The sequence below is a fragment of the Leuciscus leuciscus genome (assembly GCF_965113295.1).
Source record: "Leuciscus leuciscus genome assembly, chromosome: 10".
In the NCBI taxonomy this organism is placed as follows: domain Eukaryota; kingdom Metazoa; phylum Chordata; class Actinopteri; order Cypriniformes; family Leuciscidae; genus Leuciscus; species Leuciscus leuciscus.
Window position 1 is genome coordinate 43,314,530 of NC_138734.1, and position 124,639 is coordinate 43,439,168.

The 124,639-nt window shown below is 40.2% G+C and overlaps 1 protein-coding gene and 2 long non-coding RNA genes across 5 annotated transcripts; 2 read left to right on the plus strand and 1 right to left on the minus strand.

Moving 5' to 3' along the window:
* The first annotated feature begins 23,263 nt into the window (after positions 1 to 23,263).
* On the plus strand, positions 23,264 to 31,764 carry LOC309507955. Its single transcript, XR_014209319.1, has 2 exons — positions 23,264 to 24,213; positions 31,106 to 31,764. It is a non-coding gene; the product is annotated as an uncharacterized lncRNA (long non-coding RNA).
* Positions 31,765 to 47,647: 15,883 nt separating this feature from the next.
* LOC309507950 lies at positions 47,648 to 55,016 on the minus strand. Of its 3 annotated transcripts, none has more exons than XR_014209307.1 (6): positions 53,149 to 55,016; positions 52,793 to 52,902; positions 52,654 to 52,697; positions 51,518 to 51,582; positions 49,830 to 49,931; positions 47,648 to 48,044 (listed from the first exon to the last, which is right to left on the minus strand). It is a non-coding gene; the product is annotated as an uncharacterized lncRNA (long non-coding RNA). The 3 variants fall into 3 exon arrangements; XR_014209309.1 differs by lacking the exon at positions 47,648 to 48,044 and adding an exon at positions 48,806 to 49,694; XR_014209308.1 differs by lacking the exon at positions 49,830 to 49,931 and having other exon boundaries at positions 47,649 to 48,044.
* Positions 55,017 to 68,537: 13,521 nt separating this feature from the next.
* LOC309508206 (interferon-induced very large GTPase 1-like) lies at positions 68,538 to 121,635 on the plus strand. The gene is made up of 3 exons (XM_082182725.1): positions 68,538 to 68,596; positions 114,696 to 114,748; positions 115,964 to 121,635. The coding sequence occupies exon 3, from the start codon at positions 115,989 to 115,991 to the stop codon at positions 121,320 to 121,322; it is 5,334 nt and encodes a 1,777-aa protein (XP_082038851.1). The 5' UTR covers positions 68,538 to 68,596; positions 114,696 to 114,748; positions 115,964 to 115,988; the 3' UTR covers positions 121,323 to 121,635.
* The last annotated feature ends 3,004 nt before the right edge of the window (positions 121,636 to 124,639 follow it).

Genomic DNA, 124,639 nt, shown 5'->3' on the forward strand with positions numbered 1-124,639 from the left:
GCAAGGCATTGTGGGATTTTAGGACACAGAGGTTACGGGAGAAACGTAGAGTAGCAGCAGAGTAGTATTTGCGGTAGATGGTGGTATATTTTATAAGTAATTCAATTTATAAACACGACAGAATGGTGAACGCATGCTGCATGTGTGTTTGTTTAGCTTTTCTTCTTCTCTATACAACCTTGTTTGGCAAACAAAGAATTACCGCCACCAACTGCCTATTGGTGTTACAACAGCCGTGTCCTAAAAGATGGCCGCCGCTACCCAGAATGCACTGCGTCGTGACGCAGTTGCCCATTCTCTATAGAAGTCATATTTTCATTGTTCATCAGGTTCCATTAGGTGACATCTTGCATACAGCCCAGAATCTGGTGTCGATGTTGACCAACACCTTAAGTGTTGGACAACCGAAAGTAGGGAACCAGTCCAATATCAGTGTACAGTCAGCAGAAGAAAGAAGGTCCAAGTCAAATGTGCAGTCAGTTCAGCAGGAAATGGCTAGGTGTGAGATTCAATGTAATTGGTGTTTTAATAAACTGTGTGTATGTCTTTACTGGTGGAATATACAGTTTTTGAAAGTGATTTTATTCCATATAGGACACTATAGTTCATTTATGTAAGTGAGGAGGGCAAAATAAAGTAAACTGTGACATTATTATACCCAAATATTCTTAAAATATATATTTCTTTGACCTGATCATGTTTTGCTGAAGTGTTTTGTCTTTAATTGCTAATGCTCTTTTTACACACAGACTGAACAAAATGAAGCATTGCTTGGTGATTGGTTGAGCTAAACTGGTATTATCTAATAGTGTAGTTAAATTTAACAGCTGACAGATATTCAACATAATTCATGTGTGAGACAGTCTAACAGAAGGACGGACAAAACCAGTCAAATATCAAGAGATCTTGTCATATTTTATTACCATTTTCTAAACTATAGTGAATAAACTGTGATAATGTGAGAAATGTTGAAGGTTTCTGAATAAAGTTTGACTGTATATTATTTAGAAAAGATGCTACTAGAGAAGATTTGATGCCACTAATCTTAGACTTTATAGTTCTTCAACACTATAAGTCGCTGTAAATCTGGTAACTTTGAGAGACTGGTTGAATAATCTAGAGGAGAAACACGAGTCCTCGGCTGATAACAGAAATACTCTTGATCACTGTGAGGATGATAGAGGACTGAGGGTTTGCTGGATGAAATGTGTGTGTGGATTGTGTCATTATATACACACTTCATCATTTAGTGTTGTTTAGTTTCTTTAGTTTGTTTCCAGCAGTTCAGTTGTGATTCTGCTCTTCTCAGAAACCTTCAGCTCTTCTCGGAAATATAGAAAAATGTGTTTATTGGAATGATGTTTCAGTTGTAGGTAAGACGGACGCTCCTCTGTACAGTATGTTGGAGATCTGGTTGTATCAGATGTTAAATGTGTGCTTTATTCCTGAATGAATGGTGCCGTCTAAACCAGAGGACTAGAGCCGGATCAATGTCAAACCTTCTGAACCTGATCTAAGTTTATATCAAATACATGATGAAAAATCACATGTGGTCAGGATGATCACTGAGGTCAAGATATTTTAACATGCTTTCTACTTTTAACTGTATAACTATATATATACACAGTATATATAGTCTGTCTGGGATTGGGTTTGATCATTGATCAGTAGTTTGGGACACATCTGAATAAAGCTTGTCATGGAAACGTTGAAGGTTGAGCTGTTTTATCATTGAGCTCCTGTTGTAGTCGGACTCGCTGCTGAATTTAGTTCATCATTATTACAGATATTCTCTGTTTTTATTAAACAGGATCAGTGTGTTTTAAACATCATAATCTTGATGCTGAAGCTGACGTCTTAATCTCAAATGTGTTGGGTCAGAATTATTACTAACAAATCATATATTCCAGGGTCCTTCCTTTAACTTCATATCATTTTTGCTGATAATTTTGTTGATGATTTGTAAATATATAATATTATAATATAAATCACGGCTGACGGCGTGGAGCTTCTGACCTGCGTTCCTCGAACCGTGGAGGAGATTGAGGCGTTCGTGGCCGAGGAAACGTCCAAACCCTTCAGTCCCATCAGCAGCCAGAAATTCTGAGATTATGATTATGATGATGATGATTATAATAATGACACTCCTTTTCCTCAACATATCAGACTTTAAACTTTAAGTAAATGAGTATCTTTGATATTTCATTCTATAAAGGGAAACACACAACATGTGACCGCTTCTGTATGACTTCACTTATGGAAATCAGTGTCAGAAATGAATTACCGGATCATTTATGCTTTCATGTAGCAGTCGTGTAACATTTTAATAAAACAACTTAATAAAAGCAGCTCTGAACATTATTTAGCCTGACTTAAACTTTACTCAATTCATTTGCATTTTATCCTCTACACTTTTTGCAAGTTTGTAAGAAAATGCAAAGCTTATTTTTAATAAATCTTGGCACACAGTTTTGGAGATTGTGTTTCCTCGTTCCAGTAGATTCCAGCTGTACTTGTTTCCACACGAGTAAAACAATAGTTTGAGGATGTTACTGCACTAAGATTGCTGTTGAGTCTCCTGACTTCTCTGTGGTCGTGTGTCTATATTCATCACAACAAAAGAAACAGAGTCCCTTAAACTCTCAAGCCTTGCTCTCTAACAGCAAACTGTCTTTTTTATTTAGAAGTCAGTTTAAAGATGCTTACTATAATTCCTTTTAATAAGAAAAAAATTAAGAAACATAATTTTTTCTTTTCCATATTTTCTGCTATTGCTTCATGTAGTTTATACCATAAACTTGGCATTGTGTATATGATTATTGTTGACTTGTGATGTTCCTCATTCTGGATAAAAGCATCTGCTAAATGAATAAAAGCAAGTATTAGTTTTTGTGTCGGGATCATATCAGGGAGACAGAGCCGTAATGGCCGCCATCAAACCAGGTTTAAACAAAGACTCAAAGAGAGTCACAATACAATATACTAGGTTTCAGAGACACATGATAAAACATGAATAATCATAATCTCCATGTTCAATGTGGAGGATATTAATAGAACTGGGATTCTTCTCTGACACCAAACTTTCTTCTCTCCTGTTGTTCCTGGTCAGATCACTGAACTAAGAGTTATCTTTAGCTTTTACTGAAATGTGACTGGAGATGACGAGGCCTGACCTCGGACTATCAGCAGCAGAAAGTCTGATCTACATTATTCAGCTTATTCTGGCCAAGAACCGCATGAGACGAGAACACACCGTCTGACTCACGTGTTTAATGACGTTTGTTTAGTTTTTACATGTTTTTAGGGGCAGATTTATCTGAAAATGAACAATAAAACACAGATGTGTCAGATAATGGTGTGGCAGTTTCCACAGAAGGTTGAACAGAAATGTGTGGATCTGTGATCATAATTCCTGCTTTTCCATTAACTACAGATTCTTGCACATACAGTCAAACCAAACATTATTCAGACACCAGATATCATTGTTGATATTTCTTCACTAGTGTGATCAGGACACTATAGTTCATTTATGTAAGTGAGGAGAGCAAAATAAAGTAAACTGTGACATATTATACCCCAAAATTCTTCATACAGAGACTACCAGTAAAATCTATAAACATTTGGGACCAAAAATGATTCTGACACTTTGACCTGATCATGTTTTGCTGAAGTGTTTTTTCTTGAATTGCTAATGCTCTTTTTACACACAGACTGAACAAAATGAAGCATTGCTTGGTGATTGGTTGAGCTAAACTGGTATGATCTAATAGTGTAGTTAAATTTAACAGCTGACAGATATTCAACATAATTCATGTGTGAGACAGTCTAACAGAAGAACGGACAAAACCAGTCAAATATCAAGAGATCTTGTCATATTTTATTACCATTTTCTAAACTATAGCGAATAAACTGTGATAATGTGAGAAATGTTGAAGGAGTCTGAATACATTTTGGTTTGACTGTATATTATTTGGAAAAGATGCGACTCGAAAAGCCGTATGGAAAACCCCGGCCGTATGTCTTGAACACTCGGGTAAAGAGAGGGGCGGAGCTGTCAACTGATCACCACCTGGTGGTGAGTTGGATCCGATGGCGGGGGAGGAAGCTGAACAGACTCGGCAGACCCAAGCGTACTGTGAGGGTCTGCTGGGAATGTATGGCCGAATCCCCTGTCAGAGAGATCTTCAACTTCCACCTCCGGCAGAGCTTTGACCGGATCCCGAGGGAGTCTGGAGATATTGAGTCCGAGTGGACCATGTTCTCCACCTCCATTGTCGAAGCGGCCACTCAGAGCTGTGGCCGTAAGGACTCCGGTGCCTGTCGAGGCGGCAATCCCCGAAACCGGTGGTGGACACCGGAAGTAAGGGATGCCGTCAAGCTGAAGAAGGAGGCCCATCGGGCCTGGCTGGCTTGTGGGACTCCTGAGGCAGCTGACGGGTACAAGCGGACTGGAGCCCGGGTGGTTGTGGAGGCAAAAAATCGGGCTTGGGAGGAGTTCGGTGAGGCCATGGAGAAGGACTACCGGTCGGCCTCGAAGAGATTCTAGAGATTGCTGTCCATGCGCTGATTACATCGCGGTTGGATTATTGCAACTCCCTCTATTATGGCATGCCCAAACACTCTATTGCTCGTCTTCAGTTAGTACAGAATGCTGCTGCAAAGTTCCTCAAAAGAAAACGTAAATTTGATCATGTTTCACCTATCTTAAAATCACTGCACTGGCTACCTGTGCATTTTAGAATTAAGTTTAAAAATTGTTTTTAAATAATCTGGCACCGAGCTATTTGTCCGAGATTCTCTGTCCACACAATCCCACACGAAACCTGAGGTCTGGTGATCAGAAACTTTTGTCTGTCCCCAGATCACGGCTGAAGAATAGAGGAGACAGAGCCTTTGCGGTTTACATCAGAGCGGCTCAATCTCTAACTGTTTTTAAATCTCTTAAAACCTACTTTGTTTCTTTAGCTTTTAATTCATTGTGAGCTTTTGTCATGAATGTGTGGTTATGTCCTTGTTCTGTATCCTGTGTATTGTTCAGCACTTTGGTCAGCCCTGTTTGATGTTTTTAAATGTGCTATATAAATAAATACAAACTTGAAACTTCCTCATTTTGGATAAAAGCATCTGCTAAATGAATAAACGCAAGTGTTTGTTTTTGTGTCGGGATCATATCAGGGAGACAGAGCCGTAATGGCCGCCATCAAACCAGATTTAAACAAAGACTCAAAGAGAGTCACAATACTACCGTTTTCTAAACTATAGCGAATAAACTGTGATAATGTGAGAAATGTTGAAGGTTTCTGAATAAAGTTTGACTATATTATTTAGAAAAGATGCTACTAGAGAAGATTTGATGCCGCTAACCTTAGACTTTATAGTTCTTCAACACTATAAGTCTCTGTAAATCTGGTAACTTTGAGAGACTGGTTGAATAATCTAGAGGAGAAACACGAGTCCTCGGCTGATAACAGAAATACTCTTGATCACTGTGAGGATGATAGAGGACTGAGGGTTTGCTGGATGAAATGTGTGTGTGGATTGTGTCATTATATACTGTAAGGAAAAATGAAGTGGACGTCGAAGATCTCAAAAAATGAAGTTTATTACAGCATAGTAGTGGCAAGGTACACGAAGCACCTTGGGTTCACTGGCGTCAGAATGAACCCCGAACATATCCCATCCTAAACCTTTTATCCTGGTCTTAATGTAAATGAAGTTGCTCTTCTTGCAACAGCTGTGGTCTGTATGTTAATGAAATTGAGACACCCCATGGTCCCTAGTGTCCCACAGAAGGTTCTCTGTTATTATATAGTTGAAGTGGTTTGGAACAGACCATAATTTCTTATAGACCCCCATTTGATGCTCTTGGCCCAAAGTAGCATCACAACCACTCCCTTTTCATAGATAACACCTCCCGAAACCTGGTGGGCAGGTGCCCCATGCAGTGCCCGTGGCTTAGGTCGTTCCCATCTATGGCCATCAGAGAATCTTACCCGTCATAGGGTCAAACACCTCCTGCACACTGAGTTATGGCTCTACTTCACTTGAGCAGAATTATCATATTTTGTGTTTAAGAAAGAAAATCTTTTTTTTTTTTTTTTTTTTTTTACCTGTTAAGCTGCACCAGTGCGTCGGCGCACTGAAGCATTTTTTTATTTATTTAGTTCAAAGTTACTATCAGATTAAATGTTTTACCTTGACAAACTATACATCATTAAAAAGATATAAGATTCAAGTTTCAGTATTTTACAACTATTGTATTCTGAGAAACTTATAGTGACAGTTATGTCTTAATTTGTGTCAGGAGTTATGAAATGAAAAAATGCGTCGATCCCTTTAATATGATTTATGAGCGTCAGCTGGTCCATTCAGAAAAAAAAACTCTGTGCTGTTGTCATGACAGTGCTATACAAAACAACGTCCCTCAGGGCTTTTAGCTCAAAAATCTGCAGACTTGGAGAAATATTGATATATTCTCATAGATTCACATCATATTTCTATAGACAGGAATAATATTTATTGAATTTATACCCAAATGCGTCGATGTAATCATTATGAGCGCTTCTTACTGAGATGTGCTGTGTTTTCAATTCATACCAATAGCCTGAGGGCGCTATATGCACAAAAATACTCCATATATGGAACATGAAGAAGAGACATAATCATGTGACCTTCAAGGACGTCACTGATAGCAGCTACACACAAAGCTAACACAGAGATCGCTGTAATATGCAGATATAGACGTTTTGAAGACAATAAACATGATTGCAAATGATATTTGATATTTGAGTGTTCTTCAAGCAATGCCAGGTATTTTTATAATAATAGATTATATTTATAATGTAATGCTAATCGATATAGACTTTATCATCGTGCATACTATAAATAATATATTTTCTTTCTGATTTTTTTTTTATCTGAAGCCAAATTAGATCACAGAAGATTATTTAAAACAATCGACTTGAGTTATGAAATAAGTTTGAAGCACAAACATAGTTTTAATCTCATAAATGGTCGTGTATTGATGGTGTGCTAAGCTAACATGCTAGCTAGCCCAGGTGCACCTGCGACCTATAAGTTATTCTTTTATGGGTTTTTTTTCTAAATAGTAATGCTTTTCTGAAATGTTTTAGTGCATTTGATACAGTTTCAAATGTAAGTGAGAACTTTGATAAAATAAATTAGGGACTGAAACCCTATGAATAGCCTGTGAATAGCCAGTCGTTAGTAACTATAATGCAGACAAAAGATATGCATATTTAGATCCATAACCAGGCTGGAGAGGTGTGTGAATGTGTCCAGGAGAGACTGAGACTGAATGGGGCTCGTTTGCACCACAAAACAATAGAGACAATAGACTGAATAGATGACTTAGATGATGACTAAACATCAGTGGCATTTTTAGAGTCTAATCAAAATAAAGTAATTTGACATGATCTTGAAAAACATTTAACTAAATACAGAGTTTTAGACTTATCATTTTCAGATTTTAAATATAACATGGTCACACATATGGCTTTAGCTGCAGTGCATTTCTAGATTGCTACAGGGCCAACTTCAATTTTATTTTCATGAAGATGTTTCATAAAAATAAATTTCTAATAACTTTACAAAACTTTGAAGCTATTTAAAAAATATATTTTCATTATGACAATAATTAATTCTACATTTACAATAAACTACCAGGTGTCAGCTTTCAAATGAGATCATACTTGTGCTTTTAGTGCAAAGGGTTCATGAACTGTATGCGTTTCAGTTTGGGTATGTCATTTCTGGGGATTTTTCAAAAGTGGCGTTGCAGCTTAACAGGTTTTAAGAGGTAATCAAAAACCATCATATCCAATTGGAACATTCAATATTGATCAAAGAATTATCTTCAATCTTACGTCTCAACATGGAACAAATAACATTATGCATTGGCAAATAATAAGAAAGATACATACAGCCATTTTAAATGTGACATTCCAAATTGAACCAGAATAGGGCATATCTCAAAGTGTCCATCAAGCATTTGTTTTCTTTCTTCAAGGCCTTGTTGGGCTCTCACAATGTCTCAATCTTTCCTTTGCCTCAGTGATATTAGCATATTGTTTAGTTTTGATAAGTCAAACTATCAACAATCAATAGACAATAAAATGTGCGTGTGTGTGTACTGTGCACGTGTGTTTTTGTGTCCATTTTCTCCATGTGGACATCCTTTATCCACTTGTTTTCCCTCTGTGGAAAGACTGTTGTCCATAGTCTCAGAAATGGTTTGTTTCTGAAATCTCCTTTTCTTTCTCTTCCAGGGCCGGAGTGGGGCCACTTTTCAGCCCGGGAGTTTCAGGCCCAAGACCGGCCCACTTTTTCCATGGTGGAATTCCAAATTAGCACTTTTTCTAAATTGGATAAATGAAGCAACAGTTCAGCTATTGTGTAGTTTGTATTAATACCATGGTTCAACAAATAATGTAAAGGTTAAATAATAATTCACTTAGACTTTATAAGAAGCAATTGCGACTTTATCACACAATTCTGACTTCATATTTCGCAATTCTGACTTTATAACGCGACTTTATTTCACACAATTCTGACTCTATATCTTGCAATTCTGACTTTATAAGCAACTGCAACTTTATTTCACGCAGTTCTGACTTTATATCTTGCCATTCTGACTTTATAACATACAATTGCGACTTTATATTTCAATTCTGACTCTATATCTTGCTGACTTTATAAGCAATTGCGACTTTATTTCATGCAGTTCTGACTTTAGGCTATATCTTGCAATTCTGACTTTATAAGAAGCAATTGCGACTATTTCACACAATTCTGAATTTATATCTCACAATTCTGACTTTATAACACACAATTGCGCCTTTATATCACGCAATTCTGACTCTATCTCGCAATTCTGACTTTATAACACGCAATTGCGACTTTATTTCAGGCAATTCTGACTTTATATCTCGCAATTCTGACTTTATAACACGCAATTGCGACTTTATTTCACACAATTTTGACTTTATATCTCGCAATTCTGAGAAATAAAGTCAGAATTGCGAGCTGTAAACTCGCAATTGTGAGATCAAAAGTCGCAATTATCTTTTAAAATGTTTTATTCTGTGGCAGAAACAAAGCTTCCATACCTCCTGGCCTCTTCCTCCCATCCATCCTCCCTGACGCGTACCGTTACGGTAGGGCCGGCCCAGCTATCGGTAGGCGCCGGCGGTGCCGCGGTAGCCAACGTTTTGGAAAAGACGTGTTATGGACCCAACCAACTCTATAGGAGGGGAGGGGAGAACTGCCTTACATGGTACAACCCATGCAGAGGCTGCGCGCTGCGGTGTCAGAATGCGGAACGTGTGTAGCCTAATGTAACTAACGTGACATTGAAATGTGAAAAAAAAAAAAAAAAAATATATATATATATATCCTCGACCGGCCCAAAAGTGAAGCGGCCCACCGGGAATTCTCCCGATTCTCCCGATTACCCACTCCGGGCCTGGATCATTGTCCATTCTTTTCCACTTGGACCATAAGTCCTTCTAGAAGAAGCAGTCACTGGTGTTGTTCGAGTCTGTGTCTCTTCATCAGTTCCATCCATCCCATGGTGGGTTTTCAGGGTTTTTAGGTCTTTTAGGCCTGCAGTTCATGATCTTGCAGGTCTGGAAATCTCTGTATTCTGTAATTTTTCATGAGAAAATCCCCCTGGCTCCACTGGTTCTACAGTACTTCCTTCTCGTCCTTCAAACGACCATGTCATGTTTCTACATGAGGTTACTCCTTTCAGGCAAACATCTTTATGCTTATATCTGAAATGATAATCAAAAAGAAGTTGCCCCCCCTTTTCCCCACAATCATCTTTTCACATTCAAAACATTAAAGTCAAAGGTTTAATCAAATAAACATCAAACATTATTAATGTCATAAAATTTCACTTTACAAATAAAAAATCATAAAGAATCACATCAAAGAATCAAAGAATCATAAAGAATCACCCCCCTTTTGATAGTAAACCTTTCTCTACAATGTGTTACTATCAAAAACTTATTCTAATTTGCATAAGCATTTGCTTGTGACTGAGCTACAGTCATGTTGCTGGTGCAGTGATATATTTGACAAGGTGTGAATGACTTCTTAATTTCCTTTCAACAGTGCCAACTTGGTTTCTAAATTGCCTATTTTCTTAAGCAAACAACGATAGTCCATCTTTCTTTTGTGTGAAAATTGACACTGTCTTGCCTTGTGCCCCATCATTCCACAATCAAAACAAACAACCTCCTTATCTTCCTTTCTTATCTCTAAACAGTGCCTTGCAATGTGACCATCCTTTCCACATGCATGACAGACAAAGTTTTGAAGAGATCTCTCACTGTCTTGACAATGTCTAGCAATGTGACCAGCTTTTCCACATGCATAGCAAAGAATAACACCTTCTGAATTTATTCTTGCAAATCTCCTTGGTCCCTGATAGAAACCATTAGGCAATGTAATAGAACATTCTCTCTCGCCAAAGGCAGCAACTGGATGTCTAGATTTGGCAGCTTTCATTTGACTATTTGCATGAACATTATTGTTGTAAAACTGTGTCATTTTAGCAATAATGTCATTATATTCAGAGAGTGGTGTAACTAGCATTGTCACAGCAGACCGGGTGAGTGGGTCACATTTGTTAATCAAGGCAGACTTGAAACTGACATCATTAGTAATATCAGGATTGCCACTGAAAGTCTTAAATGTCTCCAATCATCATTCTGAAAATGCTGCTGGATGTTCCCCTTTTCTCATTTGCATCTCAGATATCCTATCCCAATTAACTGACATCACACCTAAGACTTCAAGCAGTGCCTTTTTCCTCTCTGACTTATTAGCATTTCTGTCCTTTACTTTCTGAGTTAAGGCTCCAGACAAAGTGTCAGGCAGGCACATTCTTAGCAATACGCATGCATCACCATCTGTTAAATTGTAAACTTCAGCATATTCCTCCAAGTTTTTCAGAAAATCTAATGCATCTTGTTTGGCAGGATCAAATTGACCAATATTTTTGATCACAGTTTCTAGTTCAGTTGGATTAAATCCTCGGACTATGGTAGAAGTCATTGGTTCTTCCCTTCCTTCACTAGCATGCATAGTCGTAGTAGCATGGACTGGTGCCATGGGAAATCTGACTCTACAGTCAGAGTATTGGCTATTTAATGACTGAGAAACTTTTTCCAAACCCTCAGTCCTGTCTTCCTGTAAATCTGGCATTTCTGGAACTGGGTTACACAATGTGACACCTAACAATGTCTTACTAGGGTTTTTCTCAGTTGTGCCATTCTTTATCATAAACTGACAAGCCGCCTTCGCTTCCTCCAAATTGTTGGACAATGTTTCCACAGATGATTTAAGCATACTATTGTTAGTTCTAAGAAGTACAATCTCATTCTGCATCTTTACCTTTTCTTCCTTCCATATCGTTTCACTAGCAAGGTAATTTTTTGTAGAAATTACCCCAACACTGAGTCGCTCATTTTCAGCCTCCAACTCATCTACTCTCCTCCTAGTTACTTTGTATGAAGCAAAAAGTGCTTGAAGCGCATTAGCAATTTTCCCATTTTTGTTCTTAGGCATTTTGGGATCATTTTCAAACTTAGAGATAGCCCACTTGTACGGTTTATCAACAATATTCTCTATTCCGTCAAACATTCCCTGAGAACCGTGTTTAGCGATGTATTTAACAATAATTTCTTCCATTTTCAAAAGTCTTATCGGGCTTTAGAGTATCTCGTGATCTAATAGTTATTCACAAAGTCTGATTTAGATGACTACACGTTATCTAGTTCCTTTAAGATATCCGTTAGTCTAATTATTCACAGCTCCAGTACTTCGGACACAAATGATCAAAGTAGCCACACTACCTGAAGCTTCTAAACTTAACCACAGCCACAATCCATTGGACCTTAAATTTCATTACGCAAAACAGTTAAGAAATGTAACACTGTCACAGTACGTCGGACGAAACCACACTACGTCGGGTTTTATGTTATTTTCTTAAAACAATTTACTTAGCCACAGTACTTCGGTCTTAAACAATATTTATCCAATTTAGAACACTGCCACAGTACGTCGGGCAAAACCACACTGCTTCGGGTTCTTGTTTTAAACTTCACAGAGTCACGGCGCGTCAGACTCACTAATCTACACTTTAACACACAATCGTTGTGAAATAATTCTGTGACCACACTGCGTCGGGTCTATTCAATTACTTTAGAATTTCCTCAGAATTATTACAACTTCACAATCGGTTTCAAGTATGTTAGAAACATATACATTTGTTTCAGTTACTAGAAACAACCAATCTAATATAACTCTGCCACCACTTCGGGTTGATTCAGTTACTTTAGAATCTTAACAGAATTATAAGAGACCAACACCAAATTTCAGTTACTTTAGAAACTTTACACTTAAGCACTTTGTTTCAATTACTTTAGAAACAACAATTCCAATACAAGTCTGCTACCACACTGCTTCGGGCTTATTCAGTTGCGTTAGAATCTTAAACAAAATTGTACGGAATAGGCTTAACTCCTCTTGCTAATACTGAATAAACCAAATTCGATCTCTTCTGTCCTTAATTTTTCTTTTCTAGATTTTTTGGTAACGCTTTAGATTACAGCCCGGAAAGTACTGCATAATTACGCCGAAATTACAGCGTACCTTTCGGTAATTATAGTTTACTTATAAAGTACGTACGTGTAATTATAAGGGAACAATTTATAATATTAGGGGAATAAAGGGGTAACAACCAAGAAAAGTACTGTGTAAGTACACCGAAATTACAGTGTACCTTTCGGTAAATATAGTGTACTTATAAAGTATGTATGTGTAATTATAAGGGAACAATTTATAATATTTGGGGAATAAAGGGGTAACAACCAGGAAAAATACAAATAATATGCAGTATTTCATAACTAAGGGCTAACTATTTTAATATTACATGGTATGTATGACCTATATGCTAAAAACGTGGAAAATTACAAATGATTTATTATACAGTAAGTAATTCATAACTTCGGGCTAACTATTCAAATATTACATGCATGCAAAACAACAATCATAATCATACACCATATCTTTTTGGAATAATACATAGGACTAAAATATATTTAGGACTAGGTATTTTTTTTAACCACGGGGTACATTTTCTATCATTTCATGATGCATGATGGAGATTACTGAACAACAAAACTTGAAATTCAGGGGAATGAGTTAATGAGTTTCTGCTATGGTTTTATTTAGAATTTTCAATATAGGTTACTTACCTTAAAGGTGCTGTAAGCGATGCTGGGAGTCGTAACTTCTTGTTGACATTCGAATTGTTGTCAAACAAAACGGAGGCTAGCTAGACCCTCCCTCCTCCTCATCCCGTCTCCTCCCTCCTCCCCTCCCTCCTCCCCTCCCTTCCGGCATAAAGGAAAGTCTAGTCACTACAAACAAAGTTTAGTTTTACTGAGTTTACATTGTTTACAAGTTTACATTGAATACTTCATTCAATGTGTAATGTTGCCAAGTTAGATAAAGGGTTTTATATATTGCAGAACAGAATGCAGAAAAAGAGAAACATTATTTTAAAATCGTTTCGCCACCTGAGGTTATAACTATAGCTCCCATACAAGGATGCAATAATAGCAAGATAACGTAGCTTCGCGTTTCCCAGTCAGCATAAACAACGGCGGCGTCGTAAACAAATTTAGTCAAAGTTGTCAACAGCCTATAAATGAACATTCAAATTCATAACAAAGAGTGGGTGAAAACAATCATTCACACAAATTGTCGCCCTACTGTGAATTTGCTTGATCATTTACAACAGAGATTGATCGCTAGCTGCTAGAAACATAACGTTATATGTTGTATTCACCAAAGTTAACGCTGACTGCATAGTTCTAGCTAATTACATCCTTGTGTTGGTTTGGCGAACATGAACGTCAGTTTAGAAAGAAATATGGATTTACCTGTTCTGCAAAAACAGAGCAACTGAATGTCGGATCGGAAGCCGTTCTGCCGGCGGAGTTCTCGCCACCTTTCGAAGTTTTTTCCGATGTAAATTCGGTATTTCGCGCGTTCCTTATCCTCTCGTCCCTTATCCTTGTCCCTCTTCTTTGCAATTTGTTCATCGGAACGTCGTCTCTTTGGTCGTGTGTCGGCCATAATTCAAACTTCCCTCTTCATGCTTCTCTCTCCTCCACACCCCCTTCATGTGCACGCGCACTAACCCCCAAACCACACCTCTGTGGTCCGCATGACCCCGCTGGTACAGTTTTTGGGAGCCTGGTTAGAGCTTCCCAGACTGTCCCGCTGGGTCGCGAGGACCATCAGGCTCGGCTACGCGATTCAGTTCGCGCGATCTCCTCCCCGTTTCAGGGGAGTCCGCTTCACAATGGTCGGTGGCAATGCCCCTGTCATGAGAGCGGAGGTCGCCACCCTACTGGCGAAGGGTGCGATCGAGATTGTCCCTCCAGCCGAAATGAGGTCCGGCTTCTACAGCCCTTACTTCATTGTACCGAAGAAAACCGGTGGGTTACGACCAATCCTGGACCTGCGCGTCTTGAACCGCTCCCTTCACAGGATGCCGTTCAAGATGCTCACGGCCAAACGCATTTTCGAATGTGTGCGGCCGCAGGATTGGTTTGCAGCGATCGACCTGAAGGACGCCTACTTCCATGTCTCCATTCTTCCTCGACACAGACCGTTCTTACGGTTTGCTTTCGAGGGGCAGGCATACCAGTACGCGGTTCTCCCTTTCGGGCTAGCCCTGTCTCCTCGCGTCTTTACGAAGGTCGTCGAGGCAGCCCTTGTTCCCCTTCGGGAACACGGGGTTCGCATCCTGAACTATCTCGACGACTGGCTGATCCTAGCTCACTCTCGAGATCAGGTTTGCGAACACAGGGACCTAGTGCTCCGGCACCTAGCTCGTCTGGGCCTTCGGGTCAACTGGGAGAAGAGCAAACTCTGCCCCGTGCAGAGGATCTCTTTTCTCGGTATGGATATCGACTCGGTCGCCATGTGCGCGCAGCTTACGAGCGAGCGCGCGCAGTCACTGCTGACTTGCCTTCGTCAATTCGAGGGCAAGAGTGCGGTCCCACTGAAACTTTTTCAGAGGCTCCTGGGGCATATGGCATCCGCAGCCGCAGTTACGCCGCTCGGATTGCTTCATATGAGACCGCTTCAGCTTTGGCTTCGCGATCGAGTCCCGAGGTGGGCATGGCAACACGGCACGCTCCGAGTCCCAGTGACTCCGGCCTGCCGTCAGACCTTCACCCCGTGGTCGAACCTCAGTTTTCTACGGGCCGGAGTGCCCTTAGAACGAGCTTCCAGGCATGTTGTTGTATCAACGGATGCCTCCACCACGGGCTGGGGCGCCATGTGCAATGGACATGCTGCCGCGGGCTCCTGGACAGGTCCCCAACGCCTTTGGCATGTCAATTGCCTCGAGTTGCTGGCTGTACGCCTTGCCCTGCACCGCTTCCGGGCGTTGCTCAGGGGTCAACACGTACTAGTCCGATCAGACAATACCGCCACAGTAGCGTACATCAACCGTCAAGGTGGTCTACGCTCCCGCCGTATGTCGCAACTCGCCCGCCACCTCCTCATATGGAGTCAGAAGCATCTGAGGTCGCTTCGAGCCATTTATATCCCGGGAGAGCTGAACCGTGCGGCCGACGAGCTGTCTCGGCTTCGGCCTCTCGCTGGAGAATGGAGACTCCATCCCCAGTCGGTCCAGCTGATTTGGGATCAGTTCGGGGACGCTCAGATAGATCTGTTTGCCTCCCACGACTCGTCCCATTGCGACCTGTTTTATTCCCTGACCGAGGGCACGCTCGGCACGGATGCACTGGCGCACAGCTGGCTGCGGGGCCCACGCAAGTATGCGTTTCCCCCAGTGAGCCTTCTTGCGCAGACTTTGCGCAAGATCAGGGAGGACGAGGAGCAGGTGATATTGGTTGCCCCGTATTGGCCCAACCGCACTTGGTTCCCAGAACTAGTACTCCTCGCGACAGCACCTCCCTGGCCTATTCCTCTGAGGAAGGACCTGCTTTCTCAGGGACGGGGCACCCTGTGGCACCCTCATCCCGATCTTTGGAACCTCCACGTGTGGCTCCTGGACGGGACGAGGTAGGTTTGAGTACCCTACCACCAGCGGTGGTGGCTACCATCACTTCCGCTAGAGCATCGTCCACGAGACATGTCTATGCGTTGAAGTGGAACCTCTTCGTCAACTGGTGTTCTTCTAAACATCAAGAACCCACGAAATGCCCGATCAGTGTCGTGCTTTCCTTCCTGCAAGAAGGGTTGGAGCGAAGGCTGTCTCCCTCCACCCTGAAAGTGTATGTTGCCGCCATTGCCGCACATCACGACGCAGTCGAAGGTAAGTCCGTTGGAAAGCACGACCTGATCATCAGGTTCCTGAGAGGAGCGAGGAGACTGAATCCTCCTCGCCCTCCTCTCGTTCCCTCTTGGGACCTCTCAGTGGTTTTAACTGCCCTGCAGAGTGCTCCCTTTGAGCCTCTGCAATCAGTGGAGCTTAAGTTCCTGTCTATGAAGACAGCGCTCCTGGTTGCATTGGCCTCTATCAAGAGGGTAGGGGACCTGCAGGCATTCTCGGTTGACGAAGCGTGCCTGGAATTCGGGCCGGCTAATTCTCACGTGATCCTGAGACCCCGGCCTGGATATGTGCCCAAGGTTCCCACCACACCTTTTCGAGACCAGGTGGTGAACCTGCAAGCGCTGCCTTTGGAGGAGGCAGACCCAGCCTTGGCACTGCTCTGTCCAGTACGCGCCCTCCGTGCTTACGTAGACAGAACGCAGTGTTTCAGGACCTCTGACCAGCTCTTTGTCTGTCATGGTGGGAAGCTGAAGGGAAAGGCTCTCTCCAAGCAAAGGTTGTCTCACTGGATAGTGGACGCCATTGCTTTGGCTTACCAGCAGCAAGGTCGACCATGCCCCCTTGGTGTGACGGCCCACTCCACTCGGAGTGTGGCATCCTCTTGGGCTCTAGCGCATGGCGCCTCGCTAACAGACATCTGCAGAGCTGCAGGCTGGGCGACACCTAACACATTCGCGAGATTCTACAATCTCCGAGTGGAGCCAGTTGCTTCTCATGTACTCGCTTCAACTAGCCGGTAATAGATTCTGCTCAGGTGTCTTCGCTTGCTCGCCATTCCTCTCCACGGATGGGATACGTGCGATTATTCCTCAGGTGAGCCTCATAAGCCCTGAGTCTCCTCCAGCACTGACGACGTCAACGCCAGAGTTGCCACCGGCAGCTTTCGCGCTTGGCTAGGTGCCTCCATGTGCATGGTTCCCCCTCTGGGCGACCCCCACATGTGTATTTCCACTGTAAGCCTCTCTGAGCATGTGTCTTTCCCTTGGCAAGCCACCTTGCCACCCCTGGGGTTGAAATATTCCACCTGCGGCTGGATACCCCAGTGTTTTTCCATATGCAGCCCTCCGGGGTCATATGTGTATTCCAAGTCCCCCCCTTCGGGTTGGGCATGATTGCATATTTCCACTGAGATATGCTTCCCAGTGTACCTTGGTATATCCTGTGTTAAGTAGGAGTCCTTCGTCCGTGCCAGTCTCACGACAGGGAGCTCACACTTACGCAGGGCACTGGAAGACAGTCGGGAGGTGGCGTGATTACACTGGGAACCCCATTTGTCGTCATCCGACGTAACTCGGAGTGACAACGAAAGGGAACGTCTCGGTTACGTATGTAACCCTCGTTCCCTGAGTAGGGAACGGAGACGTTACGTCTCCCTGCCACTTCCGCTGTACCGCTGGAACGCCTGAGTTCAGTCTCGGCTCCTCAGCGAAGACATATCTGCATGTTGCAGCGTACTTCCTTATATACCCCTAGGGTGGGGCGGAGTTACGCTATGCAAATTCCGCAGACCCATGGCATTTCTTTGCCATTGGCTCGTTTTATATACTCGAAGATGATAGGCTTTCTAAGCGAAACCCCATTCGTCGTCATCCGACGTAACGTCTCCGTTCCCTACTCAGGGAACGAGGGTTACATACGTAACCGAGACGTTTTGTTGTTCAGTAATCTCCATCATGCATCATGAAATGATAGAATATGTACCCCGTGGTTAAAAAAATACCTAGTCCTAAATATATTTTAATACCTATGTATTATTCCAAAAAGATATGGTGTATGATTATGATTGAATGAAGACCCAGCGCACTTTACAACCATTTCAGAGGTCTCTTCTGAATCACCACAGTTTGCAGAATCCACTTGGATGATGCGACGGCAGCCATGGTACTACGAAGCCAGTGCGATCACCACACACCAGCTATATGTGGAGAGGAGTGTGATCGAGCCAATTCAGTGAATGTGTGTTCTCGCTAAATTGCTCTCAAACATAAGATTGTTGTTTTGCATGTAGCTTATAGGCCATATCATGTAATATTTGAATAGTAAGCCCGAAGTTATGAATTACTTACTGTATAAATCATTTGTAATTTTCCACGTTTTTAGCATATAGGTCATACATACCATGTAATATTGAAATAGTTAGCCCTTAGTTATGAAATACTGCATATTATTTGTATTTTTCCTGGTTGTTACCCCTTTATTCCCCTAATATTATAAATTGTTCCCTTATAATTACACATAGGCTACGTACTTTATAAGTACACTATAATTACCGAAAGGTACACTGTAAATCCTGTGTACTTACACAGTACTTTTCCTGGTTGTTACCCCTTTATTCCCCTAATATTATAAATTGTTCCCTTATAATTACATGTATGTACTTTATAAGTACACTATAATTACCGAAAGGTACGCTGTAATTTCGGCGTAATTACGCAGTACTTTCCGGGCTGTAATCTAAAGCGTTACCGATTTTTTTTAAACGAGAAATTCCTTGACAAAAACAGCATAAATGAAAGAAAACAGCTTTTTCTTACCTTTTCCCTTTTTTGTTGGAAATCCATCGATTCCTGGGTCTGGCTCGCCAATGTAAGAAAAAATGAAGTGGACGTCGAAGATCTCAAAAAATGAAGTTTATTACAGCATAGTAGTGGCAAGGTACACGAAGCACCTTGGGTTCACCGGCGTCAGAATGAACCCCGAACATATCCCATCCTAAACCTTTTATCCTGGTCTTAATGTAAATGAAGTTGCTCTTCTTGCAACAGCTGTGGTCTGTATGTTAATGAAATTGAGACACCCCATGGTCCCTAGTGTCCCACAGAAGGTTCTCTGTTATTCTTTCAAATAAGAACAGCCAAAGGTTAAAGTGATAAGATTGTTTGAAGTCCCTTTAATCAAGATGGTTCTCGATTGCCCTCAGTCACTCCCAAGCTATAGGTGACACCTGTGCCCATGTGATACTATTTTCATATTACTGAGATTGGATGTAATCGTCTCTATATGATAATTAAGCTCTTTTAAGTGAAGGAACATTTTGATATATATATATTGGAGTTGAAGTGGTTTGGAACAGACCATAATTTCTTATAATACACACTTCATCATTTAGTGTTGTTTAGTGTCTTTAGTTTGTTTCCAGCAGTTCAGTTGTGATTCTGCTCTTCTCAGAAACCTTCAACTCTTCTCGGAAATATAGAAAAATATGTTTATTGGAATGATGTTTCAGTTGTAGGTAAGACGGACGCTCCTCTGTACAGTATGTTGGAGATCTGGTTGTATCAGATGTTAAATGTGTGTTGTATTCCTGAATGAATGGTGCCGTCTAAACCAGAGGACTAGAGCCGGATCAATGTCAAACCCTTCTGAACCTGATCTAAGTTTATATCAAATACATGATGGAAAATCACATGTGGTCAGGATGATCATTGAGGTCAAGATATTTTAACATGCTTCCCAGCAAGCAAATTTGTGTTTAAAAGACGTCTAATAACCGTCCAAACTCAGCCCAGACGTCTAGGCTAAAACAAGGCAAAATTTGGGCTGTCAGTGAAAATGTAATAGATGTCTAACAATAGTCCAAGAATAGACTAGTCATCAATTAGATAACGAAATGCAATGAGTGATGAAATTAATACAAACACCTTGTAATCACTGTTTACTTTGCTTACATGGAATATCATAAATCATGCAAATTATTTTGGCAAAAATGACATGTAACCAAATTCAAGGTTATTTTGTCTAGAATGTGTTACTCACAGCCGGACTGTATCGGGTCTATAGTTAACCTAGATGGTGAAATGACAGCTATTGCTTGCTTTTAACTATATATATCTATATCTATATCTATCTATCTATATATATATATATATATATATATATATATAAATTATAAAAAATTATAAAAAAATAAAAAAATATAATTTTTTTTAACAAAATAAAGAAACATAATTTGATCTTTTGCATATTTTCTACTATTGCTTCATGTAGTTTATACCATGAACTAGAAATGTATGGATCTGTGATCATAATTTCTGCTTTTCCATAAAGTACAGATTCTTCCACATACAGTCAAACCAAACATTATTCAGACACCAGATATAATTTTTTATATTATTTTACTAGTGTGTGCAGGACACTATAGTTCATTAATGTAAGTGAGGAGAGCAAAATAAAGTAAACTGTGCTGGTATATTATACCCAAAAATTCTTAAAAAAAAAAAAAAATAACATTTGAGCTGATCATGTTTTGCTGAAGTGTTTTTTCTTTAATTGCTAATGCTCTTTTTACACACAATGAAGCATTGCTTGGTGATTGGTTGAGCTAAACTGGTATTATCTAATAGTGTAGTTAAATTTAACAGCTGACAGATATTCAACATAATTCATGTGTGAGACAGTCTAACAGAAGGACGGACAAAACCAGTCAAATATCAAGAGATCTTGTCATGTTTTATTACCATTTTCTAAACTATAGCAAATAAACTTTATGGGCCCTATTTTAACAATCTGAAATGCAAGTATCAAACGCGATGTATCTGAAGTCGCTACATTACTCATAGGTGTGGTTTGGGCGTAACGTGAAATAAACCAATCAGAGCATCATCTCACATTCCCTTTAAGAGCAGGCGCGCTTGTTCCATGGCGGATTGCTATTATAACGGCGGATTTGCCAGACGCACTCCAGGAGCGGTTCACAGCCGAGGAGACCGACGTTCTCGTCACGGCCGTAAAACATAGAGAAGTGACATTGGGGATGGAGAAACACACCCAAATTAGCTTCGGTTAAACAGGCGTATGATAATTTGGGTAAATGTGTAAGCTAGATTTATGCCTATTTTATCACATCTTCATGGAGACCACAATGATTTCCCTCGTGTGGAATATTTTTCCTTGTAATTATGTATGATTTGCAAAAATGTGACCTGCTGCGTCTGTGTAGATGTATGTTGGAGATCTGGTTGTGTCAGATGTTAAATGTGTGTTTTATTCCTGAATGAACCGTGCCATCGAAACCAGAGGACTGGTAGAGCCGGATCAATGTCAAACCTTCTGAACCTGATCTAAGGATTTTAACTCTCTCTCTCTCTCTCTCTCTCTCTCTCTCTCTCTCTCTCTCTCTCTATATATATATATATATATATATATATATATATATGTATGTATGTATATATATATATATATATATATATATATGTTGGGTCAAATGTGTTGGGTCAGAATTATTACAAACAAATCATATATTCCAGATACACTTGATGGAGATTTACGGATTCACATCAAGGTCCTTCCTTTCACATCATATAATTTTTGCTGATAATTTTGTTGATGATTTGTAAATATATAATATTATACGCTATGATCATATGCATATAAAACATACATTATACACATATATAATACATTCTATATTTTTTATCTTTGACTTTATAATCTAAAGCAGTAAAATTATTTTTCATTCAGATATTATAAATATACAGTTCTGAACGTTCAGGCTGTTTTAATGCACATGAATATTGCTGATCGTGTGTGTGTGGGTGTGTGAGTGTGTGTACTAGTTTGTAAGGAAATGCAATATTTATTTTTAATAAACATCAGATTTTTCTAGCATCATTGTTTGATTGCTGTTGAGTCTCCTGACTTCTGACTTCCTGAGTTGAAAATGTAGAAAGCTTTTTGTTTTTTTTTAATCTCTTTTAACTTGAAAATTATTACAATGAAAGTGACAAGAGTTCCTGAAACTCACAAGTCTAGCATTCTTACAACATATTATCTTTTCTTTTCTTTTGTCTTTTTTTTTTAAGTCAGTTTAAAGACACACACCACTTATATAATTCCTATTTATAAAAATGTAAGAAATGCTTTTGTTGACATAAAATTAAATAGTCATAATTGACATAAATTGTGCTTGCGATGTTCCTCATTTTGGATAAAAGCGTCAACCAAATGAATGTTTGCTTGCATTTGGGATCATTACGATAGAGGTCAAGCGTTGTGGATTGTAACCTTATGTCTCATTGTACACACTTCATCATTTAGTGTTGTTCTGTTCTTTAGTTTGTTTCCAGCAGTTCAGTTGTGATTCTGCTCTTCTCAGAAACCTTCAACTCTTCTCGGAAAAGTTTCTAATGATATTTTATTTTCATGAAAGGCAGACACTTTTAGGTATGTTGTAGACCTATAGAGCCAGACTGAATCATATTTACAGAGCTGCAGTGTGAATCCACAGTACCGTACAACCAGTTCAATAGCTAACCTGCCCAGATTTACATTTAAATGAAATACATGGATGAAAATCCCATGGGAACAGGATGATTATTGTGCATGGTCAGGAGATTTGATCATTTTCTTCTTTTTTTAACTATATACCTTTGCTTATCTGTCTGTCCAGTCCAGAGTAAAGCCATATTCCCACTTGCAAGTTTAAAGGGGTTTATGGGTTGTGATATTCTGCTCCGCAGCAAAAGGACTGACTGTCATTAGAGGATTATTAGTAGACTGGTAGGTTAGGGTTAGAATAAGTTGACATGTACTTGTAAAGTTACTTAGTCAGTAGAATGTCTATTGCAGGAACATAAAAATAAAGAGTTAGCAGATATTAAGCAGACAGTCCATTAATACTCTTATGAGAGTTAGTGTACAATGTTACTTATAGTCGACAGATTCAAAAGGGACCATCAAAATAAAGTGTTACTGAATATTGAATGTGAGAATAAGAACCTTTTTAAAAAAATTGTTGATTATAATTATTGTTCACATCTTCATTGTATATGTGTAGAACTTCTGTGTTTTTATGAGAAGTCAGAGGACAGTTTCAGCTTTGGTTGATAATAAAGTTCAATCAATCAATATCTGGGACTTTCAGACAAACTCAAAACTACAAATCCAGGATTCATTAACCCATTCATAACCCATGCAGGATAAAGACTGAACAGTGTGAAACATGAAAAAGTTAAGCTAAGATTCTGTTAACATCTCGGGTTAACGTGTGTAAAAAGCCTATCCTACCTATAATTGTCCTATTGCAGTGCTTTGGATTACTGTAGATAACATGAATGTATATGGTTATCATTTTGTGGCAAATACAGTATTAAAATACCATGGTATTACATATGCACCATGGTTTCAGTTTCAGAATCATGTGGACAAACCAGTCCAGACAGACACGTGTAGATCTGGGCAATGAATCAAATATGTGCTCGACTGAAGAATAGATCCTGTCGTCTTCTGTTCGGCGTGCGTAATCACTGGGGTTTATAAGCATGAACTGGTAAATGGTAAACTGGTTTTAAACAGGACCTTCAAAATCCTCAAACACCAGCGCAGACTAGAAATGGAAAGAGTGAGAGGCATGTATGATAATATGGTATTTACTGAAATCCCAGAAGAAAATCCAGAAAAAAGAAAGGCAAGGAAAAAAAGAGAAGAAAAAGCACACAGAGAACTACAGCTGAACCAACACACAGATATTCTCTTCAAAATTTTTTGTGAACGACGTCTGCATGTTCTGCTCTTCAGACCCACGAATGACAGCTGGTGGATAAGAACACTTCAAGATCAAGAGCAATATCATGGCATCTCTTCTCAGTGGACTTTCCAACATGCTGTTAACCAGCCGATTCGGCATGTGATGAATCTCTCTGGTAAACAGAATTTATTGGAAAGATTCTGTAATGAGTTTCAAGACAACTGGGAGACGATGACGGGGCATGTCGATGAAGTTGAAGCGCTGAATGCAAGAATGAACGAACTTCAATTAGTAAACACAAGACTCAGACAACAACTTCAAGAGCTGAGACAAACATGAGGTACAACATTCAATACAATAATATTCTTTTAAAACAGCAAATATTGTAGAAATGGTTAAAAATCTTCATAAAATAATCATTTTCATATCAGACAAATATGAGTTAATTGGTGTTTGTTTGGTTTATCTGTTGCTTCCATATTAAAACGGTCTTTAAAAGTTGTTCTCCCCAGTAAAACTGTAGTCAGGAATTAACAAAATGTGGAAAAAATGTTTTTGCACCATAAATATTCAACAAATCATTAAATTGAGCCAAGCCTGTCATGGTAAACAAAACCGGAAGCAATTGCAGATACTCAAAGCGTTTATTTGGCTCACAATGAAACACAAACAGTTCAGGAAGGCGGCGACTCAGGCTCGTGCAGGGACTTGATGGTCTGTGGTGCGCTGGTGCAGTGAAGGTGAATAATCCTAAATCCGGTGCTGGAGTGCGGTGAATCCAATGACGAAGAACACGAACGGCAGGAAGACAAGGCAGGGCGAACACAGACACGGCAACTCCACGGAAACTCTTGCTGAGTCCCAATTCGCATACTATCCGTCCTAAATAGTATGCGAAACTAGAATTAGTACGTCCCAAATCGTAGTATGTTGAAATGAGTATTCCAAAGAGACCCGGATGGTCTACTATTTCCGGTTAGAATTCGAAGTGCAGATCAATGCATACTCTAACGGCTAATATTGCCCACAACCCATTGCGTGCGGGAGGGAGGAGCTTTGCGGGGATGGTGGTGATGTAAAGGCAGTCGGATGCAGCAGCGGAGATCATGCGCCCTCAGTTTTTAAGTGTAAGAATTCAAATGTTTAACCCTAATTAAAGTTATATTTTATTGTCTCGTAATATTAATGGGTTTATGTTGTGCCAATAAAGCACCGTGTTTATCTTGTAGTGTCCGATGAAGATACTGAGCGCCTCATTGCAGGCTACAAAACAATAAATAAAAAGGCTCTAATACAGTGTCATGCAAGTGTCTTTTTTATGTATTTCTTTTGATGTTTCTGTCTGACTTATTTGTAGTAATACTGTGGCTGTACGAATGTTAACTTTATCAGTCCAACCAAAGAAACAGGGTTACTACACTTTTACTTTAGTAAAAGCATGGTTCATTTTCATCTGGGTATTTTTAAGTATTATACATAAGTATAAGATTAAGTATAAAATACGTTAAACAATAGTTACACTATAAACTTTAAATATTTTAACTAGGTAGCTTTCGTTACACACATTTGCACATGAACGTCAGAACCAGCAGCCTCACAAACGACCTGCGTTTGGTTGATCTACGACGACGCCCTGCTTCACTCCTACATTTGGTAAAACACATTGTAAATGTATTGTGGGAAAAAAGATGGGAATAGTACATAAAATTATATTGGATATATAAGAATGAATGAAATGTAAAATGTTTTGTTAACAGTCGCGGTGTGCGTAACTAGGCAACCACGTTCTCGTTTACGTTGCATGACGTCATCAAAGTATGTCCCAGAACGTGCATACTCTTTTGCTACACACTCAAAAGTATGTACTTTTTCATCACAAAAAAAGTACATACTTTTAGGTCGTAGTATAAGTAGGCGAATTGGGATTCAGCCACTGACACGGCAATCACAGGACCTCAACAAACAATCCGACACTGGAACAGAGAATGGTGTGAGTATATATAGGGAACGGAAATGAATCGCAGCAGTGAACAGTGATTGTGATGATGATGATTATCAGCTGGAGCGCTGACGGACACGTGAGCGGGACAACGCCCACTCACACATAAACAACATAGACACGAGACAAGAAGGAACCAATGCATTCAACAACCGTGACAGTACCCCCTCCTCTAGGAACGCCTCACGGCGTTCCCAGACTCCCTTACCTGTCGATTGTAATCATCGATAAGAGAGTGATCCAGGATGTCACGAGCCGGAACCCAACTTCTCTCCTCCGGACCGTAACCTTCCCAGTCCACCAGGTACTGGAATCCGCGTCCCCTCCGCCTAGAGTCCAGAATGCGACGGACCGAATAAGTTGGTTCCCCATCTACGAGACGCGGTGGTGGGGGAACCGGGGCCGGCGGATTAATGCGGGAAAAAAAAACGGGTTTGATTTTGGACACATGGAATACCGGATGAATTCTCCTGTACACTGGAGGAAGGTTGAGGCGGACTGCCACCGGACTGACAATTTTGGTGACAGAAAACGGGCCAATGAATTTAGGAGCCAATTTATTGGATACGGAGCGGAGCGGAATGTTCTTAGTAGAAAGCCACACTTTGGAACCGACGACGTATACGGGAGGTCTAGACCGGTGGCGATCGGCTTTGGCCTTGGTGCGCGCCCGCACACGGAGGAGAGTCTCACGGGCTCTTGTCCATGTGTGGTGACACCTCTGGACGAAGGCGTGAGCGGAGGGGACCGCGACCTCGGATTCCAGACTGGGAAAAACCGGTGGCTGGTATCCTATACTACACTCAAAAGGAGATAGGCCCGTAGCTGACACTGGCAACGAATTGTGGGCGTACTCCACCATAGGCAGTTGTTGACTCCAGGAGGAAGGATTCCTGGCAGCCGTACATCGCAAGGTTCTCTCCAGGTCTTGGTTGGCTCTCTCAGTTTGACTATTGCTCTGGGGGTGAAACCCGGAGGACAGACTGACCGTCGCCCCCAGCAACCTACAAAACTCTCGCCAAAATTTGGACACAAATTGGGGACCCCTGTCGGAAACCACGTCTGTCGGGAGGCCATGTAACCGAAAGACGTGATTAACGACTGCAACCGCAGTCTCCTTGGCTGAAGGTAATTTGGGCATGGGAACAAAGTGGGCTGCCTTCGAGAATCGGTCCACCACGGTTAAAACTACCGTGTTACCCTGGGAGGGTGGGAGGGCGGTAACAAAATCTAGTGCGATATGGGACCAGGGTCTTGAAGGCACCGACAGCGGTTGGAGTAACCCATCTGAGGGTCGATTGGACGACTTGCCAATAGCACAAACTGAGCAAGCCAAAACAAAATCGTGAACATCGCGAGCCATAAGCGGCCACCAGAATCGTTGTTTGACCAAATAGAGGGTGCGACTAACTCCTGGATGACAGGCTAGACTAGAACAATGGCCCCACCGAATAACATCTGGACGTAGTTCCTCCGGCACAAATAAGCGGTTTGATGGGCACCGGATCGGAGGCGTTACCCCTTCTAGAGCCTTCTTGACTCTCGATTCGACCTCCCAAGTGAGCGTAGAGATAATTAGGGTCTCAGGAAAAATACGCTCGGGAGTAGGTGCGTGTTCGGATCGATCAAAAATACGCGACAAAGAATCGGGTTTGATGTTTTTGGAACCCGGACGATACGAGAGAGTAAAATCAAAACGGCCGAAAAAAAGTGCCCACCGAGCCTGCCTGGAGTTCAACCTTTTGGCGGATCTAATGTACTCCAGATTCTTATGATCCGTCCAGACGATAAAGGGTACCCCGGACCCTTCTAACCAATGATGCCATTCTTCCAAGGCTAACTTGACCGCCAACAACTCCCTGTTGCCAATGTCGTAATTTTGTTCGGCTGGTGATAAACGATGAGATAAAAACGCGCATGGATGCATCTTGTTGTCTGAAGGTGAGCGTTGAGAAAGAACTGCGCCTACCCCCACCTCTGACGCGTCGACCTCCACCACAAACTGACGTGAGGAATCAGGGGCGATCAAGATGGGAACCGAAACAAAGCGGCTCTTGAGGTTGGAAAAAGCAGTTTCGGCTGCTTCCGACCACCTGAACGCAGTTCTGGGGGAGGTCAAGGCAGTCAGAGGTGCGGCTAGTTGGCTAAAGTTGCGAATAAAACGCCGGTAGAAATTGGCGAACCCCAGAAACCTCTGTAGGGCCTTACGGGAATCTGGGTTTGGCCACTCTACCACAGCCTTAACTTTGTCAGGATCCATACGCATACCCTCAGCCGACACGATGTGTCCTAAGAAAGGGACCGACTGTGCATGAAAAGCGCATTTCTCCGCCTTGACAAAAAGCCCATTCTCTAGCAACCTTTGGAGTACCCGTCGGACGTGCTGCACGTGTTCCTGGAGAGACGAGGAAAAGATCAGAATGTCATACAGGTAAACATAAATAAACTGATCGATCATGTCTCGCAGCACGTCCTTGACGAGCGCTTGGAAGACTGCAGGACTGTTGGACAAACCGAAAGGCATGACCAAGTATTCAAAGTGCCCCCTAGGGGTGTTGAAGGCAGTCTTCCATTCATCCCCCTTCCTTATACGGACCAAATGATAAGCATTACGTAAGTCCAGTTTTGTGAAGATGGATGCTCCCTGCAACCTCTCGAAGGCTGAAGACATCAGCGGCAAAGGATAAGTATTCTTTACCGTGATGTTGTTCAGCCCCCGGTAATCAATACAAGGTCGCAGCGATCCATCCTTCTTCCCCACAAAAAAGAACCCCGCCCCCGCTGGAGATGAGGAAGGCTGGATGAACCCGGATGCTAGAGAATCAGAAATATATTTCTCCATAGCCTCCCTCTCCGGAACCGAGAGTGAATAAATCTTGCCCTTAGGCGGAGACTTACCTGACAGTAAATCTATAGCACAGTCGTAGGGACGGTGCGGAGGGAGAGAAGCAGCCCTTGACTAACTGAACACTTCCCTCAGGTCACGGTACTCTGCGGGCACGTTTGATAAATCCACTGCTTCCTCCTGCAACACAGGAACAGAGACAACAGAACAGGCAGACACAAGACAAGAACTATGACACTCAACGCTCCAGGCTGATATGGTTCTTTGTTTCCAGTCAATGCGGGGGTTGTGTAGATTGAGCCAGGGGTGACCCAAGACAATGGGTGTGTGATGTGAGTCCGTGATGAAAAATGATATTGTCTCTGCATGATTCCCTGAAGTGATGAGCGTGATGTTCTCGGTGGCCTGGGAGATGGTTGGTAGTGACTGTCCATTGAGTGCATGTACGGTGATTCTCTGAGGAAGTGTTCTGAGTGGGACTTGAAACTGTAGTGCAAAGGTGCGATCCATGAAATTACCTTCAGCCCCGGAGTCCACCAGTGCGGTGCAGTGGTGATCGTGGACAGACCATCTAAGTCTTACCGGGAGGATGGTGGATGTAGATGAGGACTTTTCGGCGGAGATCCCACCCGATAGTAGCCTCATGCTTACTATCGGGCTTGGCCTTTTACCGGGCAGTTGTTAGCAAAATGTCCCGCTCCCCCGCAGTATAGGCAAAGGCCAAGGGATCTCCGCCTCTCCCTCTCCTCCCGGGAAAGCCGAGCTCGACCCACCTGCATGGGCTCGGGATCGGAGGGACCGGCCGCGTCCATGCCGCTGGACCACTGATGTTCCACCCCTCCACGAGGCAGGCTGGGTGGAGCGCGTGGTCCGACCCGGGCTAGTCGGGCGTCCACCCTCAGAGCCAGGTCGATCAATCCGTTGAGTGAGGGGGGTAGGTCCAGGGCGTAGATCTCCCTCTGGACGCGGTCGGCCAGCCCATGCAGGAACCTATCCCACTGCGCTTCCTTGTTCCAGCGACACTCGGCCGCCAGGGTCTTGAACTCGATGGCATAATCCGAAACTGATCGTTCCCGCTGACGTAGTTCAGATAAAGCCCTGGCAGCCTCTCTCCCCGCGACCGCGCGGTCGAAAACTCGTCTCATCTCCGAGGAGAGCTCCTGGAACGAGGAACAGCATGGCTCTTGGTTTTCCCACACCGCCGTCCCCCAAAGTGCCGCTCTCCCAGTCAGTAAAGTGAGTACAAACGCCACTTTGGACTACTCTCTCTCGAAGGTTCGGGGCTGGAGAGCAAAATGCATGCTGCATCGAGTCAAAAATGGCCGGCAAAAGTTTGGCTCACCAGAGTATGGCTCAGGAGTCGGAAGGCGAGGTTCCGACTGGGAGGCGGGCATCGGTGGTGTGGGAGGGACGGGCGGTGCGGCTGGCGCAGCGGGAGGTTGCAGCTGTTGAAATCGCTGGGTCAGCTCGGACACCTGCGTGACGAGAGCCTGAATCGCGCGCGCCGCTTCTCCTTGATAGCGGTCCTGAGCGTCCATCCTTTGAATACTTGCACGAACAAAGTCATCCATCGTTGCTGCGGCGTCACCTGCTGCTTCCATGGAATGGTCGGATTGTTCTGTCATGGTAAACAAAACCGGAAGCAATTGCAGATACTCAAAGCGTTTATTTGGCTCACAATGAAACACAAACAGTTCAGGAAGGCGGCGACTCAGGCTCGTGCAGGGACTTGATGGTCTGTGGTGCGCTGGTGCAGTGAAGGTGAATAATCCTAAATCCGGTGCTGGAGTGCGGTGAATCCAATGACGAAGAACACGAACGGCAGGAAGACAAGGCAGGGCGAACACAGACACGGCAACTCCACGGAAACACTGACACGGCAATCACAGGACCTCAACAAACAATCCGACACTGGAACAGAGAATGGTGTGAGTATATATAGGGAACGGAAATGAATCGCAGCTGTGAACAGTGATTGTGATGATGATGATTATCAGCTGGAGCGCTGACGGACACGTGAGCGGGACAACGCCCACTCACACATAAACAACATAGACACGTGACAAGAAGGAACCAATGCATTCAACAACCGTGACAAAGCCACTCAGGACCATAGCTAAATAAACATTAACAAAAATGATGTGGGGAAGTTACTTATGATCCATATTCTTTCATAAAGTTAAATGAATGCTGAGAAAACTCACATCATGTACCTTCAAGAAGACTAATGCAAGTTCTGTATGAATCACTATTATTAATGTGTACGAGTTGTTTCATAAAAACAGCTGTTCTGTTTTACTGAGAAGTAGTTTATGTTTGCTCTGTAAATATACTGTAGATATGAATCATGAATATAACAAGTTTATTTGTTTCATCTCTTCCCCACAGCGATCATGTCTTCACCTGACGGGAACCCTTGAAGACCTCAAGATCTGCCGCTTTTGACCAGATTTAAAATATGAATTTCTTGTATTTCTCTTTTCTGTCATTTATTAAAGACAGACAACTGTGACAAAACTGTGAAATCTGTCTCACAGCTGTCAAACTTTACACTATAGTGAATATTTTCTATGGTGTGGTTATTGTTGAAAGTCAATTACTGTATAATCACGCTTAACCTTGATATCTGAAAGATTATGGTATGTGGGCAAACGAACTTGTGAAACCTTATAAAAGGTTATTTTCACTGTTAACACACATGAACCTCTTGTGGCAGACGCCCCCGTGACAGGACATGATGTCACACTATATGGGGTAAGTTGTCACAGTGGATCCTGCTATTAAACTACTATAATGGATATATAAGTGGAGTTTTACTGTGTTCAGGTGTTTTTTCAACAACTATTATTACATTGTTCTGTGGAATCCTAGATTCTGATTGGTCTATCTTGCCATCCACTGGTAAGTTATTCCCCGATAACTTGATAAAACTGATAACAGGCTCATCCGGGTCACTGAAGTCAGTGCTGTATACGCTCGCTAGGAAAGTTTTTTCTTTGTGAAAGTTTTCATTTGGTGACCTAATAAAATATTAAAACTCAAATCAATATTTTGTGTACAGTTATTTAATGATATCCAGGTATTGCAGACTCTCTCTCTCTTGTTTCATACAAACGCAGCTGCTGCAACTATTGTTTTGTACACTAATGGATTATAAGATAGCAAACACGTACGATTTTAAATCTTAAATCTTGTTGATTTTCATCTCAAATCAATATCTCTTATCCCCATAATTATTTATGTGGTGAAATACCATCTAATAAGTAGTATGACTTCACCATATCCTTTAAATATCCTTTGAACTTAACGGCTCTCTCCGCGGCCGGGAACTTTGCATATAAAGAGCTAATAAGATATTACGACTCAGATCAATATTTCATGTCGAATTATTTACTGATGTGGCAAATATCCGTGTAATAAGTATATCCAGCCGGTTGTTATCTCAGGATAAACCCCTTCAGGCTGAAGCAAGAACTGATCGTGATCCTGTCTGGGTCTATTCTGAGATAACAACTGGCTGGATATACATATTATCCCTTATAGTGATTGACTATTACTAAAGTCACACACACACACACACACACACACACACACACACACACACACACACACACACACACAAACACATACTTTTTTCAAAACTCTTCATACAGTCTGCACTAACAACATACATTTTTGCCAACAGTTTGATCAATTTTGATCAACAGCTGATCTCACCTCCAAAACTCACTTAATAAAACATTTCACTTATGTCTCAAAATCAGCTTTTTCCACCATAAAACTGGCAATGTTCTTATTCAGAAAACATGCATTGCCATTCATAACACACTGACCTAAAAATGAACTTTTATTTTTAAAGTTTGAATGATTTTTTACATAAATCAGTATTTCATTATAGGATTATAGAATAACATATTTTAATTTACCTGACTTTATTACATTATATGTAACAAGAATGAATGAGAAATACAGTCATTTGTTTTTGTTTTTTCTATATTTTAGCATTGTAATTTACTTGCAAAAAATCCAAAAGTTGAAAAGAATTCCTGAAGCAGCAATAATTACAACAAACACACACACACACAAAACTATCGGACACAAAACTAACTACCGGAATTCTACAACTACTATAATGGCCATAGCAGTCATTCTGACCGCTCATACATTATTTGCATATAATTTCAATAAGCTATATCAAATCTAAGAATAAATGAATTAACTTACAAAAACATCACCAATATGCATTTCAATGCATAGGTAAAACCTTTATGGGCACATATGAAACGCATATGCCACAAGCTGGCCAAAACAGTCATTCTGACCGTCACGGGAAAAGAATATGAATTATTATTTTCATAAAATAACAATGATAGAATAAAATATAGACACATTTAGGAAAAGTCAGGGTCCTATAGTTATATGTTTTATTTTATTACATTTTTTAACAAAGTTATTACATTGCAACATTTTAAAACAGTCAAAATGACTGCCTTGGTAGTTATAGTGTTAATAGTAGGCTGCTGCCACCACCTTTAATTATTTAAACCAGTTTTGGACCATTTGTAATCTAGACAAGGAAAAATCGTTTATTCACAAATACAGGAGTTACAATAGTCAATTCTAGAATAAATAAAAGCATGGATCGCAGTTTCAAAGTGCTTAAAAGAACACTGTAAAAAAAATTGCTGCGATTATTTATCACAACTTAAAATCCAACATTGTTTCAACTTTAAGAAGTATGTGTTCATGCTTGACTTAAAATATTAAGTTTAGTTAACTTTAGTTAAGTTGGATATTTAAGTTATCTCAACAAATTTTAAGTTGTTATAACTAATCACAGCCACATTTTTTACAGTGAAAGAACATATTACGCCTTGGGAGTATTGGAGAATGCAAATATTGGAGCATGCAAATAGGCAGTTTTTACATCCACCTTGTGGAGGTCATTATCATATTGTGCCGTCATTTGCATTAAGGTGCGTACTGAAGTGATATTTGCTGTTGGGAAGAAAGTTTCTTTGTAATCTACACCCATCACTTGACTATAGCCTTTTGCTAAATATCTGGCCTTGTATGCCTCAGTCTGATCTGCATTGTTTTTGACAGCATAGACCCATCTACCCCCCACTGCATGTTTACCTTCAGGTAGTGTAGTTAGAGTAAATGTGTCTTTTTTTAAGGGAATCCATTTCATGTTTCATGGCCCTAGCCCACATCTGTGACTCACTTGAACTCATGGCATCCTTGAATGTTTGTGGTACGTCACTCACTCTGTAACAGAAGTCCACATTGGTCAGAATATGGTCATCACATTCAACATCAGAAACATAATCAGACAAATATGGAGCTCTTCTGGTTCTCTTAGGGTAATGTGTACTGTGATCAACTCCCTCTTTCTTTCTCTTAGATGCATTTTGAGGTTTATGAGTCTTTTCTGGGGTCTGATCAGTCACATTTTCTGTTGACTGGATACATATCTTTCCCCATGAAAATCATCATCTGACATTGAAATGTCAGTCTGTGTCTGGTGTTCAGTTACACACTTTGTTACAAAACTCATAAGCCTGAGCTTGAGAACTTTTCTTGTGTCTGGATAATAGACCCGGTATGCAGGGCTGCTTTTGTCATACCCTACAAACATTCCTTTTTCACATCGTGCATCTCATTTCTTTTTGTCCTGCTTGTATGCGTAACATACAGAACCAAAAACAGAACCAATAAATTCGGTGCCGTTGTCTGATCTACACTTGAAACTGTCTTTAGCTACTGGGTCAACGGCACCAGCTAGATCTGTGTGCACTAGTTCAAGTACAGCCTTAGCTTGTGTATCAGGTTCCCTGTTTCTACTCTGAACAAATTTACCTTGTGTGCAAACCTCACAGTTTAGGTTAGATTTATCAATCTTTCCCTTGATTTTCATTCCCTCAATTACATCCTGCAATTTGGAAACATCATCATAATTGCAGTGGCCGAGGATCTCATGCCAGGTTTGAATGTCATCCGTTACAACTATCATTGTCCTGGTTGACAGTGTTCAGATAGTACAGTCTGTTGTATTCTTGAATGTGAAATTTAGTACCGCTCTTGTGAATGAGTTCATCACGTCCTTGTTGGAAGCTTATCGAAGCTCCATTCTTCGTTGTAGCTTTAACAGAGAAGATGTCCTGCGGGTACGATGGGATGTATAACGCGCTCCTCAGCATCGCCTTCACCTGTCGTCCCTCGTTGTCAATCAAACACACCTGCGCATCTCCTCTTTTCAGCGCCACTCCGCTCGTTCTTGTCTCGTCAGCCAACTCAATGTAGTGTTTCTCCGGCTGGAATTTGTCATCAAACTTTTTTAATTTTTCAATGTCCGTAATAATGTGCGATGTCTCACCAGTGTCAACCATTAGTCCCTTTCGTTGCACACTGTAGAATTGGCAGTCACTCGCTCTAAAGACAAATGCGTGTTTGTCGTTGTCCTCTTTATCAGCGGCTTGTTTAACATTGTCTCTCTTTTTGCGTCTGCAATTTTCATCTTTATGTGTCAAGCTATTACAGTAATTACACCACAGTCTTTTGTGATTTTAGGTCGGGCTAACACAGGCTTTGTGCCGCAGTTATAGCACGTGATGTCCGAGTCTGCTAATGTTAAGCCGGGTGCACACTGTGTGATTTATAATAGTCCTTTACGATTGTTGCTTGTCAGACTGTATGAACATGATCATCGCTGTAAGTCATGTCACACTGTAAGATCTCAGTTGTCATTGATGTCAGACAGTCCAGACGCGTTAAAAACGGACGCACTGAAAACTTGTCCAGAGTTTTACATCATTAATCAATGGCACAGACGGTGACCTAGTGAGCTCCGTTACACACGGGATTGAGATAGTGGCTACAAAGAAATCTCTAACGTTAATTTTAGTCATGGCTTGTCTTGAAAAACGAAGAGAATTTGACGCTTGTCGTAGGAGAATCACTGCAGGACTGAGAGACAAATCTTATGACACTGCCAGAATTTCGTCTGAGGTCAAATTTGATCGCAACGGAAACATGTCAAACAAGCGATCAAAGACTTCTGATTTTAGCCAAGGATCAGAGGATTCTTTTAGGATTCGCTAAATTTGTCTCAGACGGCCAAATCGTGGCCAAAATCGCACAGTGTGAACCCGGCTTTAGTCGTCCGGAGCTGAGGCACTCGCTCTCATCACGTTATCATCACTCGCGCTGGTGTGAAACTTTCACGTACTTTCAAAACTTCTCAACTTGGTTTTGAACACTACAAACGTTATGTTTTCATCACTTTGTGTGATATGGATGGCGAACGGTTTAAACGAGTCTGGCACACCTTTCAAAATCATCGCAATTAACAGTCCATCACTGAGACTCTCCTCTGCATTTCTCAGAGCTGTGATTGCGGTTTTCTCTCATTTGCCATTTTCTGCAGTGACGTCAACTCTGTGTACAGGAGGATTATTCACGGTTTCCTTTACCAGCGTAATAACCTCTCAAAATCTCTCTCATTACTAGAGACAAACTTTTGTCATCCAAGTATTGAATCAGCTCTGCATATGCTTCCTCGTTTTTATCGCCATCATCATCCTCTTGTTCCTCATCACCACGCGCGGGAGGCTCTGATAATATTGTGTCCTTAGGCCTAGCAAACGCAGGTGGCCTAGAAATTTTGTCTCCCAAAGATTTCATCTCCGTCGAAATACAATCTACTCCATCGGTTACCTGCTTCTCTCCTGGGCCCATAACCTGTTGGCGCAGCCATTTTCCTGAATTATAACCGGTTATTTTAGCAAACTATACGGAGGAAAAACACACAGACGTCACTCGGTATTCTGTTGGACCGGAACCTCTTTTATTAGCATTTATCCATTTATGGATAGCACACACACGTGACATGAGCAGTACGAGGGCACACATTACAAACTTTACCAATAATACATTGGCTGATGCATCATCATCCTCCTCATGTTAAACTTAAATATGTTACAATTTTAAAAGTAAATGCACATTGTTCTTTAGTGCTGCATCTTCCCCATCTCCACCTATACTATTGTGTCTGTGTGTGAGCTGTAACTCATCGTCTCAAAACAATTGTTTTCCTGAGAATTGATTCATGTTGACTCTATAATAATATGAGAGCATGCATTACTGTACAGAACAGCAGTTTATTTGTTTCATCTCTTCCACACAGCGATCATGTTTTCATAAAAGAAGCCCTTGAAGACCTCAAGATCTGCAGCTTTAGACCAGATTTAAAGCAGACCAATTATAAATCTACTTCTATTTCTCTTCTGTCATATTCAAGCCGGACAACTGTGATTAAATCTGTTGCACTTTTTACTCTAGTGAAAATTTCTCAGGATGTGGATATTAGTCAATCTCTGTATAATCAAAAACTTTATTAAAGTCTCAACTACAAAAAAAAACTGTTACTACACTGTTAACACACATTACCCTCTTGTGGCACACACCCCATGACAGGACATGATGTCTCGCTGTATGGGATAACTTGTCACATGGAACCTGCCATTAAACTATTATAATGTATTGAAGTGTAGTTTTACTGGGTTCAGTTGTTTACCCAACAGCTATTAGTAATTGTCTATTACTAAAATCTCTCTCCCTCTCTCCTTCACACACACACACACACACACACACACACACACACACACACACACACACACACACACACACACACACACACACACACACACACACACACACACACACACAATCCTACAGAGCAAACCTGCAGAAACTCTCCACACAGACACGCCATTAAAAGTATTAGACAGCGCCCTCTTCTGGATTGAGTTTGTCCAAACTACAGTGTTGATGTCCTATGTATCTTCTACAAATTAAAAATTCGAAGTTATATATAAATAAATAAATAAATTAATTAATTGAAGTGAGTTTTACAAGAAAGTACTACTTCAGACTTACTTCAAAATGTAACGTCTAACTCAATGAGCTACTTGCCGTTTCTTTGTAATTATTTGTGAAATGTACAATCAATTTCTGAGAGAAAATAGTTTCAAAGTAAATCCAACACTTTTTTTTCAGTGTTGCAATACTTGACCTGAATAAGAAATTTGAATAAGAAATACTAAATTTATAATATACTGTATATATATATATATATATATATAAGCTGTGACGTAAGTACAAGTACTGAATGGCCGATAACTTAAAAATGTAGTAGCCAAATTGGCCGGAGAGGGAAAAAGTTAATTTCAAACTCTGATTTTGTCCATTTCCTCTTTTTAGTTTCTCCTGATCCCACCCTGTTCTTCCTTTCTCTTCTCTGTTGTCCTGTCTAAGCACATCTTTGTATTTGACTACATTCACAAAATCTGATATATTGACACTTTGAGCTTTGTGTTTTGAGGTTTGTTCACTGAGAACTGAGATTCTGTTAGAGAGTCGTGTGACTAAACCCTTCTGGAAAACATGAACATGTTGATTCATTTTCAACTTGGCAAATCTGAGCTGGGTTTCCGCTGAGCAAGTTCCTGCTTTCTTCCCTTCGTCTTGTGATGGAGAAGATCATATTTCATAAGGGAGAAGCAGAAATGACAGAGACATGAAGGATCAGATGTTAGAAGCATGACTGAAAGGGAAGAAAGGAGACACAGAAGCATCCAGATGTTCTCTTCAGAGGTTATACACGAGACCGTCTGCATGTTCTGCTCTTCAGACCTCCGGTGGACTTGATTATTCAGAGACGGGCACCATGAATAGTATAATCTGAGATATTTGCGTAATCACTAGAGTTTATAAGCGTGAGCTGGTTAACAACAGCTTTAAACAGGAGCTTCACAATCCTCAAACACCAGCGCAGACTAGAGATTATCAGTGGGGGACGAGGTCAGGGACGGGTTCAGAGACATCTATGGAGGAGAAGATGCTACAACCTGGAAAGACAATAGACGAAAAACATACAGAGATAATCAGCTGGACGGAAATGCAGATGTTCTCTTCGGAGTGTATAAACCAGTATATCCACCACTTAGGGAAAATCTACATAGTCTTCTCTTCAGACCTGAAAGAGATCCCATCTGGTGGATGATAATCATCAGAGACCAATATACAAAACTCACTGTTCAGTGGACTCACAGACGAGTTACAGAGCCAGTCCGAGACGTGATTAATGTCAGTGGAAAACGGGAAGATGGAAATATTCTGTCGTGAGTTTTCAAATCATCTGCAGGAGATTAATAACAATCCTGCCGGAAACAGTCCTGTCGATGACCATATTGAAGATCTGACAGCAAGAATTCAAGATCTTCAATTAGAAAACAAAACACTTAGAAAACAACTGCCTAAACCATGAGGTACAGTATAATACAATCACACTTGTTGTTGCATTAACTAATGTTAACAAATACAACTTCTGGTTTTAATAATGTATTAGTAAATGTTGAAATTACCATTAACTAAGATTGATAAATGCTGTGGAAGTTTTGTTCATTCCTAAATTTAAATAATGTTAACTAATGAAACCTCATTGTAAAGTGTTACCCAAAGTTCTGTATGAATGTACAGTATTATTCATGTGCACATAAGGGATGTGATTCCTCTTTATAATTAATTAGAGATTTATCTTTGACTGGTAGAATATTGCTATCAAAGGCTGAAGGGTTGTCTAGATTATCTTATACAGCAATGGTTTCAGATGCTCCAAAATCAATTATTAGGCAAGTTAATAAGAAAATGTACAATTTTATTTGGAAGAATGGGCCACATTACTTAAAAAGAGGTATATTAGGCAATTTATTTCATCAAGGTGGTTTAAATGCCATTGACTTTGAAGTTTCTAATATTGTCTTTAAAATTAAATGGATTCAGAATTGTATCAAATCTAATAACAAATTGTGGTATTATATCCCAAATCTATTTTTTTAACCACATTGGCGGTATTAAGTCTCTCCTCAATTGCAACTTTGATATTAATAAAGTCCCTATTAAGCTGTCTAACTTTCAAGGTCAAGCTCTGTTATCCTGGATGCTGGTGTACAAACACAATTTCTCTCCCCATAGATTTTTGATTTGGAATAATAAAGATATTAAATATAAGTAATATATATATTTTTTGGAATATTGGTTTAGAAACAATATTTTATTGGTGACAGTTGCTTTGCCATGATGGTCACTGGCTTTCATATGGAGAATTTCTGGATAAATTCAAACTTCCGATATCTGCAAAGGATTATGCAGTTGTTTTTGATGCAATACCTTCTGGTCTCCTTCAGTTGTTGCGCTCTGCTAATGCTGTCGAGGTTTCAACTTGATGTTAGAGGATATAAGTATTGTTGATAAAAAATATAATTTCCTTAGACAGATTTGTTGTTCATTTAGAATTCCTCCAGCTAAAATTTTCTGGAATTCACGCTTCCAGGACATTAAGTGGGAGGAGGTTTTTATGGTTTCCAGGAGATACGGTGTCATTAATAAGATTTGTGAGGTTTCATTTAAAATTATGTATTGTATTTATCCAGTTAATCAGGTTATTTTATACTATTATTTTTTTTATTTAATTATTGTATGTTCTGTTACTGAATAAAGCATAAAAAAAAAAAAGAATAAAAAAAGAGAGAAGCTGCGCTGGCATTTTGAAAATTTGAATTGGAGATTGATTTGGACTTATAATAACAAATATTGTATCAATAATAAAGTTTATGAAATATACGTTAAAATTATACATTACATTTATCCAACAAACCAGTTCCTAAAAAGGTATAAGAATGACCTTTCTGAATCTTGTGTATTTTGTAAAAAGGATACTGAAACTATTTTATCGAACTATGTTTTTTTTTTATTATGACAAAAAAGATATAGACAAGAATCACGTTTTTATGTTAAATCTTGTATTACTTGGTAAGTTGTATATACACAAATGTAAATGGTCTGAAAGGAATCCTAACATTTACCATTTTAAGGCTGATATAGCCTACTTTTGAAGATTTACTTTGAAACATTGCAATGACTCTCAAACCACAAAGCAACTATAAAAAATTCCTCTGTATTATTCAATGTATAATTCTGGAAATAATAATAATAAAATAAAAAATAAAGAGAAGAGTTCTCCGGCTACTCTCTAATCGCTCTAGCGGTACTTTGATGACATACGTCACAGTCACGTGGCGTCGGCGCTGTATCAAGTCGGACAAAATTTCTAACTGGCATGCACGAGAAGCACCTGGCTGCAGCCTGCAGATTTGGGCGGGGGTGCACCTGGGGCGGGGCTGCGCCCACAATGCTTCTCATTGGTTAGTGGCAAGTGATGACGTCGATCGGGGCCGGGCCGCACCTGGGGCGGGGCTGCACGTCTCTTCCCGCCAACATCTCTTCTCATTGGTTAGTGGCGTGAAGTCATGACGTCGATTCTAGCATGTTTTAATTTCCGATGTTCATCGCTGCATACATGGATTTCTCGGCGACGTCATCACTGCTTGCGCACGCAGCCAAGAGGCAAAAGACCCGCGGTCTCCGTACCGGAGTAAAGGATTTAGGCTAGTAGCAAAGTGGTGGTGTTGTCGCTAAGTCAAAATGCCAAGGAGTTGTTGCGTAATTTATTTACATGCAGGCCTATCTGTTGTGTTTTATCTTCTCATTTAAATTATACGTGTTGTAAGTAACTCCAAATCTAGGCGAATGGAAGAATGGGACAGAAGGAGGAAGTTGTATGTTGTATTCTTTCTATTCATAATTTGACGAGCTGCACATGACCACATAGCGTAGTTGTATGCATCAAGGGATTTGTATGCTCTAATCATTTCTCTTGTATACACACTTGGTGTCTGAATAAGATAATTATATATATATCAGGCCATACAATTGACCCTTCGCAAAGACCCGCCCCCCTTAGTTACTGTCACTATGTCCGACAAGCTACGCTGTTCTCACGCCACACCATGTTCTCACGCAGTGAAAAATACATCGCGGAGCAGAGAGGAGACTGACAACACGCTGACAGACAGGACAGACCAGGTTACTTTTCGGTTACTTTTGATATTAAACATATTAAACAAAGTCTCACCTTTCAAATTTGGTCATTTTTAAAAAGAAATTTAAATGGTACATACTGTTTTGTGGCTCTTAAATGTGTCTGCCAGATCGCTGAAGAGCATCAGTTAAAGCTGCTCGTGAACCGATCATCTCTTCCTTCTAGTTAATTTATAGCATCAAATAAACATGAATGAACATTAGAAGGAATGTTGTTTTAACCGCGGAAAGGCGTCAGTACACTCCGTTTTTCAAGTTCAAATCCTCCCATGTTGTTATCTGCTATCTCTCCTGACTGCTTTGTCGGACAAAATGGCGGATGGTGGATTATGATTGGTTAGATTGCCTGTAAATCAAGCTCCCTGCGAAGGGTCAATTGCTGGCCACGTCTTGTCATCCACAATCCAAAGATCGTCATGTATTGCGTAGGGATCCGGCAAGATCTCACCATTGCTGAGAGTACGTTTTTTAATATAATCGCCACGGTCGGAGGTACTAATGGCTTCCCACATAATCCATCGTCAAATCTTTGATTTACACTAAAGTAACATTATATGTGTCATGACATGTTGCAGATCGTAAAGTAAAGTAAACAAGGTTAACTTATATAAAAGCAAATTCGGGCAGATGCTGCCCTGCTAACATTGGCTATTACATAACTTAGTCTAACATGATAATTCATACATGCATCACAGTATGTCCGGATTTTGATTCGTAAACAGTTGGACGTTTTACATATTAATATGAGACACAAACAAACAGATCCAACTCTGAAATTGCAGTTTATTATTGAGTCAACAAGAAATTACAAACAATGTGAAATCTTTTTATTTATTTATTTTTATTTAACCTTTATTTACCCAGGTAAGCACATTGAGAACACTTTCTCATTTACAATGGCGACCTGGCCAAGATAAAAGCGTCGAGGTACAAAAGTTACACATGTAAATACAAGACAAAACAGATCAAACATTTACAAATTTATACAAGTAGTACAAAAGGTGTCAATATATTGAGATAATGATTATTAGATAAAACGGCATTGCTCTATGCCATACAATCAATAGACATAAAAAACAGACATAAAGACAGCCATGGTATATTAAAATATACAAATACATATATTAATGACTAAAGTGTGAGTCGGGTTAGCATGTACAATGGTCTGACAATGTGTTTGCTAATAATAATTTGAATGTGGATAATGGGACAATGGATTCAAGCTTCAGAGATTTTTGAAGTGTATTCCAATCGTTAACAGCGGAGAACTGGAAAGAAAGGCGGCCAAAGGAGGTACGGGCTTTAGTAGCAGTCAAAGTGATATACCTGCTTGAACGAAGGTTCATAAAGGGGGTAGCTCTAGAGATTAGTGATCTTAAATAAGGTGGGGTTTTACACAGTAGACATTTGTAGATGAAATGATACCAATGTTTTTGACGTTGGGTCTGTAATGAAGGCCAGCCAATTAAACTATAGAGGTTGCAGTGGTGGGTATTATATTGAGCATTGGTGACAAAACGGATGGCGGTATGATATACAACATCTAGTTTACTAAGGAGAGAGTTTGAAGCAATTCTGTAAATAATATCACCGTAGTCAATAATTGGAAGGATGGTCATTTTCACGAGAGCGAGTTTTGCTGGGAAAGTAAGAGAGGCTTTATTACGGAATAAGAAGCCAATCCTGGATTTAATTTTAGTTTGGAGCTGATTAATGTGGGTCTGGAAAGAAAGAGAAGAGTCTAACCAAACCCCTAGGTATTTGTAATTGTCTACCTGTTCTATAGCAGACCCATCTAGTGTGGTAATGCTTAATGGGCAGGTAGGTACAATGTGAGATCGGTTAAAAAACATACATTTAGTTTTGGTAGAATTTAGGAGCAGTTGAAGGGAACGGAGTGAATGCTGTATATTATTAAAACTCTCTTGAAGATTTTTTAACACAGTGTCCAACGACGGACCAGCCGTATAAAGGATGGTGTCGTCTGCATAGAGGTGGATCAAAGAAACACCTGCAGCAAGAGCAACGTCATTAATATATACAGAAAATAGAGTCGACCCTAGAATTGATCCCTGAGGCACGCCCATGGAGACAGCCAGAGGACTGGAAAGTAGGCCCTCTGACTTAACACATTGAAACCTGTCAGAGAAATAATTTGTGAACCAAGCAAGGCAATCATCTGAGAACCCCAAGTTCCTTATCTATCAATTAAGATGTTATGATTGACAGAATCAAAGGCCTTGGCCAGATCAATAAAGACTGCTGCACAATAATGTCTTTGATCAATAGCAGCTATGATGTCATTTGTGACTTTAAGTGTGGCTGAAGTGCACCCATGACCGGCTCGGAAACCAGATTGCATTTCGGAAAGACTATGATGAGATTCGAGATGGTGAATAATTTGTTTATTAATAATTCTTTCGAAGACCTTTGAAATGCAGGGAAGAATAGAGATTGGTCTATAGCAGTTTGGATCTAAACTATCCCCTCCTTTGAATAAAGGGATTACTGCAGCAGTTAGAAATCTACGTTAATTACAATGTTCTTTTACAGAACTCGGCATAACAGCTAGCGGTTTTCTGCCTCCTGGATGCGCGCGCATCCGGTATTGTTTGTATACAAGAAACCCGTGTATGGTGAGTACACAGGTAAGCTACACTTTTTTTTGTTCTAATTTTATTTACATTTTATTTTACCATTTTTAATTCTGAAGTGGTGTTTAGTGTTATGTTAAAATTAAGTGGTGTAAAAATGAGATCGTGTAACTAACTTTACTCATCATATCACACAAATAACTTGGGCAGCATAGGTCTAAGTGTGTGTGTAGTGTGTGTGTATTAATATATAAATATAAGGTTATGAAAACCTTCAAGCTTTTAAAACTATTTAGAACTATATAAAACTTTATTTAGAACTTTCAGGATAGGCTTTCTCAAGCCAAATTAAAGTTTGTGTTGACAAACTTTTTTTAACTAGTTTGTTGTTCATAAACAAAGTAAGTCTCTTATAGCCTGGCTAACGTCAGACCTCTTTCTCTTTGAGACGTGGTCTGGATACCACATGTTCATTTTCTCGTATTTGAGGCGTGGTTTACGTTCATTGGGCGCTACAAATGTCTATCAAATGCGCCTGTACGTAGCTCATAGCCAATCGTTTCAATTATACCAGATGACGTATGTAGAGCGACAGATATTCAACGAAGAAGACGACAATGGGTCAGAGATTTTTGTGTACACCAGAGTCCTGCACGGGTCCGATTTTTTAAATCCGCACCCGCCCGTACCCACTGTGCTTAAAACAGCACCCGACCCGTTTCCCGACAGCAGCACTAATTAAAATCCGCACCCGACCCGCTTAAAATAGAACCGACATATATATTGACACACAAGTCATCTGCAACCAACAAAGAAACATAACATTACACAAACAACACACTCCAACAGAACATAATATAATAGCTTAACCAAGACATGAAAAATAAATGTTTTACCTTCATGTGGTTACAGTAGCAGGTTGCGCAATAATTTGCTTTTCTCTGCCACTCTGTCAATCACATCATCTGTATCCAGTCTCATGAGGATCTCCTTCTCTGTTCCCATCAACATGAAGGCTTCCAAATTTTCCTCTCGCATTCTGCTCCTTAGACGACTCTTGATGAACTTCAGTGTCGAGAAGCTTCTTTCACATGCCACTTGTGTGCAGGACAGGGTCAACAAAAATTTGTAGGCCAACTGAATTTTGTGGTATGCATGTGAAAAAAACTTCAGCTGCTGGAGGAGGAAGTAGCAACACACAGCACAGTTCCTGCAGGCTGTGCATCTTTTGCTAACTAGATCAATTTCCTCCATGTCCTCCTGATTGTCTTCAAGGAGCTTCTCCTGAATGCTGCTGTCTGTTACGTAGCGAACTACAACACTGCACTGATCTTTTGAGGTTATATCTTGAGTTGTGTCTATCTGTACAGTGTACATTTCAGCCTGGATTACTTCAGTCGCAATTCTTTCCTTGATGAGTTGCCGGATAGCCTCCACAACTGAACATACAGTAGTTTTGGACATTAATGTCACTAGTGAGCCTCTTCCTTTGCTTGATTGGCTTTTTTGGATGCAGTCTTGAACATGCTGCAGCAAACAGCTGTCATATTTGCTAAGAAGCAGAACAATTTCAAGAAAGTTCCCATGATCCACAGACATGTCTGCTAATGAGTGAGCTGCCTCATTTTTACTTCCACGGTAACTGAGTGCGCGTTTTCCTATCAGTTTTACCACATCAATGACACGCTCTAGGACTTGTCGCCTCTTGCGCACCTGTTCTCGGTGAGCTGACATCATATTTGAATCCAGCAGGTTAGGAATGTCTGCCTTATTTAACCATGAAAGGTAAGCATTCACACATTCTAGATGAATATGTGTGTTTTCATGACTGTTGAGCCTCTGATGTATGTGTCTCCAATCCTTACATCCTTGAATAAAGGCATTTGTGTCTGTCTTTTTAGAAAATGCCATACAAACTGCACAAAATAATGAGGGGTTTTCAGCATCATAACTCACCCATTTTCTTTGGGATCCATCTTTATGGCTGTAGCATTTCTTGACAGATTCCTGTGCATCAGAAGGCTGTTTTGGATGAAACTTGAAAAAAAAATCAAGTGTGGTGAATTTTGGGCGTTCAAAATTATTATATTCATCCTCCTGGATCACCTCTGTCACTGGAGCAGCTGTTGCTCTGCTTGTACTTGCAATAGCAGGTGCAGGTGTAACTGCAGCATCCATTTCTTGGCCTACAGTGTTTGCTGGTGACTGTTCTTCCTCCACTAATTGCTCCTCTTTCTTTTCCTCTTCAGACCGGCTCCCACCCAGCTAGAAATTTTTTGTTCTAAAAATGTTCTAAGAACATTAGCATGTATTGTTCTATAAATGTTTTCAGCGGCTAGTTTTAGTTTTGTTCTCAGAATGTTCTTTTAAAAGTTTGGAGAACATTCTTTAAAAACATTATTAAAATGTTTAGTAGTAACATTCTTTTAACATTATTCTCTAACGTTCTTAGAAAGTTTTCAGCGGCTAGTTTTAGTTTTGTTCCCAGAATGTTCTTTTAAAAGTTTGGAGAACATTCTTTAAAAACATTATTAAAATGTTTAGTAGTAACATTCTTTTAACATTATTCTCTAATTTTCTCAGAACGTTTTCAGCGGCTAGTTTTATTTGTGTTCCCAGAATGTTTTTTTAAATGTTCGGATAACATTTTTTTAAAAACATTATTAAAATGTTTAGTAATAACGTTCTTATAACATTATTCTCTAATGTTCATAGAACGTTTTCAGCGGGTAGTTTTATTTTTGTTCCCAGAATGTTTTTTTAAATGTTTAGAGAACATTTTCTAAAAACATTATTAAAATGTTTAGTAATAACATTCTTATAACATTATTCTCTAACGTTCTTATAATGTTGTAAGCGGATAGTTTTATTTTTGTTCCCAGAATGTTCTTTTAAATGTTCGGATAACATTATTTAAAAACATTATTAAAATGTTTAGGTGTACCATTCTTACAACATTATTCTCTAACGTTCTTAGAAAGTTTTCAGGGGGTGTTTTTATTTTTGTTCCCAGAATGTTCTTTTAAAAGTTCAGATAACATTTTTTTTTACAACATTATAAAAATGTTTAATAATAATATTGTTAGAACATTATTTCTCCTAAAAGGTAGGATAACATTCTCTAAGAACACTCTAAAAATGTTTTGTGATGATGACCTTCTATAAATGTTTAATCATAACATTTTTAGAACATTATCCCTTTATTCTTATAAAGTTTTTAGCAGGAAGTTTTATTTTTATTCTTAGAACATTCTTCTAAAAGTTAGGATAACATTCTCTAAAAATACTCTTAAAAATACTACTTAACATTCTTATAAATTTTTTAGTGGGAAGTTTTATTTTTGTTCCCAAAATGTTCTCTTAAACATAAAAAATGCTTAGCTATAACATTGTTAAAACATACAATTTTATTAATCTCTAAAATAAAACAAAAATCGAACAGGTTTATGAATGGCATTCACATAAATTATTAGAAGTTCTGCGTACAGTAGATGCCCAACATTAAATGAAGAACTCAGTAAAGTCCAATGTGCAATCACACGTCTTGACTGCTGTTTGCTCAGAACGCTCATCATCAGTATTTGGTTGTCTTTGTTCTTGCAGAAAAAGAATAAAGTCATCTGCATTAATAGGTGTTCTACTGTTCTTCTCTTCTTCTTTTTCAGCTGCTATCCCAGTTAGCAGAATTGAGCTCCATTCTCTGTGTGCATGGTAGAGTTTTTCCTCATAGCCTATAAAAGAAGATCATGCAACAGTGTAAACAAAAATAATACAAATACATATTACATATTAAGATCACAAGCAATATTGACTTTGAAAACTTTCAAAATTAGCCAGCCTAATTATTAATCAGAAATTAATTAGATTAGTTTATTTAAAAGTATAAATATGATACCTTATGAGTATCTATTTTGTTTCTGTAATTTAAAACATATACTTAATCCATTATACATGTTAAAGGGATACTCCACTTTTTTTGGAAATAGGCTCATTTTATAACTCCCCCAGAGTTAAACAGTTGAGTTTTACCGTTTTCGAATCCATTCAGCCGAGTTTCTGATATTTAGAAGAATGTCAGTTACCAGACAGTTTCTGGTCTCATTGACTTCCATAGTATATATTTTTTCCTACTATGGAAGTCAATGAGACCAGAAACTGTCTGGTTACTGATATTCTTCCAAATATCAGAAACTCGGCTGAATGGATTCGAAAACGGTAAAACTCAACTGTTTAACTCTGGGGGAGTTATAAAATGAGCCTATTTCCAAAAAAAGTGGAGTATCCCTTTAATAACACAACTAGAGGCTAAATTATTTTAACAAACTACAAACTTGGCTTGAGAAGTGTGAACCTCGAACTCAGGTAGCCTTGAGCACAGCTGCAGCATGTCACAGCACTGCCCACGATGCTTTTGCTCTGATGTAACAGCTCATTTTCATCAGTTATATTGTCTATGGATTGTTACATTTCTTACAGATTTCTGCTTGTTTTAAATCAGATACAGATAAACTAGTACTGCATTTGAGATAGAACAATTTCTAGTGTGATTTAATCATACCTGTGAATCGTCTCTTTGCTATTAGCTAAGCTGTAAGTTTTAGTTACTTCAAAAGCAGAAAGAAAAATATGCTATAACTTCTGTTTCTTATTGAGAAATCACAGGACAGTGTTGACACTAACTTTTTGTGCTCCAGTAGGTTTCTGTGTGCGCACAATCTGCATGTTAAATGTGAGCTACTGTCTGTGCATATGAAAGCTTGTTTCCGCCATGGAATACAATTTTTAAAAAAGGTAATTGCGAATCACAATTCAAACTTTTTTTTCTCAGAAGTGCGAGATATAAACTCGCAATTGGCCGTTTGAAAGTCAGAATCACAGGATAAATTAGTAAAACCTGAGAAAAAAAAGCAATTCTGGCTTATTTTTTTTTGCTGTCGTTTCTATATGAGAACATTAATGCACTTCATCAATACAGCTGCTCTGAGAGTCACTTCAGCAGCATTTTAGCTTCATTTGAGAAAAACTATCATCATATCATAAAACACAGAGAAACTCAAAGGTCTACACGGCAATCCGTCAAATAAAAGTTTGGTTTAACCTTTGAAGAACGTTTTGCTTAAATCATTACATTTTAAATAATTGGTTATAGCAATTTAATTAAACCATTCAAATGGAATCAAGAAAACAAAAAAAAAATTACTTTTGGGAGATGCGAGAGCGAAGTAGTCCAGTGATAATTAACAGGCAGCCATGGTTAATGCAATTTGCAAAGACCCGCCCCCTTTAGTTACTGTTGCTATGTCCAACAAGCCATGGCGCTCTCACGCCACACATCATGTTGTCACGCAATGAAAAATACATTGCGGATCACAGAAAAAACGCTGAAACGTTTAAACGCAGAGACAAGACAGAGCAGGTTACTTTTGATATGAAAGTTGAAACAAAGTCTCAACGTTTAATTTGTGTCATTTTTTTAGAAAAAAATATTTTTGGTAAAATAAAAATGTAAAAAATACCTGTCAATCAAACTCCCTCGAAGGGTGAATTCTGAGGGGAGTAAAAAAGACAGCTCACAATTCTGATATTTTCTTGCAATTGTGTGTTCTTGCCTCACAATTCTGAGAGAAAAAAAACAACTGTAATTTTACTGATGGAAACAGACAGTAAAAAAGTGGACTTCAAAGATTTCTTATTCTGTAGCTCCCTGTGGGATTTTTTTGACAAGTCCATAAAAATGCATCCATCCATGATAAAAGTACTCCACACGGCTCTGGCAGGTTAATAAAGGCGAAAGGTGAAGCGAAGTGATGCGTTTGTGTAAGAAACATATCCATATTTTATATTTTAGGGCTGGGAATCGATTAAAAAAAGTAACTGATTATTTACACAATTTGCTGTAATTAAATGCAATTAATTGCATTTCCCCCAAGCTTGTAATCATCAATATTTAAACTTAGAATAACCTAATTAAACAACAAAAAGGAAAAAAAGGAACAGAAAATAGCCCTGTATTAAAATAATATTAAACATCAATATATCAATATATTATTATTTTCAATAATCAATCAACATAATAAATGTAACAATTTATTATTATAATTTTTTTTTTCTAATTATCAAAATAAAACATAGTCCTACAAAGCTATTATTACAAGAGCATGTGATCAGAGCAGGTAATTTTACCATTGTTGTCAGCATGACTATACCAGCTCAGTAGGGCTATTTCACAGAAGTCTACTACTGAGAAAATTCACGTTATTTGACTTTGCTTTTCCAGTGCGTGATCGGTACATGATTGGAGCGTTTGGGCCGTTAACGACAGAGCAGAACGCGCAGCGCAAACACGGAGCAGAACATTGAGCAAAGAGCTCAATGTTTGCTCAGTGTTGTGTGTGTGTGTCAATGCGCCGACACACACACACGGAATGGAGAGCGCGGAGCGGAAAAGACCCGGTCATGAAAGCTGCGCGAGAATAAAACCTGATCGCCAAACACGGAGGGGCGGGACGGCATATTTTGCAGCCTTTTCCGCAACAGGAAGTCATTAAAATGAGGCAAAAAAAGTGCTGCGTTAATTGCATTTTTTTATAAACTTGTTAAGCATCTCAAATTAATCGCGAAGATTAACGTGTTAATTCCCCCAGCCCTACCATATTTATAATTTTATCGACTTAAATAACTAGCTTCCAGCAGACAGCCATATGCAAGTCAAATTACGCCCAAAGAGTTAGTCAACGCATCGATACGCATATGCGCCTGCAAGGCTACGCATCACTACACTTCGGCCGCCATATGTGTCTATGAGTAGAAAAATGTGTCGTCCCAGTTTTTGATACGCGACGCACCGTTGTATGCAATACTATGCGTTGTTGGTGGGGGCAAAACTGCAAGTTGCTTGCGTCCGACGTGTTGACTATAAAAGGCTCTTGTCGGTGCATGACATAGGAGTAGCATAAGCTTTGATGGCTCTCGCGGTTCAAACAAACAGGGCTAGGCAATAAATTCAAGCTCCTCCCACATTTCTATTTATATTATTCTCTTTAATGATAATTTTTCTAAAAATCTCTGTGGAAAGAAAGTCAGATATAAATCTGGGACAGATATAAATCTGGCACGAGGGAGAAAAAAATAGATCATTTTTATTTTGGAGTGCATTGTGCGTTTAAAATTGACTACGGTTTTATAAAATGCAGTGGATACTTACTAGTGATGGACTTGTTTCTCTGTTGGTGCCTGTTCTGCTCCGTAAACATTGGTCCAATGCTTGATCTTAAGAAAATGTAAAAAGTGTGTTAATGTGTGTTAACAGACTATTGATCTGGGTGACCGTGACATAGGACCATTTTTTATGTTTTCCTTAAGTGTTAGGCTATATAAATCTGGAGAACCCTTACTAACATTAACCATGGTTTTGCAACACTAACTAAATGGTAATAAATTATTGTAATCAATCCACCATAAAAATATTGTTTCTACACTTTACTATAATAAAAACCATGGTTAATTTAGCAAAGGACCCTGGGAACATGTCCTAAAAAGAACAGCTCATCCAAAAAATAGACTCTCTATCGTTATTTACCGGTACTCCATGTTGTTCCAAAACTGTATGAATTTATTTTGTATAACCTTAATTAAGATATCTTGAGAAATGACTTCACTGTTTTTTTTTTTTTTTTTTTTCATAAAATGGGTTCCAATGTTGTTTAATTCCCAACATTCTTGTGTTTCAGAGAAGTAAGTCATACAGGTTTGAAAATAATTTCATTTTGAAAGGACATTTATGTTATGTATAAAGACACAATGTTCTCAGTTCACTCATTGTAAAGCTCCTATGCTGAGGTTTATTTTATTTTATTTTTTCAAAATGTTGCAAGTAAAATGTTCTAATTGTGTTAACTTGTCACATTAGAAGAACGTTTTATGAAGAACATTCAACATCTTATCTCTCAATGATATCCTCAAAACATTTCCCTAATGTGACAGAGAGAATGTTCTTCTTTTGTTATCATGAAACATTGGGACAATGTTATATTGAGATCATTGTACAACTTTAACTTTAGCAACATTCCCAAAATATGCTCAAAATGTTGCAAGTAGAATGTTCTTTTGTTATCATGAAACATTGGGAACATTTGTTTCCATAAAATGGGAACAGTCATACAGGTTTGAAAATAATTTCATTTTGAAAGGACATTTATGTTTGGGTCAGCTAGGCCCATAAAAACTCATATCAAGAAGACAGGTACAATTTTGACTGGAGGGTTTGGACCAGTGTGCCTTTGAGCAGAGTTTACATGTTCTGCCTCTATTTCACGTGTATTTTACTATGACAATACTCACCGCAACTGAAGATCATGTGGCTGGATAATTTATTCCCAAAATTCCTGGATAATGGGAAACACACACATACAGCAATATTATTAGCTATTTGTATTTACTTACTAAAAGAGACATAAAAAGCTTGCAAATTTTTACTCACCAGCTCAAAAACATATTATGATGATGACTCATCATTTTGACGGTAACGTTAGGCCGATATCCCGCGATCATTCAAAAGCCTAGTTTTCATAGTGTGGTTCGAGTTCCTCTCTGTATAAAGACACAATGTTCTCAGTTCACTCATTGTAAAGCTCAGACTATGCTGAGGTTTATTTTTATTTATTTTTATCAAAAACTAACTTAGCTGACAATATTTAGCCTAACGTTACACATGCAGCCTGAAACATTGACATAATATCGATATTGCTCTAGTCGCATTTAAAATTAGCTTCTCAATTTAACACACTATATTTTGATGTAGCAGAATGTATTTTTATATAAAATAAAGTTATTTACCTTCCGCAGATTGCAATATGTCCGTTACACGTAGGCTACGTTGTTAAAATTCGTTGTCCATTTACATCCCGCAACTCACTCAAAATAAAAATGTAACAGTACGATGCAAAATAATCCATGTTTTAAACAATGTAAAAGCCACAGAACCGAAGGAGGCTAGTACTGAAGATCCTCCCGAGTAGCAGCAGCGCGCACACACACACACTCTCACTCTAACAGACGAATATTCAAACTTCAAACTTGACCAGTAAAAGGCGCGCATAGCTGCCATTGGCCAGATTCCTGGATGACAGTCTGAATAGCCAATCATGCTCAAAACAACTCGAAGAGACAGCCAATAATGTGGTAACATTGCAATTACAGGAAAAGATTACATGTTTCAAAAGAAAGAATATGAAAAAAATGTGCACGGCTATTTATTTAGTTGTATTTGTAAGCTGGCTGTTATATTTAATCAATTGGTTAAATGGTGTCTTCATTGCAGTGCATGATAAAAAAAAAATAAACTTACAATAACATATAAATAATAATAATAAATTACACAAATAATATATACCATGTATAACAACATATATTTACCACTGCTCTGCCAAACAGCAATTTAAAAGAGCAAACATATTATATATTAAACAGAGCAAACATTGCATATGTAGGCTATTCATATACAATTCTGTATACCTACCTACATGAAAAACTAATGGATTGGTATCATGGTAACATTAGAGTTACATTCATGTGACCCATAATGATCCTTTTGCACTTTAACAAAATATTGACCTTTCCTTTAGAAACACTCTTATGCCTAATAATGTCAACTTGCTTTTCACCCTGTGTGGCACAGTTACACAACCTGTTGGTTTAGGGTAAATCCTCTGTCCAACACAACACTTTGGTAACATTGGCATAATTCTATACAAGTTGCAACATATTCCCCGGGTTTCACAGGCAAGGTTTAAGCCTGTAGTCCCAGACTAAAATGCACGTTTGAGCTGTTTTACCTGAAAGCAACTTGCACTGACATATCTTAAAATATGTCGGTGCCATTATTTTGTCTCAAGATGCACACCAGTAATGTTTCTTTTTCTTTTTTCTAAGGCACATTTTTAAAAGCTAATTAAATGCACTAAGGCCTAATCCTGGCTTAATCTAAACTCTGTGAAACCGGGTCTGGGTTAGAAATTAAGGGTTAAGGTTAACCCTAACCCTAACCCTTGTCTACAGACTTTTATTTAACAGCATGGATACTCCAAGGTGTTGACTGCAGTGGTTAGGCCTTTAGCGTTGATACAGGACGAATAACTTCTTACTGTGACAGTCTGTAATGTATTTTAGCAAAGAGTGTTTGTATGGATTGTCCCTAATTAAGCTAGAGCTATTGGTGCATTCAAGCCATGTCATAAAGATCGTATTTACAAGTTGAACGCCACCACAATGATGAGAATATGAGTAGGAAGCTCAGGATTTTCTTTAACCCTGATCTTGAAGAGTTAGGGGTGTGTCAGTGGGAAACATTGTGGGATACCACTATACTTAGGTATTTAGCAGTGACAATGAAGTAAGCTAATGCCTGCACAAAATATGATAGCATTAATATGTAACAGTATAATATGTGATGATAAAGTTTACAGTGGCTTCATTAATTTAAAACATTAAACAAAATTGTAAAACCTCATGAATACAAACTTCCCAGGAGGACTTAAACGCACCATATGTTCCATCGTGAACCCTGTTGGTCTGCTGTCTGACCAGCAAGCTCAATTTAACAATAATTGTGTAGTTTGATTGCTAAATGTTACATTTAAAATGTTCTAGTTTTGTTAACACGTCACATTACAAGAATTTTTTTAAAAAACACTCATCATCTCAGGTCTCAGTGATATACTCAAAACATTTTACGAACGTTGATTTGATAATCTTCCTCCTCTGTTATTATGGAACATTGTGCCAATGTTTTACTGAGAACATTATATAATCTGTTATCTCAACAACATCCTCAAAACATCCTCAAAATGTTGCAATTAAAATGTTCTAATTGTGTTAACACATAACATTACAAGAACGTTTTATAAAGAACATTCAACATCTCATCTCTCAATGATATCCTCAAAACATTTTCCTAATGTGACAGAGAGAATGTTCTTCTTTTGTTATGACAAAACATTGGGACAATGTTATATTGAGATCATTGTACAAACTTTAACTTTAACAACATTCCCAAAATATCCTCAAAATGTTGCTAGTAGAATGTTCTTCTTTTGTTATCATGAAACATTGGGACAATGTTATATTGAGATCATTGTACAAACTTTAACTTTAGCAACATTCCCAAAATATGCTCAAAATGTTGCAAGTAAAATGTTCTAATTGTGTTAACTCGTCACATTAGAAGAACATTTTATAAAGAACAATAAACGACTCATCTCTCAATGATATCCTCAAAACATTCTACAAATGTGACAGAGAGAACGTTCTTCTTTTGTTATCATGAAACATTAAGACAACGTTATTTTGAGATCATTGTACAAACTTTAACTTAAACAACATTCCCAAAATATGCTCAAAATGTTGCAAATAAAATGTTCTAATAGTGTTAACTCGTCACATTAAAAGAACGTTTTATAAAGAACAATAAACATCTCATCTCTCAATGATATCCTCAAAACATTTTCCTAATGTGACAGAGAGAATGTTCTTCTTTTGGTTTTATGAAACATTGGGACAATGTTATATTGAGATCATTGTACAAACTTTAACTTTAATAACATTCCCAAAATATGCTCAAAATGTTGCAAGTAGAATGCTCTTCTTTTGTTATCATGAAACATTGGGACAATGTTATTTTAAGATCATTGTCCAAACTTTAACTTTAACAACATTCCCAAAATATGCTCAAAATGTTGCAAGTAAAATGTTCTAATTGTGTTAACTCGTCACATTAGAAGAACGTTTTATGAAGAACATTCAACATCTCATCTCTCAATGATATCCTCAAAACATTTTCCTAACGTGACAGAGAGAACGTTCTTCTTTTGTTATGACAAAACATTAAGACAACGTTATTTTGAGATCATTGTACAAACTTTAACATTAACAACATTCCCAAAATATGCTCAAAATGTTGCAAGTAAAATGTTCTAATAGTGTTAACTCGTCACATTAAAATAACGTTTTATAAAGAACATTCAACCTCTCATCTCTCAATGATATCCTCAAAACATTTTCCTAATGTGACAGAGAGAATGTTCCTCTTTTGTTTTTATGAAACATTGGGACAATGTTATATTGAGATCATTGTACAAACTTTAACTTTAACAACATTCCCAAAATATCCTCAAAATGTTGCAAGTAGAATGTTCTTCTTTTGTTATCATGAAACATTGGGACAATGTTATATTGAGATCATTGTACAAACTTTAACTTTAACAACATTCCCAAAATATGCTCAAAATGTTGCAAGTAAAATGTTCTAATAGTGTTAACTCGTCACATTAGAAGAACGTTTTATAAAGAACATTCAACATCTCATCTCTCAATGATATCCTCAAAACATTTTCCTAATGTGACAGAGAGAATGTTCCTCTTTTGTTTTTATGAAACATTGGGACAATGTTATTTTGAGATCATTGTACAAACTTTAACTTTAACAACATTCCCAAAATATGCTCAAAATGTTGCAAATAAAATGTTATAATTTTGTTAACTCGTCACATTAAAATAACGTTTTATAAAGAACATTCAACATCTCATCTCTCAATGATATCCTCAAAACGTTTTCCTAACGTGACAGAGAGAACGTTCTTCTTTCGTTATAATGAAACATAGGGACAATGATATTTTGAGATCATAGTACAAATTGTTATTTCAGAAACATTCCCAAAACTTTGAATGTTGCAGTTAAAATGTTATATCTTAGTTTTCATATAACGTTATAGGAACATTTTTTTAAATGAGAAAACATCCTTAAAATGTTCGGTAAACATTACATTCAAATGTTTTCTTTAGAACATTAACCAAACTTGTAGGGAATGTTAGCGAAAGTTCTGAGAACGTTCCCTGCTAGCTGGGCACTCTCGTCTGGCACCATGTCACCTTCACTCATGCTGCTAGCGGCAACAGCTGCAGAGCAGCTAGGAGTCCCACCGGGCTCATTGCTGGGCACAGGCTTTTTAGCAAATAACTCCACAATATTGGCGCTTTTCCCACTTTCAGCCCATAAAGCCTTACGCTTCTTCTCTCTCTTTTTTTTCTGCTCCACCCTTTTCTACTCGCCGTTTTCTTATTCCTCGATCCATTTTCTTTCACTCCGTGTTGTTGATATGCTCTAATTACCCATCATTCACTTGTCATTATCTATCATCTCATCAGGTCAATGATCGCGAGAAATTCCACTGACTAAAAACATTCAAAATACCTTATAAATAGAGAGATTACATACATTTCCTTCACAGGAAAAATAGAAATAAAAAAACATTATTATTATTTAGTTCATAGGGCTATTATTTTTCAGAGATAGGCCGTGGTGATTGTTTGTTTGCTTTTTTCCTTGTTTTTTTGTGGCCGCCTGCAGCTCCGCTTAATTTATTATTATTTTATTCATATTTACATTTACATTTACATTTATGCATTTGGCAGACGCTTTTATCCAAAGCGACTTACATTGCATTCAAGGTACACATTTTTACATTTTGTCAGTTCATATACTTAGTCTGTTGATTTGCGACGGCCTATTGTTGCAGACACTCCGCTTTATTTATTTATTTAGCCTTTTTATATGGTTGTGATAGTGCCGAGCGAGCCGCTGGCTGTGCTGCCGGTTGCGGGTGGCCAATCCGCCAAAAGGCGGCCGCATCTCCGCTTTATTTATTTATTTAGCCTTTTTATATGGTTGTGCGCCACAAGTTGTGATGAGCGGCGAGCGAGCCGCTGGTGGTACTGCCGCTCGCAATGTCTATCTGCACGCTGTTGTTGTTTCGTTCAAACATTATGGACCATGGCAAGCAGACTTTGGATAAAAAAGGAGAACTAAAACAAGAATCATTATCAGCGCGGTGTTTTCGAGATGCCGAGAGCTCCCATGGACAGTATATAAACGAGAGCTCCACGTCCGAGACTTCGACAACTCCTACATGTACTTTATTAAACAGATGAGCACATTTACATAAAACTAATCAATGTTATATAGTTCAACAATGATAAAATGTTAGAATATGATCTGTATGTTATTCTAATGTTGATCTAGCTAGCTTACTGCTAATCTCATACAGACAAACTAACGTTAACACATACATTTCAACACATTCAAATGCAGTTTAGAGTGATAGTGTAATGTTAGACCAAGTGAAACAGCGCTGCGTTACCTCACAAGTTTAATTTGTCTAATAAACTGACCTGTGAGTAGTAATTCTGCGTGTAGTTCGGTAGAATGAAATGTCCATATTCCTTTTATATCCGTGTGACTTGCGTCGCGTGTGGAGCTGATAGCTGTCTCTTAGCAATCCCGACCTGCTTCATATCACAGTCATGATAAAAGCATCAATGTATTCAGTCATCCATAAACATTATTAGATCGGTCGGCTTGACGTTGACGACAAAATCCATAATTCTTAGCAAATGTTGCGTCATCAAACTACGCCTTTGTTATTGTAAATAGGTTAGCGACCCCTAGTGGAGAAAAAATCCCATACTGTACGTTGAAGAAAACACATGCAAATAGAAAAACACCTGCAAATCAAGAAAACATCTTTATCAGTTTCACAACACACATGTGCTCCAAATACTCACAACACAACCAAATACAGAAACGCGCTGCAAATAGGACAGAACACAACGGAAATGTTTCCGGGGAACCCAATAAGTGATGGACCCTGGGGACGTGCTTACAGCTGTCTACTTTTCAAGCGGGAAGGAAGTCGACCGGAAGTTGAAGCCGGCCGCGTGCCACCATCTTGTAGCAGAACTTCACCTGCTGTTAGCATCCCATTGACTCCCATTCATTTTGGCGTCACTTTGACAGCGAATAACTTTACATCTGAGGCGTTTGAAGACTCCATTTGTCCATTGTTTATTTCTAAAGAAACACGACAATGTATAAAATGCTCCATTACCTTGTAGCTTATGTTATGGCCCCGTAGAAGCAGTTTTTGTAAAAGTAGGCTAACGATTGCGTCATAACCACGCGACTCTCTGTCACACAGTAGAGAGATTACCGTATGGATGGGAGGAGAAGCTCGCGGGCAATCGGGGGGACGTGGAGGCAAAATGACAAAATAATTAATCAGAATACCTAGCAAAAGTTTCTCCTGCTCCAAGCTCATGGACACCTCCTACTCACACTCTCCGTCTCTGCGAGATTCGGAAGGGAATGATTCAGATTTCTCTTGGCACAGCTACTAGAAGACAGACGGGTTGCTCACGTGGTGCGTGTAACTCTTTGCTCGGTTTGAGTCTGCGCGTCAGGAAAGGAAGTGCTAAGAAATCGCTAAAAATGGGCTTCACTTGTCTCAATTGAGACTCTGAAGTGATGGGGTGTTCCGGGCAAGATGGCGTGTTGATTAGTCACTCGCTTTAGAGTCGGAAGAAAAATTGTCCCAAATTTTGATTACGTGCTTATTAAAGACACTCTAATATAAAAAATTCAATGAAGTATGATCAAACCAGCGAGACTGAATTTTAAAGACGGGGTCAGTGAAAGAAAGCCAGCAGCGATGAGTGTTAAGGAAGCAAAGACTCAAGAGCAATCTGATCACGATTACACTATGGAAGTTAGCACAATCAGCAAAAGAAAAGACAATGTTCCAACAACTCCGAGCAAGATTCCAGCCGGGAAGAAGTGCAAAACTTCTTTAAAAGAAGCTGAGGTTTCTAACTTGGCTATATTGGAAGCCATTCAAAGTTTGGAAAAGAACTTTAATGAGCAACTGTCGCAACTTCGAGAGCAAGCTAAACAAACGAGCACCATGGTTGCCAGCCTTGCTAAAGCTGTGCAATTCAATGCAGAAGAAGTTAAGGAATGCAAAGGGAAAATCAATGAGCTGGAAAGATGCAACGATCGTCTGTCCAAAGAAAATGTCGAGCTTAAAGAAAGAATTCGAGAGCAGGAGAGATACAAGATGAGATGGTGTCTGAAATTGAGAGGTTTATCGGAAAGAAAAGACGAAAACGTTAGAGCAGACGTCATTCAACTCTTCAGTGAGATCGCCCCCGACATGGAACGGCAGCAGCTCGAAGAAGCAGTCGACATTGTTCACAGAGTCGGTCGTAAAGAAGATAACAGGAGTAGACACGTAGTTGTCTTATTTGTGCGGAGATTTGTCAAGGAGGAGTTGTGGCGTCGATGCAAAGATTCCCGGGTGTGCAGAGAGAAAGGCGTCCGTCTCGCCGAGATGCTACCGCGAGAGGACAGGGAGGCAAGGGAGAAACTGTGGCCGCAGATTGAGCAGGCTCGTCGGGATGGAAAGCGTGCTTATTTCCGTGGGCCGCACGGATACATTGAGGGTCGACGAATTGGTTAATCGTAGAAAGGTTTGATCTACTTACACTAGATGGAAAAGAAGTGTGTTAAAAGGACAAGGGACTCTTTTTGTATTTGCGAAAAAGCGTAAATAAGCTTTGAAACAAGTTCTTACAAGTTTTTTTGTTTGTTTTGTTTTTCTCTCGTTTTAGTTATCTTCATTATCTCTAGCAATGTTCAATTGTTCAGTCACGTTTGCTTCGTTAAATGCGAGGGGTCTAAAAGATTTGGTTAAACGAAAGGCATTATTTTTATTTTGCAAAGGGCGAAAACCACAATGTCTATTATTACAAGAAACTCATTCTTCACTAGAGGATGTTAAGTTTTGGTCGAACCAATGGGGGGACCGAATATTGTTTAGTCATGGGACTAACAAGTCTGCTGGTGTTGCAGTTTGCTTTAATAGGTTTCCAGGTGATATAATTGCATACAGGACAGATAGTCAAGGGCACTGGCTGGTGGTGGTCTTGAAAATGGATGGTTATTTTTTCATATTAACTAATGTATATGGTCATAGAATGTTTACCCAAAATAAACACATGCTTGAAGATGTTGGAAAAACTTTATCAGAGCTTAAAACAATTTATCCAACAGATTTTATTATAATGGGAGGTGACTGGAATATGGCACCTGATGAATGGGAAGATAGATGGCCCACTAAATTTGATAGTCACCACTTTAATCATATAATTGGGGATTTTATGAATAATAACCATCTAATAGACATTTGGAGAAGTTTAAATTCAGGAGTTAAACAATACTCCTGGTTTAAACCGAATAACACATGTAAATCCAGGATTGACTACTGGCTCGTTGATCAATCGCTTAAAGATTTTGTCTCAGATATCTTGATTTCCAAAGCCCCACTAACGGATCATTGCATTGTAGAAATTAAATTAAATCCAGTTGATAAAATAAAGAAAAATAAAGGTTACTGGAAATTTAACTCCGGTCTGTTAAAAAATAAAGATTATTGCACAAAGATAAAAGAATTAATAATTGAAATTGAAAATAATGAGAATATAGAGAGTTTTTGCAATAAATGGGAATTTGTAAAGTATAGAATTCGAGAATGTTCCATTAAGGTTAGCAAGGAGATTGCCAAAGAAAAAAGAAAAGAAGAAATGAATTTGTTTCAGGAAATTAGTAAATGCTGTGAAAAGACTGAATTAAACAGTGAAGATAGAAGAAAATTATTGATATTGCAAACTAAATTAGACGATATGTTTAGCAAAAGAGCTCAAGGTGCTTATGTGAGATCACGAGCAAAGTGGATAGAGGAAGGAGAAAAGAACACCTCTTATTTTTGTAATTTAGAGAAGAGAAGACAGGAAAGCAAGGCAATATCATGTTTACTGATAAATGAAGTTGAGTGTAAGGACAATAAAACCATGGAAAATGCAGTGTTTACATTTTATAAGAATCTTTACACCTCTGCATATTCCAAAATAGATTCTTCCAATTTTTTTAATGAAATTAAGGACTTCATACCCAAGATTGATGTTTCGTTTAGAGAATTCTGTGAATCTGATTTAACAATAGAAGAACTGGATGGCGTAAGCATGAAATTGTCTTTAAATAAATCTCCAGGTACCGACGGGCTCACTGCTGAATTTTATAGATTTTTTTGGAAAGAAATCAGACATTTATTATTTAAGGCAATTCAAGAATGCATAGAGAAGAATGAATTAATGACAAGCATGAAGCAAGGTCTAATAATACTTATTCCTAAACATGGCAAAGACAAAAGAATTTTAGATAATTTAAGACCGATTACACTTCTTAACATTGATTATAAGTTATTATCCGGAATCATTGCAGCTAGAATGAAAAGAGGCCTTCCTCAGATAATAAATGAAACTCAGTCTGGCTTCCTTGCTGGAAGATCTATACATAATAACATACGGTTGGTACTAGATTTGATAGATTACAGTCATACATTTATAGAAAAGGGTTTTATTGTATTTTTAGATTTTTACAAAGCCTTTGATTCAGTTGAACACCCCTTTATTTTAGAAACTCTAAATCATTTTGGTTTTGGACAGAAATTCTCAAATCTAATTCGTCTACTTTATAACGATATTAATAGCTGTGTATCTCTGGAGCACGGCACATGTTCTCGATTCGCAGTTAAGAGGGGCATTAGACAAGGCTGTAACAGTTCTCCTTTATTATTTATAATGGTCGCTGAGCTATTGTCTATTAGGATAAGAATGAATATTTCTGATGGCTTCAACATCATGGGAAAGCACATCATAATAAGTCAATTTGCGGACGACACAACGTTATTTTTAAAAGACAAAAGGCAAATTTCCAAAGCGTTAGATTCAATCAGCCAGTTTTCAAAAGCATCGGGTGTTATATTGAACACTAATAAATGTGAAATCTTAGCTTTACATGACCAGCCAGACCACTTGATTGATAATATACAGGTTAAATCTGATGTCAAATATTTGGGCATAATGGTCACCAGAAATAAAAAAGTAAGAGAAAAAGAAAATATTCTTAAAAATATTGATAAGTGTAAAGTAATTTTGAATTCGTGGCTGCAAAGGGATATAACAATTTTTGGCAGGACTCTTCTATCTAAGACGGAGAGTATATCAAGAGCCATCTACCCTGCCTTTTCATTAGAAATTTCAAATAACATGATTAAATTAATAAATAAAATAAATTTCAATTTTATTTGGAAGGGTAAATGCCATTATATTCGGAAAAATGACATGATTAAGAGTTTTGAAGAGGGTGGCATGAATGCCATAGATTTTTCTGTGATGAATGGCGTACTTAAACTAAAATGGTTGAATTCATTTGTGTGTCATAGTGACTCTTTTTGGTTTAGCATCCCGAATGCAATTTTCCAGAAAATGGGGGGAATTGATTTTGTATTGCGATGTGACTATGATTTAAGCAAACTACCTGTAAAACTGTCTGATTTCCATCAGCAAGCTCTGTTGTACTGGAACCTATTGTTTAAACACAACTTTACACCACATAATACACCTCTGTGGAACAACAGATATATTTTGAGTAATAGAAAATCTTTGTTTTTAGAAACTTGGATGGAAAAAGGATTATGGGCATTAACTCATTTGTTGGATAATTGTGGTAATTTTTTGAGTTATAGAGATTTGTGTAAAAAATTCAATTTTCAGTGCCCAATTAAGGAATATAATAAAGTGTTAAAGGCCATTCCAGTACCCATGCAAATTATGATTAGACAGTTTGTAATGTATTCAAACTATACTTCAGAAATGAGACCACTTTGTATTGACGGAATAAATTTAAACAGTAAAGGGTTTACAAATAAGTTTATTAGGAATGTGTTATCCAAACAATATTACCCTGGTCAATTGAAAAGAAATTATGTTCTAAAAGATTTCAGTGATGATAAAGCTAAAAAAATAAGAAAGTGCTACTTATCTTACCCAATCCTCCCCAAGGCCAAAGAAGTGACGTTTAAAATCTTGAATGATATTTATCCGTCTAATTGTTTTTTACATGAAAGATTTAATTGGGAAAACAATTCTTGTGGATTTTGTGAAAAAGAAATTGAAACTGTAGAACATATCTTCTTTTACTGTGAAGTTGTGCAAGAATTTTGGTTTACATTTCAAAGTTGGTTGCAATCTAAAGAGATATTGTTTCAGCCTTTAAATGTGAATTCAATTAAATTTGGAGTCTTTCTGAGTGATAAATACTCAGATTTTTTGATAAACAATCTGATTGCTTTAGGTAAACACTTTATTCACAGATGCAAGTATTTAAAAATCAAACCCCATTTCGATGGATGGAAGAATGACTTAAAGCTATTTGTGAAGTCTCTTCATTGGATGATGGACAAAAATGCCCTAAAACTCCTCTCTGTTTTGGATATGTTTAAAATATTGGACTAATACCCTCGCCCCTTTGTTTTATTTTTTTTATTTTTTGTTATTTTTTTTTTGTTATGTTCTTATATGTGATATCAACACGATCATAAATGTTTAATTATTCATTTCTGCCTTAAATGTTTGTACTTTAAATTTGTATATTAATAAAAAAAAATAAAAAAAATAAAAAATAAAAAAAACTCTGAAGTGATGGGTCCGGGCTGAGGACCCAATTAGTAAAAAAAAAAAAAAAAAAAAAAAAAAAAAAAAAACTTGTCTCAATTGAGATCCAATGAGATGACTCTGTCCACTTCTTATACTGTCTATGCTACTTTTATTATTATTTAATTTTTTGCAAAACATACAGAGATGACACGTTTATGACATACAACTTTGTATACAATATACAATATGCATTTACAATATGTTCAATGTCATAAGAATACTAAAAAGAACAATGAGCTGAAGACTAAAATAAATAAATAAATATACCGAGAAAAAGAATATGAGGGAAAGACATTAATCTATAAATCAGTTACATTGTACACATTTTGTCATGTTATGTTAAAATAAGTTTCATAAGAAATGTTAGAATGCAGCTAGGGTCCAAATATGAGATGGCAAGTTTTAAAGTTGAGACACTCACACACAGATATACCGCATAATTTAAAAACTTTGTTGTATAAAATGTATATTTATTTGCAACAGTTATGTTAACAGCAATAATACTATATTTCTGTCCTATAATACTATAATAATACTATAGCACGTCCCAGCCGGGTCCGTCACTTATTGGCTTCCCCGGAAACATTTCCGTTGTGTTCTGTCCTATTTGCAGCGCGTTTCTGTATTTGTTTGTGTTGTGAACTTTTGCAGCGCGTTTCTGTATTTGGTTGTGTTGTGAGTATTTGGAGCACACATGTGTTGTGAAACTGATGAAGATGTTTTCTTAATTTGCAGGTGTTTTTCTATTTGCATGTGTTTTCTTCAGTTGTAGCGCATTGAGCTCTCTCGGCCACCGTAGAAGTCATACAAATAAACAAAAACAAAAAATCTGGGAGGATTTTGCTAGAAAACTAACTGTAACTAGGGGCATTAAAAGATCAGGGAAGGAGGTCAGGAAGAAGTGGGAAGACTTTGCCAGCCTTGCTAAAAGGAAAAGGGCTCTCAGAGGACAACATTTAATAAAACAGGTGGTGGGACCAATGATGGTCAACCAAGAAATGCCCAATACATGGCTGGTTTTCGTGCATCAATCATTTAATGTTCAATCATTTAATTTTAATTTTAAATTATTAGATTAAATTATTTCTATTTTTTTTCTTTTTTCTTTTTTTTCTATTTCTATTTTTCTTTTTTCTTTTCTGACCTTTTAAATTATTTAATTTATACATTAATTTAACCAAAAAAAAAAATAGTAATAAAGTGTACAATAAAGTACAATCATAACCTTATATTATAATCACATTGCATTTGAATAAAGTTAAAGGTGTAATCTGCCGGTTGTCCTGGAGGTGACCTCATAACTCTGTCTTCTTACGATACACTTGGGGATTTACGATTACTCCAGAGCACTCGTAGATCTACGATGATTTTTAAGTGCTACTTAAGTTACGATCCTTTTGGGAAACAGTCCTTTTATAGATTATTGACCTCGTGGAAAATGCACATCAGGTGAAAACAGTTATGGTTAAACATTTAAATTTGCAAGCATGTGCAGCAATTACAAGCCATTCTACAAGGTGACATTTCAGCTCTTGACAAACGGACAGCGACTCTTAAGTAGCACTTAAAGGTGAACTAAAGTAACTTTTTTACCTTAAAGGAGAAGTTCACTTTTAAAATGAAAATTCTGTCATCATATACTCAGCCTCATGTTGTTTCAAAGCTGTATGAATTTCTTTCTTCTGCTGAACAGAAAGGAAGATATTTAGAAGAATATCAGTAACCAGACAGTTTTTGGGTCCCATTGACTTCCATAGTATATTTTTTTCCTACTATGGAAGTCAATGGGACCCAAAAACTGTCTGGTTACTGATATTCTTCTAAATATCTTCCTTTCTGTTCAGCAGAAGAAAGAAATTCATACAGCTTTGAAACAACATGAGGCTGAGTATATGATGACAGAATTTTCATTTTAAAAGTGAACTTCTCCTTTAACTGAACAGCTTCGGAGTCATTGGAATGGTTATATTACTTATTTCGGGTTGAATGGTGGTCGTCTCGCACCCCCCTGGTGCTGTCCGAACCCGAATGAAGAAGACGTTTTAAAGAATGTCCCGTCTGCTTTGATGTCGTTGATCTACTAGCCTCTGGTGTCTGAGAAATCACCAACGAGTTTTTACAACAGTGTTGTCAAATATCTATTCCGAAGCTGTGGGGGGAGCTCTAGAGAGAAACCTGCGAGCAAAAAGCGAGAATACAGCTACTGAGTGCTGCTTTAAAGCACAGCTGCGAACGATCGTGCTAAGTGCATTTTTGTGAAATGCACGTGAAAACACGAACGTTCGTAAAGTCGCTCGCAGAAAACTCAAAAGAGTGATTCATTTGTGAATTGAGCATCGCTCAAGCCCAGAAAAAAAGATACAGCGTGCTTAGAATAAATAACAACTTATTGCATTAAAATAAAGTAACGAGAGGAACATCGCCCAACTCGCCCACTTAGGGCAGTCATGGTGGTTAGGGAGTTGGACTGGTAACCCAAAGGTTGCTGGTTCGACTCCAGAACCGGTGGGAAATGACTGAGGTGCCCTTGAGCAAGGCACCTAACCCCTAATCCCTAGCCACACGAAGGCTGCCTGCTGCTCTGGGTGTGTGTATCCACGTTTGCAGTGTGTGTGTGTTAACAACTCACTACTCTGCTCCTAATGTGTGTGCATTAACTTGGATGGGTTAAATGCAGAGGTCAAATTCCAAGTATGGGTTACAATACTTGGCCGTCGCTTTCACTTTCACTATTACTATTTTTTCCCTTTCACTTTCACTTTTACTCAACGTAACGAAGTAAAAGTACAGTTTCTTCATCAGAAATGTACTTGAGTTAAAGTAAAAGTAGCCTACCCACATTCAAATCTACTCTTAAAAGTAAAAAAAAATTCAAAAAATTACTCAAGTAAATGTAACAAAGTAAATGTATATAAAGACAGTTAAAACAAATTTGGGGAAAAGTTATTTAGAAAAAACCTGCCTACCCTGCCTTTAAGCACAAGAAAAGAAAGGAAATTAAAATGGTCAAACTAAATTCTTTAAATATAAAAAAAGAGAAACAGATAAGTGATAAGTCAAAGTCAGTGAAAAACACGTTCATGTCTGTCCAGCTGCCGTGCGCTGAATAGAAGAATGAGCCGCTGCTCCTCTCAGCCATTCACTGAACAGGGTAGACGCAGCTAGAGAGAGTGACGGCAGGGAGAAAGCAAGAGCTCGCACTCGCAGGACTGACAACATTTGGAGGTTACTGAGGTTTGTCCAAAAAGTCGCTATGTTTGTCACTATAGTCGCTTTTTTGGAAAAAATGTGCTAAAGGGGTCTGAAAAGCCGCTAAAAATAGCGACAAAGTCTTGTCATTAGTCTGTGTATTTAAGCCCTCATGTTTGCCTCATGTTTTGTTAAATAAACTGCACTGGGTTCTTTACAACTTGCCTCCAGAGGATACCCTTAGACTGGTCAGGATGGAAAACAGAAACTTGAAAACACGTAAAATGAAATATGACAACTAGTTTTTCAACATTTAATTCACATAACTTTTCAATCACTCTGTCACATATATAATTAAAAACAAGCATTATTAACATAAACACATAAAAAGACAGAAATAAAAAAAAAAGAAAAATGTAGGCCTACATAACCTCAGTTAACCTCAGCTCAAATCAGCTGCAAGGTCCTCAACACAAAAATAACTAACACTAAAATACTTTCACTTTCTTTCTTCCGTGTCACATGAATAAAAAAAATAAAAAAGACAACAGCATTCCACGTCACAACCTTATAAATAGAGACAGCAGCCAGAGAACATTCACTCGCTCCTAACCGAATTGAAGATACAGAGAGGGAAGACTTCCACACTCAGGTCTGACTTCATTACTCATTATTACTTGTATTACTCATTTATTACTCTGTGTGTGTGTGTGTGTGTGTGTGTGTGTGTGTGTGTGTGTGTGTGTGTGTGTGTGTGTGTGTGTGTGTGTGTGTGTGTGTATAAATAGTGGGTCATATGTCCAATGCTTTTTTAAAACTTAAGGCTTTCTTCTTCATAAAACGAGTCGGACATCATCACATTTTTGTATACATTTGTATTTATTTACATTAAGCTACAGGACATCGTCTTTCAAAACATGACCTGCGCAAAAGAGAGAAAAAAAATGAATGCGTGTTTTATATATATATATATATATATATATATATATATATATATATATATATATATATATATATAACAGGGTGCGATTTGCTGGGGGGGGGATGCGTGGGATTTCCCCCTTTCTGGTCAATGTATCCCTGCCTCTGCTTAATTATTTTTATCCCCGGTGGGGAAAAAATGTATTCCCCCCTCAAAGTGATCAGTGCTACTACACTAGTGGCGAGACGGATCACAAAACTTATCACGGATCCGTGGTTTGATTAAAGTCAATTTTATTTTAAAATGCGCTATTTATAGCTGCCGCAGCCTCTCTGTACCACTCTGCAGACTTGCTCAATGCTATCTGATTGGTTACACCTCACGAGTAGCCTATCAACACTTGCGAGACGGTTGTGGGCAGTGTGTCGTGTTTCGAAAGGAAGGCATCTTATTCAGCATATTACTGAAGCGGGAATAAACATCACAATGGCCCTCATTTATCAAAAGTGCGTACACCAAATTCCCAGCGTACACCTGGCGTACACCCAAAACCACGGTGACTTTGAGATTTATCAATATGAACGTTGGCGTACGGCACGCTCAAATCCTACGCCAGCTCAGGAGGTGGTGTACGCACGTTTTGAGTGCGGGAATGCGCAGAAAAACAATTCCTAACACCACAAAACGCACTGACAAACTAAAAGATATGATATATTATGACCCACTGTAAAAAAAAAAAAAAAAACAACATAGTAGGCTAATTATAAACTTCAGTGTTTATTTTTGTGCAACATGGACTTCAATGTTTAAGTTGTGTGACTTTACCAAAGCATTTGATTTGTAGGCATATGTATTCCTTCAGTTGCGAGCCTGTGCGCTTTACCTGACGTTTCAAGCCTTGTTAAATACTTTCGCCTGGCTCCGCAGCGCGAGTCTCCACAGACTGCGCGCGCACCTCCCCAAACGGACGAGGCGTTTATACTCGACGCGCTCGCCGTTGTACTATTCTTTGAAACGATGGTTAGGCCAGGGTTAGGCCCGGCAGGTGTGCACGGACTGGCTTCAGTAATGAAAGGCTTTCAATGACCAACAAAATTATTCAGACTGACAAAATAATAAAAATGACATTCTTCTTTTAAATAATAATAGCCTAATAATACAAATAATAATAATAACGACATTCTTCTTCTAAATAACAATAAGTGTCATTAATAATAAAAATCTAGAAATCAATTTTGTTTCTTTCCACTTCCCTGGTTTCGCTTTCTCTTTCTCAAAGAAGTTTCTCTTCTTTGCCGTCTTCCGTGTGTCCATGGCGTAAAATGAGGGCGTGGGGGAAGCGGAGACTTGAATATATAGGGGCGTGTTATTCTAATGACGATCGTTTTCAGCCGCGGCATTTATCAAGGGCAGGTATTGCGTACACCTGGATTTCAAAGGTACGCACAGCTTCATAAATCAGGCGATGAGAGGAGTGTAAGCATAATCTTACGCCAACATATACGCCCGTTTCTACGCAAGATTGATAAATGAGGGCCAATCTGATTATCTGTTTCTATGATGACAAGCAGAGTTAGTGTCCCAGTCATGAGTCACACCACTGAGAATGGCCGAAGTTACACACGGTGTTTCACTCAATTGAGGCTAAAGCAAAGGTTTTTTGATTACTCACTCACTCTTGAGCGTCTGGCGCGAGTGATTTAAATTTCAACGTAAACTGGACTCCTGCGGCGCGAGGATTTTAGCGCGGCGCGGGCACGTCCAATTCGCGCGAATGAGGCGAATTGACTAACACAGATGCATCTGTCTTTTCTATCATTTCACTGTAGCTCAGCATCGCGATGTAAAGTTAACGTTATTACTTTAACAGCAGCAGTAAAACGGTTTCTACCGTGATGGTTTAACTTTGCAATCAATCCGTGGTTCAGCAGAGGCTGATATAAAAGTAGCCAGGGGCGGCGCTAGCCGATTTTGCCGGGATTTCAGCCTTCAGAATGTTTTGAGTGTAGCTCCGAATGCATTTTGAGAAGTTGACAGACAAATATGAAACCGGACAATAGCCTATGTAAACCATGTAAATCATAAGTTGCCTTATTTTCATTGTGCTTTGGCTTTGCTGCTGTCTCTGACTGGTGATTGTTGGAATCTGTCTCACACAGAGACGCACCACGTGAGTGATTTCAGCCTAGAATATCTCCAGGATTTGCACGCAACAGCGAACAATCTCACAGCAATTAATTATTTTTTTTATAAAGTCAGCAGCGCCGCACACTCCTCTGTCAGATGAGATGTTGTCACGGTATATGTCAGAATATAAAACTCAGAAAAACAAACTTTCCTGTCGTGTCAGCTGTGTGCTCGAGGCGCGCACTTTTCAATATCACGCATAATGCAATCATAGCCTAAATGATCGTTCATGACATCTTTTAACTATAAGCAACTTAATTTGTCTAGATCTGTAATATTATTTTCTTTGTATAATGAGTTTGTCTTTGTTTTAAATTATATTGTATTTTTATTGTGAGTGCGTGTGAACTGCTGTGCAGTCGTGTGATTTAGTCAGCTTAACATTATTACAATGTATTCCTATTTAACACAAATGTTCTTTGCTAATTACAGAAACTATAAGCAAAATTCATAAGTATAAATATATATTTATATTAGGCCTATATATAAGTTATATTTGTATATTGTCCTGGAATGTGTTTGAATATTTCACCTGTCAACTGCTTGACAAATAATTTATGCTACTGCCCTCTGACATTCTTTTAAAGCTATTGTTATCCATTTTTTGGGTCTTCAAACACCTTAAAATGCACATATGTAGGTCCGAGAAACCCAAATTTTCTGTCTGTGAGGTAATGTGGGCTGGTGTAAACCAGTCTGCCCCCCGCATATAGACCTAAAATATACATTATTCTCTGCATCAAATCATGTTATCTAATTACCCTCCCCCAGCCCCTGATGTTTTGTCCTCAAACCCTGATGTCTTTAAAACCTAGAAACGCCCCTGGAAGTAGCCTAGCCTATTAAACTAAGCGCTGTAATGTGAACCGTCAGTGCGATAGAACAATAAAATGAATATGAATAAAAATGTTTCAAAACATCCCCCCCTCTGTTTTTTTCACAAATCGCACCCTGTATATATATATATATATACAGTGCTATGCATACGTTTAGGCACCCATACTAAAGTTGACTAAAAAGAGGAATAAAAAATCATCTTTTGGAAACTGAACTTAATGCCTTAATTAAAAAAATTAGGAAAAATCCAACCTTTAAGGACACCAATTTTCTTTGTGAATGAATAATGTATCGTAAATAAATAAATGTTCTTCCTTAAAATACAGGGTGCATAAGTTTGGACACCCCTATGTTAAATTCCCATAGAGGCAGGCAGATTTTTATTTTTAAGTATTTAAAAAAAAAAAAAAATTTAGGATACTATGCATCCTGATAAAGTTCCCTTGGCCTTTGGAATTAAAATAGCCCCACATCATCACATAGCCTTCACCATACCTAGAGATTGGCATGGAGTACTTTCCATAAGATCATCTCTCAATGCAAATCAAACCAGCTATTTGGCTAACTGAAATAAAACCATGCCAATCTCTAGGTATGGTGAAGGCTATGTGATGATGTGGGGCTATTTTAATTCCAAAGGCCAAGGGAACTTTATCAGGATGCATAGTATCCTAAATTTTTTTTTTTTTAAATACTTAAAAATAAAAATCTGCCTGCCTCTATGGGAATTTAACATAGGGGTGTCCAAACTTATGCACCCTGTATTTTAAGGAAGAACATTTATTTATTTACGATACATTATTCATTCACAAAGAAAATTGGTGTCCTTAAAGGTTGGATTTTTCCTATTTTTTTAAATTAAGGCATTAAGTTCAGTTTCCAAAAGATGATTTTTTATTCCTCTTTTTAGTCAACTTTAGTATGGGTGCCTAAACTTATGCATAGCACTGTATATACATGGTTTGGTTTGAAATGTGCGCAAAAGAGAAAAAGAAATAAATAAAATGAATGCGTCATTGTACCCAGCATTTCAAACCAAACCGACGCCCATGCGGTATATATGTGCTTGGTAAAATTACGCATTCAAACCGACGCCCATGGCTGGGTATACATATATATACTAGGGCTGTCACTTTTGTGAAAAAATCCTGTTCGATTTTTGAGACATAAGTGTTCATTGAATCGATTGTAAAATCGATTTTCCATGTCTAAAGACGTTTCCATTTTAAACGCCAAATATGGGCAAATCCACGGACGACTAACAGGCTGTAGGACGAACCTAAAGAGGGCGCTTGAGATGCGCACAAGTCAGCAATATTCCTGATGATTTATTGGCGTGAAGTTTCGTGCACAATGACAAACAGGAGTGCAACATTCTCGAAAAACAATAAGCAGAGTGGACTACCATAACATCAGTGAGAAACATCACTGCAGTCTTAAGGCTGATTTATACTTCTGCGTCGGACCTACGCCGGAGCCTCTACGCTGTAGGCAACGCGTTGGTTTTCATTTATACTTCTGCGTCGTTGTCCGCGTTGACGCGCACAGAGGGAGCATGTGAAACCCGAGGGAGCGGTCCTTGCAGACCAATCACAGCGCTTGCGTCCGCGTAGAGTTGACGCGTTGTTACATTTTTGGAGAGGTGCACGTCAGGGTACGCCGAAAGGCCAATTTATACTTCTGCGTCGAGTGTACGCCGTAGTGTACGTCGTAGGGTACGCACGTAGGCGACGCCGTCGTGAGCATTTATACTTCTGCGAATGTCTGTGTTGCTCTGCAGTTACACCGCCGAAACGCTAGTTGGCGCGGGTGGGTTTTAATGTTCCAGTTCCACTGTGTTTACATTCCTCGCGGCTGTTTTGAGTTTAGGTTTCTACGAGCAATGGCGACTGAAGGAGTCATACAGATGGCTGTATTTCCGCACTTCTTCAAGCAATCTCTCGGTCACTTGGTCTGTTTCCATGGCTCTTCACTGATCTTCGGAATTTAAAAATGGCGGGCGGGCGGTGCAGAGTGCAGAAGATCATTCCGGAAATGCGTAGGAGGAAACGCGATGCTATCCAGCCGACCAATCACAGATCTAGCGGTCCGCGTCGCCGCGACGCGTAGTTACATTTTTGAGGAGGTGCGCGTCAGGGTACGGCGAAGGGTACGACGTATGGTACACGTCAATGCGTATGCTACGCCGTACCTTCTACGCGAACCCGACGCAGAAGTATAAATTGGCCTGAAGGGTACGCGCACTACACACAGCCTACGACGTAGCTACGGCGTAAGTTCGACGCAGAAGTATAAATTGGGCTTTAAACGTGGCTGTGTTTACGATTAGAAATGTCTATTAGGAACAAATTTCGGTTACATAGGCGATTGTAGACCGTATCCCGAATCTCTATCTGTATGCATGAGACTGTCTGAATACCGTCAGAATTCACATTTCTGTAGTAAAGAGACACATTATGCAGAAGTATAATTTGCTGTTATGTGTGTGTGTCAGAGCCTGCAGTTGCTGTGTGACGCGCGTTCGCTGCGGGCGTATCGTGACGAGTCGGACGCGCTCTGAGAAAACACCGTTAAAATCGATTCCCTATTTTCGTTTTCGAAACTTGCATGGTTGGTCCGATCGATTGTGCAATCGATTTTCGAACGTAAAGTGACAGCCCTAATATATACCCAGCACACACACACACACACACACACACATATATATATATATATATATATATATATATATATATTGGGATTGTCAAAACATTTGGTAACTAAATAGAATTTTATGAAGTTTAGTGACAACATGTTACAATGTTTACATTGTACAATGACTGGTAGGATACAGTTTTTATTATTGCTTGACAAAAATTTCAAGATTTCAATTCCATTCTTGTGATTTGATTCCGATTTTGATTCAATATTGACTAATTTGGAATGGATACATGTTTATTTTACATTTTATTTTAAAAAATAATCTCACCTAATGCTGTAAACATATAGGGCCCAATCTGCTGATGGTATTATTAGGGTAAAACATTTTTTTTAATAAAAATTTAATATAATGCAGTTTTTGTTATAATAACAATCATTTAATGACATAAGTACAAATATAATAAATATGTAATATAGTGCTCAGCAAAATCTCCTCTCTAGCTATTTTTTTCCATTCAATTAACATGCTATGGTCATTAAATGGCTTTCCTGAGGTAAATCAAATGTAACGTTATGTGACATAATTGTTCTCCTGCTGTTATATATTGACCTCTTTCCGTGGTTGAAAAACACTAATTGGTCGATATTATGTATACTTTCGGTAAGTTGTACTGCATCTTTAAATCAAAGCCGGTTCACGTGCACTTGAACTGAGGCGCTCAGCGATCTGTCACATCACATTTACAAGCGCCAAACGTATTCTTGTCTGAATTTCGTAATAAAATTGACTGAATCTAAGAGCTGAGAATTAGTTTAATATTAAAAGTACCTCTTTGCTCCGCAATTTTTCTGTGCGTGAGAAAATGGATGTGTGGCGTGAGAGCGTGTGAAAAGTGTCAATTGCGTGAGTAGTTGGCAGCCCTGTATATATATATATGAAGAGTTCAGATGCAAAAGCCTCTAAGTGCCATCTGAAATTTTCTTCTAGAATGATCATTTTTATCAAGCTTGTATATTTAAGTTAAGTAATTTCCCTTAAATGGCAATGAAAATAACCTATTAATTGTCATTTAAGTGAAATTACTGAACTTAAATATACGAGCTTGATAAAAATGTTCGTTCTAGAAGAAAATGTAAGATGGCACTTAGAGGCTTTTGCATCTGAACTCTTCATATATATGTGCCGGGTACAATGACGCATTCAAACTGACGCCCATGGAACAGTTTGATTTAGTTGGGCTCTTGACCTTTGATTTTATTACATTAGCTTTTTTGTCTGCCGTAAAGTGTTTATAAGACGCGTTTGCAAAGGCAAAAAAAAAAAAAAAAAGTCAGTGTAGTCAAAAAACAGTGTAGTTCCTATCAGTCGTTTGTTGTAGTCCTTAAAACAATTTCTTTAAAAATCAAATATCTCCCTTTGCATTGAACCACTGTCTCATCCGTTATTGAGTGTTGTTGTTAATGCACTTTAAAGGGAGTTCACCCAAAAATGATAATTCTGTCATAATTTACTTACACTAATGTTGTTCCAAACCTTTATGAGAAACTCAGTTAACAACATACTGACTATAAAAATGACAAAGATGGAGTTTTTATATTTTTAATGATACAGTTAAGCAACCTCACATGACGAGTGTTGTTTCCTGAATACAATCAAGATTGAAACTGTGACATTGATTTCATACAACAGTTCAATAAACAGTTACAATTAAGTCACTTACATTTAAGATGCAATATTGACTGTTTTTGCTCTGTTTCAGCAGCGAAAATAGTTAAACAAAGATCACAGCAGAACCATCTCGCATCTCACAGAAACGTGTTTTCTTATTACTGAATGATTCAGCATTTTGAACGAATCGGTTGACTCAAAGATTCAATGATCAGTCTATAAACATCTGTCTCAATCGGTCTCAATCATGAATGATTCAGTCATTTGAACGAATCGTTTGAACGAATGAATCAATGACTCGCTCATTATGACGGTCGCCTGGCGACACCTATTGGCGGTTTACTGTTATGTTTAAAAGTATCATTCTTTCCAGTGTGTGTGATTTGTGTGTGCACCATTATCAATGTCCCTACGGATGTCCGTATTTTACTTTCACTTTTATATTAGCGATTTAAAAGCACCCGCTCGTGTCACACGTCGATTAACCGGTGGGAAAATATCCTCACAGTCACATACCTAATACATTTATATTTAATTATGCAATATAGGCCTACCTGATAAAAACATTTATATACTATTTTGATATCCTTTTGGACACAAGAGGGCAGCCCTATGTATGCTTTTTTGTTTAACCAAATAGTACTAAATAGCCTGTTTTTAACTTTTTCATACTTCTTGAATTGCAAAAACAGAATAAAATGTGTTTAGTTTTAATATTTGTATAATTTTATGTAAAAAAAATGGTGTATAATATTTTTTTTTAGAAGATAGGAGACATTTCCTGCTTCCTTTTTGACATTAATTTAATCCCTCACCATAGCAAAACCGTTTGAGATATTCAATATCCGTTCACAATTTAGCATCATTAATATGTTTTTATCATGTTGAAAAAGTTTGGTGGGAATAAAATAAACCACTTAAGAGGAGTGGCTAAAAATGCAGAGGCTGATTTTGCAAAAAATCCACATTCAGACCAAAATATCTGATTCCTTTTGGTAAAAGTAAAAGTACGAAAGTTGTTCGGCCCGATGAGATCTATATGTGTACCGAGTTTCATATTATTACATGCTAGCGTGTTTGATATATGGACCAAGTTTTCAGACACCGTTCAAGGGGGCGCTGTTGAGCCCCCCTGCCACGCCCGGGTACCAGCCTCAGCCCGGCCCTGATGGCCGTGGGTTCTGACCTGTGTGCAAAGTTTCAAGAGTTTTTGAGCACGTTAAGGGCCCCAAAAGTGCCCAAGAAGTAGCAGAAAAATAATAATAATAATAAATAATCCTAAGGAAAACAATAGGGCCTTCTAGTGTTGTCACGATACTAGAATTTCTAACTTCGATACGATACCTTGAAAAATATCGATATTCGATACCATTTTCGATACCACGGACAAAAAAAACTGCCACAATATTAAGGGGGTATTTTTTTTTTATTTAAAGCTAAATATAATAAGTTTAGAACATGACAATGAGGTATATTTTACATGAACAAAAATGTCCTGAGGTAGTGCACTTGTTCAAAAGCATAAATGCTGGTTAATACATTAACGTTATTTGAAGAACAGATTTAAACGCAAACGTGTGTGCATCACACGCGAAAACAATGCTCACTGGATCGACATGAAGTCAAGTCACCTTTATTTATATAGTGCTTTTAACAATACAGATTGTGTCAAAGCACTTAACAGTATCAAAATGGAGGAGAGTGTCAGTAATGTATAATAATAAGATTAAACATTCAATTTTCAGTTAAAGGCATTTCATTATTGAATTCAGAGATGTCGTTATCTAGCTCAGTTTAGTTTAATTAGTATCTGTGTAATCAAATTGATGATAATCGCTAATGAAGGCAAATTGCAGAATTAAATAATTTTTTGAAGTTAAGTTCATTTACATTTGACCACAGTTAAAATATTTACTTGTCTAAGATTCCTCAGTCAGATTATATTAACTTTAAGAATTACGGTGAAAAAACGAGACAACACACTCATATCAACAGCAATACTAGGCCATCTTGGTTAATGTTTCAGAAAAGAGTTACCAACCTCTCGAAATTTGTATAGATCCGGGTGTCGGTCTTTCAGGTGCTTTGCTATATTAGGCCCCGATCACACCCAACGCGTTTTTCAGGTTCGAGAACACGAGGCACACAGAATGAGCAGTGCGCTGCGTTTGTTATGTTGCTAGTCAACCAATGAAACAGCTGTCCTGTCAGTCAAGTAAACGTCAAATCAGCCTTTTATTAACTTATTTACTCTGTTAACATTGTGGTAGTTACGGTTCGTGAAGTCGTTAAGCTCCTGGTAACCCGTGAGAGCACCACAAGTTTATCCTCCATCATCGCACTCGTCTCTGGGCGTTCAAGCAACTAGCTTTCATCACTAAAACAGAAGGCCCGCGAGGCGCATAAACAGCGCGCAGAACGCTCGCTGGAAACTAATTGATAGGCGCCTCTCACTGCAAAAAGCACGTCGGGTGTGATCGGCCCCATTCACTTCACTTTTGCTATTTAACCAGAGCGAATGAGACGAGTGCGCGTGTGGTGTTTGTCAACGCGCCTTTGGAGAGAAGTGAAAGTGAAAGCGCGGCTAGTATCGATACTTCGGGAAATTAATATTGGTACCGTTCAGATATTTCAGTATCGATTTTTATCGAAATATCGATATTTTTGACAACACTAGGGCCTTCACCCTTTCAGGCCCTAATGACAGAATTATCATTTTTGGATGAACTATCGCTTTAATTTTACAAACACTTTTACAAATCCCTTTAACTTTCAAACACACTGGTCACAATAAGAGATAAAATGAGATGTAAGCCAAACACACACAGAGACATGAAGAATCAGCATATGAATCTCAACAACAGTGATGAAACCATTCTTGCTGCAATGCATGCTGGGAGTCATGGATAAGTTTTGACCTGTGCTGGTACCCAGCATGCATTGCCACATGAAACTTTTAATGTCACCATCGTTGAGCATCATATGCTGATTATTGATGACTGTGTGTGTGTTAACAATAAAGTAGATCAGAATGATTAATGCGCAATGTGTTTGATTGCAATGCTTGCAGTTGCACTAAATTAAAAGTCAGGTTAATTCATTTGATTTGCTGAAACTGCCTGCCTTAAAAAGGCCACTTGCCATTTCAGTTGATAAACTAATATAGAGTTCTAATAATGTGAGCATATTATACAGCAAACTTTATTTAAATTCTTTAAGAAAAATTCTTATGGGGTTCATATGACGATTCTAAAAATAACATTATTTTGTGTGTTTGGCCTAATGCAATGTTTACGGAGTTTTAGGTTAAAAAAGTCATTATTTTACACATACTGTACATTATTGTTGCTCCTCTATGCCCAACCTTTCTGAAACGCGTCGATTTTTACAAAGCTCATCGTTCTGAAAAGCGTGGTGTGCTCTGATTGGCCAGCTATCTAGTGCATTGTGATTGGCCCGAATACGTTAAGCATGTCACGCGCCTCACCACATTTGGAACTTCAGCTCTCAGAGCAATAATGACAGGTGATAATGTCAGTACTATCTTAACAATTCGAGTTCGAATCTGATAAGGAAAATGCAGATGGCCAAGCTGATTGATCAACTTTGCCAGCGTGACTGGACCAGAAACATATCAGATTGGTAAGAGTTTATTTCATTGGGGACATAATCAGAGATTATAACGACTTATTTATTATGAACACACGTGACCGGCACATTTTTCAGGATCGAAAACGCGAGGTGCACAGCACTGCCCCGATCACACAGAACCACTGACCAACCACTGAAACAGCTGTCCTGTCAGTCAAGTAAACATCAAATTAGCCTTTTATTAACTTTATTTACTTTCTGTTAACATTGCATGGTAGTTACGGTTCGTGGAGTCATAAGTTCCTGGTAACCGCAAGAGCACCACAAATTTCTCCTACATCATTGCAGTCTTCAGATGTTCAAAGCAACTGTAAGCTTTCATCACTACAACGGAAGGTCCGCCTCTCCAGAACGCTCACTGCCATATGAAAACATCTCAGGTTACGACTGTAAACTTTGTTCCCTGAGAACAGGGAACAAGACACTGCGTCAAATGACGCTTTGGGGAACGCCTCCGGCGTGACAGGTGTCTGAAATCACTATCAAATCAAGGCAATCATATTGACCGGCGACAGCCCATGAATCATTAACCTGCGACCTGGAAGTATATAAGGGCACCTTGCAAACATGAGATTCACCTTATCGTCTAAAGGGACTGTTAGGCAGGCAGGCCCCAAGGTATGGCGAAAAGAGGCAAGCTGTGTCCCAATTCAGGGGCTGCATCCTTTGAAGTCCTTGTTTTAAGTGGAAAGTATAGCCGATTGCGTCACCGCAGCGTGAAGAAGGCTATCCCAATGCAAAGGTCTTTCGAAGGTTCCTTCAAAATGCGGCCTGCAAATGCGGCCTTCTTCTCCGTGAATGCAGAATACATCAGAAGGATCCTTTGCAGCCTTGCCTACCCCAGAATTCATTGCGAAATTTCCAGATTACACTTTTAAATGTAAGTATTGGTCTTCAGTTTCATCGACTAATCTAATGTATCTAATGATAAAGAAAATGGGTAACACTTTATTTTACACTGTCCTTGTTACATATGTTACATGTACTTACCATAGAAATAACAGTAAATTATGCACAATTACATGCAACTAACCCTCAACCAAATCATAATCCTACTCTAACCCTATAGTAAGTACATGTAGTTGCTTAATATTACTCTGTACTTAAATATCTAATTACACTGTAACAATAACACCTTAAAATAAAGTGTAACCAAAAAAATAAATAAATAAATACAAGGTTCAAATGTTGACTTATATGTTACCAGTATGTGATTTTACATAGGCTAGTTTATACTCTTTAGACTTTATGTACATAAATTGACCATGGTGAACATTTTTAGATAGGTTTTCAACCCCTTTTTGTTTTTAGGCAGTTATAACTATATATTTATATTTATATATAACTTATATAAAGTTTTATATATAAAGTTCAGTACAAATGTTACTGCCGCTCGTCACAACGGCTGTCACAGTTGCTAGGCGACAAAACGTCTCGCTTACTAACGTAACCTCGGTTCCCTGAGATGAGGGAACGAGTATTGCATAAGGCTAGCTTACGCTAAGGGAAAACTCCTTTTCTCGAGAATATTGAAGCCAAATCTTTAGAACGCAGTGCAGCTGCACAGCATACAAAGATGAGCAGCGAGCGCGGTCATTGGCTGTGCTGAGGCAACTGCACGAACCTATGGCGAGGTGGCTCAGATGCGCGAACCAATCAGATCGCTTTGCGCCCTGGCGTGTAAGAGCCCGCCAGAATGGGCGTGGCTTATGGCTATATAAGCACCCATTCTTTGCCAAGGACCTCAGGTTTAATCGACTGAAATCCCCTGATCAAAGCACAGAAGCACGGAGGGTTGCGCAATACTCGTTCCCTCATTTCAGAGAACCGAGGTTAATTTAGTAACCGAGATGTTCCCTTTCGAGAGGTCTCTCGTATTGTGTAAGGCTAGTTTACGCATGGGAACCCCCTTCAAAATGCCGTGCGTGCTTAACTTCGCTCCATACAGTAGCCCTAGGCAAGATGCCTGAGGCTATATAAGAGTAAAGTATGAACCCAATAAAGCCAGTCCATGATGGGCCTAATGAGGGCCAAACTCTTATAATGTGTATATAATGTGTATATATATGAGAACCGTAGTTCGAATTTAACCAGGACCGGATATGTATCAGACCCATGGCAAGGTTCAGGGGGTTTGTGCTTACACAATTTGTATTGAAAGAACCCTCTCAGCAAAGTGGGAACTTCCAGGTTATAAAAACTATAAATGTGGACTGCGAGGCCCAGCCAGCCGCCGTACAGATATTTTCAAAGGGTATTCCACTTGACCAAGCCCAAGACGAGGCCATACCTCTCGTGGAATGAGCTTTGACGCCTAAGGGGCAATGAAGGCCCTTAGACTCGTAAACTAGCCTCTTTAAGGAAGCGCAGGGCCATGCACAGACATTTTGAGGGGCAGTGGCCTAATCATGTTTTGATAGAACATCACAATTACACATTGCTGATAATAACAGAAACTATTTGCTGTTTTACATTTTTATATATTTACCTGTTCTATTTACAGCAACACTTTTTTTCATTTGGTACCATGTCCTGAAAGATCTTGATAACCTAATTTTTTTTATGATTCACAATTACACATTGGTAATAATAACAGAAACTATTTACCATTTTACATTTTGGTATTTATCTTTTCCTTTTACAGCAAAACCTTTCTATTTGGTACCATATCCTGAAAGATCTTAATAACCTCATCTTTTATGATTGGGATGTCTTTTTCAATGGCCAGATTTGATTAGACAAGCAGCTAATTCTAAGAACGTAGATATGTTGTACAAGTTATTAGCACTAGAAGACCAAGAGCAAAACATTACCGACATAAAAAAAAATAAAAAAAATACCAAATGACTAATTTTGCAGATTCAACCACTGTCTTGCATAGCCTACCTGTTAATGTGACAGCTTTCATGAACTGTCCTGTTCATTCTCAGTTTCAAGAGAGTGCCGCAGACACATAGGGCCCTATTTTAATGATCGCGAAACGGAAGTAACTATGTGGGCTGTTGCTATTATACCTGCGGGATAAATGACTCTTGCGCCCGACGCAAATTTAAAATGTGTTGGTCTGAAGTCGCTTCATTACTCATAGGTGTGGTTTGGGCGTAACGTGAAATAAACCAATCAGAGCGTCATCTCACATTCCCTTTAAGAGCAGACGCGCTTGTTCCATGGCGGATTGCTATTATAACGGCGGATTTGCCAGACGCACGCCAGGAGCGGTTCACAGCCGAGGAGACCGACGTTCTCGCCAGGGCCGTAAAAAACACAGAGAAGTGACATTGGGGATAGAGAAACACACCCAGATTAGCTTCGGTTAAACAGGCGTATAATAATTTGGGTAAATGTGTAAGCTACTGTATGGTTTTCTAAAAATGAGAACTGCTGCGTCAGTGTGTAGGCTAAATGAGATTAGCAAAGTGTATGCGCATTGTGCACACACTACATTGATTATGGCCAAGCATGCGCCCTTAAAATAACATATGAATAACATGCGCAACGCTTTTAGACTTTAGACTGGGTTTCTCCTGGTCAGTGGCGGAATTGAGGGGCACTCAACCTGCAAAATAGCACCACGGAACGTTTGCCCCAGAACACGCCTCTTTGCGCTGAACCGCCCCTGGGAGTGCAAGTTAATTTCGTAATTTCCAAAGTCTGCTGTGCGCGGGTGCAAAATAGGAATGATACATGCGTCGGTGTACAAAGTCAATTGCGCTGGGTGCAAGATAGGGCCCTGTTGTGATATGTAACTGCAGGTTGTGGGAGTCGCGCAACGGTGACGTCAGCGCGTCGCCTGAGAGAGCGCGCTGATGCATGTGACGGTGTTATGCTCGAGTAGCTTAGCGGTAGCAATAAAGGGTCAGTTAATAAAACAGTTCATTCCCAGCCCGACGACTCGGTTCCATCTTTCATTTAAAGCATCGACACATGACATGGTGTCAGAAGTGGCCGACTTCACGCTCTGAAAATAAGACATGGCGAAGCTCGGACCCCGGAATCTTTTGACTTCATGCGCCCGGCGGAATGGCCGATGTGGCGCCGTCGTTTCGACCGCTTTCGGGTGGCGTCAAAGTTGGACAAAGATAGCGGTGAAGTGCAGGTAAACACGCTTCTCTACGCCATGGGGAGAGAGGCGGAAGCGATTTATGATTCCTTTGTGTACGATGACAGCGGAGAGGTTGACGAGGAAGAGGAGAGAGGTAGACCGGAGTTGGACTATGACACGGTGATAGCCAAATTCTCCGACCATTTTGTGCCCAAGAGAAACGTGATCCATGAAAGAGCATGTTTTCACAAGAGAGCACAAAAGCCCGGTGAGTCAGTAGAGGCTTTTGTGAGAAGTTTATACGAACTGGCACAGTATTGTGAGTTTGGGCACACTAAAGATGAGCAAATCAGGGACAGAATAGTTATTGGTATATCTGACAACGATGTATCACAGAAGCTACAGCTCGAGCCGGAACTCTCTCTTGAAAGAGCTATTCAAATAGCGTGCCAGAGCGAACAGATAAAGCAACAAAATGTGAGCCAGTTAATAAAACAGTTCATTCCCAGCCCGACGACTCGGTTCCATCTTTCATTTAAAGCATCGACACATGACAGGCCCATATACTGTGAGTGATGCTGCGGAGTGAGCGGGAAAACCTGGAGCGGTTTAGCGGAATCAGCGGAATGCTTTGAGCGGAGCGGAGGGTGTGGGAAAGAGGGACACCTCAGTCGATGAGGGCAGAGGGGCAGTGGCTCTTGCCACCGGGCCACCCCCCTGTGCACGGCCCTGAGGAAGCGCACAATGAGGTCGTTTCTTCCTAGTGATTGTCCGGCCACAAGAGCGTGAGATGCTGTTATGGCCACCACATATACTTTGAGCGTGGAGGGGGTGCGAACCCACGTCCAAGAGCTCTTGCAGAAAGGCGAGTACACTTGGTACTTTGCACGAGTAGGGGTCCTAGTTGGAGGCACCTAGTTGAGGGCACTCTTGCTTCAGTGATGGTTTTTAGCACCCTATCCAGGAGACACCCGGGTACCCGTTGAGGGGCCATACATGAAGGGCCCACAAGTCGGGACGGGGATGCCAGATTTTCCTGTTCGCCTGCGTACGAGATCTCTCTTCAGCGGTGTTGGCCATGGGGCTGTTTCCAGCAGTTGTGTCAACTCGGAGAACCATAACTGGCTCTTCCAGAGAGGGGCTATTAGTAGCACTACACACTTGCTTTCCCTGATCCGTCCGATGACCTGTGGTAGCATCGTGACCGGAGGAAATGCATATAGCGGACGGCTTGGCCAGTCGTGGGTAAGCACGTCCTTGCTCTTCGAGAAAAATGTTCGGCAACGAGCTCCATATCAGCTGAACCATCTGAGGGTGAAGAGACCATTCCCCTGGGGGAACATTGTCTCTGGATAGCATATCCTCACCCTGGTTCAGAATGCCTGGCACATGCGCTGCCCTCAGCGAGCGCAGGTTGTGCTGAGCCCATAGAATGAGACTCTTGGCCATGGGGTGCAGGTTGTTTGACCTGAGACCGCCCTGGCGATTTATGTAGGACACCACTGCCATGTTGTTCATTCGGACCAGGACGTGGTGGCCTTTTAGATATGGGAGAAAGGCTTTCAGTGATAGAGCAACCGCTCTCATCTCTAGACAGTTTATATGTAGACGCTTTTCCGAGCTTGACCATAGGCCAGAGACGGGCCTATCCTCGTAAAGGGCCCCCCAACCTAGGTTGGAGGCTTCTGTCGAGATCACTTTTCTCTTTGAAACCACACCCATACTCTCGCCAGACTGATACCAGTCGGTCGCTTTCCAGGGAGTCAAGGCTTTGATGCAGCCAAAGCTCGCTCTGATCAGTAAGTGTTCAGATCGCCACTCGTGAGCTGGTACACGGGGTTTTAGCCAGCGCTGAAGAGGACGCATGTGCAGTAGTCCTAGCTGGAGTACTGATGATGCTGAGGCCATGAGACCCAACATCCTCTGAAATCTTTTGAGAGGCACGCGAGCGCCTGCTATGAAAGATGCCGCTAGGCGTTGAATGATGAGCTCACGCTCTGGTGTAAGGCGCGCTTTTATTTGTATAGAGTCTATCACTGTACCCAGGAAAGAAATACTCTGGCTGGGAGACAATGTGCTCTTGGAAGTGTTGATCCTGAGACCCAGGCATTCTAGATGGCTGAGGAGCCAGGATCTGTGAGTTATCAACTGCGCCTGAGAGTTCAACTGAGAATTCCCGGTGGCCTGGCGACTAATTTGGCCTGCTGCCAGCCAGTATTTTATTTTTTTTATTAATTTATATTACTACCTTTACCAATGATCATTTTCGAATTCGTCATTCAATTATTATTATAAAATAAAATCATGAATCTGTTAGTCTTGTGGCAAGGCTGTGATTCGACTTTAAGCCTCAGCCAAACGGTTAAACAGAAAATGCGAGGAGCACCCGATGATGGACAGAAAATGGCCAGGTGGATTAGAGAGGTAAAGAACAAAGAAAAAGAAAGCACTCAGAGATAAAGCAGAAAAATGTTGCAAAATTACTGACCTGTTCAGGGCTTCAAGTGCAGGTCAGTTTCATCTGTAAATATTGTACTTTTTTCTTTGTTAACTTAATATTGAACTGCTTTTGGGGGGAAAAACAAACATATTGTATGAAATAAATTTTGCTATATGTTGGATATTTTAATAATTTTAAGATAAAAACAACAAAATTTTGTCATATATAATACTTTTATTTTTTACTAAAATAAATGTAGATTCTGGGCAAACAAATTACAATAAGGTGGTTGTTTTGCACCAAGGTGGAGACAGCTCTGTTTGTAACATGAGGCCAGAAGAAGTGACAAGTAAAAAAGAGACAGGTACAAGAAAAATACGCACACTTTATACATACATACATATATATATATATATATATATATATATATATATATATATATATATATATATATATATATATATATATATGGTCATGTTTTAGTTTAAATTCCAATAACACTAGTACTCCACTTTACTTAGTGTATGAGGCTGATGATCCTTGGTGTAAGGGAGAGGCAGAGAGATATTAGGGAAAATGAAGAGAAGGAAAAGGGAAGTGAGTGTACGTTCAAGAGAAAGCCTTTAATTATTTTACACGGCCCCAGCCTAAGGATTTAGACCAATAAATGTAATTTAGGAAAAAATAGGGTTGTCCGTGTTTCTAAATTTTATTTGGGTGCATAGGATGGCCTTGATGGTGCAGGATTTCCCAGCCTGAAATTATGTCCCAGTCTGGCCCTGGGTAGTACTGTGTACTGGTAAGCCTGCCCCTCAAAGGCGAATCTCAGGAATGGCCTGTGATGAGGCGATATTTGGGTGTGGAAAAAAAGCATCTTTCAGATCCACTGAGAAAAACTAATCCCCCGGGCGAATTTGCGCGAGGATTTGCTTGGTTGTCAGCTTCATCAGCTTTGTTCAGGTGTCTGAGGTCTAGGACAGCCTACATTTAGAACACCTCCAGTGTGAGCCAGAGGGGGAAAATGGTAGAAAGCACTCTTTCTTCATTAGAGTCGCTGTTGGAACAGCGTATGTTTGCAGGGGAGCGTACATTACAGTGGACTCAAAATTTGCATTTTAAATACCTCCAGCTTAAAGGGATACTCCACTTCTGGAAAGATGAATGTGTATTTAAATTGGGTCATTTATGTAGAAGAAATGTGAAATTATTTTTTAATTTGGAGCTTTCTAGACTGAGAAAAGCCAGAAAATGTATTTTTGGCTCATGTGGATGAAAGACAACAACTCCCAGAATGCACTTGCTTCGCTGCTCTATGAGGCCACTCCCAAGCCACGCCTACAGGTTAGAGAGCAGTTGTAAACAATAAAGCTAACTAGTCTCCGTGAGTCTGCCCGGGTTTTTGAGATCGCATCGCACAAAATGTCCGGGATTCGGCTTTTGCGTTCTACAGGACGAGACTAGGGCTGCGGGAGAACGACGCGAGGCCGGTGGCGTGATTACTGATGACCGACACCTGTGAGGCACTGGTCTCGTATCTCTCACGGAGGAGCGGGTATTTTCTTAGCAATGGTAAAACGCACATCAACCGATCACGCCACCGGCCTCGCGTCTTTCTCCCGCGGCCCTAGCCTCGTCCTGCTCGCCACAGTAAACATGATGAATGGCGACTCTAGAACGCAAAAGCGGTGGCGTGATTACTGATGAGCGGCGCCTGTGAGACGCACCGGTCTCGTGGGATATCTCTCACGGAGTAGAGGGTATTTTCTTAACAATGGTAAAACGCACATCAACCGATCACTTGTTTAGCGTTCATGTAAACACTACATTCAGATTCACCAATCGGAATAAATTCAGTTAGATTGAAACAAAAGGTGTGCATGTAAACAATGAATGGCGACCGCAGAACGCAAAAGCTGAATCCCGGACATTTTGGACGATCTCGACGGCCGGACATGCAGGTTTCTGCCGGTTAAATCAAACGCACTGGCTCCGTGAGCTCATTCGCTTTTGTGAAAAGATTCAGCTGGGAGACACGCAGCAGAGATTCAAACTCGGGTCTCTGCCGCAACAGTCTTAGATTCCAGATGGTGAGATCCATCATGTCGTACTCAGGGCAGCCGCCCTTGGCGAGTGCAGCTTCCACATGGTCACGGCCCAGACAGGAAGCGCAGAGGATGTGACAGTCTCCACCGACGAGAGGGCCTCTGCACGAGGCGCATTTAGAGCAAACCTGTTAGTGGGCAGTGGAAATATGCACTGATCCCAAGGGGGTAATCCAGCACCCGGAAAGCGTACCTTCCCTGGGGCCGCCATTGGTTAGCAAGCCATCACCTTCTGTTAGCATTGACTCCCATTCATTTTGGCGTCACTTTGCCAGTGAATAACTTTACATCTGATGCATTTAAAGACTCCATTTGTCCATTGTTTATTTCTAAAGAAACACGACAATATATAAAAGGCTCCATTACCTTGTATCTTACGTTATGGCCCCGTAGAAGCCGTTTTTGTAAAAATAGGCTAACGATTGCGTCATAACCATGACTGATGACTGTCTATGACTGATCCCAGATGATGTCCCACTGGCAGAGGCCTTACCGGTGTCTCTATTGCACAGCCCACCCAGATCCAGCAGCAGCACCAGAATCTCCTGCTCCGCTCAATAAAAGTCTACAGAAAAATGTTTTCTTTTTTATGTATACTGTTAATTTGTTTTTCTTATTTTAAACATAACTCATCTTGTAGTTGTAAAAAGTACTGTAAGTAAAAATGCATAGAATAATTTATTTTGTCTTGTATTGACATGTCAATTAATTGACATGACAAAAATAAATGTACAGAATAATTTCATTAAAATTTAATTACATTTACAAGTTATAACTTGCATTACAAAAATAAACAATGGACATAAACTATATTTTGTTTCATTTACAAATGATAACATAAAAATAATGTATACGATTGTTTCATTTAGAAATTTTAATTCACATAACCAAAAGTTTCAAAAACCAATCTTTAAAGAAGAGAAAACAATCTGTCCATTCTCTCCCTGGTCTCCTCTGTCTCTCTCTGAAACTTAATGTCCTCCCTAATTAGCTCGATCAGCTCATCCTCTCGGTCTCCTTTCTCTTGGCTGCTGCTGGTGCTGGTTCCTCGTTCTGTCCTTTGCGGCCCGGAAAAGAAGGACGGTAGGCAGGGTTGCCAGGTCTGTGCAACATATGTAGCCCAGATAGTAAACCTCGAAATAAGCAGAAAGACTAACATTAGTGTAGATGCCATTCTTCTTGTGATGTAACGATTGCATTGAGTGTTATAGGAAGTGTTCCTGGTTCCGGCTGACCTAATTTATGCAGCCTAATAGTCATTTAACTGATTTTGAATTATAGGAATGTATCATTTTCTATGTGTATGCCAGGTTAAAGAGATGTGTTTTTAGTGTAGATTTAAACTGACAGAGTGTGTCTGCTTCACGGACAATGTTAGGGAGATTGTTCCAGAGTTTTGGTGCTAAATAGGAAAAGGATCTACCGCCGGCAGTCGATTTAGATATTCTAGGTATTATCAACTGGCCAGAATTTTGAGATCGCAATAGACGTGAAGGACTATAATGCGTTAAGAGCTCGCTCAAGTACTGCGGAGCTAAACCATTTAGTGCTTTGTAAGTAATCAGCAATATTTTCAAATTTATACAATGTTTTATAGGGAGCCAGTGCAGTGTTGACAGAACAGGGCTAATATGGTCATACTTCCTGGTTCTGGTAAGAACTTGAGCTGCTGCGTTTTGGACCAGCTGTAGTTTGTTTATTAAGCGTGCAGGGCAACCACCCAGTAGAGCATTACAATAATCTAGCCTTGAGGTCATGAACGCATCAACTAATTGTTCCGCATTTTTCATTGAAAGCATATGTCATAATTTATATATATTTTTAGATGGAAGAATGCGGTTAACAGATGCTAGAAACGTGGCTTTCAAATGAAAGATTGGTATCAAAGAGCACACAACAGGTTCCTAACCGACGACGAAGACTTGACAGAGCAGCCATCAATTATTAGACAGTATTCTAGGTTAGTACGTGCGGAGGTTTTTGGTCCAATCATTAGGAACTCTGTTTAGAATTGAGTAATGGGAAATTACTAGTCATCCAAATTTTTATATCAGCTATGCATTCCGTTAATATATTGAATTGGTAAGTTTCTTGTAATCTTGTAAGTAAAGAAGTTCATAAAGTTATTACTGCTATGCTCTTTGGAAACTTCAGAAGTAGAAGCTTTATTTCTTGTCAATTTAGCCACCGTATCAAATAAATACCTTGGGTTATGTTTGTTTTCTTCTAAGAGAGTCGAAAAATAAGCAGATCTAGCAGCTTTAAGGTCTTTCTGCATGCAATTGTGCTCTCACTCCACGAAATTCAAAAAACTTCCAGTTTTGTTTTCTTCCAGTTGCGCTCCATTTTTCTGGCTGCTCTCTTAAGGATCCTAGTGTGCTCGTTGTACCACAGCATTGGACTATTTTCTTTAATCTTCTTTAAGCGCAACGGAGAGACTTTGTCTAAAGTGCTGGAAAAGAGAGAGTCAAAAGTTTCTGTCGCAATATCGAGTTCTTCTAAGCTATCTGGGATGCTGAGAAGATGAAACTGATCAGGAATATTATTAATAAAGAAATCTTTAGTGGCAGAAGTGATAGTTCTAACATTTTTGTAACACAGAGCCGGTGCAACCATGGCTAAATGGAGTATACACGAGACTAGATAATGATCTGAGATGTCATCGCTCTGCTGCAGAATTTCCATGGCATCAACATTGATTCCATGTGACAATATTAGATCTAGAGTATGATTATGACAATGAGTGGGGTCTGACACGTGTTGTCTAACTCCAATAGAGTTCAGAATGTTACTAAATGCCAATCCCTATGTGTCTTTTTCATTATCTACATGTATATTAAAATCACCAACAATTAGTACTTTATCTGCAGCCAGTACTAACTCTGATTCTTTGATAAAGTCTGAATGGTGCCCTGGTGGCCTGTATACAGTAGCTAGCAAAAATGTCAAGCGTGATTTATCATTTACACTAGATAGTGTTACATTTAGCACCAACACTTCAAAATAATTATATTTGAAACTAGACTTCTCAGTAATTCAGAAGATATTACTATAGATTACAGCAACACCTCCCCTTTTTCCTTTCAGATGTTGCTCATTTTTATAACAGTAATCTTGCGGGGTGGACTCATTTAAAGCAATGCAATCGTTTGGTTTCAGCCAGGTCTTTGTCAAACACAACATATCTACAGTAGGTTATAATCTGTAATCATATCATTAACAATAAGTGCTTTTGAAGTAAGGGATTGAATATTCAGCAACCCAAGCTTTATCATTTGTTCACCAGTATTATAGCTGTTTTTTATTTGTTGAACATCAATTAAATTTTTACCCTTAAACGGGTTTGGGAGTTTTTTGTATTTCCTAATTCGGGCAACAGACACAGTCTCTATATGATAATATCTTAATGAAAGAATCTCTATGTGATGGGATTTATCTGACCTCAGTGACGTGAGACAGCTAGCAGACGGTCGGTTTAGCCAGTCTGTCTTCTTCCTGACCTGAGCCCCAATTCATGTTTGAGCTCTAAGACTATGTGCCATATTACTAGAGAGAAGAGCAGCACCATCCCAGGAGGTAAGGCATCCAGCCCGAGGAACTGCGAAGATCTCAGAGACGGGGTCTCCTGGAGAGCATTACTCAGCATAATGCTTACAACTCTTGCTAGCAAGGGGAGTTTCTCTGCTCAATCCATGGATCTACCCAGCACTTATGTTTCAAAGCACTGAGGAGGCCTGGAAAAAGCATAAGGGCTGATCTAACTGGGAGGCCTCACTAGAGGCCTACAACCGTCTGACCAGACTTCAGGAGGCCGAGTACTCATAGTTATCCTCAGTGAGGGGAGCACATGGCCTGCCTGGTAGGCAAACCAGGCTGTAGGCTAGATAGAAAAGAGGTTCCGGGAAGGAACCAGTAGCAGAATGTGAACACTTTAGTCATGCTAGGGTGCAAGCTCGCCTTCAGAAGCTGCCTGCTAAGGCCGTCTGAAGTGATAGCAAGCGGCCACTAGCTGCCAGAACCCAGTATCGCTGGGAAACCACTTACAGGGAGGACTGGTGAGGTCTACTACCTGATAACCAGTAGGCTGCCCAGTCCTGGGGCTCAGTCTCGGAGCGGCCTGTTAAGGCCGGCCTGTTAAGGCCTTTTCTTAGGTAAGAAACTGACTGCCATGGGCCGATAAGGTTGGGGACTGAGCTTCATGGTGGCCTGATAAGGCCAACCACCTGACAGTGGTCTTACAAGCTGGCAAAAATTACCCACGCTGTTGGAGTTAGCAGAGCATTCTCAAAGAAAAACACTCACAATTTGCACAGACAGATCCCTCGAGAACTGTCTGTGTGTGCTCTTCTCCCAGACAGAAAACGCACAGTTTGTATGTGTCACCTGGCGTCAGATATCTTGGGCACGGATCTGCATGCTTCTGAGAGCCTTCTCAGTGCATTTCATAACTACCTGATTTTCAAGCGCTTACAGACAGAACAGTCCCTGAAGATGAAAAGATGGATGTTATGTATGCAAGGCGCCCTTATATACTTTCAGGTCGCAGGTTAATGATTCATGGGCTGTCGCCGGTCAATATGATTGCCGTGATTTGATAGTGATTTCAGACACCTGTCACGCCGGAGGCGTTCCCCAAAGCGTCATTCGATGCAGTGCGAGTTCCCTTTCGAAAAGGAACAATTCAAAAAAGGCAACTCTCACTGCAAAAAAACGTGTTAGGTGTGAACAGGGTAAAAACACAGTTATCACCCTGTGATTACACAATGATAACACTATGTAAATGAAAAAAACATCTCTGCGATTGCAGAAACGACAAACAAGCGCTACTCTATACTGCCCAAAACTCGCGTTTAAATAGTCAGTAGCAAATTCTTAAAATATGAAAATATACTTTCAGGCTGTGTCTATGAGTCAGAAGCGCCAGACTGTAACTTAACGTTACTTGGAATTGCCTCACTTTGTGCCTCACAATCAAGAATGCAAGTTCTGTTGAACTCCATTGGTAACGACAGAACTTGCACCCATAATTGGTTCTGGAAAACGTACCCCCAATTTGACTTTATTTCTGTCATACATCTACAGAAGCTCTTAAACTTATTAATTATTGCAGGTTTGAATAGAGAGATGTTTGTATTCCCTGTGTCTGGGATGTAAAATTAAGACAATGCAGCGTCAGTAAAGACATCAATAATATTAACAAGATTTGGTCCATAATTCAAAACAAATTAAAAAAGACATGTAGGTATTACCTACGGTAATATAGGTATTACAGCAAAAATTTCAGATAAGTTTTATTATGGATAACAATTATTTTGTTGTGTTAGGTTTTCCCCATTAAACATAAACTGTGTGTTATTAGTCTATCAAAAAATCTGCTGTTTTCCAAAAAATGCAACACAATCCCTAATAATTAATTGGTTTGAGTAGGGCCAACTTAAATTATACAAATTAGTTTAATCAAATTAACTATTATGGGTATTTAGAACTTTATTTTTCTCTTGCACTTTAATAAACAAACAATAATTAATAATTTAATTCCACTGTAGTTAAAGCTGCAGTGCATAACTTTTTTTGGTTAAAAATGATCCAAAATAATTTTTTGAGATTCTTCCGCACTGAGGAGCCGTGCCAAAGCACAACCCACGTAAAGATGATAACTTATCAAATAACTACAATTTCAGATTGCTGTGAGGTTCGGGAGGTGACGTCTGTCTAAAAATATGCAAATTGTGCCGGAATTTAAATGCTAGATTTAGTGTGTAAATCATTTTGTTTACAAATTAGACGCTTTGCAGTTGTTATATATCTTATGTTAAATATTTCCTTTTGGATGTGTTCATTGTGATTATCTGGCTGGGTTTATAAAAGTTTGTAAAATTGACAGGATATTTGCTTGGATCATTTGGAAACAAAGCTTGTCTATTTCTGAATGTAATCGCGTGCATCTCTGATGATTATACTGTGTGTGTTGAAAAAAAAACCCATAGATTAAACACACTCGCAACAGACACACCCCAAAGCGGAGACATTATAGCATTGCCAGCGGCACTGAGTAGAGTTTTGCCACTGTAGTGGACATGCACTGTTACTGAGCAATGATGCAAACCTATGAAGGTATTTTTGCTGCAAATGAACTGAACGCCTGTGACAGTGAAATTTGAAGTTGTAGAGAATAGCCACACATGTGTATTAGTAAATATGAGAAATGTTTTAAGAGTTGCAAACTTGTAGACTTTTTTTTCTCTTCCACAAACACAACACAACAGTTACACCTTCTCAAATTCTTCATTGCAGGTGCACAAATCCTATTCTACAAATCACAAATTAAGAAACTCGTACACTCACATTTTTGCATTATTCCTTTTTCTTTAAACCCTCGCTAATCGGGCTTATGCTAGTCTAAACAATGCCTGAACTTCGTATTTTGAGCACTTCTTGCGTTGTTTTTTGCCTCTTCACGATGACTCACTTAATTTAGTCCTAATTTGTAAGTCGCTTTAGACAAAAGCGTCTGCTAAATGACTAAATGGCTAAAAAAAATTACTAAATGCTACAGTTGCTGCAGTGAATATGGTGCAAAACACATTCACACACCCGCATCAAAAGATGTGAAGTCATGGAGAAGTTTTGCTCATCCGCAAATTAGTATGTGAATTCATCTGATGAGAGTTGCACACTTGTAGAATATTTTCTCACAAATGTCTTGTATATTTTTCTAGCACAAACACAAGTACATAACTACAACTGCTTGAATCTGCTGCGACGCTTACAAGTGACAAGTTTCGCGTGCTCTCCCTTTTGCACCATTGATAAATGTGAAGTGTGGAGCAAAAGTGAGTTGTGCATCTGTAGAGGCAGTGGGCGGAGCCTACATGAATATTCATGAGTTTCCCGGGCATGCACGCAGATCTGATCATTTTAGTTAACGCTCCTAATTTTTCAGCAGGTTTTAATGGATTATTTCAAAAAAGGTAAATATAGTTTCAGCGCTAACTTAAACTACAATTGTGTATCGTTTCGAAGAGTTTATAATATTTTTATTAATTTGCACGTTTTGTGCATTCATTAATGACTTAATGATTGCAGGCATTCACTTCGTGTAGGCCTATATAAAGCACCTTGCGAAGCTTTAAAACTGTGTCTTTCACTAATTGTTATACATTGCTAAGCTACGTAATATGCTATCAGTTTCTGATGCAGAAAAGTTAGTTCATGCATTCATGACCTCGAGACTAGATTACTGTAATGCTTTATTAGGGACCGTTCGGTATTTATGGAAGGGGCCACCGGAGGAAAATAGGGGAGGGTCATGTCTTTTTATTCATTGTTGAGGGGAGGGTCATCCAACTTTTTTTTAGTCTAGGGGGAGGGTCACCCTACTTTTATATTCATGAAAACAGAAGCATTTCAAAGTGGCTTGTTTGGTGCTATTTTTTTCCATTTAGCTCCATGTTGATATCGCGTTATCAGCCCCCCTTCGATATCAAATGGGTCTGACCCAACAAAAATCCAGTTTGGCGCTGTTTGACAGTGAGCGCGCGCTTCAGTTCGCGCTTAGAAAAAGTGCATCATGTCAGAACAGAATGCCAAAGAAATGTTTACCCGGCAAAGCTTTAAAGCACGAGCAAATAATGAACTGTGATTGCAAATAAGTGCACACTGTCCTGTGAGTGTAACTCTACCGCTGCAGGTTGCCAACCGTTCCGTATAATACGGAATCGTCCCGTATTTGACACATAAAAGTCTTGTTCTGTATTGAACTGATACGGAACGCACTTTGTTCCGTATTTTTTAGAATTCAGTGCAAATCCATGACAGACACATTATAGCTTCTAATATAGCCTATGTCAGACAGAACGAAGACATTTGTAGGCTATGACAAGAAAAGAAAAAAAAAAACGACGGTGCGGTAGATACTAATTTGTCCCCCTGTTTGTCTATGATCAGCGTAGCGTTTTTAACATCTTGGAACATCATCAGAGAATGTGTCACGTATGTGGAGAGAGGACCCAAAAGCGGAAGGCAGTTTGCAAAGTTTAATAGAAGAGGAACAGATCAGATAATGAACACAGGTGGCCGTCAGGCATTCGTATCAAACAGAAAGTCTCTTTGCATTAATTCCAAAGTCAAAACTCAATAGATGATTCTCTCAGTCAAAAGGTACAGAAAGTCTCTTTGAAGAACATTAACAGAAATACTCGGACTGGGCCGGTTACGGGATAACCCGGAGGTAGAGAGAGAGGCTGAGTCCACAGAGACCACGGGAACGCCAGACAGTAGACCACTCACGTAGCTGGAGGTTGAACAGAGCAGATGCGAGGTAATAATGCTGTTAGTCAGAAGACGCACCAGACAGGACACCCACGACAAGACAGGACTGGATAGCAGACAAAAGGTACGTAACATAGGCAATAATCTGACAAAGAACAAAGGAAAGGAAAGCCAAGAAATAGAGAGTCTAATCAGAGAAAGTGGGAAACAGGTGGGGAGAGAGAGTGTGTAGAGATGAGGTAACGAGTAACAGCTGAATGGGATGATGAAGAGGATGTGTGTGCGTGAAAGGATGTAATAATGCGTGTGACCGGGAGAGGGAGAAAGAGAAGGAGAAAGAAACCAGGATCATGACAGTACCCTCCCCTCAAGGAGCGCCTCCTGGCGCAACAGAGGAGGACTGACGGGAGCGGTAGAAGTCATCAATCAGCGAGCGGTCCAGGACGTCCCGGGATGGAATCCAACTTCTCTCCTCAGGACCGTATCCCTCCCAGTCGACCTGGAATTGATGACCACGACCCCGAGGACGGACATCGAGAAGCTTACGAACCCTATAGGTGGGAGCGCCCTCCACACGGATAGGAGGGGAGACAGGACGAGGCGGGGCCCGAACAACAGGTTTAATACACGATACATGAAAGACAGGGTGGATGCGTCGGAGATTAGTAGATAGCTTGAGTTTGACTGAGACAGGACTGAGAATTTTAAGGATACGGAATGGTCCGATGAATTTAGGAGCCAACTTACGCGACGTGGATTGAAGAGGAATATTAAGGGTGGAAAGCCAGACCCTCTGCCCAACTGAATAACGGGGGCTTTTAGTGCGTCGTCTATTAGCGGCACGCCGAGTACGGGAACGAGTCTTGCAAAGGACGGATCTGACCCCTCTCCATGTACGTTTAGCACGTTGAATGAAGGCTTTGACGGACGGCATCTTGGAATCAGCGTCTTGTGAGGAAAAAAGCGGAGGCTGATAACCAAGACAACATTGAAAAGGGGACAAACCTGTGGCAGATGACGGGGCGGAATTGTGAGCGTACTCTGCCCAGGAAAGCTGTTCAGACCAGGAAGCAGGATTACGGAAAGCAAGACTGCGGAGAATACGTCCGATATTCTGATTAGCACGCTCGGCCTGGCCATTGGTCTGCGGGTGAAATCCGGACGAGAGACTAGCCGACGCTCCAATAAGACGACAAAACTCTTTCCAAAATAAGGAAGAGAATTGGGGACCCCTATCAGACACGACGTCGGTGGGTAGACCATGGATCTTAAAAATCTGGTCGACTACAATTTGGGCTGTCTCCCTGGCGGAAGGGAGCTTAGGTAAAGGAATAAAGCGGGCAGCTTTAGAAAAGCGGTCAACGACTGTGAGTATCACGGTGTTTCCCTCGGAGGGAGGAAGACCCGTGATAAAATCCATGGCGATGTGTGACCAAGGGCGAGACGGTAATGGGAGTGGGCGCAGTAATCCCGCGGGGGGAGAATTACTAGCCTTAGTCTGGGCGCAGACAGAACACGAAGCGACGAAACGGCGAATGTCGCGCTCATGAGAGGGCCACCAGAATCTTTGACGGATAGCGGCGACGGTGCCCCTAACACCGGGATGGGCAAATAATTTGGAGGAGTGACCCCATTGAAGAACAGCGAGACGAGCGGAAGGCGGAACGAACAAAAGGCCCCTTGGACAAAGACGAGGAGTAACGGCGTGAGCCAGGGAGCGTTTGACCAAGCGTTCTATTCCCCAGACTGCTGCGCCCACAACCATACTCTGAGGAAGAATCTCCTCCTTTGTGGGAACAACCTCTGGAGAAGCGAACTGTCGCGAAAGCGCATCTGGTTTAAGGTTTTTAGAACCAGGGCGGTAGGAAATGGAAAAGTCGAAGCGCGTAAAAAAGAGTGCCCAACGAGCCTGACGAGCGTTGAGTCTCTTAGCGGTCCGGATGTACTCTAGGTTTCTGTGATCTGTCCAAACAATGAATGGAACAGAAGTACCCTCAAGCCAGTGACGCCACTCGCCGAGGGCTAGACGGATAGCCAACAATTCGCGATTTTCCGACGTCGTAATTGCGTTCGGCGGGAGTAAGGCGATGAGAAAAGTAAGCGCACGGATGAACCTTTTCATCAGAGGATGAGCGTTGGGAGAGGACGGCTCCCACGCCCACCTCTGATGCATCTACCTCAAGAATGAATTGTTTGGAGATGTCAGGAGTTCTTAAGATAGGCGCGGAAGTAAAAAGGGATTTGAGACGGTCAAAAGCGGTTTGGGCCTCCTTAGTCCAAGAAAAACGAATCTTGGCAGAGGTGAGAGCCGAAAGAGGAGCGACGATCTGACTGAAGTTACGAATGAACCGTCGATAAAAATTCGCAAAGCCTAAAAAACGTTGAAGAGCAACCCGCGAATCAGGAACAGGCCATTCGGTAACCGCACAGACTTTGGAGAGATCCATGCTGATTCCCTCCGCGGATATAACGGATCCCAGAAAGGAGACGGAATGAGCATGGAAAATACATTTCTCAGCCTTGACAAACAATCGATTCTCGAGCAGACGCTGGAGGACTTGACGAACGTGCTGGGTATGTACTTGGAGAGAGGGGGAGAAAATTAAATATCGTCGAGGTAGACAAATACGAAAATGTTCAACATGTCCCTGAGGACATCGTTAATCAACGCTTGAAACACGGCAGGAGCGTTGACCAACCCGAAAGGAAGAACTCGATATTCGAAGTGCCCTAAGGGCGTGTTAAACGCGGTCTTCCACTCGTCCCCCTCCTTAATGCGGACAAGGTGGTAAGCATTACGAAGATCTAGTTTTGAAAAGATCTTAGCCCCCTGCAGGATTTCAAAGGCGGATGACATGAGCGGCAAAGGATACCGGTTCTTAACCGTGATGTCATTCAACCCCCTATAATCTATGCAGGGGTGTAATGAACCATCTTTTTTCTTAACGAAGAAAAAACCCGCACCGGCTGGGGAGGAGGAAGCGACGATAGTACCAGCATTGAGCGAATCCGATAGATATTTCTCTAATGCTTCGCGCTCGGGAGCAGAGAGAGAGTAAAGTCTCCCACGAGGTGGAGTGGTACCCGGAAGAAGGTCGATGCTACAGTCATAAGGTCGATGAGGAGGGAGAGAAGTGGCCCTGGAATGACTAAAAACCGCTCGCAGATCATGGTACTCCTCCGGGACCCCAGACAAATCACCTGGTTCTTCCTGAAAAACAGAAACAGAAGAGACAGGAGGAACAGCAGACATCAAACACTTAACATGACAAGACAAACTCCACGAAAGAATGGAGCCTCTAGACCAGTTTATCTGAGGGCTGTGTTCAACTAACCAGGGATGACCTAAAACTACAGGGCTATATGGAGACTGAAAAACAAGAAAAGAAATAGTCTCTTGATGATTTCCAGAGATGGTGAGACTCACCGGAGCAGTGGCAAAGCGCACTCTAGAGAGAATACTACCATCGAGGGCGTGGACAGGGGTGGAGTCCTTGCGTTCCACGAGGGGAATCCCCTGTTTACGAGCCCAGGTCTCATCCACGAAGTTTCCCTCGGCTCCTGAGTCGATTAAAGCCGAGCAGGAGATGGAGTGACCCGGCCAGCGGAGGAGGATAGAAAAAGTAGTGCGTGCGCGTGATGGAGGGTCTAAAGTTGAAGCGCTCACCAGTAACCCTCTCTCTACTGGTGAGCTTTGGCTTTTACTGGGCAGGTGGAAACTTGATGAGATGCAGCACCACAGTACATACAGAGGCGAGCCATGATGCGACGCTGACGCTCAGCCGCAGAGATATGTAATCCCCCCAGCTGCATGGGTTCTGAATCGGCGGAGGCAGGAAGTGCAGGAGAGAGAGCGGGAGGAGCATTGACTGGTCTTTCGAGGTTGTGGCTGCGGCGGCGCAATTCAAAGCGCTTATCCACTCGAATGGCCATGTCGATGAGAGGAACCAGATGGGAAGGTACCTCGCGGGCAAGGATTTCATCCTTAATGTCAGCATTAAGTCCTTCGAGAAAACGAGCTACCAGAGCCGACTCGTTCCAATCACAGGAAGCAGATAAAGTACGAAACTCAATCGAGAAGTCTGCCGCTGACATCCTTCCTTGGCGAAGTGTAGACAGAAGACGGGAAGCCTCCGCTCCGAAGGCAGACTGATCAAAGACCCGCAGCATCTCTTCTTTGAAGAGGGTGTAACGAGAAAGACAGTCGACGTCTGAATTCCATACAGCGGTTCCCCACTCTCACGCACGGCCAGACAGCAGGGAGATGACGAAAGCAATGCGAGAGCGGTCGCTGGCATACGTGGATGACTGTAGTGAAAAGACAACCTCGCACTGGGTCAAAAATGATCGACACTCCTTGGGCTCACCGGAATAGCACGGCGGGTTGTTGACTCTAGGCTCTGGAACTGCTGAAGCTCTGGAAGAGAAAGACTCAACATGGATGAGATGGAGCTGTTGCGAAATCTCAGTCATACGAGCAGCAAGGGAATCCATGGCATTGCGAGTAACGGCCAGCTCCTCCTCATGACGGCCCAGCATTGCTCCCTGGAGCTCAAGCGCAGACTGAAGAGGAATCTCCTTCGCTGGGTCCATTCTGGTCAGATTATTCTGTCACGTATGTGGAGAGAGGACCCAAAAGCGGAAGGCAGTTTGCAAAGTTTAATAGAAGAGGAACAGATCAGATAATCAACACAGGTGGCCGTCAGGCATTCGTATCAAACAGAAAGTCTCTTTGCATTAATTCCAAAGTCACTTAGCAAAACTCAATAGATGATTCTCTCAGTCAAAAGGTACAGAAAGTCTCTTTGAAGAACATTAACAGAAATACTCGGACTGGGCCGGTTACGGGATAACCCGGAGGTAGAGAGAGAGGCTGAGTCCACAGAGACCACGGGAACGCCAGACAGTAGACCACTCACGTAGCTGGAGGTTGAACAGAGCAGATGCGAGGTAATAATGCTGTTAGTCAGAAGACGCACCAGACAGGACACCCACGACAAGACAGGACTGGATAGCAGACAAAAGGTACGTAACATAGGCAATAATCTGACAAAGAACAAATGAAAGGAAAGCCAAGAAATAGAGAGTCTAATCAGAGAAAGTGGGAAACAGGTGGGGAGAGAGAGTGTGTAGAGATGAGGTAACGAGTAACAGCTGAATGGGATGATGAAGAGGATGTGTGTGCGTGAAAGGATGTAATAATGCGTGTGACCAGGAGAGGGAGAAAGAGAGAAGGAGAAAGAAACCAGGATCATGACAGAATGCCCTTTTAATTGGTCGTTTCAGTCATTGTGAGTCACGTATCGTAGCAACGATGACTACAAGTGACAACAGCGGGATGAAAGCCTTTATATTTCACATTTCTGTGGTTCAGTCTTGTATATTGATTAGGCCTACTTTGCTATTCTATAAATATATAGGCCTAATAAGTTGTATTATAATATGCTATAGCCTAATGTATGAAATGTATTTAGCCAATATAAATGTATCAATTAGTTTTCACAATATTCACCAGAAGTCATCATTTCAGGGGTTATTTTGAAAAAACATTCTTCCGTGGGGACCAGGCACGGCGTTAGTTTTCGGCGCACCCAAAAAAATAAAAAAAAAATAATAATAATAATAAGCTCATAATTTGTACTAAAATAGTCTAAATGTTTAGTTTTAAAAAAGTTTCTGCGCAAGTCAGCAGACAGTGCGGTTCGGGTTTGTTCTGATCAGAGCTCGTGAGCGGAGAGCGCATTTCTGAATATTCCGCTCCGCTCGCTCATTCCTTGCCACAAATAACCGGTTAAAGTAATGATTATGAATGTGTCTAAATTAGCAAGGAGACATTTATTTGTTTAGTAATAAACTGGTGTTTTCTGTGTCGCTGCAAAGATGAAGTTGACGATGCTCGCCATGAACGCCAGAGAGAAATGCACATTTCATATGGATATTCAGAGAGTAGCCTATTTATTTTGGTTTGAATATTTTCGTTTAAAAGTAGACATTTCAAGCTTTCTGTAATATAGACTATATTCCTCAAATCTGTGAGGCACACGCTGAGTTTCGGCGCCCTCCAGTTCACGTGCAATGCAAGTGATCGTGTCCGCGCCTTATTACATTGTTTGATATTGGCTTCTTATTTATTAAATACGGGCAATTGGTTGATAAAACATTGATCAAAATTAAGATACAATTTATACAAAACGAAAATCTTTTAAAAAGAGTTTTCTACAAAACAAAACTTAATGAAGTGGTCAAAATCATATTTTACCAAAAACAGCGCCGTTGCTAGGAGGGCGCCAGCGCCTCTGCCTCTCAGCGCCTCTGCCTCGCGAGTGGATGATAGCCCTGAAGACGCCTAGCAATGATATACCTATAGTGGTAGTATACCTTTAGTTAAGTTATACCTTAAGAGTATTCGTAGCGTGCTAAGAGACAATGTTATCGGAAAATGCAGCCCAGGTATGATGCGTATGATGCGTAATGGAGATTCCAAAGCGCTCTTCTTTGGTCAGAACCATGGAGAGCGATCGCGGATAGGTCGTCCTATGCACCAGAAACTTTTAACAAAGCAAAAAAAATTTTTAAAGAGCATCAAGCTATAAAAATCTATATTGTGTATACGCACATATAATATAGCCTAACATTAGGCTTTATTAGTCAATATTTTTTATTAGGTTAAACAGTGATTGGATAACGTTTTTAATTTAATGTTTTTAATTTAAGGCCTACCCACGATTGGTCTGGCCCATTCAAAACTGGTTCACTATTCCAGTGTTATGGACGTGACATTTGCAGTCAAAACTTGAAATATAAATTCTCAGAAAATGCATTTAATACCAATATTTTGAAACGTCTGAAAGGAGTCAAGACATTAGAAAAATATCAGTCTACACATGCGTTTTATATTTAATATGAGGGAAATACACATGTGACGTGACACAAAAAATCTTTAACTTTTAGGTGGCAAAATATTTTTAGTAATTCTATAAATTACACTGTGCAAACCAAAAGATAGGCCTACCCACCGGATGAATAAAGATCGGCCTCCACAGAACATAAAATATTATTTTTATTTTATTTTTCGTGTTCGAATTTATGTGAAAAAAAAAACAAAAAACAAAAAAAAAACAATGTTATGGGCGTGACAGTTCTCCATTACGGACATGACTGCTCTGAAAGCGACTTTAAAAATTTCACAGAGACCTCAAACCGAAAGCACAAAGCCTTTCTTTAAAGTGAATTTCGTTTTTTTATTAATTGTATCTTAATTTTAATCAATGTTTCATCTGGATTTAATAAATAAGTAAATATAGTAGAAAATAGATAATCATGACACGGAGGCGCGGGCGAGTGACTCGTGTCTCATAAATGAACCGAAACTCAGCGTAAGGTATGCTACTTGCCTCACAGACCTGAGAAATATATAGGAAGCTAGAAATGTCTACTTTTAAACAGAACCATTCAAAACGAAGGAAAACAGACTGCTTTCTGCTTATGAAATGTGCATTTCTCTCTGGCGCGTTCTGAGAAGATCGCGACGCATCGTCAACTTCATCTTTGCAGTCGACACAGAAAACACTTGTTTATTAATAAACAATTAAAATGTCTCCTTGCTATATTTGACATATTAATAATCATTACTTTTGCCGGTTCTTTGTGACAGCTTTTAGATGCTTTTTTGGCAGCGCCACCCAGATGTTGAACGAGTCACACCGCATCAGCACCGAAAACGTCTCGGTTACATATGGTAACCCTCGTTCCCTGAGGGAGGGAACGGAGACGTACGTCGTGGTGAACGACGAATAGGAATCTCGCTAGAGAGGCCAATCTACTTCGAGTGAAACTAAACGAGCCAATGCATATTGGCGTGCAATCATTTGCATCAGCTGTGCAGCCTCGCAGCGCGGGTATTTAACGAGCAGCTGGTGCGATTGCACTTCAGTTTTTTGCTGAGGAGCCGAGCCGGTGAGCTGGCTGCCCCGGCGGGTCGCAGCAGATGTGGCGACGGGACGTACGTCTCCGTTCCCTCCCTCAGGGAACGAGGGTTACCATATGTAACCGAGACGTTCCCTATCGTTCGGTCACTACGACGTACGTCGTGGTGAACGACGAATAGGAATCCCTACCAAAGTGCCACAGCTGCTGCACCCCATCCAGCGCCCTGAGCAAGCCTCTACACCTTCTTGCCTGGAAGGACGATAGGAGAGGGCTTACACTGAGAGTATCCGTCACTGTTGTTCCATGAACCCATACAGTGAGATTATTGGATAACACTGGGAAAGTGTGCCCGATCTGAGGGAGGGGAACGCTGCGGGAGCCACATTCTTAAGAAGAGTTATGTGGGAATAAACATATGGACTAACCCAAGGGTTGTACTGCATATGAATAGTGGGTGACTTAGCCCAAGGGAAGACACGGGCTTCCGTTTAGGAGCAGCCGTGGAAGATATACACATATGGGATCCCCGTAGGGTCACACATATGGGACCCAGCCTAGACCCGGTTCTCAAGGATTCAGCGGATAAAGGCCTGGCACCGGACGCTCCGCCACGTCCGGGCCGAGGGTGTTTGGAGGACTCGACAGGTTTTGACTCTGGAGCAATAAGGGTGCACAGTAGGGTGCAGCAAGCCGACAGAGCCGGTACTCACAGTGCTTTTACCCGTTTAGGGCGAGAACATGGGAGGACACCGGCTCTACACGTAGGCTATAGTATCTAGCGAACGTGTTAGGTGTCGCCCAGCCCGCAGCTCTACAGATATCTGTTAGCGAGGAGCCACATGCCAGCGCCCAGGAGGATGCAACGCCTCTCGTGGAGTGTGCATGCAACCTGAGCGGGCAGGGCACGCCTTGAGCTTGGTAAGCCAAGGCAATGGCATCCACTGTCCAGTGGGCCATCCTCTGCTTGGAGACAGCCTTCCCTTCTGCTGGCCTCCGTAACAGACAAAGAGCTGGTCTGAGGTCCTGACACTTTGAGTTCTGTCCACGTACATACGCAGAGCGCGAACGGGACAGAGCAAAGCCAGGGCTGGGTCTGCCTCCTCCAGGGGCAGCGCTTGCAGGTTCACTACCTGATCTCTAAAGGGAGTGGTAGGAACCTTGGGCACATAGCCAGGCCGGGGTCTCAGTACAACATGGTTGTCACCCGGCCCGAACTCTAGGCACGATTCGTCGACCGAAAATGCTTGCAGGTCCCCTACCCTCTTGATCGAGGCCAGTGCAATCAGCAGCAAAGTCTTCAAGGAGAGAAGCTTTAAGTCTACTGACTGCAAAGGCTCAAAGGGAGAATCCTGAAGTGCTCGGAGCACCAGGGAAAGGTCCCAAGAGGGTATGGAGGGGGGACGAGGAGGATTTAATCGTCTCGCCCCCCTAAGGAACCTGACGACCAGGTCGTGCTTTCCAACTGTTTTGCCATCTATGTGGTCATGATAAGCTGAAATAGCGGCAGCGTGTACTTTGAGGGTGGAGGGAAACAGCCTTCACTCCAACCCTTGCTGCAAGAAGGAAAGCACTGACCCTATCGAACATCTTTGGGGGTCCTCTCTGCGAGAGGAAACCCACTCGACGAACAGGTTCCACTTCAAGGCGTACGCACGTCTCGTAGACGGCGCTCGCGCAGAAGTGATGGTGTTAAGTACCTCTGAGGGTAAGTCACCTAGAACCTCCGCGTCCCACCAGGGACCAGACATGGAGTTCCCAGAGGTCCAGACGCGGGTGCCATAGGGTGCCCCGTCTCTGAGTCAGAAGATCCTTCCTCAGAGGAATGGGCCAGGGAGGGACTGTCACGAGGAGCATGAGTTCTGGGAACCAAGTCCGGGTGGGCCAATAGGGAGCCACCAGAAGGACCTGCTCCTCGTCCTCCCTGACTTTGCACGGAGTCTGTGCAAGTAGGCTCACTGGGGAAACGCATTTTTGCGAAGGCCCCGGGGCCAGCTGTGAGCCAGTGCGTCCGTGCCGAGTGTTCCCTCGGTCAGGGAGTAAAACAGCTGGCAGTGGGAGGTCTCTGAGGAGGCAAACAGGACTACCTGAGCCTCCCCGAACTCTCTCCAATCAGCTGAACCACCTGGGGGTGGAGTCACCATTCTCCCGAAGCACAGCTCGTGATAGCCCGTCGGCCACACGGTTGAGCACACCGGGGGCATACATGGCTCGAAGCGACCTCAGATGCTTCTGACTCCAGAGGAGGAGATGGCGGGCGAGTTGCGACATGAGACGGGAGCGTAGACAACCTTGTGGGTTGATGTACGCAACGGTCGCAATGTTGTCCGTACGGACCAGCACGTCTCTGCCCTGAAGCGGCTTTTTTAAGCGGCTCAGAGTGAGACGTGCTGCAAGCAACTCAAGGCAGTTGATGTGCCAATGCAGTTGGGGGTCCGTCCACACCCCTGACACTGCATGCCCGTTGTACGTGGCACCCCAGCCGGTGGGAGAGGCATCTGTGAAACCACAGCATGCCTGGACACCTGTTCCAAGGGGACTCCTGCCCGAAGGAACGAGGGGTCTGACCACGGACTGAAGGTCAGGCGGCACTCCGGTGTGATTGTCACCCTGTGAGTGCCGTGATGCCACGCCCATCTCGGGACTCGGCCGAAAAGCCAGTGCTGAAGCGGTCTCATATTGAGCAGTCCAAGCGGGGTTACCGCTGCTGCCATATGCCCCAGGAGCCTCTGAAAGAATTTCAGTGGGACCGCCGTCCTGCCTTTGAACGTGTTCAAGCAGTTCAACACCAACTGAGCGCGCTGTTCTGTGAGGCGCTCTGTCTGAGCGACCGAATCCAACTCCATACCGAGAAAAGAGATCCTCTGCAAGGGGGCAAGTTTGCTCTTTTCCCAGTTGACCTGAAGGCCCAGCTGGCTGAGGTGCCTGAGCACGAGGTCCCTGTGTTCGCATAACTGATCTCGAGAGTGTGCCAGTATGAGCCAGTCGTCAAGACAGTTGTGGATGCGAATGCCCTGTTCTCTCATGGGAACAAGGGCCCCCTCTGTGACTTTCGTGAAGACACGGATAGACAGGGACAGGCCGAAGGGCAGGACCTTGTACTGATATGCTCGACCCTCGAACGCAAGCACAGAACGGCCTGTGTCGAGGAAGAATCGAGACATGAAAGTACGCGTCCATCAGGTCGATCGCTGCAAACCAGTCTCGGGGACGGATGCATTCGAAAATGCATGTCTGCGTGAGCATTTTGAACGGATAGCTGTTGAAGGCTCCGATTCAAAACTCGCAGGTCCAAGATTGGTCATAACCCACCCCTTTCTTGGGTACAATGAAGTAGGGACTGTAGTGCCCTGTCCTCATATCGGCTGGAGGGACCGGCTCTATCGCGTCCTTCGCCAGTAGGACTGCGATCTCCGCGCACAAGACATGGGCATCGGCTGCTCTCACTGTAGTGGAGTGGATGGCCCGAAACTTGCGGGGACGCCAGGCGAACTGAATCGCATAGCCGAGCCTAATGGTCCGAATGAGCCAGCGAGACGGACTGGGGAGCAATAACCAGGCTCGCAGAGACCGTACAAACGGGACCAAAGGGACCGTAGGCGTACCCGGAGTGGGGCAGTGAGGTGGAACACAGGGGCTCGGCTCGGGAGGCTCTCTCTGGGAGGCGGCCCGCAGCGGAGTCTGAGTGTGCTGTGCAACACTTACCCGGTTCCACGAGGCAGGAGGTGCAGGAGGCGGCTTGGTTGCGTTCTCGAACCGCACACTGTTGCCTGCTGGCGATAGAAGAGGTGAATGAGAATGGTGAGGATTCTCTCCTCCCACTGCTCTCTTGGCCCTTTTCAGACCCAGGGATAGAAGAACTGCTCTTTTTTTTTTTTTTTTTTGAATTTAGGTACCACTGTGACTCCAGTGGTGGAACACTCAAAAGATTCGTTCCCCGGCCCTCACCGGGTGAGAGCAGCTCCACCCATCTCCGGGTCACCCATCTCAGGGGTGATTGTTTCACCGACCACTTAAACAGTGGCTGAGACGGGCGGTGTCATCCTCCTGCAGCGGACACAGTAGAGCAGGCTGTGCCGGAGTGTTTTTTTTTTTTTTTTTGCAGGGGATGACACCCTTGGCGACGAGTAGACTGAGGGGCGGCCCACGAGGCACTCTGGTGGTACGTCGGGGAAAGCGCTTCAGTCTGCTGCTAACTGCGGAGAACTGCTGGGCCAATTCTCAACAGTGTCGCCGAAAAGGCCACCTTGTGAGATGGGAGCATCGAGAAAGCGTACTTTGACGACGTCTCGCACCTCTGCAAGGACAGCCAGGGGCGTTTCTGGACCACCAAGGTGGACATCGTCTGCCCGAGGGCCTGCGCTGTGACTTGAACACGGTCAGTCGACAAGCGCAGCTCAACTCCGGCTCAGAACTACCCTCGTGCAATAAGAGTGCCTTGGCCTCGCATGCAGGGCAGAGGTGGCTCGCCAGAGGCACAGCCACCCCACCATCGAGGGTAGTGAGAGAGGTGAAAACTTATGCAGAATTTGGCACTTTTGGCGTTCCATATTTTGGCACCAATATAGCTCCATACTCCTAAGTTTTCAATGCACATCCGAGAAAGACCCGGGAAAGCATGGCTGTCAGTTCTGAATCTGATTCAGCATAAGCACACACACTATTACAGTGGGAACTCAGCATACCCTCATTTCCAGAACAAAACAGGCCCTCTCTCCGATGCGGCAATCGACATCTGCCCTCAGCTGGAGCCCTGAATGAAACGCTAGGTTCCTCCAATTTTGAAGGACCAGCAATCCCATCCAGAAGCTGCACAACTTGTGATGCGCTAGAGAGGGAGGGGCCCTAGGGGGTTGGTTCCCCGAAGGAGAAGCCCTCAGCTCTCAGATCACCCAAGCCATTCTACTGAAGTAGACCTCTCCTGGTGGCCACCAGGGAGGGCGCTACAACGGAGAATACATTTACATTTACATTTATTCATTTAGCTGACGCTTTTTATCCAAAGCGACTTACAATTGCTATATATGTCAGAGGTCGCACGCCTCTGGAGCAACTAGGGGTTAAGTGTCTTGCTCAGGGACACATTGGTGTCTCACAGTGGATTCGAACCCGGGTCTCTCACACCAAAGGCATGTGTCTTATCCATTGCGCCACCACCACCCCTAGACAAGGATAGACAAGGAGACCGCGCACCTAGAGCGCCGAGCGAGCGCTGGGTTGCCGTGACAACCCGCGCTGCAGCCCGGCAGCTCGACGGCACACGACACGCTGAGGAGCGAGAGGGTTTTCCCCGCGGAAGCTCTCGCCGATCTCGACGGTCCCCCAGAGTGTCGAGCAGACCTGCAGCTGTGCTTTTACACACAAGCAGCGGCTGGCCAACAACAGAGGGGACTCAAACTTTCCGGAGAAAGAAGAGTTGACCGGTGTGTCGACGTGGTCATGTTCCCGTGCGAGAACATGAACCACCCACGAACACAGTCTCACATGTTTCCCAGGCATGCGAGACAGTGATCGTGGCCGTCAGTGAGGACAGGAAACGACCGCAACCAGAAACACACGGGTGGAATGTCATCTTTAGAAAGACGCAACTCACACCCATGTAAGCTCTTTCAGGGAAATACTCTCCTTGGTACTGAAGCACGCAGGGGAACGGTCGCAGCGGACACAGACAGGAATGCAACCTGTCGTGCGCTGTCTCCCTTCACGGCGGTCTTACCAGCCATAAGAACGGCTATTCAGCGCTCTTGGCGCACCGTTACCAGCTGTGAAAACAGCTTTTTTGTTTTGCTCAGTAACACAAAAACAAAGAGAGAAAAAGAAAGTCGACCCCGCTGCTGCGCTGTATCGCCCGCACCAGACACGAGAGATCATCTTGAAGAGCTTGCTCGTTGTTTGATCACTCAGTAGATTAAACAGCATCGAAACGCTCGGCTCCGAAGCAAAAAGCTGAAGTGCAATCGCACCAGCTGCTCGTTAAATACCCGCGCTGCGAGGCTGCACAGCTGATGCAAATGATTGCACGCCAATATGCATTGGCTCGTTTAGTTTCACTCGAAGTAGATTGGCCTCTCTAGCGAGATTCCTATTTGTCGTTCACCACGACGTACGTCGTAGTGACCGAACGATAGGGAACATGATTTTTTTTCAAATCTAAAATCAAAAATCGTGATACGAACCGAATCGTAGGTTTGGTCTATCGTTACAGCCCTAGTAAGATGAGAAAGCAAGAGTTTATTGTAAAAAAACAGTATAGGCTACAGAAGTAGGCTATAAATTATCGGGGAGGGTCATGCCTTTTTTCACAATCATTTTGGAGGGTCATAGAAAAATGTATTGCTGGCTAAGGGAGGGTCATGTCTTTTTTGACAACAGATCTCAAAACTCCTCCGGTGGCCCCTTAAATAAAAAACGAACAGTCCCTTAGCTGGTTGTCCTGCATCCTCAATAAAGAAGCTACAGTTAGTCCAGAATGCCGCCGCTAGAGTTCTTACTAGATCAAGAAAATATGATCATATAACACCAATTTTATCATCACTACATTGGTTACCTATAAAGTCCCGTATTAATTACAAGGTATTGCTACTGACTTATAAAGCCCTAAACGGCTTAGCTCCAGTCTATTTAACGGATCTTCTATCGCCCTATAATCCATCGCGCTCTTTAAGATCACTAAATTCGAGGCTTTTGGTCATACCTAGGATATCCAGATCCACCAAAGGAGGGAGAGCATTTTCACATTTAGCTCCAAAACTCTGGAATAGCCTTCCTGATACTGTTCGTTGCTCAGACTCGCTCTCCCAGTTTAAAACTAGATTAAAGACGCATCTCTTCAGCCAGGCATTCATATAATACTTTTAATCTTACAGTTAAATCCGACCTCTAGTTCATAAACGCCAGAGGAGAACTGGCCCCCGACTGAGCCTGGGTTCTCCCAAGGTTTTGTTTTTTCTCCATTAGGTCACTTGATGGAGTTTTTCGGTTCCTTGCCACTGTTGCCTTTGGCTTGCTCAGTTGGGGATATTTTGGGGATATTTAATTTTATCAATCAATAAATTCCACTAGAAACAAACCTGGTTGTATTATTTTACTTTAATACTGTGAAGCTGCTTTGATACAATCTGTATTGTGAAAAGCGCTATACAAATATATTTGACTTGACTTGACTTATAATTTGTTGATTGCAATAAAATAAACACATAGTTTATTAAATTTAGTAACAACACACATAGTAAAATTGTTGTTATAAAATTAAGGGTCAAGAACCCAACTAAAGCAAACACTGATCACCATTGTGGTAACATCAAATGAAACTCAATAAATCATCATCATATAAACCTCTACTAATTCTCAATAACAACTTTTGTAGACATCTTAGAGAAATAAAGTCAGTAATTAGTAATTGGTTAGTAATAAGTAAAGCTGGTAATGCTGTTTGTGCAGTTTTTTAATCCTCTGCTGAGATCTTGAGAGATTTAATGTCTTCTTTTATCTTCAGTTGATTTCATCTAAGGCTGTGGTTGAAGTCAGTTGTAGTTTTTGTGTTTCTCTTTGCTTCAGTGATTTTGCTCATTAACAGCAGGTGTTCGTCACTAATGCTCAGTCATCACTTAATCACTTAATTTATCACACAATTAATCACTTAACTTCTTGACTGCAATGTATCTCTAAAATTAAACAAATTAAGGAAATCAGTGTCCTCAAATGAAATGAGTTAGCTTAACTTTTGGGGTTTTTCACTGTGAGGAAAAATGCATTGTCGATCAGCGCCACCTTGCATTAATTAGCCGAAGGAGATCTATCGTCTCGCGTTCGGTGTGAAAGCTCCATTCATCAGCGACTCGCCTTGTTTTATTGCGTCAAGTTTAGTGTGAAAGGGCTTTTAAAGGGATAGTTCACCCAAAAATTTTAATTAGCCCTTTATTTACTCACCCTCAAGCCATCCTAGGTGTATATGACATTCTTCTTTCAGACGAATACAATCAGAGTTATATTAAAATATGTCCTGTCTCTTCCGAGTTTTGTAATGGCAGTGAATGGTTTCTGTTTTGAAGTCCATAAAAGTGCATCTATCCATCATAAAAGTGCATCTATCCATCATAAAAGTACTCCACATGTCTCCAGGGGGTTAATAAAGACATTGTGAAGCGAAACAATGCGTTTGTGTAACAATTAAAATTAGCCTATGATTTACTAACCCTCAAGCCATCCTAGGTGTATATGATTTTTCAGACGATTACAATCAGAGTTATATTAAAATATGTCCTGGCTCTTCCAAGTTTTGTAATGTCAATGAATGGCCGGTTTCTGTTTTGAAGTCATAAAAGTACTCCACATGTCTCCAGGGGGTTAATAAAGACCTTGTGAAGCGAAGCAATGCGTTTGTGTAAGAAAAATATCCATATTTAAAACTTTATCGACTAAAATAACTAGCACTGACACAGAGCCAGTGCGCATCGCATTAAAATAATTAGCACTGACAGACAGCCATGCGCATCGATTTACAGCGAAAGACTAACCCTTGAACTTGACGCGCAACGTAATGACGAACACGGAAGCACAGAGGATAGAGCAAAACAAAACATCAATCACAAATTAGAAGTTTTTGAACTTTTTCAAAACTTTTTGAACTTTTTGAGAGAAATGTCGGAGGAACTTGAGTTTGTTGCCCAGCCCTGCTTGTTTGAACCGCGAGAGGCGTCACAGCTTACGCTACTCCTACGACATACATCGCCAAGTGTTACTCTTTTGCAGAGGTGTCAAGTAACGAAGTAAAAATACTTCGTTAACTTACTTAAGTAGAAATTTGGGGTATCTATACTTTACTGGAGTAATTATTTTTCAGACGACTTTTTACTTCTACTCCTTACATTTTGACGCAATTATCTGTACTTTCTACTCCTTACATTTTAAAAATAGCCTCGTTACTCCTATTTAATTTCGGCTTGTTTTCATTCCTGCTTGTCGTCGTAAAAAAAAAAAAAAAAATTGACCAATTACACAAACGGTTTAGACCTGACTCCCGCCTCCTGAATACACATCGCTAAACTGATTGGCGTTGTGGTGTCTTTCTAACTTGTGAGAGGCTGTAGTCACATTTGGTTGTGCGCAGCGCCAAAAGTCCTCCGAAGGAAACCTAGATGCGGTAAGCGAGGGAGAAATCGGGGCAAATCACGTCAAATATTGATTCAGAGAGAGAGAGAGAATTAATTTTTTTTCTTCCTTACATTACTTTTACTTTTATACTTTAAGTAGTTTTGATACTTTTATACTTTTACTTGAGTAAAAAGCTTGAGTTGATACTTCAACTTCTACAGAAGTCTTTTTAAAACCTAGTATCTATACTTCTACCTGAGTAATGAATGTGAATACTTTTGACACCTCTGCTCTTTTGGCGTGAGTCGACATGCGTATTTTTCTAACACAAATGTATCGCTTCACTTCAACAGATCTTTATTAACCCCCCAGAGCCGTGTGGAGCACTTTCATCATGGATGGATGCACTTTTAAAGACTTCAAAACAGAAACCAGCCAAAAATACAAAAAATATAAAAAGAGTTAAGAGCCCAACTAATGTAAACAATAATCAGTTATGGTGACTTCAAATCAAATAGAGTTAAACCTCTCTTAGTTCGCAATAACAACTTTTGTAGACTACTAACAGAAATAAAGTCAGTCTGGTTAGTAATAAGTAAAGATGGTAATGCTGTTTGTGCAGTTTTTTAATCCTCCTCTGCTGAGATCTTCAGAGATCTTGTGTCACATGGGCACATAACCACTCTGTGGGAGGCAGAATAATTGCTGGTTGGTAGGGGATCAAATACTCAATCAAACGCTAATCATTTTATAACCTTTATATAATGTGTTTTTCTCTGGATTTACTTGTTGATATTTCATCTCTATCAGTTAAAATAAACCTACCTTAAAAACTGTAGACTCTTCCTTTCTTTGTAAGTGGGCAAACTTAAAAAATCATCAGGGGATCCAATCATTATTTTCTCCACTGTATATTTGTTCTGTATAAAAGTTATTTCTCGAAATAAATTAAATATTTTCTTAATCAACAGGGGAAACAAGGACTGTGGGGAATCAGGAGTCCGTCCTGATCAACACCATCATTACAACAGGAAAATACTGAACAAGACATGGAAAAAAATAATAATCTACAACAGGAAAATACTGAAGAAGACATGGAAAAAATTAATAATCTACAACAGGAAAATACTGAAGAAGACATGGAAAAAATTAATAATCTACAACAGGAAAATACTGAAAAAGACATGGAAAAAATTAATAATCTACAACAGGAAAATACTGAACAAGACATGGAAAAAAATAATAGTCTACAACAGGAAAATACTGAACAAGACATGGAAAAAAATAATAGTCTACAACAGGAAAATACTGAAGAAGACATGGAAAAAAATAATAATCTACAACAGGAAAATACTGAACAAGACGTGGAAAAAAAAAATAATCTACAACAGGAAAATACTGAACAAGACATGGAAAAAATTAATAATCTACAACAGGAAAATACTGAAGAAGACATGGAAAAAATTAATAATCTACAACAGGAAAATACTGAAGAAGACATGGAAAAAATTAATAATCTACAACAGGAAAATACTGAACAAGACATGGAAAAAATTAATAATCTACAACAGGAAAATACTGAACAAGACATGGAAAAAAATAATAATCTACAACAGGAAAATACTGAAGAAGACATGGAAAAAATTAATAATCTACAACAGGAAAATACTGAAGAAGACATGGAAAAAAATAATAGTCTACAACAGGAAAATACTGAACAAGACGTGGAAAAAATTAATAACCTACAACAGGAAAATACTGAAGAAGACATGGAAAAAAATAATAATCTACAACAGGAAAATACTGAAGAAGACATGGAAAAAATTAATAATCTACAACAGGAAAATACTGAAGAAGACATGGAAAAAATTAATAATCTACAACAGGAAAATACTGAACAAGACATGGAAAAAATTAATAATCTACAACAGGAAAATACTGAACAAGACATGGAAAAAAATAATAATCTACAACAGGAAAATACTGAAGAAGACATGGAAAAAATTAATAATCTACAACAGGAAAATCCTGAAGAAGACATGGAAAAAAATAATAGTCTACAACAGGAAAATACTGAACAAGACGTGGAAAAAAATAATAATCTACAACAGGAAAATACTGAACAAGACGTGGAAAAAAATAATAATCTACAACAGGAAAATACTGAACAAGACGTGGAAAAAAATAATAATCTACAACAGGAAAATACTGAACAAGACATGGAAAAAAATAATAATCCACAACAGGAAAATACTGAAAAAGACATGGAAAAAATGTATAATCTGTTTCACAAACTTCATCTTGAAGTCGGGCGTCTCAATAACCTGAGGCCAGCAGATGTTCTTCAGATAACTACACATTCTTTACAGTCCAATGAGTCTTGTGCTGAGGAAGAGCTGGTTCAGACTTTCCTTCAAAAACTATTGATGATGAACTACAGAGCAAGATACATCAACATTAAAGAGGCCAGTAAACAGGATCAAACAAAACAGGGAGACTTGTTTGAAACCAGGAGTGAAAATGGTCATGATTTTTTTGACATGATGTCTTTTTCAAACAAAGGAACGAAGCAATCTGATCAAATTCACCCGATGGATGTTCAGATGGCTGTGTTTCTTTGTGCTGATGATTTCCTGAAGCAGCTGATGGTCACTAAACTGTCTCAGTGTCAGTACGCTCTGCCTCTGCTTGTTCCTAATCCATTCACACATCAGATTGAGTTTCCTCTCTGGACATTCAGACAAATCAACAAGAGCTGGAAGACGAGAAACCCCAACAATGAAACCATCAGTCAAACCCAGCTGATCTACAAGGCACAAACTCCAATGGTGTTTTTCTTCAGGTTTGGCTCCGTGTCTTCATCCAAGTCTGAGCTGATGAACAGTCTGATCAATGAGAAACACAACACATTCTTCCACAGGAACTGCCCAGGCAGCAGCAGAACCAGAGTCCTGATGGATGGAGTGGTGGAGATCGCCTGGTTCTGCCCCTCTGGGAAAAACACGGATAAATTCAATGACTGTGTTGCGTTCTGTAATCTACACGGTGATGCAGGAGACCATGAGAAACAGCGGCTGATCCTCACTGAAATGTCCTCAGTCAATGTTGTCCTTCTAACACAACTTGACAGGAATTCCAGAAGTGCAGAAATAATCCAAAACCTGTACTCAAACAGGAAGCCACTCATTTGTCTTTTCACTGAGGATGAATCTACTATGATTGAGAGAGGCAAAGGAAAATACAAGATTGGAATGAAAGACAGAAATCAATCAGAAGTATCTGAAGATCTCAGAAGAGCTATAAATGATTGTCTCTCAGAATCATCTTCCACTTTCAGACTTGAAGATTTGTCCAAACACTCAGACATCAGAGTAGATGAGAAGGATAATGAAGACTGTAGGAGAGGAAGAGAAGCAGCACAGTCGATGATTAGTTTGCTGGTGAAGAAAGAACTGATAGGAATCAAAGAATCAATTCTGCCTCATCAGGGAAAACTGTGGCATCAGTGGAGTCAGAAGAACAAAGAACTACACCGATCTCGAGGAGATGAAATAGAAATGGAAATCAGTAGAAAACAAACAGAACTGAAGAAAATCCGTGAACAGCAGCATGAATCTAACATCAGTGAGTTTATGAAGCTCTTCATTAGACAAATGAACTCGCATGATAAACATGAGAAGATGTTTTTCATTAAGTGGCTCGGAAACCTCCTGGATGAATATACATCAGCTGATCTTTCTGTTATACATCACAAATATGATGAAAAGTGGTCAACAGTCTTAAAACTGAAAGAGAAACATGATAAATCTGAACAACTCACAGATGAACAAACTGAACTTGAGAGGATATCTGAGGATCTTCAGGCTGCAGGCTTTGGTTTGGAGCACATCATGAGGGAGATCGGTCAGATCTATGAATCATGTTCATCTGTGAAGGAGAACAAGAAAGGCCTGCAGTTTGACTTCTCTTCTCTCCCGAGTCTTGCAGCAGAGATGATGATCTCTGGATTTCCACTGGAGCTGATGGATGGAGATGCTGTTCATGTTCCTCTGATCTGGATCTCTGCTGTTCTAGATGAACTTGTAAAGAAACTGGGAGACCAGAGAGTCTTTGTGCTGTCAATTTTAGGGATTCAGAGCTCTGGGAAATCCACCATGCTGAACGCCATGTTTGGGCTCCAGTTTGCCGTCAGTGCCGGCAGGTGCACCAGAGGAGTGTTCATGCAGCTGGTCAAAGTCTCAGACGAGATGAAAACACAAGTGAAATCTGACTATATTCTGGTTGTTGATACTGAGGGTCTTCGTGCTCTAGAACTGGCTGGAAGATCAACAACACATCATGACAATGAATTGGCCACATTTGTTGTAGGTCTTGGACATCTGACCTTGATCAACATCTTTGGAGAAAACCCATCTGAGATGAAGGACGTTCTTCAGATTGTTGTTCAGGCCTTCATGAGGATGAAGAAGGTCAGACTGAATCCCAGATGTGTGTTTGTGCATCAGAACGTCTCAGACGTCACAGCTGGAGAGAAAAACATGGAGGGAAGGAGGCGACTGCAGGAGAAACTGGATGAGATGACAAAACTCGCTGCTAAAGATGAAGTCTATGATGCAGATCGTTTCAGTGATATTATTAGATTTGATGTCCAGAAGGATGTGAAGTATTTTGCTCAGCTCTGGGAGGGAAGCCCACCCATGGCACCACCAAACCCAAACTACTGTGAGAATATTCAAGACCTCAAGAAGACTATTATATCTCATGACTCAGAATCAGATGGAATAAAGTCGGAAGACTTAAAATATCGTATTAAAGACCTCTGGGAGGCTTTATTGAATGAACGATTCGTCTTCAGCTTCAGAAATTCTCTGGAGATTTCAGCCTACAGGAAACTGGAGACTGAATACAGCAAGTGGTCCTGGAGTCTTCGCAGCGCCATGATGGACACTGAGAATAAACTGCACAACCAAATAGAAAATAAAGCAATTCATGAGGTTGAGGAAACCACTCTTCAAAGAGAACTGGAGAAGACAAGTGACGAAGTGAAAAAATCAATGGCAGAATTCTTTGAGAAAGACAGAGATAAAGATATACTGATTCAGTGGAAAACATCATTTGAGATTAAAATCAAGAATGTTCAGGAAAACATTGTGAGAGAAACAAAGAGGAAATTAAATGAGGTTCTTCAGCAGCGAGACCTGAAGAAAAAGATTGATGATAAGAGGAAACAGCATGAAGACACTCTCTATGCAAAGAGTGAAGAACTTGCCTTAAAATTCAGAGGCAAAGGTAACAATGAAGAAACACTGAAGGAAGAGTTTGATAAGTTTTGGGAACAGTGGATGAATATGATCAGCGCAGCGAATCCAAAAATCAAATACATTGATATAATGAAAGATGTGAGAGAGATGCTCAGTAATCTGTATGAAAGTGCTTCTGTAGATCACTGGAGCAAGAGCAGTGAGAACAAGAGCAGTGAGAACAAGAGCAGTGAGAACAAGAGCAGTGAGAACAAGAACATTTTCACTGTGCCAAGTTACTCAGATTATGCTATTTACAAAACATCCACAAAAGGAAAGATTATAGAGGCTGCAAAGGATTTTTACAAAGCAGTTAAAGAAAAATGTGGATATACTGAAACTCTGTCTCCAGAAGATGACGCCCAAATAAGATCATTAGTCGCAGATGTTGCTCAGAAGACAAACGAAATGATTAAGTCATTTAACATTTCAAAGACGGGCTACAACAACAGCTACATTCATCAAGTTGCAGATTACATCAAGAAGAGAATATTAGCCCATGAGAAAGGAGTAAAATATGTGTTCAACAATGAATTCTTCATGGATTTGTCTTACTGCATCTTTAAGAAAGAAAAAGAGATGATCACTGAACAACAGAGACTGTTCAGGGAAGCCAATGATCCTGTTCTCTATTTAGAGAATAAGAGAGAAGAGTACTATAGTATTTTCCAGAAATACTGCAAAGGATCTACTTCAGCTGCAATTTTTGGTGAGATCATCTGTCAGAAACTTAAAGAGCCCATTGAGCAGAGCGTCTACAAGAAGACTGCCAAAGATCTGACAGATGAAATTAAATCAAACTCTGAAGCACTGAATGGAAACAGATCAAGTCTGGAGAAACATATCCTGAAGGTACTGGCAAAAGAGGAGGATTTTGACAAATACATGAAATACATTCATTATCCCAGAGATTACTTCGAGAGCTTCATCAGAGATGAAGTCAGTCAGTACATCAAGGATAAGTTCAGTGTCAGTGTTTTACCCAAGATGAAGGAGAGCATTGAAATCCTGCAGCAGAAAATAATAAAATCAGCTCGTGAATCTACAGAATATGTTCAAGCGAACAAAGGAGATGTTGGTTTGTGGATGAAGAATTTCACTCAGAAGCTCTCAGCTGAGCTGGTCTTCTCTGAACAAGATCTCAGTGGAGTGAAACATCAAGATGTTGAGGATTTCAACATCCTAAAAGATGTGATAACACAAGAACTTCCTGCTATAGTGTCTGACATCAGCAGTAGATTCAACACAAATACATTTCCTGTAAATCTGGACCACAATTTCAGACCAGAAGAGATTCTGATTAATCACTTCTGTAAGTGCTGTTGGGTTCAGTGTCCGTTCTGTAAAGCCATCTGCACCAGCACCATAGAAAACCATGATGGTGATAAACAAAACCATGATGATAAACAAAACCATGCTGGTGATGAACAAAACCATGATGATAAACAAAACCATGCTGGTGATGAACAAAACCATGATGATAAACAAAACCATGATGATAAACAAAACCATGATGGTGATAAACAAAACCATGATGATAAACAAAACCATGATGATAAACAAAACCATGATGATAAACAAAACCATGATGGTGATAAACAAAACCATGATGATAAACAAAACCATGATGGTGATAAACAAAACCATGATGATAAACAAAACCATGATGATAAACAAAACCATGATGGTGATAAACAAAACCATGATGATAAACAAAACCATGATGGTGATAAACAAAACCATGATGATAAACAAAACCATGCTGGTGATGAACAAAACCATGATGATAAACAAAACCATGATGGTGATAAACAAAACCATGATGATAAACAAAACCATGATGGTGATAAACAAAACCATGATGATAAACAAAACCATGATGATAAACAAAACCATGATGATAAACAAAACCACGCTGATAAATCAGACCACACTGACCACAGTGTTCCTTTCCACAGAATGAATGGAATATCAGGGTGGTTTTTCAGGAATACAACAAACTTGTGTCCTTGGATCTGCACATCATCTGTAGCAAGCGATGATCGATCATTTCACCATGATGCCTCAGATAACGCAGTCCTATTTAGACAATACAGAACAGCAGGAGGAAAATATGCAAAGTGGAGCATCACCCCTGATCTCTCTGAGCTGCCCTACTGGAAGTGGTTTGTGTGCAGATTCCAGAAAGATCTGGAAAAATACTATAAGAAAACATTTGAGGGGAGTGGTAAGATACCAGATGGATGGAGAAAATGCACAAAACAGGAGGCTATTGAGAGTTTGGATAAATACATCTAAATGTATAAATGAAAGAAGTTTAAAGGTCTTTGATTTGAAGTTTGAAAAAAAATAGTTTATGTTCATCACCAAAGTGAATATGTTATCAGTTCAATATACTTTACAGTAGTTTAAATAGTTTATTTACAACAAAAGTGATGGTTTATATGTGGTACATTTGTTATTTGCAAACTAGTCTTCACTGGTAGTGGCAAACCTGTAACAAACCTTTATTTAACTGACTGTTTGAAAGACACTTCTGTGGCAAACCCAGTGGCATCATTGAAGACTTTCAGATGCAAAGATAATTTACATGCAAAAATAAATAAATAAATGGACACACTTGCAGCATGTTTTCCAGAATTGTGATGAAGAAGTTGTGAAGTCGGACACTTTCTACTTTCTGTAGAGTCACCTGATCTACATTAAAGTCACACAGTTTGTGTTCATGCAGGCGAAACCAAAAGCCTTTGCTTAACTTTTAAATTGCCGCTACATTTTCTTGCCAATACACAACTGAGCAGAATGTTGTTTCTAAGCTGAATTTGTGCATGTGTTTAAAAATGTGAGCAGTCATGTAATCTAGAGAATATTTCATAAAGTATATGAGGATACGGGGTGTGATATACGATCATGTTGTGCATGTAAATGATACCACTTTAGATCTTATATAAATATTATATATTTGATTCTACATGTAGTAATATTGTGTAGTCAGCAGAACTGACTGAAAGGTGTTAGATTAGGAATTATATGTTTAATGGTTGTTGTTAGAGCATTCAAAAACAAAATGTAATCATGTATCCTATACACTGTTAACCCTTGTGAGTAAAAAAATGCAAAATTCTGACAGTATCATACCATTTTCCATTAAAACAGTAATTTACCTTAAAAAGCAATGCATTCTGGGTTATATTTGTTATTTTCAAGAAAATAGCCTACAGGAATATACTGTGAACTAGATTAAAAAAGTTTGTAGACAAACTTTACGTTGCCATGAAAAAGCTTTGCCAGAAAGTTTGAAGAAGTTTTAAAAGCTTGAAGGTTTTTAGTTTTAATTAGTTCAAGTTTTAGTTTAGTAGTTTAGTTAAATATTATTGCCTTATTATTGCCTTTATTGTCATTGCATATAACAACGAAATTTAAATTGCACTTCCCATGGTGGTAACACATGACAAAACTACATTAATACATAAATACATTATAAAAGAGAACAGATAACATGATAAAATAGCTCAAATATAGTCATTAAAAATTCAGAGCAGTCTAAATGCTCATGAGTTCAGGTATTTTATAGCATTTGGATAAAAACTATTCAAAAGTCTTGAGGTGCGACCTCAAGTAATAGTACATAGAATGGCAGCTGATGGAGTAAGGAAATTATATTGTAAGAACAGCAAAAGTGATTGACGTGTGATGTCACAGTAACCAGGTGAAGGTAATGAGGACATTTAATTACTACATTATGAGACACAATTGCCCTGCTCCCTCCAAAAACGGACAAAAATGCAAATTCTACAAGAGGGTAAAACATTCCCCCACACAATCAAAATAAATCTATTACGATTGTCACTTTAGACAATAACTCATGCAAGATTACTTTTTATTTAAATTTTTCCCCCAGCGTTGAGCATTACAGCCAATCACACACGACTCTGTTGATCTAATGATGCAATGCCCAATCAGATGAGTTGAAAAGTGCAGATACGATGTAAGATATTAATTCATCATCCTTTTATTTTTTCATGCTACTCAAATAACAATGTCTTGATTTTCTAATGCGTAAAAAGCAATTGATTAATTCATAAACGGTTCTTGTCATAAAAGAATGACATTTTCCCTCCACAAAAAAATTAAATAAAATGTTTAATGCATTCTTTTAATCGGCAGTAATCATTATTACAATATCACAAGCAATAATCAACAATAATGGCGTTTTTTCCAGTTACTAGGCAAAAAAGCTGTCAAAACCGCCACTAGATCAGAGCAAATCACTTTTATTGAGTGAGTCTGAGATTTAACCGATTCAATAATATTAGAAAAGCATCACAGTATGCTCCTAATGAAGCTGGTTGAGAATGGTAAATGGTAAATGGACTGCATTTATATAGCGCTTTCACAGACCCAATGGCCACCAAAGCGCTTTACAATATTGCCTCACATTCACCCATTCACTCACTCATTCATACACCGACGGCGGTGTCAGCCATGCAAGGCGATCCAGCTCGTCGGGAGCAGCTGGGGTTAGGTGTCTTGCTCGAGGACACCTCGACACTTGGTCAGGTGGAACCGGGGATTGAACCACCAACCTTCCGGTTTGTAGACAATCTACATGAACCCCTGAGCCACTGCCGCCTGAGCCACACTTTAAGAAGTGTGTAAAAGGTATAAAATAAAAAAGTTTTGATTTGTTTAACAAATTTTCGGTCACTATTATTTACATAGGCTACTTTGATTTTAGTTATTTGAGTAATAAATGTATTATTATTTTGACTGCTGAAGATTTTTATTTTTTTCCTTTATTTGAAAGTATATTGGGTTGGATTAATGAAAATTAAGATAAATTCTAAGAATGTTCCTCAATGCAATTCTTAAATTCTTAAGCGCTCAGATATTTTCTTAAAAAAACATCTTAATTTTGATTTCCTTAAGAAGAAAATGAAAGGCTTTCTTGTTACTTGTGTTACGATCCACCCAGTCTAAGATAAGGGAAAGCAACATTAAAGTAACTAAAATTAACAAAACAAATGGCTCCAAAAGTTACACCAAAAACAGCAGAAATGTGGTACAACAAAATGTATTGATGTAACACAAGTAAGGAAGTTTAAAGACTTCAGGAGTGGGGGAAAAGCCCAAAGAAAATACATATAGAAAATGCCTCTAACTGTAGGGATCAAATCTACACTTACCTTAAAGAAAGTAAAAGGAAATCAACAACAAACTAATTCCCTGACTCCCTCTCTAGTTTAAACAGGAGAAAATAATTACAAAAAAATAAAAGAAAGGGGCATCCACTCCCTAGAACCTCCAAGTTAGGTACAAAACATTGTACAGACAGTCCAGACTGGACAGTCCAGGATCAGCTAATCCATCTTACTTTTGTGCCGGTTTTTCAAAGCAAAACTGGATTGGATCACCCTGATCTGGATGTAAACATTTTCCGATTACCAAATCTGGATTACTGGTGCTCTACGGAACCCCCAAAGGGACATGGTCATGTAAAAAATATGAGATAGGGTATATGCTTTTTTTTATATATATGCTTTTGCGTTCGCTCAGAAAAGTTTTGTATAGCGTTCACCAAAAAACGTTCGCTTGCAAAAATCTTTTGACTGGTT

Coding starts and splice junctions, on each gene's coding strand:
- LOC309508206 (XM_082182725.1), top strand. CDS start 115,989: ATGGAAAAAATGTATAATCTGTTTCACAAACTTCATCTTGAAGTCGGG.